Source organism: Mus musculus, chromosome 3, assembly GCF_000001635.26.
Source record: "Mus musculus strain C57BL/6J chromosome 3, GRCm38.p6 C57BL/6J".
Taxonomy (NCBI): Eukaryota; Metazoa; Chordata; class Mammalia; order Rodentia; family Muridae; genus Mus; species Mus musculus.
Genome location: NC_000069.6, coordinates 31633080 through 31777258, shown reverse-complemented (window position 1 = coordinate 31777258; position 144179 = coordinate 31633080). Strand labels below are relative to the sequence as shown.

General features: G+C 39.8%; 1 long non-coding RNA gene and 1 pseudogene across 1 annotated transcript; one reads left to right on the top strand and one right to left on the bottom strand.

Moving 5' to 3' along the window:
• Window positions 1–85123: 85123 nt before the first annotated feature.
• Gm33886 lies at window positions 85124–90833 on the bottom strand. Its single transcript, XR_389651.3, has 3 exons — window positions 90654–90833; window positions 86646–86718; window positions 85124–85196 (listed from the first exon to the last, which is right to left on the bottom strand). It is a non-coding gene; the product is annotated as a predicted gene, 33886 (long non-coding RNA).
• Window positions 89417–132444, top strand: Gm6558 (annotated as a pseudogene).
• The last annotated feature ends 11735 nt before the right edge of the window (window positions 132445–144179 follow it).

The following is a 144179-nucleotide window of genomic DNA, read 5'->3' as shown; positions in this document are numbered from 1 at the left end:
TTCGTTGAAGAATTGAGTTGGAATTTTGATGGGGATTGCATTGAATCTGTAGAATGCTTTTGGCAAGATAGCCATTTTTACAATGTTGATCCTGCCAATCCATGAGCATGGGAGATCTTTCCATCTTCTGAGATCTTCTTTAATTTCTTTCTTCAGAGATTTGAAGTTTTTATCATACAGATCTTTCACTTCCTTAGTTAGAGTCACGCCAAGGTATTTTATATTATTTGTGACTATTGAGAAGGGTGTTGTTTCCCTAATTTCTTTCTCAGCCTGTTTATTCTTTGTATAGAGAAAGGCCATTGACTTGTTTGAGTTTATTTTATATGCAGCTACTTCACCGAAGCTGTTTATCAGGTTTAGGAGTTCTCTGGTAGAATTTTTAGGGTCACTTATATATACTATCATATCATCTGCAAAAAGTGATATTTTGACTTCCTCTTTTCCAATTTGTATCCCCTTGATCTCCTTTTGTTGTCGAATTGCTCTGGCTAATACTTCAAGTACTATGTTGAAAAGGTAGGGAGAAAGTGGGCAGCCTTGTCTAGTCCCTGATTTTAGTGGGATTGCTTCCAGCTTCTCTCCATTTACTTTGATGTTGGCTACTGGTTTGCTGTAGATTGCTTTTATCATGTTTAGGTATGGGCCTTGAATTCCTATCTTTCCAAAACCTTTATCATGAATGGGTGTTGGATCTTGTCAAATGCTTTTTCTGCATCTAACGAGATGATCATGTGGTTTTTGTCTTTGAGTTTGTTTATATAATGGATTACATTGATGGATTTTCATATATTAAACCATCCCTGCATCCCTGGAATAAAGCCTACTTGGTCAGGATGGATGATTGCTTTAATATGTTCTTGGATTCGGTTAGCGAGAATTTTATTGAGGATTTTTGCATCTATATTCATAAGAGAAATTGGTCTGAAGTTCTCTATCTTTGTTGGGTCTTTCTGTGGTTTAGGTATCAGAATAATAGTGGCTTCATAAAATGAGTTGGGTAGAGTACCTTCTACTTCTATTTTGTGAAATAGTTTGTGCAGAACTGGAATTAGATCTTCTTTGAAGGTCTGATAGAACTCTGCACTAAACCCGTCTGGTCCTGGGCTTTTTTTGGCTGGGAGATTATTAATAAGTACTTCTATTTCTTTAGGTGATATGGGAGTGTTTAGATGGTCAACTTGATCCTGATTCAACTTTGGTACCTGGTATCTGTCCAGAAATTTGTCCATTTTGTCCAGGTTTTCCAGTTTTGTTGAGTATAGCCTTTTGTAGAAGGATCTGATGGTGTTTTGGATTTCTTCAGGATCTGTTGTTATGTCTCCCTTTTCATTTCTGATTTTGTAAATTAGGATTTTGTCCCTGTGCCCTCTAGTGAGTCTAGCTAAGGGTTTATCTATCTTGTTGATTTTCTCAAAGAACCAACTCCTCGTTTGGTTAATTCTTTGAATAGTTCTTCTTGTTTCCACTTGGTTGATTTCACCCCTGAGTTTGATTATTTCCTGCCGTCTACTCCTCTTGGGTGAATTTGCTTCCTTTTTTTCTAGAGCTTTTAGATGTGTTGTCAAGCTGCTAGTATGTGCTCTCTCCCGTTTCTTCTTGGAGGCATTCAGAGCTATGAGTTTCCCTCTTAAAAATGCTTTCATTGTGTCCCATAGGTTTGGGTACGTTGTGGCTTCATTTTCATTAAACTCTAAAAAGTCTTTAATTTCTTTCTTTATTCCTTCCTTGACCAAGGTATCATTGAGAAGAGTGTTGTTCAGTTTCCACGTGAATGTTGGCTTTCCGTTATTTATGTTGTTATTGAAGATCAGTCTTAGGCCATGGTGGTCTGATAGGATACATGGGACAATTTCATTATTTTTGTATCTGTTGAGGCCTGTTTTGTGACCAATTATATGGTCAATTTTGGAGAAGGTCCCGTGAGGAGCTGAGAAGAAGGTATATCCTTTTGTTTTAGGATAAAATGTTCTGTAGATATCTGTCAGGTCCATTTGTTTCATAACTTCTGTTAGTTTCACTGTGTCCCTGTTTAGTTTCTGTTTCCACGATCTGTCCATTGATGAAAGTGGTGTGTTGAAGTCTCCCACTATTATTGTGTGAGGTGCAACGTGTGCTTTGAGCTTTACTAAGGTGTCTTTAATGAATGTGGCTGCCCTTGCATTTGGAGCGTAGATATTCAGAATTGTGAGTTCCTCTTGGAGGATTTTACCTTTGATGAGTATGAAGTGTCCCTCCTTGTCTTTTTTGATAACTTTGGGTTGGAAGTCGATTTTATCCGATATTAAAATGGCTACTCCATCTTGTTTCTTCAGACCATTTGCTTGGAAAATTGTTTTCCAGCCTTTCACTCTGAGGTAGTGTTTGTCTTTTTCCCTGAGATGGGTTTCCTGTAAGCAGCAGAATGTTGTGTCCTGTTTGTGTAGCCAGTCTGTTAGCCTATGTCTTTTTATTGGGGAGTTGAGACCATTGATATTAAGAGATATTAAGGAAAAGTAATTGTTGCTTCCTGTTATTTTTGTTGTTAAAGTTGGCATTCTGTTCTTGTGGCTGTCTTCTTTTAGTTTTGTTGAGGGATTATCTTCTTGTTTTTTCTAGGGCGTGGTTCCAGTCCTTGTATTGGTTTTTTTCTGTTATTATCCTTTGAAGGGCTGGATTCGTGGAGAGATAATGTGTGTATTTGTTTTTGTCGTGGAATAGTTTGGTTTCTCCATCTATGGTAATTGAGAGTTTGGCTGGGTATAGTAGTCTGGGCTGGAATTCATGTTCTCTTAGTGTCTGTATAACATCTGTCCAGGCTATTCTGGCTTTCATAGTCTCTGGTGAAAAATCTGGTGTAATTCTCATAGGCTTGCCTTTATATGTTACTTGACCTTTTTCCCTTACTGCTTTTAGTATTCTATCTTTATTTAGTGCATTTAATGTTCTGATTATTATGTGTCGGGAGGAATTTCTTTTCTGGTCCAGTCTATTTGGAGTTCTGTAGGCTTCTTGTATGTTCATGGGCATCTCTTTCTTTAGATTTGGGAAGTTTTCTTCAATAATTTTGTTAAAGATGTTTGCTGGTCCTTTGAGTTGAAAATCTTCATTCTCATCCACTCCTATTATCCGTAGGTTTGGTCTTCTCATTGTGTCCTGGATTTCCTGGATATTTTGAGTTAGGATCTTTTTGCATTTTCCATTTTCTTTGATTGTTGTGCCGATGTTCTCTATGGAATCTTCTGCACCTGAGATTCTCTCTTGCATCTCTTGTATTCTGTTGCTGATGCTGGCATCTATGGTTCCAGATTTCTTTCCTAGGGTTTCTATCTCCAGCGTTGCCTCACTTTGGGTTTTCTTTATTGTGTCTACTTCCCTTTTTAGGTCTAGTATGGTTTTGTTCATTTCTATCACCTGTTTCAATGTGTTTTCCTGTTTTTCTATAAGGACTTCTACCTGTTTGATTGTGTTTTCCTGTTTTTCTTTAAGGACTTGTAACTCTTTAGCAGTGTTCTCCTGTATTTCCTTAAATGAGTTATTAAATTCCTTCTTTATGTCCTCTACCATCATCATGAGAAATGCTTTTAAATCCAGGTCTACCTTTTCAGGTGTGTTAGGATGTCCTGGACTGGGCGAAGTGGGAGTGCTGGGTTCTGATGATGGTGAGTGGTCTTGGTTCCTGTTAGTAGGATTCTTACGTTTACCTTTCACCATCTGGCAATCTCTGGAGTTAGTTGTTATAGTTGTCTTTGTTTAGAGATTGTTCCTCTGTTGATTTTGTTACCCTCTATCTGCAGACGTGGGAGACTAGCTCTCTCCTCTGAGTTTCAGTGGTCAGAGCAGTCTCTGCAGGCAAGCTCTCCTCTTTCAGGGAAGGTGCACAGTTATCTGGTGTTTGGACCTCCTCCTGGCTGAAGATGAAGGCCCAAAACAGGATCTTTCCCAGAAGCTGTGTTGCTTTGGCCAGGAAGGTGGCCGGTTGTCTGGAGCCGAAGATGGCACCGCCTCAGAAGCTCTCTGGCTCTCACCTTTCCCAGAAACGGCTGGCCTCTGTATTCCACACCGTCACCCGTGCAGCCTGCCCTCTGCGGAGTCCTGGAGCCCATCTTATGCCTTTTATCTGATGTTTAGTTTAGCATGGGTGGACAAGAATTATTGCTGGAGTCTGTTTTCCAATTTTTCCCTGACTCTCTTTTGATCATTCTAGTTTTTGTTTTACAAAATTGGTGATGCTACCTGGGCACAGAGAGAAAAAAAATGTGGGTTTTTGTGCTCCTGTGTGTCTTAGTTTTGTTTCCTGTTGCTATGACACAATACTTTGATGCAAGGAATGTTCAAGAGGAAGGGTCTCTGCAATTCCAGGTCTGTCATTGCAGGGGAGTCTAAGAGCAGGGAACGGAAGTAGCTAGTCACACTAGAGCTACAGTCAAGGGTACAGGGCAATGAACAGAGTCATGCAAGCTTGCCAGTTTACCCTCTCCTTTTCATATAGCCTAGGGCCCATCCCAGAAAATGGTACCCACATTCGGGGGCTGAGGGGGGTCTTTCTACCTCAACTAACCCGTTAGAAAAATCCATCTCAGGCATGCCCACAAGCTGGCTTATTTTAGACAAACTCTTACTGAGAGTCATTTTTTCTGGTGATTCTACATTGTGTCAAGCTGACAATTAAAATTGGCCACCACACTAGACATATCATTTACAAGGTAATCTTGTGTCACTGGGGCCCCTATTTCACTAATTCCAAGAACATTAGCCATGCATGGTTGAGGTGAAGATCAAATCAGATGGAACAAATTGGGCCATGGTAGGTAATTGATAAAAATGCTGTCAACAGAGGCAGTGCATGGGTGTGCCCACGATGTTGAGTCTGTGGACAGAGAATTGAGTTCCTTAGCAAAAACTCTGTGCTGTTCATTCTTTTTGTTGTTGTTGTTTTTGTTTTTTTTTTGTTTGTTTGTTTGTTTTTTGAGACAGGGTTTCTCTGTGTAGCCCTGGCTGTCCTGGAACTCACTTTGTAGACCAGACTGGCCTTGAACTCAGAAATCCGCCTGCCTCTGCCTCCTGAGTGCTGGGATTAAAGGCGTGTGCCACCACTCCTGGCTTGTGCTGTTCATTCTTAAATCAACTCCAGTGAAAGTGTGATGTGGCCTCTTATCGATAACTTAACAGTGTATCTCAATGTTTAGCAAAAAAAAAAAAAAAAAAAAAAACCCAAAAAACCCAATTACCTGGGCAACATGTTAAATCATAGACTGCTGGGAGTCACTATTATGGGATCTGATTAACTCTGCATGTGGCAGAGCTAAGGAATATGAATCTATGCGCATATGTGTGTGCATGCATGTGTATGCATGCATGTGCGTGCGTGTGTATGTGTGTGTGTGCGTGCATATGTGTGTGTGTGTGTGTGTGTGTGTGTGTGTGTGTGTGTGTGTGAAGGAAGGGTAGGCCAAAGATTAACCTTAGATCTCTTTCTACAGATGCTGTCTGTTTTTGAGAAAGTAACTCTCTCTGGTCTGGAATTCATAGGGAAAGGTAGTCAGGATGCCCCATGTCTATACCTCCCCAGCTCTGGGATTACAAGTGTGATCTCAGGGATGGCCTTTTAATACTTGGTACTGGGTTATTTGCAATTTCTGGCAATTATGAACAAAGCAGCAATGTATGAGCAAGTATATTTACACAATGGAGTATTACTCAGCTGTTAAAAACATTGCATCATGAGATTTACAGGCAAATGGATGGAACTAAGAAAAAATCATTCTGAGTAAGGTAACTCAGACCCATAAATATGGCATGTGTTGACTTATAAGGGAATATTAACTGTTAAGAAAATGATAACAAAGTCTATCCATAGAGCAAGAGAGATTGGGTAAAGAGAAACAAGTCTAGGAAGGATGCATGGATCTCCTTAGGAGGGGAAATAGATTTTATATGTAGGCTGAGGGAGGAAGTAGGGGAAGAAGATGGGGAGGCAGGACAGAGTGTGGAGGGAGGTGAAATTGAAGGGCATTTAGGGGGTGGTGTGGACATCTAGTACAGTGGAGACTTCCTGGAATGTCTGAGGGTGATTCTAATGAGGACCTATAGAAAGGGAATGGGGTGGTTTACAGAGTCTTCAATTGGCCATCTCTTGTCCTCAATGAGGTTGCCAATGGTGGGAGTGTGTTGCATTTAATTGAATTGTTGGCCAAAGAGATCCCATGGAAACCCCCAAACAACCCAGGCTTGCTAAGACAAAAGGATGCTCTCTCTCTGAAGACTGACAGCAGGTCCCCCAGTTGTCAAAGACAGCACCCATACAACTCATTGTACATAGAGAAGTCAAGCTGGTACCTACATGGAATCTTTACCCCTACATTCTAGTCTCTTTGGTATGAGAAGGTACTTCACAGGCTACTGAAATAGAAACATGGGCACCAACGCAGCCACAAAACCTGACCTATAATCTGTCCTGCCTGCAATATATACTAGGGCAATTGTGGCACAGAACTGGTGGGAGTAGGTAAACTATGTCTGATTTGACTTAAGGTCCATTTTATGAGAAAGAACCTATACCTAACACTTAGGCAACCAAGAAATAGATACTGCATAGCCCAGAGACCTATGGTAAAACCAAGCATGATTGGCCTAAAACAATTCAATAAAATGAGTCCCAATGGTATTGTGCTATACTTATAGATCAGTGCTGTATCCAGCCATCATCAGAGAGGCTGCCTCTGACAGCAGATGGGGACAGGTGCAGAGAACCAGTCAGACATTATAAGGGGAGAGAGTATAAATAGGAGGTCTCCATCAAATAAGACAGAAGGTGAAAAGCTTGAAAGAGCCAGAAGGAATGGAGGGCAGCAGGACAGCAAGGCCCTTTGAATCAACTAAGCAAAATGCATATTAGCTCACAGAGACTGAGACATCGAGCACAGGGCATATATAGGCCTGCACCAGGTCCTCTGGATGTGTATATAGTGATTAGATTAGGGTTTTTATGGGACTCCTGATTGTGAGAACAAGTGGGTCTCTGCCTCTCATGTCTGCCCTTGGGAGTCTTTTCTTCCTGTTGGAATGCTCTGTCCAACTTCAATATGAGAATTTTTGCTTCACCTTGTTTTACTTGTCAGGTTTTGTTATCTCTTATAAGTCTGCTTAAAAAAAAATATTTGTTTTATGTACATGAATATACTGTCATTGTCTTCAGACACAACAGAAGAGGGCATCTGATCCCATTACAGATGGCTGTAAGTTGCTATGTGGTTGCTGGAAATTGAATGCAGGTCTTCTGGAAGAGCAGACAATGCTCTGAACGGCTGAGCCATCTCTCCAGCCCCACCCTGTTCTTTTCTAATTAGAGATAGAAAGCGAGTAGATCCTGATGGGAGGGGAGGAGAGGTGGAGAAGAAATAAGATGAGGAGAGGGAGGGGAAAATATAATCAGGATATATTGTTTGAGAAAATAATAATTTTATTGTCTTTTTAATTGATTGATTTCAAGACTGGGTTTTTCTGTGTATACCTGGTTATCTTGGAACTCACTGTAAACAAGGCTGGCTTTGAACTCAGAGATCTACCTGTCTCTGCCTTCCAAGTATTAGGATTAAAGGCATGTGCCACAACTACATGGCAAAGATCTATTTTCAATAAAAAGGAAAAAAACAAAAACAAACCCAACCACACAAACAAAAACCCTACCTTGGTAATGCGGATCAAATTCAGTTCTCATCCTCCCAAAACAAGCACCTTACTAAACAACAGAACATTTCTCCAGCCCAAGAATAGACTTTTTGTTTCACATAAAACAAGTTACTTGAAGCCTGTGGTCTGACACCTTTGTGAAGTGCTTTAGAATCCACTGGCATGTCTATGGTTCTCTTGCTCAGCTAGCAGTTGAAGGGCTGCCACCTGCTGGTTATAATAAAAACCTATAAGGAAGGCTCAACTGTAGATCTTATATGGAATCTGGAGTGTGCTGTGAAGATTTCACAAACCTGTGTGCTTTATATAAGAATTGGGAGTAGAAAAGAGCTTTTTGGTTGTAATTCAAGGATGGTATTTCAACTAGCTGCTAAGACAAATATTTAGAGCATCCTGAATTCTGTTTCCAGATACAGGCATGAGAATTACTGCTCCCAAGGTCTGCCAATAACCTGCTGCTCCGTTGCCTCTTAAGCACACGTTCTTTAGCACACTGGGGTAGCACTTTTCTTTTCTGAGGATCCATTTATTCGTCTATGTAGCAAGGCCACATACATAGGACCAAGATACATCAGAAAGCGTTTCTGGTCTCCTGTGACTCTACCGAGGCTGTATTGTACTCGGCTTTGCCTCTAAGAGAAGGGACCATACTTATTAATAGAATAAGTTCTGTCCTTTGACCCCGTGCCGGACTTTCATTCTACAACACTAACTTCAGTGTTCTGAGCCTCATAAGCATGTCTGCTCTTCCTTTTCTTGGTCACAGATTCTGTAGTAGAGTGGCCATACTTACATTTGCAATTTCCTTTGCAGAATTAAAACCACCACCGGCCTGGAAATTGCTGTTGTATCAGTCACTGGAGCTTCCATAAAGAGGTCGCACAGGCTATGTGGCTTAGCCAGAAACTCATTTGCTAACTTTAGAAGTCTGCTGGCAGGTTGCTTGGAACTGTCTATGTCTCGGCCTTGATCTATGGCCATCTTCTCTCTCTGACTTCAGGTGGGTTCACTTCTGTGTCTACATTTTCTCCTTTTGTAAGGAAACAAGTGTCACTGGATTAGTGTCCATATTAATAATCTACCTTGACTTCTTGCTTTATAAAGATTGATTGAAAGCCTTTGAGGCACAGAGGATAGGGGCTTCAAGATATGAGATGTAGGAGACACACTTTTAAGCTGATGTCCAGTCTTTTTCCAAACAATCTTATGGACTGAGGACGTGGCCCAGTAGGTAGTGCTTGCTGAGTCTGTATGAAGACACGTGTTTGTAACTCTGTTGTTTACATAAAAATCTAGGTATGACAGACATGCTTCTGCATCCTCAGCACTGGGAGACAGAGACAAGTCGAATCAAGGAAGTCCTCACTGGCAAGCAGTCTAGTAGAACCAATGAGCTCTAAGCTCTGTGACAGAAAATGACACAAAAATAAAGTTGAGTCAGTTACAGAGAGATATCTAATGTAAATCTCTGGACTCTACATGAATATGCACGCACACACACAGTGCTTTTGAAACAGAATGCTTTGCATGAGGCCTTGGAGCAGCCTAATCTTCTTGTTTCTCTGCCTCTCAGAGTCTCCAGTCTGGGAGCACTGTGTACGAGGTCCCAAGGAGTAAACATAGACCTGGGGGCTTGCACGTTGCTCTAACTCTGAGCTTTTCTTACTGAACCTCAGATATGATACCCGGACTCTCAAGATTTTGGTTTTCTCGTGTGCAAATTGGTATAACAAGAGTCTACAGATACCACAAAGTTGAAGAGTTATTGGCATAAAACACAAAGCATCCTTAACAATAGGGTCCCAGAACACGGCAGCACCTACAGCACATTCTGTGGTTGCTTTTTCTGAGGCAGAATGGGTCTTGTAGCAATGCCTCACCAGTATTTCGAAGGCATTCTCTGCCAAGATGCTTCCCTCCGACCCACATTGCTGATGTGAGTATCAAAGCAACACCATCTTCCTCCCCACTGCAAAGCATTTGGACTCTGCTGGTATTAGTCACAATAAAAGTTATGCCAACAATCAACTTCACTGCTCCAAGTCGGGTGCTCATGATGCAAAGCTCTGAAACCCCAATGTCAGCATGGCTTTTACAAAGCTACCTTTTGTACCATCTCCCAGGGAGGCAGGAGATGTACCATCAGATCCAGTGCTACTGCAGGAGACAGCCAGGGCCAGCAGACTACCTGGGGCAGGCCTTCTCTATGCCATCACACCAGGCAGCACTGTGGGGAGTCTTTAGGTGGTCTAACCTTCTTTCTTCACTTCAGGATCTCCTAATGCATGTGTAACATCAGTGCTTTTGGTAGATGTCTCTGGTAGGCCACCTGTCATATTTAAGTAATTACCTTAGTATTTCACTAGACAAGTGGAAGTATTAATAAGCCCTGTATGCTGCAGCAACATTATGCATTTTTTATCAAAATTTACAATTTAATATTTGGATGCATATATATATATATATATATATATACATACATACATATACATACATATACATATACATATATATATATATGTGTGTGTGTGTGTGTGTGTGTGTGTGTGTGTGTGTGTGTGTTTATATATGATTTGTAGAGCAGAGCTTATAGTCTGCATGTACTTTCTAATACACTGTTTTTGGGGCAGCTTAGCCAGGAAACATTTTCTCTGGCTGTTGTTTTGATGTTTGAATTGGGCTGTGTACACTTCCCTGCCCCCACTCCCATCCTTCCACATAGGACCACGTCAGCTGCTTCTCATTTCCTAAGTTATAGTGCAATACAGATCTTTGCATATATATTTTCTCCTGTTACTGCTCTGCTCAAATCACTTCCTTGTGATGAATTTCAGGAACTTGGTGTGAGCTACTCAATGCAGAATTTAAAATAGTGCTCAAATCTACTTCTTTATAAAGAACAGAATTCTGGGTCTCTGTAAAAGACAGCTCGCTCTCTCTCATCATAAAAACCTTTATTTCCATCCTGCTGTAGAGGGAAGAGTGCCCTATGCTGCTTCAAACCAGGGCTTCCTGCAATGTCTGGCTCTTTATCAGAAACTGAGACCCATTCTGTGTCAGACTGGACATTAAACAATGGGAAGAGTGTTCAGTACATCAGCTCACCACAGACTTAGGAGTGCAGCCAGGCAGCATTTCTTCCCTCCTTTGAGAAAACCCAAGTCCTACTAACTGGTTGCTGAGAGCTGCTAATGCCAACATGGAGCCTAGGTGAACTGTGTTCTGGGCTGCTGGTTACTCCCCCCTGCTGCCTCCTTCTTTTCCCTTGCACAGTCTTGTCCACCTCAGTGACATCAGTGAGCTGTCCTGCTCTGAGCTTTGGCCAGATGCTCCTGTGAAATGGCTTCCCCACTTTTTTCAGAACTCTGAAGTCTAGTTAGCTCTTTCTTCTCTGAGTTTCCTACTAGATTTTCCATTTCATACTAAAGCCCTGACTCGTGGATGTCATTTCCCAGAAGCTATAGTTGTGCATGTAGGTGCGTGCGTGCGTGCGTGCGTGCGTGCGTGCGTGCGTGCGTGTGTGTGTGTGTGTGTAAAACATGGTTTCTTAATGGCCTTGAGCCCACCAAGGATACTGGTCTGGCTGAACAGTGAACCCCAGGGACCTGCCTTATGCTTTCCTCCAGAGCTGAGATCACACATGTGTGCCATCACCCTGGCTTTCTCACATGTGTGCTGGTGATTGAATGAGCTCTGGAATTTGTGCATGAACGATGAGTACTTTACCAAGTGCTCCATCTCTCTAGCCCTCCTCCTCCATTAATCTTTAAAATCCAGCACTGATTCCCCTTCTGTTGCAGCTCCTGGTTTCTATAGATGTTCTCTGATCAATCAGGTTTCCCCCCCTTGCCCCATATTATAATATGTCAGCATAAATTCATAAGTGGTACATTTGTAGCTTTTATTTGATTCTGAGCTTTGCCCTGAAGCATCCCCGACCATCATGGTGTCTGGTGAGTTAGGAGGAGAGAACGCCTTGCCTGCTGCATGCAGTAGGCAGATGGATGTGTGAGCATCTACAATTGACTCACAGCTGTGCATCAATGCAGAGCACTTCTTCACACTTCTTCATACTCCCCAGATCATCTTACAGACGGTATGAAGGCCTTGTGCAAAGGTTCACCCCAATAAGCCATGGCTTCTTCTGTTGCTCCATGCCTCTGATCTGGTTAGCAGAGAAATAAATGAACTGGCAGGCAGAGCAGGAAGGTCTGTGGCTTCATCCACGTACCTGTCTCCATACTGATTTTCCCAGAAGGTTTGGGTTATTTCAAAGCATCTGGATTTGAATGTTTTTATGCCTTGTAAAAGGTATTTCTCCAGGAAAGGCTCCCTTTAAAACAAAAACAAAAACAAGAACAAAACAAAACAAAACAAAACAAAACAAAACAAAACAAAACTGCTTGTCTGTGTGTGAAAGGCATGCCTTGACTTCATTTCTGAAAGTTGGATCAAATGCCTTCGTTCCTGCTGTCTCCTTCTGTTTGCTTGTGGTGGAATGTGGGGAGCGGGTGTGGCGGCAGTCCCAAAGGCGCCAGAGACTGCAGCTAAGTCGTATGACTTGCACCTGACTTCCTCATATAAACCACAAACATCTTGAGAGCTGCACAGGTGTACCAGGATACAGGTGAATCCAATTTGGTGGAGATTTGCCCCTGCTGCCCTGATTAGCTGAAGCCTCGTGACTGGTGAGGGGGCGTGGCCTGCGGTGCGTGGATGAGAGAGTATAAAAGGAGTGAGAGGCCCAGGGTTCGGGGGAGATATAAACAAGGGAGATATAAAAACAAGGGAGATATAAACAAGGGAGATATAAACAGGAGATATAAAAACAGGGGAGATATAAACAGGGGAGATATAAACAGGGGAGATATAAACAAGGGAGATATAAACAAGGGAGATATATAGAGAAAGAAGAAACAGGACTGAATAAACGTGTGCAGAAGGATCCTGTTGCAGCGTCGTTCTTCCTGGCCAGTTGAGAGAGCAGACGCAACAAGTGGTGCTGAAAACCCGGGAAAAGAAACATCTTCAGGCAAGAGCGAAGACCCGCTGCTACAGGGAGGATTCAGAACTGCATCACGGGGAAGGAGCGGTTAATAAAAGTTCCTGTAAAACAGACTGTTGAGAAGGATCCGGCGTGGATTCAGAACTCTTCAGCTGGGGAACGGTACTGATGAAGAGAAAGAAGAGAGATGAGGACTGAATAAACTGCTGTTAGAAGGACTGGTGGTCGCGTCGTTCTTGCTGGTCGAGAGCGGGCGTGACAATTGGTGGCCCGTACGGGGAACCGACTCCCCCACCGAGTTCAGAACTTTCAGCAGTCAGTGGTTGCCAGCAGGGTAAGTTCACGGTGAGTGAAAGTTGCGACCCCAGGAGTTTGGGAAGGACCTCGGATAAAATAGAGGTGAGCATAAAGTTGCCAGGAAGTAGGCACAAAGTAACCCAGGAGTTTGGGAAGGACCTCCGATAAAATAGAGGCGAATATAACGTTGCCAGGAAGCAGGTACAAGGTAACTAAAGGTTCATGGTTTTGGGATAAGTTAAGGTTCCTGGTTTCAGGATAGATTAAGGAAGTATGATAACCTCAGTGTAGTGATCAAGAGATCCTCGCTGTGTAGTTATGCTTTTTTCTCCCATTGACCCTTTGTGGGTAGGTCTGATAGTTTTGGTCTTGTTTGTTCTGATATATGGACTCTGTTACTGTTTGAAACTGTGTGTAGAGGCAGTCAAGACAGGTCAGAAAATCCTTACAGAGCAACAAGAAAGTATGTCAGAAGAGGAAAAGGGCTTAAAAAGAAAAAGGAAAAAGAAAGGAGACACAGTGTTATCAGGTAGACAGAAAGGACAAAATAAAAGAGCTGAGGCGGAGGAGGAAGGCGAATTAGCTTCTGCGTCCTCTCCCTATGCCTCCTCAGCAGCCACCTGTAGGTGGACCTTCTGTCTGGAGATTTGGAGAGGATCGACCAGATCTGGTGTTGACGTGGGCGAGAGGGTCTGTTTGTGTGTTTCCACAGGACCAGATGGAACCTCTTTGGGTGCTGGAGAGATTGGTGAGACGCTGCAAGAATGAGGCTCCTGATCCAGTTGCCCCTGTGGATGTGGTGGATGGTCCCACAAGCACAAAGGATGGAGCCGAGATGAAAGATCCTTTCGGTATTCCAGAAGCCGATACCAGCTCGACATGACGTTCAAATTTTTCCACGCTTTTTGATCCCTAAATTCCCCTTAAAGAGATAGCCCCGCTGGCCATCTATCCCTTGCTTCAGGGAAGATGAGTGGGGATGAGAGCCCTGGGATGTATGCTTGTTATAGTGTGTGTGTGCGTTGTGTGTTTGGCACATGTGTTAGGTGCAGAGTGTGCGGCCCGCACTTTTGCCATGGTAGCGTAGGCTTTTGCTGCAGTGGAGGCGGGACAATCTCCTCAGATTCGGTTTGCCGCTCTAAAAGAAATTATGCTGCGTTATGCCGTGGGGTGCGAGGCTAAGCACTGCACAGAGGATAGCTTGCTGTTGGCATCCTGTGGAAGGCATGTCTGATTGCATGAAGGTTCAGTGTCCTAGTTCCCTTCCCCTAGGAAAAACGACACGGGAGCTGGCCAAGACCTCTCTGGGTGATGAGCCTAAGGGATGGTTTTGTGTAGGGCCCCTATGCTTGCACACTGGGGATCAGACCTCTACCTTCACCCATGAGGCTTGCTTGCAGCAATTAAGATCTGGCCATAGGTTAATTAACATCCTGGCCTTTTGATGCACCTGCCACAAGCAAAACACCATCTCCCCAGGTGTGGCTTGGCATAATAGAGAGGTAGTCAGTGATAAGACTCCCTGGGCATGTCACCAACCTAAGACAGGGATCAAACCAATGCTGTTTGTCACCCAAGGACGGGTAAGGGACATGGCTGCTGGGGGCTTTCTACAGACATTCTCTCTGCCAAAAAAGAAAAAAGGGGGAATTGTGGGGAGCGGGTGTGGCGGCAGTCCCAAAGGCGCCAGAGACTGCAGCTAAGTCGTATGACTTGCACCTGACTTCCTCATATAAACCACAAACATCTTGAGAGCTGCACAGGTGTACCAGGATACAGGTGAATCCAATTTGGTGGAGATTTGCCCCTGCTGCCCTGATTAGCTGAAGCCTCGTGACTGGTGAGGGGGCGTGGCCTGCGGTGCGTGGATGAGAGAGTATAAAAGGAGTGAGAGGCCCAGGGTTCGGGGGAGATATAAACAAGGGAGATATAAAAACAAGGGAGATATAAACAAGGGAGATATAAACAGGAGATATAAAAACAGGGGAGATATAAACAGGGGAGATATAAACAGGGGAGATATAAACAAGGGAGATATAAACAAGGGAGATATATAGAGAAAGAAGAAACAGGACTGAATAAACGTGTGCAGAAGGATCCTGTTGCAGCGTCGTTCTTCCTGGCCAGTTGAGCGCGCGCAAGAGTGGAAGACTACTGGAGATGGGGGGTGGTGTGATCACTCACAGATACTGGAATGGAGATATGATCACCACAGTAAGCTTCTGTTTTATTAAACATTTAAACTATTTTTAAAAGTGAGCATTTCAGAAGCTCTTTGATTCTTGATGCTTTGTGGAGGAAGCAGCAACATAGCAGGCTTCTTTCTAAGTGTTACATACAGTCTAGGTTGTCACACACTAATGACAAAGGCAGATCTGCTTCTTTTGAAGTGAAGACTGGTGGCTGTGGAAATGGCTCAGTGGGTAAAGTTTTTACCATGAAAGCAAGCATGAGGACTAGAGTTTGGATCGCTAGCACAAAATAAATTCTGAGAGGGCATGACATCTGCCCATTATCCAAGCACTTGGGAGGCAGAGACAGGGCACTCCCCGGGCAAGCTGGCTAACTGTACTAGCTGATTGGTGAGCTCTGGTTAAGTGTGAGACCCTGCTTTAGTAGGAAGCTGTTGAGGAAGATACCCACAGTCAAAATCCGACTCTTACATACATGTGCATACCCATGTACTTCCACACATGCAAATAAACACACACACACACAGATACACACACACACACACACACACACGTTAAAAGTTGTGTTGTGAGGGAAGAAGCCTCAATAGTATAAAGCTGGATGCTGCTCTTTAGATCAATAATTGCTGATTCAGCTCAGAGAGAACATGAAAGCAAAGCACAACAGATAAGTACCACATCACATCCAACTTTGTAACTTAAGTTAAATCCATATTATCTCTTGCACATACACATATACCTCATTTGAGAAATATATCTCCTTTACAAGGCTCCATTGCACCAGACAATGTGGATTTATACCAAAATGGATAAAATGCAAAATATTTGCAACTTAAGGGATAAAATGTATTTGATCCTAAATATAAGGAATAATGTTAAAACTAAAACTCTGATAGTCTCAAGATGTAACATTATTATATAAACTAATAAGTATGTATAAGCACTTTATTTTACTATTTTTTGTGTGTGGTATATGTATTCAGGCATGTGTGCATGCACATATGAATACATGCTTGTGCATGAGTGCAGAACTCAGCTAGCCTACTCTCTAGTTCTCTAGCTCTCAGCTTTCAACATCCTCTGTCTTAGCTCCCCTGCACTGGAGTTGCAGGTACACACCAGCACACCTTGCTTTTTACCAGGTGCTGGGGGTGGAACTCGGGTATCTGTGCTTTCTCACCACATGCTTTAATGACAGGGCCATCTCAGCCCTATTAGTGTGTTACAACACTTGAACACAATTTATTGGTTAGATATATTCACTTACCAAAGTTCTCAAGCATACACTATGTGTTGTTGATAACTGATAATTACAAGTTAAATGAAGTAGGCAGATCCAAATAAGTTTAAAAAGCAAATGATTCAACATTACTTATTTCCATAACCAGAAACAACAGTTGAGTGACTTTTTATGTAGTTATCTTAATTTTAAATAAATGTTGCCTTACCATGCCTCTTAATGAAATGCTTTCAGTGGAATTATCATTATTCTGTTTTGAGGTGACTAATGTAATCTTCTAGGTGCGTTCCAGCATTGGAAATGTAATTGACGTCTACCTAGATCTCTGTGGCTGTTACCACCATTTGGAACATTGGGAAGGTATTTGATTCCTTATAGGTAGTTGCTTCTTATTCTATATAATTATAGCCTTTGATTTTTCAAAACCTACTTTTAATAAGGGTTCTTAACCTTCCTTCTAGCTATCAGAGGTAGCAGAAAGTAAAGGTTAATAGAGGAGTGGAGGATGTGGACCTCTTTAGAAATAGTTCTTTGGATAAAACCCAATCTCCATTGTCAGGATATTACAGTTCAGTTCACATGAATCAGCTTGATCTACTTGCAAACACCATTCCTGAGTCAGCAATTGCAGGTCAATCCAGAGGAAACCTCGAGGCTCTGCCAGTTGGCCCGAGTCCGAGGTGTCAAAAAGCCACTGGAATACCATCAGAAGCTTTTTGGTACATTTCTCTCTATGAAGTCATGACGATAAAATGACCAGCAAAGAATAGCAAGGTGAATCAATACAACACAGCATTGTCCACTGTCTGTTGGGTTATATTTATACTCTTTCCAAACATCATGTGTTCTCTTAAGTGTCCAGTCTAGCAAACTATTGCATTCCCCTCTTCCAGGCTGCTTCCAGAGAGAGACCACATGTCTGTTTTCAGCAAATTATCTTCGAATATGTCTGCTTCAGCAAAACTAACCTCTTATATGACAGTTTCCAGAAAAAAAAAATCACAAAACACAACTGAGTCTCCAAAGGAAGCAAAAATTTCTACTTCGGATAATCATTTATTTTTAACCCTCTTTCTTTATTGAAATTTCTCTAACGACCTAAAGATCCATTTGCGAGAACTTGTAGCAGCTCAGCATCCCTGGGTTTCAGTTCACAGTTTTTCACGTGATTAGTCAGACATTAAAGCATCATAGAGGCAATCACTTACAACTGATGATCAGAAATGCAATTAAACCCTTTCTGTTACTCGTAACTGGGTGCCAGGCTTTTATGAGTGGAGATAATGTTTGTCTGCCTACAATACTTGATAGTTCCTCTGCTAAGAATATCTATCATCTTCCACTCTAATTAATTCCATCAGGCCTTTACCACCCATTTCATAGATCAGAACCCACTGTATTCCTTCTGCCCTGCTTTGTCATTTTGCCACTTGAAATGCCATATTTATTTTCATGCCAGCCTTAGGTTTACTGTAAAAATAAAATGAGGGTTGGGGAGTAGCCCTGGTTGGTTGGTGGCACTTTCCCTGAGTGTAAAGTTGTGATTTTTAACCAACAGGACCCATGTAAAAGACTGGAAGTGGCAGGGTTAGGTGTCATCTGCTCATTAGAGAGTCAGAGACAACAGACTGGTAATCAGTCTGGTGGTCAGCCTTGCTGACCAGCCAATCTAGCCAAGATCATGAATGCTACATTCAGTGAGATACACTGTTTCAAATAAAACAAGGTGGAGAGCAATTGGAAAAGATGCTGGAGTCTCTGCCCTCCACAAACATGCACACACATGCAGAAAAATTAAAATAAGATGCTGCCCATAGAACTACATTGTGAACAGTAATGCTACTTAGCAACACCATATAAGACATAACAGCAAGCATTTAATGTGCTTCTTGTCCTCAGAAGGACATCTAACAAGAATGCTTGACACACAAGTACACCTACTTATTTTTTGTTTGTTTGTTTAGAAATATCAATCAAAACAGTATCTCAAGAACTACATATGAAATTCAAAATAGGAAAATAAAATGTTTTAATTTTATTTTGAAAATGTAATACTTAAGCATCCAAAGTGTTAAAACCAGACCAGGGTGAGTAAGAGGGGCTGGGAAACATAATACTTCCATCTTAGGTATTGTCCATACACTCAGCCAGCTTTGGTACTGACTATAGAGGACGGTGGGAGCTCCTGTAAGGCCCCAGGGCTTCCTGTTCCACCAGTGTGTCAAAGAAGCATCACTATTTGATGATTGAGCCTAGAGCCTTGTATATGCCAGGCAAGCACTCTGCCTTTGAGCTAACCCCGAGTCCTCTTCTTATTTTTCATTTGAGACAGGTTCTCACTAAGCTGCTCAGACTAGCTGTGAAAGTCCTAGATTGGCTTTCCAAATAGTGAGGATTATAGATCTGCCCTGCCAGACTTTAAATAATCCTCTGCCTAAAGAATTTTCAGCTGTCCTATTGATGGACTTTATTAGTCCATTAATAACAAATAAGTCTCAGCCCCTCCGTGACCATTGAGACATGTCTCTTTCAGTTTTTGCCTTTGGGGACCTGCCTGCTGGTGTGGTCTATTGATAAAGAGCACAGGAGCTACCTAATTAATTATGCAAAACACCAATTTGCCCCCTTCTCCTTGTTCATTCATCTATCAATCCAACACTTCATTTTCTTTTCAAGACAGGATTCTTCTATCTATCCCAGTTTAGCCTCACACTCAAGCGCTTCCAACCTCATCTTCCCGAATATGAAGTTTCTAGGTATATACCATTAAACCCAACATGATTCCACTTTCCTTTGCCTTGCCTTGGCTTTGTTGACAGAGCCTCACTATGAATTAAGCCCAGCCTGAGCTTGAACTCAGGATTAACTAGCTTCAGCCACCCAAATGCTAAGATTACAGGCATGTACAACTGTGCCCAAGAGACATTTTATTGAGTGTCAGCCTCAGGCTGATCTTAGGAACTGCAGAGGGTAGAGAATTTTAGACTTACTCTCTTCTGTCTTACGTGGATTGTGTAACAATGGAGACACTGTCTTGGATGTTTAAATTCTGAATCATTGTGTGGTTCCCTTCCCACTCTTTGTTGATTTGCTCTGACCTTTTGAGATTTTTCCCCTGCTCATCTAAGGAATGTAAAGCAAATGTGACTAGATGGTGGCTTCTGAGGTGACATTAGCTCCTTCTTTGCTAGTGTGTGGTCCTAGAGAGATCAGAAAGACTGTAAATTGTGAGTAGTACCAGGGCCCCCCAAGGATCATCAATGCATTCATAAATGTATAAATAATAGCTTACGTTACATAAGTTTGTGATACTAAATGGATATGTGTATACTTTATATGTCCACTTTAATACTATTCACAAGAGCAAAGAACAAATCAGCAATATGTCCATCAATAGATGGATGAGGAAAAAGTGTTATATAGATATGGTTTAATACTATGCAGTCAGGAAAGAATTGAAATTTTCTCATTTGCACCAACATAGATGGATTTGGAATCATAACATTAAGAAGCCAGAAACAAGATGTTGTCAGTCACTTGTGAAACCAAACAGGCAAGGCCATAGAGCAGAGTGAGTCAGAGGCCCTAACAATGGAGAAGGACTGGGGCTTGGGAATGCAAAGAGGTTAGACACAGGGCCCGGAACACAGAGGGAGATATAGTTTTGGTTTTCTTTGGCATATAGGATAACTGTGATTATATCCATCTGTTATATTTCTAAATAACTGGGGGAGGGGCGGGACACAATATTGAAGTGCAAAAATTGATACTGTTTGAGGAGATGGATGTGGACCAACATCCAATCTCTTCTAAATCCCTCCTACCTATACCTGTATTTCCACATCACATAAGAGCACCTGTGTTAGTGAATTTTTCAATGTTGTGACACCAAATGAAGGCTCATTTTGCCTCACAATGTGAGAGTACAGTTCACACATTGATGACAGAATGCTTAGTTGTCCACATCTTTGTTTTTCAGTGTATCTAACATTTGCTACAGGATCTGTCAATGCCCACTATCTCTTATGAGGTGTCAGACTATCTCCGAAGGAGGATCATGTCTTTCATTTGGAAACTAATGTTACATACATATGTGTATATATATACATGTACTTATCTGGGTCTCTGTTACTGGAGTCTTTTTTTATTGGATATTTTATGTATTTGCATTTCAAATGTGATCCCATTTCCCAGTTTCCCCTTGAAACACCCTTTGCCATCCCCCTGCTTCTATGAGGATGCTCCCCTTCCCACCTACCCACTCTCATCTCACAGTCCTGACATTCCCCAACACTGTGGGATTGAGCCTTCACAGGAGCAAGGGCTTCTCCTCCTATTGATGCCCGACAACGCCATCCTCTGCTACATATGCAGCTGGAGCCATGGGTCTCTGCATGTGTACTTTTTAGTTGGTGGTTTAGTCTGACTGAATTCTTAACTGAGAGGACTGAGTTATCCAGAGCTAAGCTGACTCCATGACAGGCTTCAGACTGCCATTTTGGGAGACTAGGCTTAAGATTCTGTTTCCTGGAAATGAGAACTGGGATCCAGGAACCTGGGGTCAGCCAACCACAGCCATGAGCAGCCAATCTGAGGACAACTTGTTGTTTGGCCTTAAGTAAGAATAGGTAGTTAGAATATGTAAACAACCCTCTGGCAAGTCTCCAGAGCTTGACCAATGGCAGAATCAATCAGGCCCCTAGAGATAGAGCTAACCAATAAAGGTAAAAGGGCACATACCCCTCTCTGGAATTTCCATGACAATAAAATCGAGGCATGCTGCTGCAGACAGACCTCAGTCAGGTTCTCAGTCCACAGGAAAACTTGGGTTTCCAGTTACAAGCAAGCAAGGAGTTAGCACAGATGGGTGACAAACAGACACGGACACAGAGAGAGTGTGTATCTGAATGTATTTTTCTCAAATTGAGCACCAGTCTTATAATACAGAAGAAAAATAAGAAAGCTACGCGAATATATCCACTAAGGTACACTGGTTCTTTACACAAAACAAAGAAAATGCATACATAAAAAGATGGTGGGAGCCAGGCTATGTTTACAACTGAGAATAGGAACAACCCTTAATTAAGATCAGCTAAACACAGGAGGCAGGTGAATGCCCTGATGCAATGTTAGTCTCTTGTTAAACCTACCACCAGGGGTCCTTTAATAAATACCTGCTTATGCTATTCCTCTAGGCCTAGTGAAAAAACCTGCACCAGGGGAATTCCATTCTACTAACTCATACTAAAATCAACCTATTTTCTAGGCCATTGTGTATTCCCGTGTTTTGGTGTGACTCGGTTATTTTCCTAAGTTATTACTATGAGACTAGCCCTGAGCTTTTCTGGCTCGTATTCAAGTAAACTGCAATGCCTGATTATTTTCACTATCTCTATAGAGGGAAATTTGAATGTTACTGAATAGGTAACATTCTTACTGAGTTCTAGCTCAGGGTCAGCTTCAAGGACTTCTCAGGACATTAGAACACTGGTGGAAGCTTAATCCAATTTAGCTATATGTCAAAATCAATCCTTAAAGACACTTATAATAAAGCAATACTGAAAGAGAACACACAGATCCATACACCAGACTAACACAGGGACAAGGTATACGTGCTATGGGAATGCCAAGGATCCAGGAGACTAAGTTTCCATGAAACTCTTCATCTCAGGACTGCCTCCAGGTTTCTAGGCCTGTCACTCAAATCACTAGTCTAAAGGGATCATTAGTCTAAAGGGATTGAAGGTGGAGCTGGTGTGGGAAGAGGTAGGAAGATTAAGAGGCTTAAAAGGAATATCCAAAATTCTATATGTTTAGGATCAATGAGTTGGAAGAAGCCTTGGAGCCAAAGATAGATGATAGCCATATATCAGTCAATCTGGTGTTCAGAGAGTATTTTTAGCAACCAGGAATTCTCTAAGAAACCATAAAAAAAATTATACCTGTGCCCAGATGAAGTATTCATGGGCCTGATGAGGAAATGTCATCATCTTTGGAGATGAGAGGCTGATAACACCCGAGGAGGAGATTATTAAAAGCTTGGTTATTTATTTGTTGAATGTGTTTGGTCAACAGTCAAGGAGTGGAAGGGCAAAAAGTAATAGAAAAACATCTGCATTGAGGAGGCCCATCAATGGCCAGACACAATTTACTAGGGGTGACTGGAACTAGCTTGTAGAGTGGAGTCAGAGCGAGAAGTACATTTCAGCAGGTCCTCGGATAGATAGGTTAATTTGTAAAAAATTTCCTTAACCACCCTCAATTCCTTGATATAGTAGCAACATTCTTCCCTGAGGAACAGACAAGTTTCTCCTTTCTCTGCTGTTAAGTGATCTAGGACTCAGTGGTTTTGGAGGGAGACTCTGACCAAAGAAGTGAGCTGTCCTTGTAGGGAGTCCAAAGACCTGGCCATCAAGTATAGAGAGAGCTATAGTATGGCTTTGAAGACTTAAGCTGTGAGAGCAGAATGACCCAAATTACCATTGGCCATACATGTTTCAGTTAAAGCCAGAGGTATACCCACCATAATAGGCAAAATGGCAGCCCTGGGAAATGAGTTCTTGGGAGGATCCAGTAGAATTCAGATTGGCTATATAAGGTTAATTGAGGGATGATAGCCACCAAGAAACAGAGACTAGTTGTACTGGCAAAAAATATAATTTGAAAGGTTCTCATTACACAAGTATAGCCTTCCATGGGTGCCCATTTGGGCTTTGAAATTGAGACATCTTGAGAATATGAATGATCAGGAAGTTGTTTGTTAAACAGTGAAAGGAATGGTTGCTAATATATCTTTGGAATTTGTGTGGAAAGCCTGTGAGAACCTGCCTCTGATTCCCAAATGGGAGCTTGCATGGCAGGGGACAAGCAGCCAGAAGTGGGGGATTGGGATTTGATAACTGAGCTGTCACTAGCTAGGGGACTGTGGCTAGAGAAGGGCACTATAAAAGGAAGGTAGTGAGATACATTAATGAAGAGAGCAGTGAAGTTGAGAAGAGAAAGAGTTGGTTGGATGACCTCATTACAAGTTAGGTTTTGGTATGAGAGTATGTGTATTGAAGAAGAGATGGCTGGGATGGGCTGGGTTTGGTTGATCTCTGTAGTTGAAGGATTTGGTCAGAGAATTTAATGTCTGAGGACACTTGAACAGCCAATGTGTTTAGGAGAACTATTTGGCAGTGAATATTAATTTTGGCTACAGATATCTAGGATTTAAAGGAGCTAACTTGTCTTCTGTTGTAAAACATTTAGCCCCCAGTGCCCCATTTACCTTCCTATGGGTCTTTGATGTACATTTGGAGGATGTTAACTCTAGTGGTATATAGGAGTTCAGATCCTCACTCGGTATGAGTATTTGCCCATTAAGTGGTGTCAGTTGTCCAATGAACCTTCCAGGACCAAGCAGGGTATACCCTATATTTCAAAGGAGTGAGAAACCTTGAATGGAATTGATCAAAGTTGAAGCAGACAAAGTGTGGATTGTCCAGGCTTGCTGAAAGAGAGTGGGGCAGTATACGTATTGTAATAAGAACACTCCAATCAGCCTTGGGGTAGGAAGCCTTACTGCTAACCTGGATAGAATCATTTTAATACTTCTCTGAATCATTCTGATTTCTCTGACTTGAAATTGCAGGCACACTAGCAACTATATGGTAGAGGAGAAAAAGGAGGGGGAGGAGAGGAGCAAAATCCATCTTTTTCATTAATAGGGGGTAGTGAGAAAGGGTGATTCATAAGAAAACAGGGCCCAGACTGTGTGGATGAACTGGTAAAGTGGAGGCTAGGAGAATTTTGAGAATTGGAGGAAGGAAAAGGGGGGAGAGGAGGAATAAAATGTTTTAGATGAGATTGTGGAATATCCTGGAATCTGACTGCAGCTGGAATTACTTGGTGTACAGAACCACAGTATAGGGACTGTCTTAGTTAGTCTCTCCACTGCTGTGAAGAGATGCCATCACCAAGGCACCTCCTATAAAGGACAACATTTAATTGGAGTTGGCTTACAGGTTCTGAGGTTGAGTCCACTATCATTATGGCAGGAAACATAGGGCAGTGTCCAGGCAGGCACAGTGCTGGATGAGCTGAGAGTTCTACATCTCGTTTCAAAGTCAAACAGAAGACTCTCTCACAAGGCTAGGAGAAGGGTCTCAAAGTCCATACTCACAGTGACACACTTCCTCCAAAACACCCACACTTACTCCAACAAGGCCTCACCTCCTAATAGTGCCATTCCTTGGTTCAAACATAAAGAAACAACCACAGAGACCTTGTCACTTGGTTTGGAAAGGCTGGACTTGTTGGCTGGTGGTGTGAGGAGAACATGATCTCCTGGCTATACAGGAAACTTGTAGAAATTGTGAGTGGTGTGGAAAGAATCTGGAATATGTTTGGATGTGGTGTCAGCCTGTAAGCGAGGGATTGGGCATTTATCAAGGATGGGGGGGGTTGTTAGGGATGTAGTCCTGGTGGAATAAGGTTTTAGAGATTGGTGCTAATGCTTTGAATCTGCATCTCCAGATGCTGAAGTTCCTTGTCCCCAGTTGGTTTTTGATCTATAAATCACCAGTGGCCAATGGCTGAGCATAGAACAGGACACTTAGAGTTGCATAGGTAGGATGCAGGGAGAATCACTGGGACTCAGGGAACAAGAGGACACAGTAGCAGCAGCCATGTGATGTGAGCTTTTGGGTAAGTGGCCACTGACCACTTCTCCTGTTGGGCCTGGAGTAGCAGGGAAAGGTTTAGGAGTGCCTAGTCTTTGAGGTAGCTAAGGCATTTAAAAATAAGCTACTGTGTGTGTGTGTGTGTGTGTGTGTGTGTGTGTGTGTGTGTGTGCGCGTGTGTGTGTGTGTGTTTTATTCACAGATCCAAAAATTTCCTGGGTGGATGGCTGGAAGTGTGACCCACCCAGGAATATAATGTGGCACACAAAAGATGAAAGATGATTTCTAGGATGAAATATACACACAAATGATACAGTCTAGGAATGAGGATGGCTAGTTTCTTAGCAAGTGGAGCCAAGTCATGTGACTCCATCATGCAAAACTTAAAGAAAGGAAATCAGCCACCACCAGGGAGAGCCTCTGCCCAGAGATGTTGAGAATTCCTGCTGTACAAACAGGTTGACTGATTCTCTACCTGCTAGGAGGGAGGCAATGAGAAACAAACAATAAAGCTGCCTGTTCCCAGCCACCAGATAAAGGATAGAGATTTATAAATCTGATTGAGTTCTTGTTAAGTAAAGAATGGAATATACAGATTCTGCCTGGGCCCCATGGGGATTTCTTCCTGTGTTTTGAAACTGATACAAAGAGCTCATGATGAGAGGCAGCAAGACATGGTAGATGCAACAGATATTAAGCTCCACAGAAGAGAGAATTTAGAGAGAATGAATGAACAAATTCTTTAAAGATATGTAAAAGTTTTGCCAGGAGAATTTCTTGGGATCTTTGAATGAGGTCTACACAGTATTTCTGGGACTGGAAACCTAGTTGATAAAAATTAGAGCCTATAAATAGGCTTATACAGTAAGTGAAAGGGAAATTAGTTAAAATTAAATAGACAGGTGTTTGAAATATTGAAGCATTCTATCTTTAAAAATTAGATAGGAAGCAGGGGGTAGAAAAAAAGCCTATCTCAGACAGTAGAAACTTAGGCCTTGATAATTATATGAAGAGAAAGGGGCATACTACAATATGTACCCACAGAGATAATAATCTCCATACTAGGGAGGATTTAAGAATATATAGATGTATAAAATATTGAGACAATTCAATCTTAAGAAATTAGATTGGAAGCAGGGCATAAGGAGCCTAGCCTATCTCATATAGTAGAAACTTAGGCCTTGAGGATTATATATAAAGAGACATACTACCATGTGTAACCAAAGAGATATTAATTTCCATTGAAGAGAAAATTTAAGTACATAAATAAATAATTTAGGCCTTGATCTCATGTAGGGTGGGGCAGGGGACAGGAGAAGCACTGTCTCAATAGATGATATCTATTTAGATTGCTTTAATTGTTTTAATTATCAAAATGGGTGTGGTTATGAGTTGGGTGGTTATATTAACATTTCTCTGGGAGAGAGGTCAAGCTATACCCTTAATGATTTCCAGTTACTGGAAAAAGGACATGTTATTTTGGGAGAGAGGTTTTGTATTTGTGGTGACAGGAAAGGAGAAAAGGCTGTAGACCCCATCCAGAGTCATATGAATCATATAAGACAAGAGAAAGCCAAATGAGGATCTAGAAAATTTTAGGAACATCAAACAAAACAGGTAAACTGCTGACTTCTCAACATGGGAACAGCCCGGTAACTGGGTTACAAATAAAAATGTCTCTACCGACAGACAAGTAGACCAATGGAACAGAATTGAAGACCCAGAAATGAACCCACACACCTATGGTCACTTGATCTTCGACAAGGGAGCTAAAACCATCCAGTGGAAGAAAGACAGCATTTTCAACAATTGGTGCTGGCACAACTGGTTGTTATCATGTAGAAGAATGCAAATCGATCCATACTTATCTCCTTGTACTAAGGTCAAATCTAAGTGGATCAAGGAACTTCACATAAAACCAGAGACACTGAAACTTATAGAGGAGAAAGTGGGGAAAAGCCTCGAAGATATGGGCACAGGGGAAAAATTCCTGAACAGAACAGCAATGGCATGTGCTGTAAAATCGAGAATTGACAAATGGGACCTAATGAAACTCCAAAGTTTCTGCAAGGCAAAAGACACCGTCAATAAGACAAAAAGACCACCAACAGATTGGGAAAGGATCTTTACCTATCCTAAATCAGATAGGGGACTAATATCCAACATATATAAAGAACTCAAGAAGGTGGACTTCAGAAAATCAAATAACCCCATTAAAAAATGTGGCTCAGAACTGAACAAAGAATTCTCACCTGAGGAAGACCGAATGGCAGAGAAGCACCTGAAAAAATGTTCAACATCCTTAATCATCAGGGAAATGCAAATCAAAACAACCCTGAGATTCCACCTCACACCAGTCAGAATGGCTAAGATCAAAAATTCAGGTGACAGCAGATGCTGGCGTGGATGTGGAGAAAGAGGAACACTCCTCCATTGTTGGTGGGATTGCAGGCTTGTACAACCACTCTGGAAATCAGTCTGGTGGTTCCTCAGAAAATTGGACATAGTACTACCGGAGGATCCAGCAATACCACTCCTGGGCATATACCTAGAAGATGCCCCAACTGGTAAGAAGAACACATGCTCCACTATGTTCATAGCAGCCTTATTTATAATAGCCAGAAGCTGGAAAGAACCTAGATGCCCCTCAACAGAGGAATGGATACAGAAAATGTGGTACATCTACACAATGGAGTACTACTCAGCTATTAAAAAGAATGAATTTATAAAATTCCTAGCCAAATGGATGGACCTGGAGGGCATCATCCTGAGTGAGGTAACACATTCACAAAGGAACTCACACAATATGTACTCACTGATAAGTGGATATTAGCCCAAAACCTAGGATACCCAAGATATAAGATACAATTTCCTAAACACGTGAAACTCAAGAAAAATGAAGACTGAAGTGTGGACACTATGCCCCTCCTTAGAAGTGGGAACAAAACACCCATGGAAGGAGTTACAGAGACAAAGTTTGGAGCTGAGATGAAAGGATGGACCATGTAGAGACTGCCATATCCAGGGATCCACCCCATAATCAGCATCCAAACGCTGACACCATTGCATACACTAGCAAGATTTTATCGAAAGGACCCAGATGTAGCTGTCTCTTGTGAGACTATGCCGGGGCCTAGCAAACACAGAAGTGGATGCTCACAGTCAGCTAATGGATGGATCACAGGGCTCCCAATGGAAGAGCTAGAGAAAGTACCCAAGGAGCTAAAGGGTTCTGCAACCCTATAGGTGGAACAACATTATGAACTAACCAGTTCCCCGGAGCTCTTGACTCTAGCTGCATATGTATCAAAAGATGGCCTAGTCGGCCATCACTGGAAAGAGAGGCCCATTGGACACGCAAACTTTATATGCCCCAGTACAGGGGAACGCCAGGGCCAAAAAGGGGAAGTGGGTGGGTAGGGGAGTGGGGGTGGGTGGGTATGGGCGACTTTTGGTATAGCATTGGAAATGTAAATGAGCTAAATACCTAATAAAAATGGAAAAAAAATGTCTCTACCCCAAACTTTAGGTAAAATGAGTTGATAAGTCTTATTGGTTATGGAATCTTTAAGATTCTTTTTGCCCTTCTTCATATGGCATGAATGAAGATTTATTACAATTGGTTATTGATAAAATTAACGCTTAAGAAAGATAGTTGTTTTTCACGTTGCTCAAACAAGGAGTATAATTTCATCCTTAACTGATAGGTGCACCTTACACAAACCATATAAATACCTTCATGATACTAAAATTTTGATTGTGAGATTCATAAATTGCAGGATGTTCGGATTTGACAAGATCAACCTCAGAGATGCTGAATTGACCTGCTGTTCCAGCCCCCTTGTTGATGCTGTCCAGAGACTTGCTTCCAGAAAAGCTTCAGGAATTGCCACTGACTCCAGAGAAAATACTTTGTCCAAAATGGATTAAAGGAAAGAGATATGGGATAGTCAACTACCAATCTCTGCCAAGACTGGGTAAGATACTTATAAGAAACTAGGGGACTGTCCAGGTAGTCAAACGTCTCTACAATTGTTTCCATTTTAGAAGCTATATTTGGTGCTTCCAATACACTCATGTAGTATTTAATTTGTCCTTGGGTTTCTGATGGAGTTGAAGACTAATTATAGTCCCATAAGCAAACATTAAAGATATGATAGAGAACTAAAACATGGTTTTCAGATTCTGTTACAGGCTAAAATCAAAACATAATTCAGGTATAGAATTGTAAACCCTTTAAGTTAGGAATGATATTAGAGTACTTTATTTAATTGACACATATGATGGACTGGATGTTAACTGTATGTCATACTCTATGATTTACATCATTGTCCGGGTTGTATGCAATTTCTTTCTTTTTTTTTCTATTTTTTATTAGGTATTTAGCTCATTTACATTTCCAATGCTATACCAAAAGCCCTCCATACCCACCCACCCCCACTCCCCTACCCACCCACTCCCCCTTTTTGGCCCTGGCGTTCCCCTGTACTGGGGCATATAAAGCTTGCATGTCCAATGGGCCTCTCTTTCCAGTGAGCACCAGGGTACCTTGCCAGCGGAGTCGCCTGACACCCGCAAGGACCCACACAGGATTCCCCACGGGATCCTAAGACCTCTGGTGAGTGGAACACAGCGTCTGCCCCAAACCAATCGCGCAGAACCTGAGACTGCGGTAAATAGGGAAGCAATTTATTTCTGAGAAAATTTTTTTTTTTTTTATTGGACAGAAAAAGTGAGCTGTTGGTATTGGTGCAAATGCTTTGAATCTGTGTGTCCAGACACCGAACATCCTTGTCCCCAATTGGTTTTTGATATATCAATAAAAATACTAGTGGCCAATGGTTGGACACAAAGCTGGACATTTAGAGTTGCATGGGTAGGACACAGCGAGAATCACCAGGACTGGGAGAAGAAGAAGGGAACACAGTAGCAGCAGCAGATAAAACCCACAGCTATGTGCACTTTTGGGTAAGTGGTCACTGGGCACTTCCTTGATTGGGCCTGGGGTAGCAGGGGTAGGTTCAGGAGTGCCCAACCTTTGAGGTAGCCAAGGCATTTAAAAATAAGCTAGTGTGTGTGTGTGTGTGTGTGTGTGTGTGTCTTTCATCCATGAATCCAGAGATTCCCTGACTAGGTGGCTGGAAACATGGCCCACCCAGGAGCACAAAGCAGGGTAGATAGAACTACATGCAACAGAAGGAGTTTTCCAAACATCAAGTCAAAGAGCAAAAGACTGAAGGTTTTGCAAGAAATAGATTGAAGATAGAGAAGAGTGGAGATGAAGTTCCATGGTAAGTTTGGATAGTGTTTCCTCTAGTATTCTGTTGGTGTATTCCAACTTACCAGAGATCTGTTGAAGGTATGGGGTACAAAAATACCAAGGTATATGTAGAACTTAAAATAGGCCCTGGGTGACTTGAAAGGTACATTATAGATGGTTGTCTGATTGGAAGAAGGTAGGTAGCCCCAAGCTAGAGAATATATTAGGGAACAGAAGGGTGGTATACTGGCTATTCCCAGTTGTCAGCTTTACTATATCTGGAATGAATTACAATCCAAAAAATGAAGGGCACCTATGATACAGCTTTTGAGGCAGACAAAAGCTTTTGATATAGATTTTGAAGTGGGATGACACGTTTTTGGTCTGGATCTTGAGGCATAGTGGCCATGAAAATCTTAGGCCCAGGCAGGGTGGTAGATGTCTTTAATCAAAGGAGATAGAGGCAAACAGATCTCTGAGTTAAGGAAAGCTTAGGACAGAGAAAGTTAAAAGAACAGCTTAGGTCCAGACCTGTAATCTGAACCATATCTTCCACTGGAGGCCTACATAAGGATAATGGAAGAAGGAAGGATCATTTCTTCACATGCTTGTACTTATTTGCCAGTGTTGGAACCTACTTCTTCAAGATTCCATCTTATGCAGAAGACCAGCTGAAACACCCAGCCTCATGGGACTGTGTAACATAGCTGCTCATTTTTGGATTAATTGGACAGCAGACTGTAAGTCATTCCAATAATTTCCCTTAACATGTAGAGACATTCTATAAGTTCTGTGACTCTAGAGAACCCTGACTAATATAGGAGGTCAGTGTTACCCTTTTTTTAGTGGTTGGATAGATGTTGACCAAGCCAGGGAATGTATCTTTGCAGAATAAAAGATATTTAAGGAATTTAACAGGAAGCATATGAGTGAAGTCCATCTGCTAATTGCATCCAGGAAGCAGTCCATGGGTCTGGTAGTGAGAAAAGTAGGGGGTTGAATAGAAGAGGTTAGGGTTAGCCCACTGACATGCAATTCAGGTTTGAGATAGGTTCTATAGGAAGGTCTTATCTGCTGGAGTGAGAGTCAGGTGGGTTTGAAGAAAGAAGAGATTTAGTATTAGAGTTAATTATCTGATGTAAGCAACCTGGAGTCCATAGTCTCCAAGAAGATAGATGGGGCATCAAACTTCACCCAAATTGTGGTAACACCAACCACAAGGAAAAACTGCCCCATGCCTCAGCTGCTGGCAGGGATCTGCTCTAACTATACTCTATTGGGTTGATTGCCATGCTCTGCCTGGTCAAAGTAAGGTCAGTCTTCCCAAGTGTCTTCTCCACAGGAAAAAATTTTCTGACCTGGATCTGACAGCCAAAGCTGATGCTGCACTGTGCAGCGGCTGAAGATTAAAGGCTGACTTTGCCTGATCCAGATGCAGTCTGCTTATCCTTCTTGGGTAAACAAATCTCCTCTGTGCTAAGAATTTGGTGCCTGGGTCTTCCCCATAGACACAAAGAGCTCAGTGGACAAAGTTCAGTCTATGTGTAAGGGCAGGGATTTTATTTCCTGAAACTACATAAAAGAAGATGGCTATTCCATTGATCTACCTGTCTGTCACTGTACCAGTACCATGCAGTTTTTATCACAATTGCTCTGTAGTACAACTTAAGGTCAGGTATGGTGATGCCACCAGAGGTTCTTTTATTGTTGAGAATAGTTTTTGCTATCCTAGGTTTTTTATTTTTCCAGATGAATTTGCAAATTGCCCTTTCTATCTTAGTGAAGAATTGAGTTGGAATTTTGATGGGGATTGCATTGAATCTGTAGATTGCTTTCAGCAGGATAGCCATTTTTACTATATTAATCCTGCCAATCCATGAGCACGGGAGATCTTTCCATCTTCTGAAATTTTCTTCAATTTCTTTCTCCAGAGACTTGAAGTTCTTATCATAGAGATCTTTCACTTTCTTAGTTAGAGTCACACCAAGGTATTTCATATTATTTGTGACTATTGCGAAGGGTGTTGTTTCCCTATTTTCTTTCTCAGTCTGTTTATCATTTGTGTAGAGAAAGGCCATTGATCTATTTGAGTTAATTTTATATCCAGCTACTGCACTGAAGCTGTTTATTAGGTTTAGGAGTTCTCTGGTGGAATTTTGGGGTCACTTATATATACTATCATATCATCTGCAAATAGTGATATTTTGACTTCTTTCTTTCCAATTTGTATCCCCTTGATCTCCTTTTGTTGTCTAATTTCTCTGGCTAGGACTTCAAGTACTATATTGAATAGTTAGGGAGAAAGTGGGAAGCCTTGTCTAGTCCCTGATTCTAGTGGGATTGCTTCGAGTTTCTCTCCATTTAGTTTGATGTTGGCTACTGGTTTGCTGTAGATTGCTTTTATTATGTTTAGGTATGGGTCTTGAATTCCTGATCTTTCCAAGACTTGTATCATGAAGGAGTGTTGAATAATGTCAAATGCCTTCTCAGCATCTAAAGAAATGATCATGTGGTTTTTTGTCTTTGAGTTTGTTTATATAGTGGATTACATTGATGGATTTCCATATATTAAACCATCCCTGCATTCCTGAGATGAAGCCTACTTAGTCATGATGGATAATCATTTTGATGTATTCTTAGATTCGGTATGCGAGGATTTTATTGAGTATTTTTGCATCAATATTCATAAGGGAAATTGGTCTGAAGTTCTCTTTCTTTGTTGAATCTTTGTGTGGTTTAGGTATCAGAGTAATTGTGGCTTCATAGAATGAATAGGTAGAGAATACCTTTGGTTTCTATTTTGTGAAATAGTTTGAGAAGAGTTGGAATTAGGTCTTCTTTGAAGGTCTGATAGAACTCTGCACTAATCCCATCTGGTCCTGGGATTTTTTTGGTTGGGAGACTATTGATGACTGCTTCTATTTCTTTAGGGTAAATGGGACTGTTTAGATCATTAATCTGATCCTAATGTAACTTTGGTACCTGGTATTTGTCTAGGAAGTTATCCATTTCATCCAGGTTTTCTAGTTTTGTTGAGTATAGCCTTTTGTAGTAGGATCTGATGATGTTTTGGATTTCCTCAGGTTCTGTTGTTATGTCTCCTTTTTCATTTTCATTTTGTTAATTAGGATACTGTCCCTGTGCCTTCTAGTTAGTCTGGCTAAGGGTTTATCTGTCTTGTTGATTTTCTCAAAGATCCAGCTCCTGGTTTGGTTGATTCTTTGAATAGTTCTTTTAGTTTCCACTTGGTTGATTTCATCCCTGAGTTTGATTATTTCCTGCTGTCTACTCCTCTTGGGTGAATTTGCTTCCTTTAGTTCTAGAGCGTCTAGGTGTGATGTCAGGCTGCTAGTTACACTCTCTCTAGTTTCTTTTTGGAGGCAATTAGGGCTATGAGTTTCCCTTTTAGGACTGCCTTCATTGTGTCTCATAAGTTTGGATGTCTTGTCACACTTGATATTTGACAAGGGTGCTAAAAACATCCAGTGGAAAACAGACAGCATTTTCAACAAATGGTGCTGGCATAACTGGCAGTTATCATATAGAAGAATGTGAATTGATCCATTCTTATCTCCTTGTACAAAGCTCAAGTCTAAGTGGATCAAAGACCTTCACATAAAAGCAAAGTCACTGAAATTAATAGAGGAGAAAGTGGGAAAAGCCTCAAAGATATGGGCACAGGGGAAAAATTCCTAAACAGAACAGCAATGGCTTGTGCTGTAAGATCAAGAAATGACAAATGGGTCCTCATAAAATTGCAAAGCTTCTGTAAGGCAAAAGATACTGTCAATAAGACAAAAAGGCCACCAACAGATTGGGAAAGGATTTTTACCAATCCTAAATCTGATAAGGGACTAATATCCAATATAGACAAAGAGCTCAAGAAACTGGAATCCAGAAATTCAAATAACCCCATTAAAAATGGGGTTCAGAGCTAAACAAAGAATTCTCAATTGAGGAATACCGAATGGCTGAGAAGCACCTGAAATAATGTTCATCATCCTTAATCATCAGGGAAATGCAAATCAAAACAACCCTGAGATTCCACCTCACACCTGTCAGAATGGCTAAGATCAAAAATTCATGTGACAGCAAATGTTGGAGAGGATGTGGAGAAAGAGGAACACTCCTCTACTGCTGGTGAGATTGCAAGCTTGTAAAACCACTCTGAAAGTCAGTCTGGAAGTTCCTCGGAAAATTGGACATAATATTACAGAAACATCCAACAATATCTCTCCTGGGCATATACCCAGAAGAAGTTCCAACTGGTAAAAAGAACATATTCTCACTATGTTCATAGCAGCCTTATTTATAATAGCCAGAATCTGGAAAAAACCCAGATGTCCCTCAACAGAAGAATGGATACAGAAAATGTGGTACCTTTACACAATGGAGTACTGCTCAGCCACTAAAAACAATGGATTTATGAAATTCTTGGACAAATGGATGTACCTGGAGGATATCATCCTTTATGAGGTAACCAAATCACAAAAGAAGTAATTAGATATGCACTCACTGAGAAGAGGATATTAGCCCAGAAACATAGAACACCCAAGATACAATTTGCAAAACACAAGAAAATCAAGAAGAGGGAAGAGCAATGGGTAGATACTTCATTCCTCCTTAGAAGAGGGAACAAAATACCCATGAAAGGAGTTACAGAGACAAATTTGGAGCTAAGACGAAAGGATGGACTAGCCAGAGACTACCCCACCTGGAGATCCATCCCATAATCAGCCACCAAACGAAGACACTATTGCATATGCCAGCATGATTTTGCTGAATGGACCTTGGTATAGCTGTCTCATATGAGGCGATGCCAGTGCCTGCCAAATACAGAAGTGGATGCTCACAGTCATCTATAAGATGGAACACAGGGCCCCCAATGGAGAAGCTAGAGAAAGCACCCAAGGAGCTGAAGGGGTCTGCAACTCCATAGGTTGAACAACAATATGAACTAACTAGTGCCTCTAGAGCTCATATCTCTAGCTGCATATCTAGTAGAAGATGGTCTAGTCAGCCATCACTGGGAAGAGAGGTCCCTTGGAATTGCAAACTTTCTATGCCCCAGTACAGAGGAATGCCAAGGCCAAGAAGCGGGAGTGGGTGGGTCGGGGAGCAGGGTGGAGGGAGGGTATAGGGAACTTTCAGTATAGCACTTGAAATATATATAAAGAAAATATCTAATTAAAAAAAATAAAAAAGAAGATGACTAGAACTGACTCCACAAAACTGGTCTCTGACCTCTATGTGAGTACCTATTCAACAACAACAGTAAATAATTGGGGGGAGGGGTCAGAGAGATGGCCCAGGTTTTGAGAGCACATGCTCTTCTTACAAAGGACCCAAAGTCAGATCTTAGTATTAATGCCAGGCAGTCACAACAATTGGTAGCTGTAGCTCCTGGGAATCCACAGCCTGTAAAATGTTTTGAACAGATTGTTAGTGGGTAGGAAGTGTGTTGGTGGTAAGAGATAAATGAATGTATTTGAAAGAAACATTGTGGGCAGAGAGTGGAATGGTGTATGTTCAGCTGCGTGTGAAGTTGATTTTATTACCATAAACATGATGTGCAGAGGAGATATTGACTCTTTTGAGCTTAAATTTTGATTTGAGGGCTGTAAAGGATGTAACAATCCTGCTCAGGACTACATTTCCTTGAGTGAATACAGAAGGCTGCTCTTTCCATGAGCTTTGCCACTGACAGTTAACAGATTATCTCAGTAGCATTCATTCTCTCCACCATAGTATGTGATGGAACACATTCTTTCCACCATTTAAAACAAGCAAGATATTCAGATAAAATTGGGCTAAATGGAGGAACTTTACTTCAGAGGACACTTGCTTGCTTGGAAAATAATCACTCAAAATTAAACCACTTTCCTGTTTAGGGAAAGTTCAGTCCACCTATTTAAATTTAAATTCTCTGTTCCACCATTCACAGTATTTGAAAGCCATTTTATAATGTATGAGTTTTTCAAATTAGGATATCTTTTACCTTTCACCATTGCATATGTATATAACATAACTTGATTATATCCACCTAACTCTCATCTCCTATATCCTGACTTCCAACATGTCTCCCTCCCACCTTTATGTTTTTGTAAATCAGTGATTCTGATTTATGTTTTTGTAAATCAGTGATTCTGATTTATGTATGAATTTTACCTGGACAAATAGTAATACCTCACAATATTCAAATATTAGCAAAACTTTAATGAAGACAAAATCCATTGCTGATGGTCAAAGTGGTGAGTAAGGGTTATAAATGACTTCCTTAGCATATTTCTTATTAGCATATAGGAATAGATTAGCATTGTGGAGCAGCTTAGTTGGCACTTTTACACTATATAGAAAGCAACATCATGTTTAACTCAAACGCCTTCTGTTTTTAGATGAACATGAGTTTTAAAAGAAAATATCCTGGTTACTTCTATGTTGCTGTGGCAAATTACATGACTCAAAGTGTCTTGGGTATATTTGATTTACAGTCCAGATTACCACCTGTCATTATGATGTCTGGGTGAGAACTCAAGATGGAGCTCGAGGAGAACATGACGGACTCTGCTGATGCTGCCCACAGTGCTGACCTCCCTGGTCAATTTACTAAAAGAAATGTCCCATAAGCATGCCCACAAACTAATCTAATCTGAAAAACTGCTAAATTGAGGTTATATTTCCCCACACCACTCTAGCTTGTGTCAAGAAAACAATAAAAACTAACCAATACAGAAAACACTTGAAAAATTTCAAGTTTCACCACTTTATCAAGTAATAATCATATAGCTCAAATATTCTGTACATCAGAGAAACTGCTTTCAATTTAGAAGGAGGACAATTTCTTATCATCTTCTGTAATAGGTACTAAACTACAGAAGGCCCATATTAGAATGTTATAAATGTTGGAATCTGGTGTCGTGGCTCACTGGTGTTGTGCCATTTTGTGAGAAAACTTGTAAACGCACCCTCTGGTTATATTACAGACAAGCCATTAGAAAGGAGACAAGTGAAATTTACAGACTTCATTTTCAGTTTGCATACCCATTACACAAATACACATTTTCATCTCATCTTTGTAAACCCTCACACATCATACTGTTTATTGACTCAACATTCTTTTCTGGAGAGTTTAAGTGTAAGTGGTCATGTCTGCCTTTCTGGAGTTCTTGAATAAAGAGCTTTACATCCTAGTTAGGAACAGATTCTTGCTTCAAAACAATAAAGTTATGAGATTTAGAACTAATTTTAATTTTACTTAAATAAAATTTCATGATAATTTCTAGTAAAATACATCAATTTCTTTAACTTGTATGTAGTTTTACTAGTATTCAAGGCAAATCAGAGGGCAGGGTTATGGTTAGAATAGAATTTGCTCAAATAATTCTATGCTAAAATCAAATGATCATACTTTAACATTTCACTAGAATATATGGCCACTGTCTCAGAAACCTGAGTTCATTTATATTGTTCCAACCCTCAATTATTTCTAGCATTAAACAGTGTGATGGTTCTTATTCTTGAGCCAGGGAGTGGCACCATTTGTAGGTGTGGCCTTGTTGGAATAGGTGTGACCTGGTTGGAGTAGGTGTGTCACTGTGGGTGTGGGCTTAAGATCCTCACCCTAGTTGCCTAGAAGTCAGTCTTCCACTAGCAGCCTTTGGATGAAGACATAGAACTCTCAGCTCTGCCTGTGCCATGCCTGCCTGGATACTGCCATGCTCTCACTTTGATGATAATGGACTGAACCTCTGAGACTGTAAGCCAGCCCCAATTAAATGTTGTTGTTGTTTTTTTTTTTATAAGACTTGCCTTGGTCATGGTGTCTGTTCACTGCAGTAAAACCCTAACTAAGACAGAAGTTGGTAACAGGAGTGGGGTATTGCTGTGGTAGGCCTCATCATACTTTTATTTGAAAGAATGTGGATTTGGGGACTTTGGATATGGAACACAGTGGGATGCTTTATATTGGGATTAATGGGTCATCCTAGTAGGAATATGGAAGACTTTGTTGCTTGGAGTAATTTGAACCTTGTTGACCTGGCCCAAGAGATTTCAAAGGAGAAGAATTTCAGAATGTGGCATAGAATGTTTTTGTGGTACTTTGGTGAAGAATGTGGCTACTTTTTGCCCTTATCTGAAAAGTCTGCCCAAGACTAAGGTGAAGAGACTCAGATTAATTGCATTGACAAAGGAAATTTCAAAAAACCCAACAGAGACTTTGTTCTCTGGTTAAGTCTTATGAAGAGAAGTTTGAACAAGCATAGCAAGCTTAGAAAGGAAAAATATAAAATATATGGTTCAAGTATTAAAGGGGTACCAGGAAGTGAAATGGAGCAAAATCCTGAGTTCTAGGAGATAACAGATTAAGGGAGTGGGACCTTGGGGCAAGATCCTACCCAGCTAAATTTAGATCCAGGCATGGTGGTACAAACCTTTAATTCCAGGAGATAGGCATGTTGATCTCTGCCTTCAAGGTCAATCTACAGAGCAAGATCCAGGATAGTCAAGCATAGGCAGGGAAGGATTTGCAAAACATAAAGCCCAGTGATAATGTAATAGTACAAGGAGTCACGTTCTAGTTCCTGCAAGCAGCAGAACTTTGCAGCTTCATCCATGTGGCTCTGGCTCTAGAGTTAAGAATGGAAGGAACTACTGGGACAATTGATGCTGGTTAACTGGAGCTAAGAAATTAACAGTGATTATGAAGAAACCAACATCACTGAGGTGAAATCTTCTGGGAAGTGTTTTTTGGGAGCACAAAGAAGCTGTGTTCCAGAGATAGCCAAGGTTGTACCTTGTGTTGCAGCTGGACTTGGTAATGTGTAAGAATCACCCAGGTGGTACTGGTTTTGAAGGCATAAAGGTGTCATGAAGAACAGCTGAGGCTTTGCATGGTGAGAGGTCATGGAAGGCCATTGGAGAAGGTATAGCCTTAGCTGTAGTTGATGGCCCAGAAATGAAGGGATCATGCAAAGGATTTGAGGCTTGGCACCTTGGAGAGAGCCTATGAAAGGCTATTGGTGAAGCCTAGTTGGAGTGGAACACCCCAGTGTGTAGCAATGGGCCATGGGGAACTGGGGGTAGACACCAGACACTTCATTATAAGGGAAATTACCAAAGTACAGACTGCAACGAGATCCCTTAGGCACTCAAATTAGAATTCAAATATATAGTACTCAAAACACAACATCTCCCTTTTTTAGTCCAATAAAATGCTTTCATGTGCATTAATAAATTTTATATAATAAGAACAATTATGAAAACTATCAGGTAAAATAACATTCACAATGTCCAGTCCATTTGTATTTGGCAAACTAGGAGAAAGTACTCTACTGTCTATGCTATTTTGGCGAGTTCAAAGTTGTGTACTTAATCACTTTCTGTCATAACTTGAATTTAAGAAGGTATAAATATCTTTTTAGACTTTCATACATTTTTGTAAATTCTAAACGACTTAAGCTTAATTGTGAGAATATAACTGTCTAATCTTCAACCCAATCAGAGACTTGAAAAGGATAAATATTACCTGAGTACTCTGGAAGTGTAGATCAAGAATCTTAGGCTAATTCAACTCAAAATGACCCTGAGATTCCACCTCACACCAGTCAGAATGGCTAAGGTCAAAAACTCAGGTGACAGCAGATGCTGGCGTGGATGTGGAGAAAGAGAAACACTCCTTCATTGTTGTGGGATTGCAAGCTTGTACAACCACTCTGGAAATCAGTCTGGCAGTTCCTCAGAAAATTGGACATAGTCCTACCTGCGAACTCAGATGTACAACTCCTGGGCATATACCCAGAAGTTGTTCCAACTGGTAATAAGGACACATGCTCCACTATGTTCATAGCAGCCTTATTTATAATAGCCAGAAGCTAGAAAGGACCCAGATGTCTCTCAACAGAGGAATGGATACAGAAAATATGGTACATTTACACAATGGAATACTACTCCACTATTAAAAACAATGAATTCATGAAATTCTTAGGCAAATGGATAGAACTAGAAAATATCATCCTGAGTGAGGTAACCCATTTGCAAAAGAACACACATGGTATGTACTCACTGATAAGTGGATATTAGCCCAAAAGCTCCAAGAAATCAAGATACTATTCACAGATTACATGAAGTTCAATAAGATACATTTACACAATGGAATACTTCTCAGATATCAAAAACAATGGATTCTTAAATTTGTAGGCAAGTGAATGGATCTAGAAAATATCATCCTGATTGAGGTAACTCAGTCACAAAAGAACACACATGATATATACTCACTGAAAAGTGGATACTAGGCAAAGACTGTGGAATACCCATGATACAAGTCAAGGAACAAATGAAGCTAAAGAGGAAGGAGGACCAAAGAGTGGATGCCTCAGTCCTACTTAGAAGGGGGAGCAAAATAATCAAGAGAAGTAGAGGATGGGAGGGACCTAGGAGAAAAAGAAGAGGGCAAGGGGAGTAGAAGAATCAAGTATAGGAGGAGATGGAGGAGATGTACAGAGGGCTAGTAAATTGAACAGAGGTGTGTAGCAATGGGCCATGGGGAACTGGGGGTAGACATCAGAACTTCCCAGAAGCCAAGAAAGCAACAGCCTCCCTGGACCCCATGGGGATAACTTTAGCTAAAATATCCTACAAAGGGGAGGGAGAACCTGCTGAGACCTTATCTAGAGGTTAGGTATGGCCCCCATGAGGAATGGGGCCATCCACCCATTTCCATAATTTTAACTCAGAATTGCTCCTGTCTAAATTAAATATAGGGACAAAAAGTAGAGCAGAGATGGAAGGAAAGGCCATCCAGAGACTGCTCCACCTGGGGATCCACCCCACATGCAGATATCAAACTCAGGCACTATTACAGATGACAAGAAGTACTAGATGTCAGGAGCCTGAAACGGCTGTATCCTGAGAAGTTCTGCCAGATCCTGACCAATACAGATGCAGATGCTAACATCCAACCATTGGGTTGAGCACAGGGACCCCAGTGGAGGAATTAGGAGAAGGAATGAAGTAGCTGAAGGGGCCTTATCTAGCATCAATGGGAGGGGAGGCCCTTGGTCCTGTGAAGGCTTGATGCCCCAGTATAGAGGAATGGTAGGACAGTGAGGCAGAAGAGATTAGGTCACATCTCCAGCTCTGCCCTCTGTAGCACTCCAGTGACTAGTTGACTCTACTCCATTGCTGATGCTATTCTTGGTGATGGTACTGGCATTTGAACATGCTGGGGATTTTTTTTTTCCACAACTAGGCTTCAGCAATAAACTCTCATAGGCTTCCTCCATGATGCCAAGCTTTATCTTCTTTACATGACCCCTTCAGTCCTAGGATGTCAACTGCCACTGAGACTTCACATTCACCAATGGTCTTTCCTGACTTTTCACAGTGCCAAGAGTCAGCTGTTCTCCATGACTCCTTCATGCCTTCTAAACTAATACTGCTTGAGTAACTTACAAATTACCGAATCTGGATGCCAGCAAGAGAAGCTTCTTTGTGCTCTCAGAAAATACTTCCCAGAAGATTTCACCTCAGAGATGATGGTTTCTTATTAATCACTGCTAATTTCTTAGCTCTAGATGACCAGTATCAATTGTCCCAGTAGATCCTTTACTTTTGACTCTAAAGCCAAAGCCACATGGCCAAAGTTTCCAAGTTCTGCTCTTGCTGGGGCTGGAGCATGCCCCCCTTTCCTACTACGTTATCACTACCTTTCTGTTTTCTAACTTTTTAACTGCCTAAGTTTGGCTGTCCTGAAACTTGCTCTGTAGATGGACCTTGAACTCAGAGATCTGAATGAATCTGTCCCCTGATTTCTGGGATTAAAGGCATGTGCCACTATGTTGGGACCTAAGCTTTTGTATACTTGGAACTTTCTCTGTACCAGGATGACATTTAACTCAGAGATTTGCTTATCCTGTCTCCTGGTATTAAAGGCATGAGCCATTCTGCCTGGACCTAAGATCTTTATGGTCACTAGTCCTCAATATCTGGATCAATGGCCTCAAGATCTGGATCACAGCTGTGCCCCATTTTCATTTAATGATTGTAGTTCATTCTAGATTAAAAGTCATAATGAAAAGAATATCTAGGTCATAATAATGCCTAACCCAATATAACTCTACCTAGAAACATAGACATAAGTCTAGCTGTGTAGGATCTTGTGTTGAGGTCACAACTCCCTACATTCCATTTAATATCCTTGAACATGGGATTTAGCTCTATTCCACATCCTGGTGCCCCTTTATTACTTGAACCTTACTTTAGAATTTTTCCTTTCTAACATTACTATATTTGATCAAAATACTTCTCAAAATAGTGAACCACAGGGCAGAGTCTAAACTTGGTTAACTTGAGACTTTCTTTGTCAATACAATTAATCTGACTCTCTTTCTCTTAGCCTCAGGCAGACTCCTCAGACAAGGGCAAAAAGAAGGCACAGTCTTCACCATAATTCAACAAGAATAGTCTCTAGGTCACATACTAACATTCTTCTCCTCTGAAACTTCTTGGGCTAGGCCACAACAGTTGAAATCACCCTCAGTACCACTGTCTTCCATGTTTCTACTAGAATGACCCATTAAGTCCCACTTAAAGCATTCTACTGCTTTCCAATCTTCCAGAATCTACAATCCTGCAAACAAAAGTATGATTAGGCTTACCACAGCTATATCCCAGTACCTGGTACCAGCTTCTGTTGCAGTCAGGATTTTACTGCTGTGATGAAACACCATGACCATGGTAACACTTATAAAGGAAAACATTTAATTGGGGCTGGATTAGAGTTTCAGAGGTTTAGTGCGTTATCGTCATGGCAGGAGGATGTTGCATGGCAGCACCCATGCAGACATGGGATGTTGGAGAATGAGCTGAGAGTCCTACATTTTGAACTGAAGGTAGCCAGGAGTAGAGTCTCAAAACCCACCTCCTCTGTGACATACTTCCTCCAACAAGGCCACACCTACTCCAAGAAAGCCACACATCCTAACAATATAGTTCCCTGGGATAAGCACTCTCAAACCAACACATTTTCATTGTATCACTTTCTGTTAAGATATTTATCTTTCCAAATTATCTCTATATTTAAGCCATCTAAAATAAAATAGCATTATGTCATGTACAAACTCTGTTTTGTTGTTATTTTCATCCTTACATATCTTATTGTTTTTAATTTTATGTAGTTTTCTCTTTAAGGACTTTAGTTTATTGATTCCAAACTGTTCATATTTATTTATTATGTGTTATACTCAGTCTCTGTTTTTCATAGCATTTAATCATAACTCCAAACATTTTTACCTGATTAGAAGTTCAGCTGTGCTTGGATTTCTTCTTCTGTGTTTTTACCTATCTTCTGTTGTTCAACTCAGACCTTGTACTGTGGCTGGCTCTACCCTAGCCCTTCTGCTTACAGGAAAGATGTGTACTGTCTCCATATATCTATCTGTAGATGGTGACTACCAAATTTTCCTACCCCAGGGAAATGCTTCTGAGGGCTGCAGCTGAGCCCCCATGTTCCCACAGGGGTGGACTGTGCAGACTTTTCTGTGTCAACTCCAAGAGAACCTGTAGCAGCTTTTCCCTGAGCCTCCACTCTGTCAACCTTCTCTTCAGAACAGCATGGATGAGCTTAGCTGCTGTGTTCATTATTAGCTCTTCATGAAACCCATCCAAGTACCCAGCAGCTAGCCTATCAAAGGCTCTGAGAGGAGCTGCGTTATGCCTCTCCTGCTATTTGCTGGCTTTTTTGGTCTGTCTCCCATGTCCTGAACTTATCTGTTTCTGAGCTTCAATCTGTCTCAAGTTTGGATTCTGTGCCTAACATGTTGGGAAGCAAATCTAGAAATAGGGTTATATTCTATGCCCACCCTTGTTCACAAATAATGACACAGAGACCTTTGCATTTGTTTATAAGCTTCATACTCTATAGCAGGGTATATACAGAACTATTCTAGCCAAACTATGTTTGCTGGCCTACTTACCAGCCAATCTCCAACCACGTGGTTACCTGTCATCTTGGTCTTGCTCTAGTACCCCCTTTTATATCTGTGTCATGTTGGTGACCCTTCCTGTGCCCACCCCTCCCCCATCTCTCAGGGCATGGAAATCCCACTTTATCCTCTCTTGCCCAGTTATAGGGTGATCATCTCTTTATTGACCAACCAGAAGATGATGGGGATAAGTTTTATATAAAATGCAGAGTCAGGAAATGCTTCATAACAATGAAGTATGGTCCATACTATAACCATATCTCTAAGGTATATAAATCAGCATTCAAATACACAGTGCACACAATTATCTCCCAACAATCTTCCCAACAAATGATGCTAGAACAACCAAAACCCTACAAGATAAAAAACAAACAAACAAAACCCAACAACCAAAAAACAAGTCTAGAGACAGGGTCTAAACCCTTTAAACAGTAGACGTAAATGTATAACTCAAAGTCAAGACACAGCCAAGGCATAAAATATATCTAAAGGACATAGAATTTGGTAATGACATTTTAGATACAACACCAAAGGCACAGTGCATGAGGAAAAGAATCGGCAAGCTAGACCTCATTAAAATTCAACGTTTTTGCTTATCAAAAGATTTTGTCAAAGAAATGGAAATAGAAGCCACAGACTGGAAAGAAATATTTTCAAAGACAAATATAATAAGGGAGTGATTTGAAAAATACACAAAGAAGTCTTTGATCTCAGTGTTTTAAAATGTGTTTCAACATTTGCTACATGTGAACAAATACTCATATGAATAGTTGTTCTATTCTGTAAGTCAGCAGTAAAGTGCAAAAGAGAGCAATAAACTACTACTGTCTATCTCTAAGATGGTCCTAATCAGAATAGAGACAAGCCTGGATACTGAGGAATCATGAGGCATCAGGAACACTCCATTATTATTGCTGATGGAGGTGAAGTCTTACAGCTGCTTTGCCACCACCTCAGTAGCTTCTAACAGTGCTTACCCTTACCACATGATCCAGAGCTTGCAGTACTTGAGCTGAATATTGATGCTCTTAGAAAAACCTTAACCTGCATGGTGAGAGACAACTGCCTAAACCCAGAAACATCCAACAGTCCTAAGAGCAAGTACATTAATTAGGAATCTGTGGCAAATCCAGACAACTGTAATACTACTCAGCACCAAAAATAAATGAGCTAAGAGGTTATGAATCAAAAGAAAGAACACTTTCAATTTATGTTTCTAGGAGAAAAGCTTTTGTGACAAGGCCACATTTTCACGTAAATGACATTTTAAAAAAGACAAAATTACCAAGACCGGAAAAGAACAGTTGTTGTCAATGTAGAGGAAAGGGATAAAAGTTGGAAAACAAGATTTCCAGACTGGAAAACTGATTTGTTTCTTCTTTAATGGTAGGTATAAACTGACCCATTTGTCAATGCCCATAAGTTGCACAACATTGAAAGTGAGCTTAAGTTAAACCAGGAAGTTTGGGTGATAATTATTATTTGAGATGTTTTTGTTTTTCTTTGTTACTCAACAAATTGTCTCAGGTTGGCTTTGTACTGTTCCTGCTCCAGATGTAAGATGAGCTTATGTATTATTTTTTATTTATTCACTTTACATCCCACTCACTGCCCCTTCCTGGTCACCACTCCTACAATCCTTCCCCATTCCCCTTCTCCTCTGGGGCAGTAGGGGATCCCGGGGACCCCTGGGTATTCCCACACCCTTGTACATCAAGTCTCTGTGAAGCTAGATGTATCCTCTCCCACTGAGGCTAAACAAGGAAGCCGAGCTAGAAGAACATATCCCAGGTACAGATAACAGCTTTTGGGATAGACCCCTCACAGCAGTTGCTTGAGACCCACAAGAATACCAAGAAGCACATCTGCTACATATGTGTGGGGAGGCCTAGGTCCAGTACATATATATTCTTTGTTTGGTGGTTCAGTCTCTGGAGTCACAAGGGTCCAGGTTAGTTGTCTGTGTTAGTTTTCCTGTGGAGTTCCTATCCCATTCAGGGCCTGTAATCTTTCCTCCTGTTCCTCCATAAGAGTCCTCAGGTTCCATCAACTGTTTGACGGTGAGTTTCTGTATCTGTGTGAGTCAGAGGACAGGCATGCTGGACTCCTGTCTGAAAGCAAAACAGAGTATTATTAATAGTGTCAGGGAGAGATGCTTGTTCATGGGTTGGGTCTCAAAATGTGCCTGTTATTGGCTGGTTGCTCCCTCAGTTTTTACTCCATTCACCCTTTCTGCATTTCTGATAGTATAACTCTTACCAAGCAAGTGAAAATTCTGTATGATAGGAACTTCGAGTCCCCGAAGAAAGAATTGAAGAAGTTATCAGATGATGGAAAGATCTCCCATGCTCATGATTAGGTAGGATTAACAAAGTGAAAATGGCCATTTTACCAAAAGCAATCTACAGATTCAAAGCAATCCCCATCAAAATTCTAACACATTTTTTATAGACCTAGAAAGTAAAATTCTTGAATACATATGGAAAAATAAAACACCTAGGATAGCCAAAACAATCCAGAACAATGAAAGAAATTCTAGAGGAATCATCATGTTTTACCTCAAGCTGTACTAAGGAGTAATAGTAATATAAAAAAATGCATGCTGTTTATACAGAAACAGACACATTGATGAATGGAATTGAATTGAAACCCAGAAATAAACACACACCTATGGATGTTCGATTTATGACAAAGAAACAACAAACATACAAAGGAAAAAAGACAGCATCTTCAATAAATAGTGCTAGTCTAACTGGATGTCTGAATGTAGAAGAATACAAATAGATCCATATTTATCACCCTGCACAAAACTCAAGAGCAGGTACATCAAGGACATCAACATAAAACCAGGATGAGATATTTTTATAAGGCATTGCTCCTCCCAAGATGCTTGGAAGTTTAAAATGAAGCTCTGGACACTGGTATGTAATAAGATGGTATTCTTTCTAGCTCACTTCAGCACATAGTTTTGTGTTAAATTTTCTAAGTTTATGGGCCGGGTAGAGGACTCAGTCAGTAAAGTGCTTGCTCTGTTACCATGAGAAGTTAAGTCTGATCCACATAACATTTGAAATAGAAGTCTAGGGTAGTGTGCTGCATGCTTGTTTCTAGTAATGGGGGGGGGAGGCGGAGAGGTTGCTCTCCTGATCTCACTAGCCAGCCAGCTTAGTCTACTTGATGGGCTCCAGAACACCAGAGACCTCATCTTAAAAATGGTTAACACGGATACATGCACAAATCTTCACCTAAACCCACACACATATACCTTATGGAAAAGATGCACAACTTCATATTGATACTTCTGATTACAACTTACTACAGTTTTAAGGTAATTTGTCTTATGTCACAGTCTCATCAGTTGGTTTTATTGGAAAAGCGTTCTTTGATAATAGGAATTGTGATAGTTTGTATATTCTTGGGCCAGGGAGTAGCACCATTTGGAGGTGTGACCTTGTTAGAATAGGTGTGACCTGGTTGGAGTAGGTGTGTCACTGTGGGTGTGGGCTTAAGATCCTCCCCTAGTTGCCTGGAAGTCAGTTTTCCACTAGCAGCCTTTGGATGAAGAGGTAGAACTCTCAGCTCAGCTCTGCCTGCGCCATGCCTGCCTGGGTACAGCCATGCTCCCACTTTGATGATAATGGACTGAACCTCTGATCCTGTAAGCCAGTCCCAATTAAATGTTCTTTTTATAAGACTTGTCTTGGTCATGGTGTCTGTTCACAGCAGTAAAACCCTAATTAATACAGTCATTATATCATTAAAGGACTTTGTGCCATGATGATCACATGTAGCTATATGGTGGAATGCTATGATGTTACTGGCATAAACCATTTATGGCTTCTAAAATTCCTTTGTAGCTAATTTTTTAAAGTGGCCATGAGAAAAAATATCCTATAGAGAATGATGTTATTAGCAGCAGAATAATCTGATTATTTAAAATGGTAATTTATTGATAGTTAAATTTGAAATGTAAGTTCATTGATCTGTATGATTAATTTAGTACTTTCCCCTTTATCCTCAGTTCTATTTTTGTTTTTTATTAATTACTTAATTTATATCACAAATGCTGTCCTCCTCTTGTTTCCCCCTCACTGAGACCATTTCCTCTGAGAGGTTGGGGTCCCCTGAGAATACCTCACCTTGGCACATCATGTCTTTGCCAGATTAGGCACATTCTCTCCCACTGAGGCCAGGCATTTAACCCTGTTGGGGAACAAGTACCACAGTCAGGCTATAACTTTAGGGAGAGCTTCTGCTCCAGTTGTTGACAGGTCTACATAGAGACTGAGCTACACATCTGCTGCATATGTGCACATTCCAGTCTGCGTGTGTTTTTTGGTTGGTGGCTCAGTTTGAGAACTCCCAGAGGTCTAGTTTAGTTGACTCTGTTAGTCATCTTCTGGGGGACCCATCTGCTTCAGGGCCTTTAATCTTTTCCCTAACTCTTACATAAGAGTCCCTAACCTCTGCCTAATGTTTGGCGGTTGGTGTCTGTATTAATTCCAATAAGCTGCTAAATAGAGCCTTTCAGAAGACAGTTATGCTAGGTTCCTGTCTGCAAGCATAACAGAGTATAATTAATAATGTCAGGAATTGGCATTTGTCTTTAGGATAGGTTCCCAAGATAGGCTGGTTATTTGTTTGCCATTCCTTCAGTATCTGTCCCATCCTTTTTCCTGAGTTTCTTTTGGACAGGACAAATTTTGGGTCAAGAGTTTTGTGAGTGGGTTGGTGTGGTAGTTTGAATGTGCTTGGCCCAGGGAGTGGCACAATTTGGAGGTGTGGCCTTGCTTGAGGAAGTGTGTCACTATGAGCATGGGCTTTAAGATACTCATTCAAGCTGCCCGGAAACCTGTCTTCTGGTAGCGGCCTTCAGATGAGGATATAGAACTCTCAGTTCTTCCTGAACCATGTCTGCCTGGAGGCTGCCATGCTCCTGCCTTGATGATAATGGACTGAACCTCTGAACCTGTAAGCCAGCCCCAATGAAAGGTTGTTCTTTTAAGAGTTGCCTTGAACATGGTGTCTGTTCAGAACAGTAAAACCCTAACTAAGACAGTTAGGGACTTTATCCCTTCACTGGGAGTCCTGCCTGACTAGAAGAAATGGGCTCTTCAGGTTCTATGTCCCCACTGTTAGGCATCATGTCTAAGATCAGCCACATAGACTCCTGTGAGCCTCTCCCATCTCAGGTCTTTGGGACATCCTAAAAATTCCCCCAAACCCCATCTCTGGCAGCTACAGATTTCCATTAATTATCCTGGCCTTCTAGGTCTCTCTCCTGTATCTCCCCACACCTGCCTCACATTCCACTCTCCCATTCACTTCAATCCATCCCTCTTACCACATGACTATTTTGTTCCCACTTCTAAGTGTGATTTAACAACCTTACCAGGACCTTCCTTCTTGTTTAATTTCTTTGCATCTGTGGAGTGTATGTATCATAAGAATTCTATATCTTATGACTAATATCCACTTATCAGGAAAATCATACCATGCATATCATTTTGGGTCTGGGTTACCTCACTCAGAATAATTTTTTCTACTTCCATCCATTTGCCTGAAAAAATTCATGATGTCCTGGTTTTTAATAGCTGAATAGTATTTCATTACATAAATGAACCAGATTTTCTGTATCCATTTTTCAATTTAGGTGCACCTGGGTTGTTTTCAGTTTCTGGCTCTTATAAATAAAGCTACAGTGAACATAATGGAACATGCATCCTTGTGGTATGGTGCAGCATCTTTTGGGTACATGCCCAGGAGCAGTATTTCTGGGTCTTCAGATAAAACTATTTCTAATTTTCTGAGAAACCATGAGATGGACTTCCAGAGTGGTTGTACAAGTTTGCAATCTCATCAGCAAAGGAAGAGTATTTCTCTTTCTCCACATCTTTGCCAACATGTGCTGTCACTTGAGATTTTTATTTTGGCCGTTCTGATTGGTATATAGTGGAATCTCAGGGTTGCTTTGATTGGCATTTCCCTCATTACTAAGGATATTGACCATTTCTTTAAGAGCTTCTTGGACATTCGTGATTTCTCTGTTGAGAATTCTCTGTTTAGCTCTGTATCCAATTTTTAAATTGGTTTATTTGGTTTTTTTGAAGTCTAATTTCTTACGTTCTTAATATATTTTGGATATTAGCTCTTTGTCAGATATAGGGCTAGTGAATATCTTTTCTCAGTTTGTAGGCTGCCATTTTGTCCTATTGATAGAGTCCTTTGCATTATAGAAGATTTTCAGTTTCATAAATTCCCATTTATCAATTGTTGTTCTTAGAGCCTGATCCATTGGTATTCTGTTCAGAAAATTGTCCTCTATACCAATGCATTCAAACCTATTTCACACTTTCTCTTATATGAGATTTAGTGTATCCAGTTTTATGTGGAGTTCCTTGATACAATTGGATTTGAGCTTTGCATGGGGCAATAAATATGGATCCATTTGCATTATTCTATATACAGACATCAATTTAGACCAGCATCATTTGTTGAAGATGCCTTTCCCACCATTGTATGGTTGATGCTTCTTTGTCAAAATTCAAGTATTCATAGGTAGGTAGGTATTTCTGGGTCTTCAATTTGATTCCATTGATCAACCTATCTGTTTCTGTACCAATAAAATACAGTTTTATTACTCCTTTTACTATAACACAGCTTTCAGTTCTATTTTAAAAATAGGCAAAATATTTAACTTTGCTCAAAAGTAAATAGAGTACTCAAAAGCATGGTCTTGCTCCTTGTCAGCACTCCCATGCCACTGACATATTTCGTTAACTTTTCTGTTTATTTTTAAAGTAACCAAATGTGTGCCAATAGAGTTATCATTTCATTGTAGATGTGAAACTATTCTCTTTATTCCTTGAGCTCTGTCCAGCTCATTGGACCAATTGCAGAAGATCTGCTTCCAGCAATTGTCACCTGGTGTTCTAATGCAGATTCTTTCTCTCCCTAGATCTTCTGGATTTAGGTTTTAAATTATCTTATAGAGAAGAATAATCTCTTATCTCCTCTTAATTATGTAGTGGAATACTTAGCAATAGAATCATGAACTTGAACAGGTTTGTTCTTAGGTTTTACTATAACACCATTGGTATTTGTTTTGTGGCTCAAATTGTTTTAGTCTGTTATATATAAATCCCATTCTCTGTTTTGCTTTTAGAAACTTACTTCTTACATCTCATCTTGCATTTTCCTTACTATGCTGTACAGTTACATAAAAATATTGAATTTTTAATGTTTACAGAACTGTTTGCAAAAGCAGTATACATTTTCATTTTACAAAATTGTGTAAATGGGGCTAGAGAAAAAGCTTGGCCATTAAGAGTACTTCCTTCCCTCACCAAAGACTCCAGAAACCACATCAGGCAATTCTAAAAAAAAATATTCTTATGTTGACAAAATCTGGACATTTTTAAAAGGACCGGGTTCATTTCATTATTGGCTAGTGCTGTTGAGAATGAAGAGAATGTTTGGAGACTTCCTGGGAAAACATATCTTCATATTTACCAAAATTAAATAAAGTATTTTTAAATAGCTTTCTGTAGCCATACAGCAGCCACATTCAAGCTGGGTTTACTTGCAAGGTTGGCTAGAAATAAGTAGGCAAGAGAAGAATGAAGACAAGACCGAGGTTCTGATCAAGGTTCAAAGTTTAATAATAAGCTTTGTGTTTATAAAGGGGGAAAAAACCCTCGCAAAACCCATCCTTTTCTTCAGCTGGAGTATGTTGGAGCAGCAAGGTCAGCACAGGCAGCCAAAACATCAAAGGTCCCATGGAAACCTGCAACAGCAGCCAAGACAGATGTCTCTCTGTCCAGGTTGGTAAGACCTGTCATGGCGAATGTACAAGGTATGCTTAGCCTGCTCAAGGCTGGGAAAACTGCTCAACAAAGACCTACTCAGAGATGAGAAGGCTACAACTCTCCCATTTTTTCTTTTTTAAAGATGAGCAGTACCAGTTGTTGGATGGGGGCACAAGATTTACTTGTTTTCCATAATCCCATCTAGGGTACAGAGTAGCCAGGCAACGGTGTCTGTCTTAGGTTGGTGTCTATATTACTCCTTCTTACCTGTCCTGGAGAACAAACAGTCTTTTGGTATTTGTCTTAGGTCGATAGGAGCTCAAGAACACTCTTACCTGTCTTTGACTAACCGGCCTTCTGTAGCATACTCTTTCCCATACAGACCAAAGCCATAAAGGACTTATAAAAGCTGCATGCTGCACATGCACTTAATGCATCTCTCCATAATGATCACCTGCCATTGTGAATAGCTGAGCTTGCTTAAAGAAATCTTGCATGAAAGCAACCAACCTGTTTAGAATACAAGATCCAAAAATTAAAAGTAACAAAATTATAATTAGTGGTCCAAGCAATGTAGAAATTAAAGCTGTTAGCCATGGAGAAGTGGAAAATCAAGATTCAAACCATCCCTGATTCTGTTCTCTTTCTCTTTTCCTTTTGGCCAGTCCTTCTCTAACTTTAGCCATAAAATCCTTTACTACTCCTGAATGATTGATGTAAAACAATATTCTTCATGGAGGGCTGCACACAGTCCTCCCTGTTGAAGAAATAAAGACCAACTATGCTCCTGTTCTGAAGAACTACCTCAGACAAGGAGGTTAGAAACTCTTGCAAATAAGAAATAGAAGTTTCTATTCTTTCTACATCTGTTTCTTTTGCTGTTCTAAAAATCTCATAATTCATTCCTTGCAAAACTACGGCAGAAGTGCCTGTTGCTGCTCCTCCCACAAAAGCATAAGGAGGTAGTAGTTCTCAATCTTTGGTAATTAATTTCCCCATTGATAGTGAAATTTTCCCTAGCAGGCATATCCATCAACGTAGTGGTGTTTACCATTACCACAAATTCTAGGCCTTCCCAGATTGTTGGATGTAAAATAGGGTGGATCAGGGACGTAGGGCCAATACATCATTGTCAGGACACTCTATAAATTCATGATCAGCATCATTCTTTGTTCCAGCATCAGCATGTCTCATTAACCACTGTGGCAGCTAGCATGCTCCTTCAGCATCCTGCAGAAAAAACACAAACATCCCCACTTCCCCACACTCAGAGTGTTCCTTGGCATCAAACTTTAAAAAAATTTTTGTGGTATAAAGAGATTGATTTCCCCGTTTTTGTTTTGAAAAGCCAATTTTCCAGACTGTGATGCACATATCCAACATTTCCTTGTCCCCTTGGATTATAAGGAACACCAGTTTTATGTTCAATTCCAAATTCCTTACAAAATTGTATAAAGTTGTTTCTAGGATAAACAGGCCCATTATCTGTCTTGATGATTTTAGGCAATCACATAGCAATAAAAACCTGTAAGCAATAATCAATTATATTTCTAAAAGCTTCTCCTGTATGTAGAGAAGCAAAAATGAATCCTGAACAAGTGTCAATGAAGACATGTATATAGTTCAATTTTCCAAATTCTGAATAATGAGTTACATCCATTTGCCAAATATGATTGGTCATAAGGCCTCATGGGTTAACCCCTAAATGAGGAACTAGAGTTAATGTAAAACAGGCATGGCATTGTTTTACAATCATTCTAGTTTGCTTGTTAGTGATTTTATGTCAGACCCTTAAGGTCTGACTAGAAAGATGAAATTTATTATGTTCACATTTAGCCAAAACAAGAGGATCTGAAACTAAAGCTTCTCCTATTGAAGCTCTGTCAATACAATCATTGCCTGCAGCTAAAGGTCCAGGAAAATCGGAATGAGTTCTTTTTTTTTTAAATTAGGTATTTGTTTCATTTACATTTCCAATGCTATCCCAAAAGTCCCCCACCCGCTCCCCCACCCACCCACTCCCACTTCTTGGCCCTGGCGTTCCCCTGTACTGAGGCAGATAAAGTTTGCACGACCAATGGGCCTCTCTTTCCACAGATGGCCGACTAGGCCATCTTCTGATACATATGCAGCTAGAGACATGAGCTCCAGGGGGTACTGGTTAGTTCATATTGTTGTTCCACCTATAGGGTTGCAGATCCCTTTAGCTCCTTGGTTCCTTTTTCTAGCTCCTCCATTGGGGGTCCTGTGATCCATCCAATAGCTTACTGTGAGCATCCACTTCTGTGTTTGCTAGGCCCCAGCATAGTCTCACAAGATACAGCTATATCTGGGTCCTTTCAGCAAAATCTTGCTAGTATATGCAATGGTGTCAGCGTTTGGAGGCTGATTATGGGTTGGATCCCCGGATATGGCAGTCTCTAGATGGTCCATCCTTTCGTCTCAGCTCCAAACTGTGTCTCTGTAACTCCTACCACCGGTGTTTTGTTCCCAATTCTAAAGGGGCAAAGTGTCCACACTTTGGTCTTCGTTCTTCTTGAGTTTCATGTGATTAGCAAATTGTATCTTATATCTTGGGTATTATAAGTTTCTGGGCTAATATCCACTTATCAGTGAGTACATATTGTGTGAGTTCTTTTGTGATTGAGTTCTTATATGACCAATATAAACAGGATTTTTCTGAGCAAAAATGATGCTTTGCAGTTGTGAAAACAGAGATCCAGCTCGTGTATTGAAATGAAATGTACCACAATTTTCCAACAAAGGAACTGTCTGAGTCACATATAGACTATCATTAAAAAGATCAAAAGCATCATATACAGATGAAAAACAACAAACAAACAAACAAACACCAAACAAAAACACTGCTGTGAGTTCTGCCAGCTGAGCTGAAAGCCCAGGAGTCTCTATGAATACCTTTTGATTATTTATAAGATATTCTGCATTTCCTTTAAAGGGACTGTCAGTAAATATTAAAAGAGCATTATGTTGAGGTTACAAAGATGTCATATTAGGAAATATAACCTTATGTGTATTTAAAATTTTTATCAGCCTACCTTGAGGATAATGTTTAACTATAATGCCTTCAAATCCTATTTGAGTAAGCAAACAATCTGAGACATGCTGCTTTAACCAATTATTTTGATCCACATTTAAATGCTGAATAATGATATCTGCTTCTTTGCCAAAATTAATCAGTGCGTGCTTCCTTCCAAGTGTAAGCATATGAGCTACTGCACTATATTACATTTAGGAGATATCTTTAAATATATCCACATAGGAGGAGCATATTGCTATAATAATCTTGTTGAGTACGAGTCATATTAAAAATCAACAAATGTAAAGGCAAAGGATAATCTATATAAGTAACAAATTGTTTTTTAATACATCTTTCTACTTGTTGTAAGACCAACAGCCCTTCTAAAGTTAAAGCTCGAGAAGTAGGATCAGCACTCCCCCTAAGAATATCAAATAAGGGTTTAAATTCTCCTGTAGTAAGCTTTAAATAAGGACAAAGCCAATTATTATATTGAATATTTTGAAATCATTATATATATAATATTTGAAATAATATATATAATATTTTGAAAATCATTTAAAGTTTTTAAACTGCCCCCATGAATGACTATTTTCTGAGGAAAACCAGCTTGATCTGTAAGCCTAAAACCTAAATAATTATAAGAGTCCTGAGTTTGTACTTTTTCTGGAGCTATTTCTAACACTTTATCAGCTAATGCCTGGTGTAAATCTCTATAACAAAGAAGCGAGTCCTGAGGATCTTTCCCTGCTAATAAGATAGGATCCCCATAGTGTCTAATGTATTTTACTGGCCATTGCTGTCTTATAGGCTGAATGGCTTGTGCCATAAATTTTTGACAAATGCTATCCCGAAAGTTCCCTATACCCTCCCCCCTCCCTTCTCCCCTACCCACGAACTCCCACTTCTTGGCCCTGGTGTTTCCCTGTACTGGGGCATATAGAGTTTGCAAGACCAAGGGGCCTCTCTTACCAATGATGGCCGACTAGGCCATCTTCTGCTACATATACAGCTAGAGACACGAGCTCTGGGGGTACTGGTTAGATTCCACCTCACACCAGTCAGAATGGCTAAGATCAAAAATTCAGGTAACAGCAGATGCTGGCAAGGATGTGGAGAAAGAGGAACACTTCTCCATTGTTGGTGGGAGTGCAAACTTATACAACCACTCTGGAAATCAGTCTGGCAGTTTCTCAGAAAATTGGACGTAGTAATACCGGAGGATTCAGCAATACCTCTCCTGGGCATATATCCAGAAGATGTTCCAACTGGTAAGAAGGACACATGCTCCACTATGTTCATAGCAGCTTTATTTATAATAGCCAGAAGCTGGAAAGAACCCAGATGCCTCTCAACAGAAGAATGGATACAGAAAATGTGGTACACAATGGAGTACTACTCAGTTATTAAAAACAATGAATTTATGAAATTCCTAGGCAAATGGATGGGCCTGTAGGGTATCATCCTGAGTGAGGTAACCCAATCACAAAAGGACTCACATGATAAGTACTTACTGATAAGTGGATATTAGCCCAGAAACTTAGAATACCCAAGATACAAGTTGCAAAACACATGAAACTCAAGAAGAATGAAGACCAAAGTGTGGACACTTTGCCCCTTCTTAGAATTCCATGGTAGGAGTTACAGAGACAAAGTTTGGAGCTGAGACAAAAGGATAGACCATCTAGAGACTGCTGCACCTGGGGATCCATTCCATAGTCAGCCACCAAACGCAGACACCATTGCATATGCCAACAAGATTTTGCTGAAAGGACCCTGATATAGCTGTCTCTTGTGAGACTATGCCAGTGCCTGGCAAACACAGAAGTGGATGCTCACAGTCAGCTATTGGATGGATCACAGGGCCCCCAATGGAGGAGCTAGAGAAAGTACCCAAGGAGCTAAAGGGGTCTGCAACCCTATAGGTAGAACAACAATATGACAGTACAGCTTTTATTACTTCATTAAAAAGACATTGTTTTAAAGCCTATCCTTTTTAAGTCTAGTTTCTAGGATAAGAATTACATAATATTATCCCAATTTAGATATATCTTTAAAGACCTAGTTCCTGGGTTTAAAATGACTCCAACTCTGAGTTACCAATTTTAAGCTAACTTTCTGTTACCAATGTTACAAGCAAAAAGCTATTGACTCCTTTAAGAGCACATTGTGTAGATAATCAACACCTAGCAGGGCTTCTCCATTTGTGCTTGACTCCCAGTCACAGAGCAGTGTAACTTATCAGTTTCTGCTATGCAAATTGAGACTGCCATTTAAACAAGTTATTAATTTAAAGGGTGGACAGCCAGCAGATAAAGATTTAACCATTCTTTTCTAACATGAAAAAGAAAACAACTGTCATTCAAACAACAAAACAAAACCAGACATAGTTTGACAGACACATGGACAGATTGGTGCATCATGGACAGAAAATAGACAGAGAGGGAAAACTTTGGGAAAACTTGAGTTCCCAAAGAATCCAGATATCCTAACCAGAACTAAGGATATCTCCAGTAGGAGCCAGAGAGGAAGCAGGTTGTCTCTCGATTTCCTCCTGTCTACATTTTCATAGAAATCAAACTCATAGACCTATGGTATTGAGCTATAAGTTTAGTATCACTAGACAATAAAGATTCATTGTAATAAAGTGAGAATAATTGGTTTGATATATACACCTGAATAAAGGATGCCAATCTTAGAGGCAACAAGATCTTCCTTCCTTCCTTCCTTCCTTCCTTCCTTCCTTCCTTCCTTCCTTCCTCTCTGTTTCTTTCTCTCTTCCTTCCTTCCTTCCTTCCTTCCTTCCTTTCTTTCTTTCTTTCTTTCTTTCTTTCTTTCTTTCTTTCTTTCTTTCTTTCTTTCTTTCTCTCTCTTCTTCCTTCCTTTCTTTTTCTTTCTGTCTTTATTTCCTTCTTTCCTTCCTTCCTTCTTTCCTTCCTTCCTTCCTTCCTTTCTTTTTCTTTCTGTCTTTCCTTCTTTCTGTCTTTATTTCCTTCTTTCTTTCCTTCCTTCTTTCCTTCCTTCCTCCCTTCCTTCCTTTGTTTCTTGTCATTAAAATTTTATTGCACTTCCTTTATGATATATGATTCCTCTCTTTTCCCATTCCTTCTTGTTTTCATTTGTTGTGTGTAGAGGTGTAAGTGTGCATGTTCTGGTGTATTTTTCTTGTTTTATTAAATCTTGAATAAATGTGTTTATGGAATTCTTGCTACATTATTTCTCTCTACACAAATATCTGTATATTTTGTCTGTTTTTAAATGTGTATCTTTGTTTAATACTTTCTCTGTGTCTTTCTGTCTGTCTGTCTGTCTGTCTGTCTGTCTATTGCTCTTTGTGTTTCTCTGTATGTCCCTCCTATCACAACCTGGGTGTTTGTATGTTGACTTTATGAGTGTCAGTCTGTTTCTATGTCTCTATCAATCTTTCTTTGTCTGTCTCACTCTCTCCTTTTCTTTTATGTTTTGGTGAGAGTATGTTTGAGTTTCTTCTTGAATGGATTTTTGTCCCCTAGTGCAATACTTAAGAGCTCCATGGGACAATTCCTTGCTTTTAATCATGAATCAACAAGAAAGTACAAATAATGATAATTCAGTTTGAGATATCATTTTAGTCACTTCTGGAGGTTGCTAAATATTTCAACAGAATATTCTACTTATATGATAGTATCAAATGGTTCCATAACTCTGCATGTAATAATTATGTTGTGAACGTCTCTCCAACATCTGGCCTATTTTCCAGGTTAGATACATTCATCCTCTCCACAGACTGGCTATCTCTGAATGAAAGGCAATGGTTGGGTGTACTCCTAGGCACCCTGAAAGCCTCTCTGGTTTTTTGAGAATTTTTCTCACTGATTCTGAAGCAACTATATCTTTCAAATGTTCGTTATCAAGTCATCATACTCACTGTGAGTATATGAACCTTTGGGTGCTAGGTTTTGTGTTCATGTCAAATCAATGTTCAATATTCCACTGACAGACTGGAGAGACCTATGTGAATCATTTCGAATAATATCAGCCTTGGTTAGTGTCAATGGCTGAATGCAATTTCTTATTCTACTGTGGATTGACAAAGGTTCCCTCAGAGAACAAAGGCAAGTTCCTCATGGTTTTCTCCTGAAATCAGTCCTGATGACTAAAACCTGTGCTCAGAAGACATGCCATTAATACTGGTCCTAATAATTTCCCTGCTAAAGCACCAGAAAGTTGAAGTAATGAAAATCCATTTTCTCTCAAAATAAAATTTGAGCACAACTATTACCATTTTGTAATTTATAAAGTATAAGATATGCCTAACACCTAGTCCATCATTTTTTGTCAATTTAATAAATAGGACCTCTAGCCGGGCATTGGTGGCACATGCCTTTAATCCCAGCACTTGGGAGGCAGAGGCAGGTGGATTTCTGAGTTTGATGCCAGCCTGGTCTGCAGAGTGAGTTCCAGGACAGCCAAGGCTACACAGAGAAACCCTGTCTTGAAAAAAAAAAAACAAAAGAAAAAAATTAGGACCTCTGCCATCTTACCTGAGCAGGACTTATAATTCTACGCTTGACTCACGTCCTGGCTTTACATTGTATGCCATCTGAAAATCATCCTCTCAAATCTTTATCATCTTTCTCAAGGATATACAGCTTGGGCTGGCTATGAGACTACCAGTCTTCAACCCTGTCAGAAATCCAAGAATGACTGATAGTAACTGAAAATGTGTAGGAAGCCTAACACAGCTTGCAAAATGTAGCTAATTTGTAGAGACCATCTATCACCTAGATAGTCTCTTACATCAAAATGTTGGAGCATTGTTCCAGGATCATCGGACAGATCTTAGAGAAACAGAATATTAAGGACTAGCCTACTCTTTCTTGGCAGAATGAGGCTGTCCTAACATCTAGTTGTGACCTTTCTTTGGAAAGTATCATGGATGTAGATGAAAATGAGGCAATTCTTGCCTAGTGGCTGTCTGGCCACAACAGGAGTAACTCATAGATGCTCAATTTTTCTTTGTATCGAAGACAGGGAAAGCTGTCAGGAGCAGACAAGTTTCAACAACAAGTGAATAAATGTCACATTCTGGGGATTTCTGAAATTTTTGAAAACCAACTATTTATGTAAAGTCATTTGGACTGTTGTCCATTAAGTACTTTCAGCTCTTTCTAACTAAGATCTTGAAAACACCCTAACAATAAACATAGAGCCGTGAATTTGCTATTTGACCCTAAACTCACAGGCTTAAATGAAAGACCCACAAAATGAGGACTCCCCCATGTTCTGACTCAGGAGAGGCGACACCCCAAATCACTCACGAGAAACAGTCTTGCTGCAAACTGCAAGAAGACTTTTATTTCAAGAGTGCTCTCAGACCCACAGTCATACACCACGCAGGGGTAGAGGACCTTGGCGCCTGAATAGCTGGGTATGGGGGTATTTAAAGGAAGAAACCACAACTCAAGGGGGTGAGAAGGGTGTTGTTGGAAAATACCAAAAATACCAGTTAAGAGTCACAAGGAAGTGCAAAGTCACAAGAGTCACAAGGAATACCTGGTAATTGTGTGGGTTATTTCTCAAGACAGTTTCTAAGAGCACCTAATTATAGCACATTTGCATAGCAGGTTCCAGCAATGGCCAGGGTGGGTCAGGGTGACTTTCTTTGAATGAACACTCCTTGAACCCAGGAAGCAGGTGGGTGGAGGAATGTTGCTATTTGTTTTATGATTAGCATACCTTGGAGCACTGAGTCAAAGAGGTTACATTCTCAAGCCTGGGCCTAAAGGCCTAGAATTTTGCTTTTACGTTATACTTTTTTATTCCCCACTTCTACTTGTTAGTAGTTCTAATCTTAGACCTAGACACTATCTTCTCCCTGACATACTTGATCCTTTAGGGCATGGTACTGTTGTCTCAAACCTAAAAGCTGCACTGAACTAATTCTTGTTCTAATAAAGGCGACTTGCCTATTTAACACACATGGACCTATAATTACAAGCAGAAGCAAAATCAAAAGGGGTCCCATAAAGGTAGAAATTAGGGAGGTTAAGAGTACAAGATAAGGGCCTTTCCACTAAGTCTCAAAGTTTTCTTCCTGGAGGCATTTAATGTAGACCGAATATCTATCTTGGAAGCGATGTGGGGCTTGCAGGTCTTCTTCTCTTGAGTAGGCATTCTGGAGCTGCTTCTATTCTCGATGTCTCACCCACTTGAGCACCTTGAGCCTAGAGAACAAAAGCTGGGAAAGCAGCATGTCAGCCCTATGTACAGAGGCTATTTTTACCAGTGGAGGGGGGCCCCGTAGAGTAATTTATAGGGATGTCAGTCCAAACTATCAAGGGGTGTTTCTAACCCTGAAGAGCACAAAGGGTAGGAGAGCTCTCCAATCATTAGTGCCAGTCTCCAATGTCAATTTGGTAAGGGTCTCTTTTATGGTTTTATTCATCCTCTCTACCTGTCCTGAGTTTGGGGGCCTGTATGCACAATGTAACTTCTAATCAATCCCCAATATCTTGGCCAGTCCCTGACTTACCTGGGCAACAAAGGCAGGTTCGTTATTGGACCTGATTACCTTGGGTATTCCAAACCTCGGGAAGATTTCTTCTAGGATCTTCTTGGCCATCGCATTGGCTGTCTCAGTCCTGGTAGGAAAAGCTTCTACCCAGCCTGAAAAGGTGTCTATAAACACTAAGTACTTGTTGCCATGTCTAGCTGGCTTAATTTCTGCAAATTCTACCTCTCAATAGGCCCCTGGTCAGTTGTCCCTGAGCCTCTTCTCAGGAGTATACACGAAGTGTCCTGTATTAGTCATAGCACAGGCCTTGCAGCTTTGACTATTTCTTCTGCCAAGTCAGAGTCCTATAACATAGTAGTCAGAGGACCTAACCACACCTTTTAATTTCTTGGCCCCCAAGTAGGTCAAATAATGTAAGTTGGTAACATACTTGTGTCCTTCTTCCCATGGGAGGACTAGTTTCCCTTTTTCTGTTTCAATTACTCCATGCAGGGTTTCCTCTACCAGTCCTAATTTGTCCATAACTTGATAGTCCTCAGGGATACATCTAAAGCTGGTCTCTCTGACATCATAATAACCTTTAGGCTCCTTGACTGCCAGTATCATTGCTCCTTGGGCCACCTGTTTGGTGGTTAGATCTGCCATCTGATTCCATTTAGCCACAGCATCTTAGGTCTTTCTCTGCAGATGGCAACAGCCCTCTTTGTCTGTATATTTCTCCCTGCAGTGGCAAAAGCATACCTGCTGTCAGTGTAAATGTTGATAGACTTCCCCTTTGCTATTTTAGAGCTTGTATCAAAGTGACAAGTTTGGCTTTCTGGGCCGATGTTTCTTCAGGGAGGGTGCTGGCCCAGATCACTTGCTTCCTGTCCACCACTGCTGCCCCCACCTTCCGCTTACCTTCAACCAGGAAGTTACTGCCATCCATGTAGCAGCTCGGACTCCCAGGCCAAGGCTGATCCTTCAGATCATTTCGAGTACCAGCTTCTTCTGCCAGAATGTCAGCATAGTGATTGAGTAGGTGAACAGTCATCAGTCTCAGGCAGTAGGGTAGCGGAATTGAGGACAGCAGGGGGAGCAAAGGTCACTCGTTCAGTAGACAAAAAGCTCTGATAATGTGTCATATGAGCATTGGTCATCCATGGGTCAGGGGGCTGTCGGATAATGCTTTCAAGAGTGTGGGATGCCACTACAGTTATTTGCTGTCCCAGAGTGAGCTTATCGGTATTCTTGACAAGTAGAGCTATGGCAGTAATAGCTTTCAGGCAAGAAAAACCACCCCTTGTAATGGTGTCTAATTTCTTGGATAGGTAAGCCACTGGCCTTTTTCAAGGTCTCAAAGTCTGAGTAAGGACTCCTCTGGCGACCCCTGCTCTCTCATCAGGCAAGGCTAAGGCTGGGGCCATTGGTAGGGCCTTTTTAATTTCTTCAAGGGCTTTCTGGTAATCTGGGGTCCACACAAACACTTCTCCTTCCTTGGCTGGGGGTTACAATGGGGCAGCTAAGGTCGCAAACCCAGGTATCCAGATCCTGCAGAATCCAGCAGTGCCCAAGAATTCTCTTACTTGTCTTAGTGTAGTTGAGATGGGGATCTGAGTTACAGTCTTTTTTTCTGGCTTCTTTTAGCAACCTCTTCCTGTCTTGAAGGGTGTATCCCAAATAAGTAACTTCAGTCTGACACAACTCAGCCTTTTTAACTTAGGCTTGGTACTCCAACTCACTTAATACTATTCTTCTAGGATCTTTTGTTGCCCAGGTTCCTTGTCTAGGTCCTGTCTTTTCTTTCTCTCCTACCACTGTGACCAAGATTCTAGTCAAATTTCTTTCTTGTCTACGATCCCTCCTGTTTTCTCTTTCTTCTGCCTCTTTCACTAGATCACTTAACTGTCTCCCTCTTGTAATACACCTTCCAATCTCTGAAGTTTCTTTCTGATATCTGGAGTCGACTCCCTTATGAAGGCCAGGGCCACTGAGGCCTTCTGGGCTTCTGAGGCAAGATCAAAGGGAGTGAACCTCTTTAAGGCTTCCATAAGCCTTTCAAGGAACACTGAGGGAGGTTTGGTTGGCCCCTGGATTACTTCTCTTACCTTAGCCAAATTAGTGGGCTGTTTTGAGGTGCCTTGGAGACCAGAGCCTGGCGATAAGATTTTAAAGCTCTCCCTACCTTCAGTCATGTTGTAGTCCCAACGGGGCGAGTCAAAGGGAATCCCATGTAGCTGTGTAGGCCGCCCGTCTGCTCCCGGAATAATTTTTAGTCTCTAACAGAATTCTCTCTTGCTCTTTGGTTGTGAAGAGCATCTGCAGCAGCTGTTGACTATCATCCCAAGTAGGCTGATGAGAGAACATAAGGGACTCCACCAACCCTGTGAGGTGTTGGGGACCCTCTGAGAAAGGGGGGTGGTTAATTTTCCAGTTATAAAGATTAGCAGAGGAAAATGACCAGTACTGAAGGGGTTGAAGTTTGGGCGGGTCCACCGGAATCTGTCCAGACTCTGCACTCTGCAGCTCCATGTACCCGCTGCGGTCTGCCTCCCGTTGCCCTGTGGGGTTCGGGGTTCCCCATGGGCAGGGGTTGAGGCTGTGAATAAGGGGAAGGTTTTGTACTAGGCTACTCAGGACTAGGCCACTCAGGAGGCTTCGTAGATTTTTAGAGGAGCTGATGGATTTAGCTGGTGGCTCTGATTCAGAGAAGCCTTCAATTTCTCTTGTAACACAAAAGTACAACCACAATTTTGGGAAGCAAAACCCAATTTTAACAGTGTAAGTAATCCATTCTCTTTAAAAATCAACACCAAAAATATTACTTGCTACAAAGTTTGGCTGCCTGTTCCTGCACACAAATGCAAGAAGGTGCATCCTCCAATTCTTCAAAGAGACACTGCCCTAAATTCTATCTTTTGTAAGTCTGGATTCTAGGGTAAGAATTACATAGAATATTATCTAATTCAGGTGTATCTTTAGAGACGTGTTTCCATGGGTTGGCTCATGCCACATGTTCTGAATTATTCTAACCCAGAGTTACCAGTTTTAAGCCAACTTTCTGTTACCAACGGTACAATTTTTTAATCATAACCAGTAACTTATGAGCCTATAATCTATAACCAAGACATGTAAAGCATATTTATACCTTTAAAACTATTCAGAAACAAAAATGAAATAGGTGCATATATTTGCTTATTTAAACCAAACAAAATTCTTAATTTTTCTAGCTGTAATTTCAAGAGAGGAGCACCTTGTCACCCAATGAATCCAATAATCACAAGCGTGGAGATTTTTGTAGGAAAAACAACCATCAGTTTCCTTACCATAGAACTTGAGAAGCTGCTGGTCCCTTTAAGAGCAGCATTTACAGTCAGCTCCTAGCAGGGTTTCTCCAGCCACACTAGACTCCTAACTACAGTTGCAGGGCTCCAAAGGCCAATTGGTACTGTTTAGTTTTTTTTTTTTCCCCCACCAAATTATCCCCAGATAGTCAGAGGGTACTGCTTTTCTCAAACCCGTTCTCTCATGTGTAAACTTATCTCTTGTCAGGATATAAAGCACCTATGAGAAGTACCTTCGCTTCTCTAGGTTTTCACATAGCTCTAAACACATACACAAAACCACATAAAACAGAAACCAACAGATCCAGACATATGCGACCCTTTCTCGTCCTCCACAAGCAGGCAAAAGAATTAGACGATTTTGGAGGGGGAAGCTTCTGCTTCATAAGCAGAACTCTGACTGATCTCCAGAGACTACCAGAAGTCCCTGGCTCTCCCCACTTCCCAGGGTGTCCCTCAGGGCAGCAGCCTGTGGTCCTCCTAGCATGTCTACCAACCACAGTCCTGTGGTCCCTACGGCCCGAAAGGACAGCTGCAAATACCAAGTGCGCACATTTCAGAAAACCCCATCATCTGCAAACACAGTAGTCTGCTTCCACCAGGATGACCAAAACCAGAGAAACAAAAATCAGGTGAATCCAAACTCAGGCTGATCAGTATAAACTCAGACAGATCAGAATCCAAAACTCAGGCTGATCAGTATCTAAACTCAGGAGGATCCAAACTCAGATTGCACCATGCTTCAGAAACAAAGGACGAGACACAGACAAACAACCCAACACAACAAGCACATGTTCGCATGTTTGTTTCAGAAAACCGAAAACAGACACTCAGAACAGAGACACTGGCTGGCAGGCACACATTCCAGAGGGGATCCCCATACCTCCAAGTCAGTTCTCAGGTGTGAGGGGTGGTCGCGTTTCCCAGCCAACACACCAAATGAAAGACCCACAACATGAGGACTTTTCCACATTCTGACTCAGGAGAGGCGACACCCCAAATCACTCTTGTGAAACAGTCTTGCTGCAAACTGCAAGAGGACTTTTATTTTAAGAGCACTCTTGGGCCTACAGTCATACACCATGCGGGGTAGAGGAACTTGGCGCCCTGAATAGCTGGGTAAGGGGGTATTTAAAGGAAGAAACCACAACTCAAGGGGGTGGGAAGGGCGTTGTTGGAAAATACCAAAAATACCAGTTAAGAGTCACCAGGAAGTGCAAAGTCACAGGAGTCACAAGGAATACCTGGTAATTGTGTGGATTATTTTTCAAGACAGTTTCTAAGAGCCCCTAACAATAGCACCTTTGCATAGCGGGTTCCAGCAATGGCCAGGGTGGGTCAGGGTGACTTTCTTTGAATGAACACTCCTTGAACCCAGGAAGCAGGTGCGTGGAGGAATGTCACTGTTTTAAGATTAGCATATCATAAATGTGACAGAAGTCACATTCTCAAACCTGGGCCTAAAGGCCTAGAATTTTGCTTCTACGTTATACTTTCTCATAAACATCTCAGATTAGATTAAAATAACAGTTAAGAAGGACTGGGTCTATTCTTTGTACTTATAAAATATTGTACCAATAGAGTAAATTTATACCAATGAAACCCTTGATTTTCCATCAAAATAAATTATGTACCAGTTAAGAATTTGAGTTCAGTTTAGTAACAATTAAAGAGATTTCTACCAAATGAGATTATGGCTATGCATTCAATTCTAGCTATTCTTCCCTGTTCCAATATGACCATTTCTACATACTCTAGAAAGACAATCTATTAATAACCCCCTCTAGCCCCAAAGCCCAGGAAACTGGGTCGATGACTCTTCATAACTTCTTCAAGCTGAATGTGGGCATTGAGATATTATGAAGTTGGAAGATAGGGTGGATTAGTCTCTGATGTCTGTGTCTTGACTGAATCAGGCTGAAGTCCAGGACATCAGGATTTCAAGCAGGTCAGTTCAGTATGTCTGATGAAGAAATTCACCAAGGCTGTATATTCTGTAACATATAAATCTCAAAACAAAACTTTAGTATCATTAAGATATATTTTTTTGTTTGATTCTCTGGAATCTAGTCCTCTGGAGGTCTTCCTTTCTCATATGTGATCCATATAACTCTGGAAGGTGTAAATACCTTAATTACCTTTTCCAAAAACACAAAGACCAAATCTTCTTCCCAAATCAGCATATACTTGAGTCAGTAATCAGAAAACCCTTTATTTAGACCTCTCTCCCAGAGGAATAATATGACCGCAAAACTCAAAATCGCACCCATTTTGAAAATCAAAACAATCTAAAACAAATGAAGTAAATTGAGATACGGTATGTGCCTCTATTAGGCCTTTCCTATCTTTCCAAGTAGGAAACAACACTCAAGATTCCAGTGGGGTCCACATTAGTAGAATATGAGCATCCTGTGGCTGTATAAACAATCTATGCCATCTTTCTGTTTTGCTCTCTGCCTAGAGCCATAAACATATTTTATTGATACCTGTATAGTATCTATCTTTGGAACTCTCTAGCAGGATCCCCAGACATTAATAATAATACCTGTACAGAGCAGGTTATAATTATCACTGCACACTTTACTCTCCAGTCAGTGACTAATATTCCCTATCTAGTTCCAAACCACAGGCAAAATTTACAAAGTGATTTGGACAGAGTCTGAAAAGAAGTTTATCCTAAAAGAAAATAACCCTAATTTTAAATTCACAGTTTAATCTGTCTGCCCTAAGAGTGTAAGATTTGTGGTATCTCCAAATAACCACTGTTGTAAAAATTTACGTAAATGTCAAGATATTCTTTACCCAGAATTTGCCTCCAGTCCTTAAGTTTCCTCACTAAGAGATAGTCATCTGATGGTTTAGAAACCCTATAGGTGGAACAACATTATGAACTAACCAGTACCCCGGAGCTCTTGACTCTAGCTGCATATATATCAAAAGATGGCCTAGTCGGCCATCACTGGATAGAGAGGCCCATTGGACATGCAAACTTTATATGCCCCAGTACAGGGGAACGCCAGGGCCAAAAAAGGGGGAGTGGGTGGGTAGGGGAGTGGGGGTGGGTGGGTATGGGGGACTTTTGGTATAGCATTGGAAATGTAAATGAGCTAAATACCTAATAAAAAATGAAAAAAAAAAAAAAAAAGAAAGGCCCACACAATGCCTCTGGTCCTTAAGTTCTCATTAAGAGATCGTCATCTGATTGTTTAGAAAGGCCCATACAATGCCTCTGGTCCTTAAGTTTACTCACTAAGAGATAGTCATCTGATGGTTTAGAAAGGCCCACACAATGCCTCTGGTCCTTAAGTTTACTCACTAAGAGATAGTCATCTGATGGTTTAGAAAGGCCCATACAATGCCTCTGGTCCTTAAGTTCTCACTAAGAGATAGTCCTCTGATGGTTTAGAAAAGCCCACACAGTGTCTGTGGTTCATAAGTTTGCCCCCTTTATGAGGTTAAAGGTTAACCACTGATAAACTGTCAGCCCTAAACTGTGACTAAGAACTGCTCTTAAAAATGTATAAAAGGTGTGTGCTTTAGCTACTCTTGGTCACTTCCATCCCAATTTCAGGACAACCCCAGCACACTGGATCAGTAAACCTCTTGTGCTTTGCATAGATCTCCATCTCTGCATCTCTGTGATTGTGAGCCAGACATAAGGCCTTTCATGTCTTACAAGAGGTAGGCAGATCCCATTCTGCTCCTAACTCAGAGCAGCCTGTACATTCCCACAGCAGGGGTCTCCAGTGCTGCCAGCAGTCTCTTTGTTTCATTGATCCTGTGCTAGAGTCACATGACTTGTATTTAACACTACCTAGTTACTCAACAAAAGAAAATAAAACTCTAACTCTCAGGCTACTAATCTTACATTTCTAGTAGATTCAAGCCCAGCCCCACATAGGGAGCTAGTTATTGTGGAAAATATTAAAAAATGATCCCTCCAACTCTCCTGCCCTTCTGGAACATATTCCAGCTCTAGTACTGGCACTGGCAGGTATCACTCAGCATGTTCTTGTCCCTGAGCTACTCTCTCTGAGATAGCTCCATTCCCACCCCCACCCACTTCTGCATCCCAACTGTGTTCCCAGCTGTGGCTTGCTTTTCCCTAGAGCCACTAGTTTCCTCTCCTCCATAAACCCCTGTATTCTGTGATCCCACATTCCAATAACTAAATGAAACTGCCAACCTCACAGTTACTCATCATAAACCCAGTTCCCTGGTAGAATCATGACTCTTAAAGCTTAATTAACAAAACATATTTATGTATCAAAATATAACAATTAACAATATGCTAATGAAATAATTTCAGAGCCAATTGATAACGATAAACACTTTATCCCAATATTTCTAACTTGTGAAATCATAGCTACTTGTGGCTGGTAAATGCCACATGGGTTCATGTCTGAATCCATCTTGGTTCTCCCCCTAGTCCCCCAGATGCTGTATGTCTTTCAACTCTTAGCTCTGCCTCCCTTCTCTGTCCAATCACAGTCCTCCTCTGCACTCATGTAAGTGGACAGAAAAATCCTGCAGCATTTAGTAGCATATATAAGAATTCATTATGGTCCAATTTTTGAAAAGAAGTCTTAGAGGAGAAAAATAAACTTCGATCTCAGCTTTGAACTTATACTATGGGAACCAGGTTCCAGAGTTTGACAAAATAGTCATGTATATATTCTCATGAATGGGAATTTAACAATGGTTCTTTAAAAAGCTATACAAGAAAACTAAGAATGGAAATTAGTCTGAACAGGTGAGAGGGTGCGCCAGAGAACCTGACAGCTTCTGGAACAGGCGGAGGCACAGAGGCGCTGAGGCAGCACCCTGTGTGGGCCGGGGACAGCCGGCCACCTTCCGGACCGGAGGACAGGTGCCCACCCGGCTGGGGAGGCGGCCTAAGCCACAGCAGCAGCGGTCGCCATCTTGGTCCCGGGACTCCAAGGAACTTAGGAATTTAGTCTGCTTAGGTGAGAGTCTGTACCACCTGGGAACTGCCAAAGCAACACAGTGTCTGAGAAAGGTCCTGTTTTGGGCCTTCTTCTTCGGCCAGGAGGAGGTCCAAATACAAGATATCTGCGCACCTTCCCTGTAAGAGAGCTTGCCAGCAGAGAGTGCTCTGAGCACTGAAACTCAGAGGAGAGAATCTGTCTCCCAGGTCTGCTGATAGACGGTAACAGAATCACCAGAAGAACAATCTCTAAACAGAGTCAACTATAACTACTAACTCCAGAGATTACCAGATGGCGAAAGGTAAACGGAGGAATCTTACTAACAGGAACCAAGACCACTCACCATCACCAGAACCCAGCACACCCACTTCGCCCAGTCCAGGGAACCCCAACACACCTGAGAACCTAGACCTAGATTTAAAAGCATATCTCATGATGATGGTAGAGGACATCAAGAAGGACTTTAATAAATCACTTAAAGAAATACAGGAGAACACTGCTAAAGAGTTACAAGTCCTTAAAGAAAAACAGGAAAACACAATCAAACAGGTAGAAGTCCTTACAGAAAAAGAGGAAAAAACATACAAACAGGTGATGGAAATGAACAAAACCATACTAGACCTAAAAAGGGAAGTAGACACAATAAAGAAAACTCAAAGCGAGGCAACACTAGAGATAGAAACCCTAGGAAAGAAATCTGGAACCATAGATTTGAGCATCAGCAACAGAATACAAGAGATGGAAGAGAGAATCTCAGGTGCAGAAGATTCCATAGAGAACATCGGCACAACAATCAAAGAAAATGGAAAATGCAAAAAGATCCTAACTCAAAATATCCAGGAAATCCAGGACACAATAAGAAGACCAAACGTACGGATAATAGGAGTGGATGAGAATGAAGATTTTCAACTCAAAGGTCCAGCAAACATCTTCAACAAAATTATTGAAGAAAACTTCCCAAATCTAAAGAATGAGATGCATATGAACATACAAGAAGCCTACAGAACTCCAAATAGACTGGACCAGAAAAGAAATTCCTCCCGACACATAATAATCAGAACATCAAATGCACTAAATAAAGATAGAATACTAAAAGCAGTAAGGGAAAAAGGTCAAGTAACATATAAAGGCAAGCCTATCAGAATTACACCAGATTTTTCACCAGAGACTATGAAAGCCAGAAGAGCCTGGACAGATGTTATACAGACACTAAGAGAACACAAACTGCAGCCCAGGCTACTATACCCAGCCAAACTCTCAATTATCATAGAGGGAGAAACCAAAGTATTCCACGACAAAACCAAATTCACGCATTATCTCTCCACGAATCCAGCCCTTCAAAGGATAATAACAGAAAAAAACCAATACAAGAACGGGAACAACGCCCTAGAAAAAACAAGAAGGTAATCCCTCAACAAACCTAAAAGAAGACAGCCACAAGAACAGAATGCCACCTTTAACAACTAAAATAACAGGAAGCAACAATTACTTTTCCTTAATATCTCTTAACATCAATGGTCTCAACTCGCCAATAAAAAGACATAGACTAACAAACTGGCTACACAAACAAGACCCAACATTTTGCTGCTTACAGGAAACTCATCTCAGAGAAAAAGATAGACACTACCTTAGAATGAAAGGCTGGAAAACAATTTTCCAAGCAAATGGTATGAAGAAACAAGCAGGAGTAGCCATCCTAATATCTGATAAGATTGACTTCCAACCCAAAGTCATCAAAAAAGACAAGGAGGGACACTTCATTCTCATCAAAGGTAAAATCCTCCAAGAGGAACTCTCAATTCTGAATATCTATGCTCCAAATACAAGAGCAGCCACATTCACTAAAGAAACTTTAGTAAAGCTCAAAGCACACATTGCACCTCACACAATAATAGTGGGAGACTTCAACACACCACTTTCACCAATGGACAGATCATGGAAACAGAAACTAAACAGGGACACACTGAAACTAACAGAAGTGATGAAACAAATGGATCTGACAGATACCTACAGAACATTTTATCCTAAAACAAAAGGATATACCTTCTTCTCAGCACCTCATGGTACCTTCTCCAAAATTGACCACATAATAGGTCACAAATCAGGCCTCAACAGATTCAAAAATATTGAAATTGTCCCATGTATCCTATCAGATCACCATGCACTAAGGCTGATCTTCAATAACAAAATAAATAACAGAAAGCCAACATTCACATGGAAACTGAACAACACTCTTCTCAATGATACCTTGGTCAAGGAAGGAATAAAGAAAGAAATTAAAGACTTTTTAGAGTTTAATGAAAATGAAGCCACAATGTACCCAAACCTTTGGGACACAATGAAAGCATTTCTAAGAGGGAAACTCATAGCTATGAGTGCCTTCAAGAAAAAACGGGAGAGAGCACATACTAGCAGCTTGACAACACATCTAAAAGCTCTAGAACAAAAGGAAGCAAATTCACCCAAGAGGAGTAGACGGCAGGAAATAATCAAACTCAGGGGTGAAATCAACCAAGTGGAAACAAGAAGAACTATTCAAAGAATTAACCAAACGAGGAGTTGGTTCTTTGAGAAAATCAACAAGATAGATAAACCCTTAGCTAGACTCACTAAAGGGCACAGGGACAAAATCCTAATTAACAAAATCAGAAATGAAAAGGGAGACATAACAACAGATCCTGAAGAAATCCAAAACACCATCAGATCCTTCTACAAAAGGCTATACTCAACAAAACTGGAAAACCTGGACGAAATGGACAAATTTCTGGACAGATACCAGGTACCAAAGTTGAATCAGGATCAAGTTGACCTTCTAAACAGTCCCATATCCCCTAAAGAAATAGAAGCAGTTATTAATAGTCTCCCAGCCAAAAAAAGCCCAGGACCAGACGGGTTTAGTGCAGAGTTCTATCAGACCTTCAAAGAAGATCTAACTCCAGTTCTGCACAAACTTTTTCACAAGATAGAAGTAGAAGGTATTCTACCCAACTCATTTTATGAAGCCACTATTACTCTGATACCTAAACCACAGAAAGATCCAACAAAGATAGAGAACTTCAGACCAATTTCTCTTATGAACATCGATGCAAAAATTCTTAATAAAATTCTCGCTAACCGAATCCAAGAACACATTAAAGCAATCATCCATCCTGACCAAGTAGGTTTTATTCCAGGGATGCAGGGATGGTTTAATATACGAAAATCCATCAATGTAATCCATTATATAAACAAACTCAAAGACAAAAACCACATGATCATCTCGTTAGATGCAGAAAAAGCATTTGACAAGATCCAACACCCATTCATGATAAAAGTTCTGGAAAGATCAGGAATTCAAGGCCAATACCTAAACATGATAAAAGCAATCTACAGCAAACCAGTAGCCAACATCAAAGTAAATGGAGAGAAGCTGGAAGCAATCCCACTAAAATCAGGGACTAGACAAGGCTGCCCACTTTCTCCCTACCTTTTCAACATAGTACTTGAAGTATTAGCCAGAGCAATTCGACAACAAAAGGAGATCAAGGGGATACAAATTGGAAAAGAGGAAGTCAAAATATCACTTTTTGCAGATGATATGATAGTATATATAAGTGACCCTAAAAATTCCACCAGAGAACTCCTAAACCTGATAAACAGCTTCGGTGAAGTAGCTGGATATAAAATTAACTCAAACAAGTCAATGACCTTTCTCTACACAAAGAATAAACAGGCTGAGAAAGAAATTAGGGAAACAACACCCTTCTCAATAGCCACAAATAATATAAAATATCTCGGCGTGACTCTAACGAAGGAAGTGAAAGATCTGTATGATAAAAACTTCAAGTCCCTGAAGAAAGAAATTAAAGAAGATCTCAGAAGATGGAAAGATCTCCCATGCTCATGGATTGGCAGGACCAACATTGTAAAAATGGCTATCTTGCCAAAAGCAATCTACAGATTCAATGCAATCCCCATTAAAATTCCAACTCAATTCTTCAACGAATTAGAAGGAGCAATTTGCAAATTCATCTGGAATAACAAAAAACCGAGGATAGCAAAAACTCTTCTCAAGGATAAAAGAACCTCTGGTGCAATCACCATGCCTGACCTAAAGCTTTACTACAGAGCAATTGTGATAAAAACTGCATGGTACTGATATAGAGACAGACAAGTGGACCAATGGAATAGAATTGAAGACCCAGAAATGAACCCACACACCTATGGTCACTTGATCTTCGACAAGGGAGCCAAAACCATCCAGTGGAAGAAAGACAGCATTTTCAACAATTGGTGCTGGCACAACTGGTTGTTATCATGTAGAAGAATGCGAATCGATCCATACTTATCTCCTTGTACTAAGGTCAAATCTAAGTGGATCAAGGAACTTCACATAAAACCAGAGACACTGAAACTTATAGAGGAGAAAGTGGGGAAAAGCCTTGAAGATATGGGCACAGGGGAAAAATTCCTGAACAGAACAGCAATGGCTTGTGCTGTAAGATCGAGAATTGACAAATGGGACCTAATGAAACTCCAAAGTTTCTGCAAGGCAAAAGACACTGTCTATAAGACAAAAAGACCACCAACAGACTGGGAAAGGATCTTTACCTATCCTAAATCAGATAGGGGACTAATATCCAACATATATAAAGAACTCAAGAAGGTGGACCTCAGAAAATCAAATAACCCCCTTAAAAAATGGGGCTCAGAACTGAACAAAGAATTCTCACCTGAGGAATACCGAATGGCAGAGAAGCACCTGAAAAAATGTTCAACATCCTTAATCATCAGGGAAATGCAAATCAAAACAACCCTGAGATTCCACCTCACACCAGTGAGAATGGCTAAGATCAAAAATTCAGGTGACAGCAGATGCTGGCGAGGATGTGGAGAAAGAGGAACACTCCTCCATTGTTGGTGGGATTGCAGGCTTGTACAACCACTCTGGAAATCAGTCTGGCGGTTCCTCAGAAAATTGGACATAGTACTACCGGAGGATCCAGCAATACCTCTCCTGGGCATATATCCAGAAGAAGCCCCAACTGGTAAGAAGGACTCATGCTCCACTATGTTCATAGCAGCCTTATTTATAATAGCCAGAAACTGGAAAGAACCCAGATGCCCCTCAACAGAGGAATGGATACAGAAAATGTGGTACATCTACACAATGGAGTACTACTCAGCTATTAAAAAGAATGAATTTATGAAATTCCTAGCCAAATGGATGGACCTGGAGAGCATCATCCTGAGTGAGGTAACACAATCACAAAGGAACTCACACAATATGTACTCACTGATAAGTGGATACTAGCCCAAAACCTAGGATACCCACGATATAAGATACAATTTCCTAAACACATGAAACTCAAGAAAAATGAAGACTGAAGTGTGGACACTAGGCCCCTCCTTAGAAGTGGGAACAAAACACCCATGGAAGGAGTTACAGAAACAAAGTATGGAGCTGAGATGAAAGGATGCACCATGTAGAGACTGCCATATCCAGGGATCCACCCCATAATCAGCTTCCAAATGCTGACACCATTGCATACACTAGCAAGATTTTACTGAAAGGACCCAGATGTAGCTGTCTCTTGTGAGACTATGCCGGGGCCTAGCAAACACAGAAGTGGATGCTCACAGTCAGCTAATGGATGGATCACAGGGCTCCCAATGGAGGAGCTAGAGAAAGTACCCAAGGAGCTAAAGGGATCTTCAACCCTATAGGTGGAACAACATTATGAACTAACCAGTACCCCTGAGCTCTTGACTCTAGCTGCATATGTATCAAAAGATGGCCTAGTCGGCCATCACTGGAAAGAGAGGCCCATTGGACACGCAGACTTTGTGTGCCCCGGTACAGGGGAACGCCAGGGCCAAAGGGGGGGAGTGGGTGGGTAGGGGAGTGGGGGTGGGTGGGTAAGGGGGACTTTTGGTATAGCATTGGAAATGTAAATGAGCTAAATACCTAATAAAAAATGGAAAAAAAAAAAAAAAAAAAGAAAACTAAGAATGGGAAGAGCTTCACTATGACATCTGAAGACAATAGAACATTGATGTCAATAAAAGTGAGGGTGGCTATAAAAATAGATACGACTAGTGATGCAACTACCTATACATAGTTTAGGGAATCTGTTTAATTAGATATCTTTTTTTGTTGTTTTTCTAGACAGGGTTTCTCTGTATAGCCCTGGCTGTCCTGGAACTCACTTTGTAGACCAGGCAAGCCTCGAACCCAGAAATCTGCCTGCCTCTGCCTCCCAAGTGCTGGGATTAAAGGCATGTGCCACCATGCCAGATATCAATTTTCTTAGGATGCAGTGCAACTTTGACAGCATCATCTTGTGAGAATTCCCACTGGATCATCTTAGATCATGTCTTAGGGACATCTCAGAGATTAATAATGGTCTTAGGGACATCTCAGAGATTAATAATGGTATAGAGTACAAGGAAGAAGAACATATAAACACTAGAGAATGCCTAACCCATTACAACAGGGACACTATGCAATTTAAATTTGCTTTTTTAAAAGAGTCATATAAATTACACTATATCAGGTAATGATCTCATGTCCTCCTTAGATGCAAAGAAAAGACCTTGTAAGAAAGAAAGACCTTGTATAAAATCATGTTTCCACAGGGGCTATGTTCCCCATGAGGACAAAGTATACAAAGTCCTGAGAGTTAAAAACAGAGGAAAACTCTTTGGAAAAGAGGTGAGTTCCGTTTGACATGATGGCCATTGCCGCACAGCAATTCTGGTAGGTCTCAAATGATTCATTTCTGGCTTTCCTAAGGATAATCTGATATAAAAAAATAAGTGTCGCCTGATCTTTCAGGGTTAACATTATGGTGGGATGTGTACTAGAAAAGATTGAGACACAAAACCAGTTGAAGGTCCTCCTTGTCCATGCCAGCCCTTGCACTGTACCTGTGCATACCATTGGTCTGGTTCTCACAAGCAAATAGTGCTTTGTGCTGCATGGTATGTGACAGGTCCTTTCCCTGTCTTCCTCTCAGGACATCCTGTCATTCATTGGAGATAAAGGCCTCACAACAGAGGGCATATTTATCATATCTCCCAATAGAACATCATAATAAAACCCTACAGAAAAAGTTGGGCACTGGGAAAAAAGTAGACATAAAAAAGCACTCAGTGCATGAAGTAGCATGGATCTTAAAGGTAGAGAAATTTCTTGCATCATCCACCCTCAGGATTTCTCTGAGTTTACATGAGTAGTCTGCTATATCATGCATTCCCTTAAGTAGTAGATACATATGAAAGATATCTGGTAAGCTCAAACATTCCTCTGGTATTCACAACAAAGAATAGGGACTCAAACAAAAATACAGTCAGAATGAGCAATAACTAATCTTTCATTTGAATTTTCTTCATGTGGCCATGTGGAGGGTCATTTCATACATGCATATGAGTGTCAACTGGTATGCATTCCTACTCAGATGCATATGACTACCAGTGTCCTTCCTTCTCTGTAACTCTCCCATTTTTGTCTGAGAGGCAGATTTCCCTTCCTCAGTATAGAGTATGTGACTCCTTCATGGATTTTTTGGTTACACATCCCTCATAGGATCTCATGATTTGCTTGTCTTTATCTCATGAAATATTGGTACCCAAATGCAGGCCCTCATGGCTGTGAGACAAGTATCCTTAATTACTCTGCCATACCTTCACCTCCATAAAATGGTATATTTTAAGTTTATTATTAAAATTTAAATTCAATTGCACCATTTCACTCCTTCCCCTCCCTTGCTCTAAATTTGTTTTCTGTCAATCTCCCACTTCTGCTAAAAGGCCTGTTTTAACAACCTGATGAGTCCACTATGCTTGGTAGTATATAGACTAATTCTTAGGCAAGTGGATAGATCTGGAGGATATCATGCAGAGTGAGGTAACCCAATCACAAAAGAACACACATGATATGCTCTCACTGATAAGTGGATAGTAGTCCAGAAACTTAGAATACTCAAGATACAATTTGCAAAACACATGACACTCAAGAAGAAGGACGACCAAAGTGTGGATACTTCATTCCTTCTTAGAAGGGGGAACAGAATACCCATGGAAGGAGTTACAGAAACAAAGTTTGGAGCAGAGCCTGAAGGAATCCAGGGACTGCCCCACTTGGGGATCTATCCCATAAACCACCACCAAAGCCAGAGATATTGATACCTTAAGTGGGTTAGTTTGTTCAGTTTTCCATTAGAGGCATATGGATTTAAGAAGAGATTTTTTTCCCTGCAATCCAAGCACATCTGAAAATGTACTCTTTTTTTCTCCATTTTTGATAGACGAAACTTATTGGGCCTACATATCAGTCAACATTCTCCCTTGGGGAAAGTTTGAGAGCTGTGAAGAAAGTTGGAATTAAATTTTAGAGTTGACTATGTTTTCAGTAATCTCCATAATTTATTTTTTTCTGAAAAATATATTTTCTCTCTCTATAAGGATTTTCTTGGAAACAGCAAAGGAAGTCTATTGACTTGCAAATTATACAATAAGTGGCTTTCTATACACCAAAAGGTCAATAGCCAAGACAAATTAACAGCAGTACAGAGGTAATGGCTGGCAAATTGTGTGAAAAACATCAACAAAATAGAAGTAGTATTTGCTTACACACGTTAGAGATTATATATACCAGAAATATTCACTGAAAATACTGAGTGACAGCAAATGGTTTCAATTGTTCATAAATATGGAAGACATTTTTAAACAGAAGTGTGACTTGGGAAGTCACAGTAGAACATACTTATGATTATCAGCATTCTATCCCAGGTAAATTTGTCATTTTCCCCCTAATCTAGGGAAACAATATTTTGTGTAAACATTTTTACTTTCATTTTACCCATTTTTTAGTGGATGCTTACTTTTAAGAAGAGTACTTGGGTTTTTTGTATGTTTGTTTGTTTTGTTGGGTTTTTTTATAGTTACTGTTCATTCATTCTTGTTTAATTATTATTATTAATTATTATTATTATTATTAATTATGTTAGTTAGTTTATGTCTTGAGTGCTGCCTCCTACCTGTTTATCCTTCACGGAGTCTCTTTCCTTCTTCTTTAAGTAGGTCATGGTCCCTGGGTTTATCCTCGAAACCTGGCATATCAACTCTCTTCAGGGTTACCACATCTTCTTCTACTGAGGTTGGTTGGTGAAGTGTTTCCACAGACAGTCAACAGCTTTAGGAATGGCCTCTGCTCCACATGTTGGTGGACCAATATGAAGACTGAGCTGCACATTTACTACAAATGTGCCATGGATCATGATGTAGCTTCTGTATGCTTTTTGGTTGGTGCTCAGTCCTTGATAGCTCTCACTGTTCCAGGTTAGTTGATTCTGCCAGTTTTCCTGTGGAGTCCCTATCTCATTCAGTCTACTGACTCCTTTCCCCAACTCTTCCATAAGAGTCCCTGAGCTCCATCCAATGTTTGGCTCTGAGACAATTTATGTGTCTTAGTCAGCTGTTGGGTGAAGCCTCTCAGAAAGCATTTATGATAGACTTCTATCTGGATATCCCATGGAAGAGCTGGCCTCCTTTGAGATAGACAGAGCTTCAGGATTAAAAGTGGAGTGCAGATCTCTGATTGCCAGTAGTAGTGTGGACTGGAAGCCAGGAAAGGCAATTAGAACATTGAGTTGGGTTACTTTATTGATATTGCAGCTAGATCTGCTTCTTTGATTCTAGTGTTAGGTAAGAACACCTAAGTTCCTCCCTGTAGTTTCCACTTTTAAGCAAAAATTCTGGTTGGTGACAGTTTGGGAATCTCTTAAAGAAGTAGGATCTCAACCAGTGGGTTTTAGCCTTCCTAGTCCTGTGAAACAAATATAGTTCATCATTCTGTAGTCATCCCTAACCATGACATCATTTTGCTGTTATCTCATAACTTAATTTTTGCTACTATTATGAAATATAATGAGGAATGTATGGAATTTCTGATATGCAGGATATGTGACCCCCACAAGGATTGTGACACACAAGATGAGAATCACTAGTATAACCTGTTATTTTTAACAAAAATGTTTCTCAAATATCCTCTACAATATACATAGATGATTAATTTTCATGTGTTTTTCATTAAAAAAGGATTATATTAGAAATATATAAGAAACCTTTCTTTCTTTAGATTTATATGAAAATTGACTTAGTGTCCTTGATGAAGAATCTCTGCTTGGAAAAATTTCTGCTATACAAAGGTAATGATACAGTAAAAACTTGGGGAAGTGCACAAAGATAAAACCAGATATCAGATAATTTGTAATCTCTAAAAGACCACAGTTGAGAAGCTAGACTATTATACCAGACAAAACTCTCAATCACCATAGATGGAGAAAACAAAATATGTCAAGACAAACCCTAATTCAAACAATATCTACCCACAAATCCAGCTCTACAAAAACAAATACTAGAAGGAAATTTCAACCCAAGGATGATAACAATATCCCCCACCCCCAAAAAAATACCCACAGAAAATAAGTAAGTCCATACCAGCAAAACAAGAAAAGAACACAAAACACATAAACACACACACACACACACACACACACACACACACACACACCACCACCACTATCAAAATAACAGGAAACAAAAATCACTAGTCATTAAGACACCACTCAACACCAATGGACTCAATTCACCATTAATAAGACATATGATAACAGAATGGATGCAAAAGCAGAATCCATCCTTATGCTGCTCATAGGAAACACACCTCAGCCATAAAGATAGACTTCAGAGTAAAGGGCTAAAGAATTTTCCAAGCAAAGAGTTACAAGAAACAAGTTGGATTAGCCACTCTGATATATAATAAAATAGATGTTCAACTAAAATTAATCAAGAGACACAGGGAAGGACGGTTCACACTCATCAAAGGAAAGATCTAGCAAGATGCTATCTTAATTCTGAATATCTATACACCAAACACATGGTCACCCACATCTGAAAACAAACATTGCTAAAGCTTATATTGCACATTGAACCCCACATATTAATAGTGGGATTTTTCAACACCCCACTCTCACCAATTTACAGGACATCCAGAAAAAACAAACTGGAGAAATAATGACACTAATACATATTATAGATGAAATTGATCAAACAGGCATCAATAAAATAAAACACAAAAGAATATATGTTCTCCTCACCAACACATGGATCTTTCTCCAAAACTGACCACATAGTTCCTAATACCAAAGTCATCAAACTATTCCACAAAATAGAAACAGAAATAACACTGTTAACCTCATTCTGTGAGGCCATAGACACTCTGATACCTAAAACATACAAAAAACTCTACGAAGAAGAAAACTTCAGGCTGACTTCTGATATGCACATTGATGCAAATTATACTCAATAAAATACTGAAGAACAGAATCCAGGAGCATATCAAAGACATCAAATAGTCTACTGACTCAATGCAATCTCCATGCCAATTCCAACCAAGTTTTTATAGACTTCTAAAATCAATTCTGAACTTCATATAAGTAAATAATCAACCAAGCTTATTCAAAACAATTCAGAAGAATAAGAGAAATTTGGAAGGCATCACCATCACTGATTTTAACCTGTATTACAAAGCAATAGTGATTTTAAAATGAATGTTATTGGTACAGAAAGAAGTTGATTAATAGATTCAAATCAAGGCACAAAACTAAACCCATATACCTATGGAAACTTCACTTTGATAAAGAATCCAAATCACACTATGTAAAAATAAAAGCATTTTCCACAGATGGTGCTGGACTAGCATGATGTCTACATGTAGAAGAGTGAAAATAGATCCAAACTTATCACTCTGCATGAAACTCAAGTTTAAGTGGATCAAGGAACTCAACATAAAACAAGATACACTAATTCTCTTAGAAGATATAGTGCAAAATACCTTTGAAAGCATAGATAAAGGAGACAATTTTCCTAAACAGAACACCACTGGCTCAGGCTCTAAGATGAACAATTAAGAAATTCATCCTCATGAAACTCCAAAGCTTCCTTAAGGCACAGCACACTCTCAATAGAGTAAATCAGCAGCCTATTGATAGTAAAAACATCTTCACCAGTAATACACAGAATAGAGTGCTAATATCCAAAATTTACAACAATGCAAGAAGTTAAACACCAGCAACCCAGATAACACAGTTTAAAAATGGGGTACAGAACTGAATAGAAAATTCTCAACAGTGGAATCTCAAGTGGCTAAGAAGCACTTAAAGAAATGTTCAGCTTCCTGAGTTTCATTTTTCAGTTACAAAATGGAATACTGCTCAGCTATTAAGACCAAGGACATCCTGAATTTGGAAGGCAAATGGATGGAACTAGAAAATCCCATCCTGAGTGATATAATTCAGACCCAAAAAGACATGCTTGATATGTAGCCACTAATAAGTGGATATGAACAAAACAATTACAGAACATCCAAGAAACCATCCACAGAACTCAAAGGATAACAAGCCAGAGGGACCAAGTGAGCACTCTTCATTCCCACTTGGGATGAAGAAGTAATCTCAGGAGGAGTTAGGGAGAGAAGTACCCAAGTGAGAAAGGGGATGGGGAATGGATGAGGGGAACATGGTTAGATATTGGGTGGGGAAAAAGGACTGAGGACCTGAATGCCAGCAGAAAGAATGGAAACAGCCAATGCCAGGAGGTAGGAGGTATGGGACACTCCAGAATGTTCCGTAGACTTGGGAGGTGAGAGACTCTCAGGACTCAGGACCTTAGATGCAATGCCCTACAGTGAGGAGTGGGAACTCGTAGAGCCCTTCTTCAGCACAAAGACAGGGCATCAAGTGAGAGATGGGTTTGCCCTCCCACAGTCAAAAACTCTGCCCCAGAATTCTTCCAATCTGATAAAACTGTAGGGACAAAAATGGAGTGGTCTGAGGAAAAGGGGGGTCCAGTGACAGTCCCAAAGTGGGATCTAGCTTAAGTGGCAGTTCCAAGGTCTGACACTATTCCTGAGGCACACAAAAAGGGGCCTATCATGATTGCCCTCTGAAACACCCAAAAAGCAGCTGGGAGAGTAAGATGCAGATATTTACACCCAACCAATGGACAGAAGCTGCTGACACCTGTGGTTGAATCAGGCAAAGGCTGGAAGAGGCCGAGGAGGTGGATGAAATTGTAGGAGGACCAGCAGACTCAACCTGACCTCCAAGATCTCTCAGACACTGGATCACCAATCAGGCAGCATACACCAGGTGCTATGAGGCCCCAAACACATACACAGAAGAGGACTGCCAGGTCAGGGTTTAGTCAGAGAAGATACACCTAACCCTCAAGAGACTAGAGACCTCATGGAATGGAGAGATTTTGTGGGGTGGGTTGATAGGTGTGGAGTCATCCTTGTGGAGATAGTTGGAGAAAGTATGGGATCTGGAGCTATCAGAAGGTGGACAGAAAGGGGAATAAAATCTGGAGTGTAAAAACCAAGGATTAAATAAGATTAAAACAAAAAATAAAAAAAATAATGAAATATTCAAAGTCCTTAGTCATGAGGGCAAAGCAAATCAAAACAACTCTGAACCCAGCAGAATGGCTAAGATCAAATCCTCAAGAGAGCACATGCAGAGGAGAATTTGGAGCAATGGGAACACTTCATTGTTGTTGTGAGTGTAAACTTGTAATCTCATTGCAAATTAACTTGGAGATTTCTGAGAAAGCTGGGGCTAGTTCTATCTCAAGACCCACCTATACCACTCCTGGAACATACTCAAAAGTTGCTCCAATGAACTATGTTCATAGCAGCTTTATTAGTAATAGCCAGAAACAAAAAGAAGAAAGAAAGAGAGAGAGAGAGAGAGAGAGAGAGAGAGAGAGAGAGAAAGAAAGAAAGAAAGAAAGAAAGAAAGAAAGAAAGAAAGAAAGAAAGAAATGTCCCCCCAAATGGATGAGTAGATAAAATAATAATATCATACAAACAACAAACAAAGAGATGTTGTACATCTAAAGAATGGAATAGTATTTAGCTATTAAAAACAAAGACATCATGAATTTTGCAGGCAAATGGATCAAAGTTAAGAATATCATCCAAAGTAAGGTAACTGAGTCCCAAAATAACATGTGGGGTATGAACTCACTTACAAGTATATATTATCCATAAAATGCTGATACCATGCTACACTCCCCAGACTCAAAGAACTTAAACAAGAAAGAAAGCCTAAGAATGTATCTCACTTTGAAGGGGGAATTAAATACTCATAAGAGTTAGGTGGAGAGAGGGAAATTGGAGAAAGGGTGATGGGGAGGGGAATATGAGGTTTAGGTACAGGTAAGAGAAGGCCAAGAGAGATGGCTAGATGGCCCTGAAAATGAATAGATATTTGCAAGTTAGGTGTGAGAAGATGGTCGGCATGGACAGGACAAGAGAGGGACCTGGGACAAGGTAGGCACCTAAGAATCAAAAAAGATGACCTTATCTGTGTCTCACTACACTGGGGATCTGCAACCTGAAGAGGCTGCCACTGATAGCCAGGCAGGCACCATAGTTGAGAATAAAATCTCCAACCCACCCACAAAAAAAATCAACACCAAATGGGATAGGAAGTCTGCTGAAAGACCAACAGAGTCAAATCACCTGGATCCTTGGGGCTCTCAGAGCCCTATCACACTTAACCACCAAACAAAGAACATACAAGAGCTGAACCTTTGCCTCCACACACATTTGCAGCAGATGTGCAGCTTAGGTTTTCATGTGAGTCACAAATAACTGGAATAAGGGCTATATTAGAAGCTGTTGCTTATATGGGGGATGTGTTCTAGCTGGGCTACTTTGCTGGCTTCAACAGGAGATGGAGCACCTAACCTTGCAGACTTGAAGTGCTTTAAAGTGTGTGTGTGGTGGGGGCATGGGGAGAAGAAAGAAAAGGAAAAATAGAGTCACAGGAGTAAGGAGCTCAATTGCCAGGACAAGCTACACATGGCAAAAACATGTATTTTCATTGAGTCATGTTAATAATAACAACACCTGAAGTAAATTCACACCTATGTACTACCCCTGGGTGGAGCTCAAGAAAACATTCCCAGTACAATTCTGTGTTTGAAGGAACCGAGGCTACAAGATTCACATCTTGTTTCCTGGAGCTGACTCGCACGCATTCAGAATTCTCATACAACTCGGTTCTTGAACTGTGTTCTGACAAACGTGAATAACTGTTTCTATTTTTGGAGCTTGTATGACTTACCATGAAGTAAATATCCTCAGTTTACTACACATTGTTCAAGAGGAACAAACTGATTCTCTCAGCACTGCCAAGGGGATTATATTCCAATCTATAATTGCTGATAGAGAAACAATATTTGCAGACTAAATATTTTTCTTAATCTTTTAGTTAATTGCTTATTCTAAGAGAGTACATAAAGTGATATTTAAATACAGAAAAAATCTGTATAATCAAAATCACCATTACCTGACTGAAATTAACTAACCTTGCATCAATGGATACTTTGATCATTTACCTCAATCTACCAGTTCCCATATTACAAAATTTATCAATATATATTTTGAAAATATTCTAAAAAGTAATGAAAATTTTTAGGGTTCACATTCTGTAATAAAGATTTTAAAGACTGTTTTTCTACTCTGGGATTGAGGGGTCCATAAGGGGATGGAAGACCAGGAGAGCAAAATAAATGAACAAAACCCAAATACCTCATGGAAACTGAAGCAGGAACACAAGGTCTACGTGAGTCTATAAAGATCCTCTGTACATATATTAGGAATGTGTAAGCTAGTGAGCCTCTGAATCCATTGCCTTGTGTTGGGGCTCTTTTGCTCTCTGTTAGCTTACCTTGTCATATTTTAATATAATGCTTTTGTTTATCTTACTGTATTTTATTTTGATATGTTATGTTGTTATCTCTAAGAAGCCTGTTCATTTCAAATGAGAGAAAGAAATGGACTGATACCTATGGTTCAACAATTATTAAAAGAATATATTTCACAAATAGCTTACACATTCCTAATATATGTACAGAGGATCCTTATAGACTCACGTAGACCTTGTGTTCCTGCTTCAGTTTCCATGAGGTATTTGGGTTTTGTTCATTTATTTTGCTCTCCTGGTCTTCCATCCCCTTATGGACCCCTCAATCCCAGAATAGAAAAGGAGGAAGGAGGGGTGTGTGTGTGTGTGTGTGTGTGTATCTTTTCCCAGACATGTTGGTCTCTAAGGTTCACATTGTTAATGAACCTGAATTTTCATGTATATATTTGATAGTTTAAAAAAGAATTAGGTATTGAGAATGTTTGAGAATGAATTTGCATTTCACAATGTTTTGCAAAAAATTCTTTCTCTTCTTGAACAGGTATTATTCCTGAAATCAGTCTTTCTTCCTTTCTTTCTTTCTTTCTTTCTTTCTTTCTTTCTTTCTTTCTTTCTTTCTTTCTTTCTTTCTTTCTTTCTTTCTCTCTCTCTCTCTCTTCCTTCATTCCTTCCTTCCTTTCTCTCTTCCTTTCTCTCTCTCTCTCTCTTTCTTTCTTTCTCTCTCTCTTCCTATCTATCTATCTATCTATCTATCTATCTATCTATCTATCTATCTATCTATCTCTCATCTATCATATCATGTATATTTTTATGAAGATCTGTTATTTAATATAGATACCTATGGTTCAACAATTATTAAAAGAATATGTTTCAAAGCCAAAAGATTGAAAGACACAGAAGGCTCTTGTGCCCTTGTCAGTTACATCATGGGCCTTTGGATCTTGACATCACAATGGCCTGTTACCTTGACTACTGAAGCATCCTCAGACTTCAGTGGTTTACTGACCAACAGCAGTCTCCAGTTCGGTATTTAGTGCCTAGAAGAAAAGCAATAATTTAAAGTCTTTGACTGACTCTCAATTCCAGGCTCCACTGTAGAGGTATGTGTAAAATAATGAACTGATTCTTATGATAGCCCTATGGAATCAGGAAGTGCTCTAACTTGATTCTCCAGATCTTGTAAACTAGCTTTGATCTTGGCAGTGGCTTCATGAAAAGTTACACATTAGCAATATCCAGTGCCAATCCCTTAAAGAAACAAAGTTATCACTACCAGGAATGGGGAAGTATGTGTTGAACTTCTAGGAGAATGCTTTCTATAAGTCTTCAAAAAATACCTATCCTGGACATGTGAGAGGAGTATTTTCTAGATGATTTCTAGATGTTTTTTCCTTACTATGAACACAAACTTTTCTTGTAAACTGGTCAGACTTCAACCTAAAACCTATGAACTCCCTGGTTTTCAGCAAATTGTTATTTTTTCCTAATTATGTTGTGATTTTTAAAAAGTTTTAAGTATTTCAATGTTCATTCAAATAGAAAGGGATCATTTTCCACATATGTTCACTTACTTTTAATTTTGAATATCATGAAATTGAACTGGTACTATTTTTGTAAAATATCCTTGCATTATTGTTTTATGTTTGCTATGATAACCATTGGCTTCTCTTCCTCCTGACTCCTTTCATCTCATGGGTCTTAAATGATTTCTATGTAAAAGGTGGTGTCGCTCTACATATCTTTGAAAGATATTTTGTATGTTTTGGACACCATGATATTCACTTAATATATGCTTAATATTCAAATTGTATGAGCACAGTAGAGTAAACAGCTACCAAAGAGTAGCTATCAGTCTGTCTATTGATCTATCATCCATATGTCTCTATATTCTGTAACCTATATAACTTTCATATACATATCAATGGTTGTGAAAATATGTTATTCCTTACAAAGACTTTCAGTTCAATAAATGTTTGGAAAAGGTTTTAAAGTTGCTAACTATAAGGAAAGGAGATGCATGTGTCACTTTGTCAGATGGCATGAGCCATAGACTACTGACATCACAATGGTCCTTCAGCCTGACTAGGACAGAAACCACAGACTTCAGTAGTTTCTTCTAGAAACAACATTATTATATGAGAAGTATGTTTTGAGCATACAATAGAATGGTTTCTGTAAATTTTTAAAAAATCAGTCCAAGTTAGTAATAAGGATTATTTTCTGTGCAACTCAATTGTTTTAACCACCACGACTACAAGTATTTTTAAAATAAATTTCATCTCATCTTTTTGGTAGATGCCGAGTATCTGGTTTTCTTCAGATTGTTATAGTTTCCAACACATATTGTGTTCATGAAATGTATTTCTGAGCATTTGCACATTAATTCAGATTAGACAGAAACTACTTTCCTGACATGTTCATTTACTTTCAATTTTGTTCATTACAAAATTGAATTAGTAGTATTTTTGACATATCTTTACATTATTATTTGAAGTGTGTGATGACAACTATTGGCTGCTGTATCTCTTTGACATTTTGATTCTCAGGGATCCTAAATGTTTTCCAAGTAAAAGATATGTTGCCTCTGTACATAATTTTTGAGAGATGTAACATGTTTTTGGGCAGAATTATATTCCCTTAAAGAAAACATATATCATAAATATTCCATTTGTATGAGCAGGTCACAGTAAAGAAACCAACAGAAGTTTAGTTGCTCTTCTATCACGGGAAGAATTTCATTGTGGATAAGAGAGGAAACACGATCAGAGGCAGCTGGAAGATTTCAGAGAACAGAGAAAAAAAATAGATTTGGTATGGCCAAGGCTGGGTAATAGAGAAAGAAGAATATCAGGAGAGAAAAATGGGGATAAGTTGAGTAGGAGAAACTTCACAACCATAAATATGGTTGGCAGGGGTTCTAGAGTTAACATAGCAGAGGAAATGGAGAAGTTGGGAGAGGTACAGAAATCTAGGAGGAGACTTTAAAATGTACAAATATTTTTAATTTCCAGAAAAAAAATGTTGATATCCTTATAGAAGCCACAGGCAAGAGGCAAGGGAATTGATCTCTTTGTCTGGATAAGACCAACTTTCACAAAGATTTTTGAATGCGGGAGGGTTTGTTTGTTTGTTTTTCTGCTTTGACAGTGATCTAGTTGATAACAGTTTTGACAGCTCAGCTGAATGAACACCAGGATCACTATAGCAGAGGTCTTTGGCTTGAGTTGTTTCGATTAATACAATTACACCTTCGGAAAACAATATACACCAGCTGTTCATTTCTATGTTTTCTATGTTTTCACCATTCAAGACAGTTTGGGAAGGAAAAATTACATTAAAAAGAAATTTGTGAAGGAAACAGACATATAGGGCAATGTAGGAAAGGCCAGAGTGTTCACATGTTTAAAAAGCAGTCTAAAAATTTTAACTACAGTTAGTTTTTTAAATTTCTTACTATCTTTCCCATTAGAATATTATTTATGTTAAGAGTTACAATTATGTTTCAATATCCCATACTTATTTATTTTGAATTTCATACAGGTATACCATATATTAACTGTTAACATTATAAATGTTGCTATAATATCCCTCTGATCTTCTCTTTCAAATTTATTTCCTGTGTTTTAATACCATGAACCCTTTAAAATTTATTGTGAACACTGGTCTTATAACTTATCCACTGAATACTTGTTCTGTTAGGTGGAGACCTGGATCAGGAGAATTTTTTTTTTCTATATGGAAACCGTTGTGAAGAAAGACACGGGAGGAATCCATAGAACCTTGCTGTGCCAAGGCCCCGTGAAACTCAAATGTTTCCAGAAAACGAAAAAAAAAAAGACATCTCTCCTTATTTAATGATGTCTTGGTTGTGTTGCGTATCCTGTGAGTATGTGCAACATGCATTCCTCATTATGAGAGGCTACACTTAGTTCTTTCTGTACAAAAATAAAATATGTCCTTTTACTTATTTTTAAAAAAACATTATATTTACTTCATTACTTCATGCTTGCAACTTCTTTTTCCTCTACCATGGTTGAGGTTTGGTGAACCTCCTCCACATTTCTCAATTTATTTTGTCACAAGTTTTAGACACATTTTTTAAAAAAGAAATCTTTAAGGTGTTATCCTATTTGAATCCTGGGAAAGAATAACAGCGAATTTGAAGAGGAGGCAGATGTGGAAGCACATGCCAGTGATCCCAGCACTGTTAAAGCTGGCATATGAGAACTGAAACTTTGTGGGATATGTGGACTGTACTGTGAGACATGTTCTCAAAATAACATATTTGAAATATGAGAACCAGGTGTCCTCTTGCTTGTTGTTTCCAGATAGATTCAAGCAGCAAGAGTGGGGAATCCCTGATTACAATCCTTGCACACATGTGACAACACATGTAAGCTTCTTGACTTCATAGTTCCCAAGTGGGTATGAAGAGATGAGAAGCAACTACTATCCCTACTCATAGCAACTACTAATCAGGGGAAACTGCAGGGACATACTAGAGAAAAATGCTGTGATTAAATGAGAACATGGTTCATTGTAATTTATAACCACGGAGGTGTTTTCTGGGACCACATCACATATAATCTCCACTGACCATGAGCATAGCCTTCATATTATTCTAGAAGGTATGAAGTTGGTACTGACATTATCAAGTAAATAATTTAAGGTATGTTCTCATAAGTTTGTATATGGTTTGGAGGACAGACATCAATAATTAGTTTATTTAGCATAGGGGATAAGCATTCTGGCCATCCTTAAATAATATTCCTGAAGATCCACTTCCACAATTGTGAGAAAATGAAATGTTCAGAAGAGAATAATGGAGTAAATTTGTTTTTCAACCCTTATCAGTCACTGTAAGCTCCCAGCATAGAAAATGGTAGATAGTGTCTGACTGATGCAGGCTCAAAATAAATGAATGGCCTGGCTATCAATCTGTCTTCCTTCTTGTCATTTCTACTCAACTCACCTTCAGTCCACACTTGGAAATCCTCACATTTCCCCACCACCACCACGTAAAAATAAGAATTGACAGCCAGGAGTCACGTCCCGGGTCCTGCAGCATGTGGTTGTGGGCGTTGGGGTGGTTCTGCAGCTGGGGAAGGAGGATCTGGTCTGGTCTGGTCTGGTCTGGTCTCTGGTCTCTGGTCTCTGGTCTCTGGTCTCTGGTCTCTGGTCTCTGGTCTCTGGTCTCTGGTGTCTGGTGTCTGGTGTCTGGTGTCTGGTGTCTGGTGTCTGGTCTCTGGTGTCTGGTCTCTGGTCTCTGGTGTCTGGTCTCTGGTGTCTGGTGTCTGGTCTCTGGTCTCTGGTGTCTGGTCTCTGGTGTCTGGTCTCTGGTGTCTGGTCTCTGGTGTCTGGTCTCTGGTGTCTGGTCTCTGGGGTCTGGTCTCTGGGGTCTGGTCTCTGGGGTCTGGGGTCTGGGGTCTGGGGTCTGGGGTCTGGGGTCTGTCTGGTCTGGTCTGGTCTAGGACCTCCTCCGTTTGCCCCCCTCCCTTCTCAGCCTCTGCCTCTGCCTCCAACTGCCTCCAACTGCCTGCCACTGCAGTGGCTTGGCTCCTGGGCATCTGCCTCTTTCCCCTCTCGCTCCTCTAAGTAACTGACTCATTTCAATTAAAAATGTATGAATACTGGTAGTGTGTCTTTTAAGTGTAGTTGGTGAAAGTAAGTGAAATTCACTTTGGTTTTTGAGAGTAAAGGAGACTAAAATGAATGCATTCCTTGAAACACCATATATTTCTTTTGTTTCTGCTGAGTAATAATAAAAATTAAAACTATTTTGAGATTGCCATTCATATTATGGTAAGAGCATTATTAGTTTCATAGGAGGTGATTGTCATTATTTTCATTTTCAAGGATGATTATCTCTTATCAGACATTTAAATTAGAGATTCTAGGTTCAAGCATATCTTCTGAATTTTGCTTCATATATAGGAATATATATGAATATATATGTAAATATACAATTGCATGTCTTGATTTGGAGAGAAAATATAAGAACAAATGTTTCATATGATGTAGTCATGTGTGTGTATGTTTGTGTGAGTGTGCATGTGTATCCTTTAGTAAATATTCCATTATATGCTTGTATTTTGACTGTTACATGGTACAGTAGATAGTGTTAGAAATTTTCTCTGTAGTAGCTTGTTTTAAATATGTCACACTTTTGAATTTTAGAATGATATATATACACACACATACTCGTGTGTGTGTGTGTGTGTGTGTGTGTGTGTGCACGCGCGCACGTGCATGATTTTTGAATCAGGGTTTATATTGTGTTATATTGTTTCCTGAATCTGAGAGTGGCAGAGTAAGTATTTTCAGTTTTTGACCATCATATTACCTTAACAGTGTCCAATGCAGAGTTATGTACTCAATTCACCCACACACACACACACATACACACACACAGAGATGTAATATTCAGTCTATCATAAAATAATAGAAAAGACACAAATCTGCGAATGATTCTGTTAAAAGATGGAAGGGAAAGCAGAGAGCAAAAACAACAACAACAAAATAATCAGAACACATTGTATATGTATCTGAATTTTTCAAAGGACTAGCTCCATATAATGATGAAAGAAGGAAAGCAATGCTTCCAAGGTTACGGTTTCTTACAAACACTTTCAGTAAGATCAGAATGCTTGATAGGAAGACATAATTTCCAATTATTTGTTTAAATTATGGGATAAATAATCATCTTTTGGGGCACTTGTATAGTTGCGCTTTGTATGTTGAGTAAAGGAGCTATTGTAATGAGGTATATTCATAGTATATTCATTTTAAACATTCTCTAATCCAAAAAATGATCAGGCTACCTCTATTTGTGAGCACTGAGAAGCTTCTATCCAGGAACTTTTTCAAAACTTGCTTTGTTGAATTCCATCTACCCTGGTTTGAACTGTGCCTTAGTGACAAAATGGAGGAGTCCTCCTCTGCTCTGGGGCAGGAGGAACTGGGTATTTCTACAAGCAATACCAACTACAATGCAAATCAAACTAACAAAGATACTTTATTTTCTTCTAGGAATAAAAAAGAGTTTAAGATAAAGTGCATCATCCCACTGCATCTCCTGTGGGTGGTGGTGGATGATGTGGCCCAACGCAGAAAAAATGAAATCTGTACTTGCAAGACCCTTTACCTGCATTGTCCCAATGGACACTTTTGGGCCACCTTTCGGTAAGACCTACAGTTTGGACCTGTATTCACAGGAAGAGAGCTATAGAAATTGTTGGGCAGCTTAGTGGTTTGTAATTCACAGGTTAAACCAATTAACCAGAATGTTTGCAAAAATAAGAATCCAGTTTAGTCTGATTGTATAGAGGATACCAACTCAGATTTTCTCCTTCTATGATGACCCTAGTTTGTCTATACTTTTCACAACATACATTTCACATGGCCATAGATTCCTTAGTTTTTTATCTGTGATGTTCATTGGGTCTCCCAAAGATTCTGGGGAAAAGCAGATGTACCTTGTCTTCTAAGAAGGATGTGGACTAAACAAGGACTTACCATATCCTCCACATTCTTTCTCCCATAATGTCTGGTATTATCTAGGTTTTGAAAATACATACATTGATTTCTCTCCAATAATACTGCATAGTATACTTAAATTTGACCAATATCTGCAGTACTTCCCAGTTAATTTCCATAAAAATAGTATTTAATTGGACAGATAAAAATAGTTTCTCATAGAATGTTCAAGTATTTGAATATCTGTGTAGCAGAATATCACTTGTGTCGAATAGTCAACTGGTAAGGATAAAAGGTCAAGGGGTAAGATTCCATTGGATCCACAGATGATAGACACGCACATTATCTCATTTTGATATGCCTTAGCTCAATGAAGAGGTTCTTCTAAGCCTTCCTCAGTGCCCATACCCTTCTTTTCTCCCCCAGTTCAACACCTCTGAATCTGCCCTCAACTTTGTTTGCTCAGTCACCTTAGTCCTAGCTCAGCACCCCAGATCCACCCACAGCTTAACTGTTTCTTATCTCCTACCTGCTACCCCCAAGTCAGTTAGGGAAGCAGCCAATGGCCAATATATGTTAGATCTCACATGGCTGGTGGTGTCTCTTTTTCTGTCTGTAGCATGGTGATAAAAATGGTTGCAGACAGAGAATAGAGTGGGTGAGCACTTAATGGTAGGAACATGAAAGTGCCAGTCTCTGGGCAAGAATCAGTTCCATACGAAGTCAGCTTGAGTTATAGATGTTAGAATTATGGCAAAATGGAGAAGAAAATATTTGAATGTAAGATCTTTGCAGCATGGATAATTATTTTCAGAAAGAGGAAACAATGTACACATTAGCGAACAGATGGAAAATTATACCTGACATAGGGTTGTGAGCATGGGGAAGAGGAATAGTGCATTGGGTAGGGGTTGCTGTTTGGAAAAGCAAAACATTGATCATCAAGATAATGTTGATGCCTGTAAGACACTGTGGATGTGTCAAGTATCAAATAGGTATAACTCATTCAACCTAAAATTTGCAGTTATAAAAACTAGCATGGTGATTCATATTTAATCCATCTCAAATTAGAGTATTACATGCTACAGTGGAATGGTCGTGGGCTGATTATTAATTTGTACCAGGAGAGTTGATATGATGACTCACACAGATGAAGCACTAGTTTCTGGGACTCCTGTCCTGTATGTCAATTCTGTAGTCCACAGGAGGAAATAAACAATTTTTTTTCTTAAAAGGTGTTCCCCCTGTCTTGTGTGTTCTAAACAAAGGTCATATAGCTCACCTGTGGTTTAGTGTGAATAATGATCCCTTACTATGTGAAAAGGACCTCACACTAAGAGTACACTGTCTTAGCTATCCTTTATACACACGAAAATAAAGCTAGGTGTCATTGATGGCGCAGAAGTAGTCACACAGCTCTTGGAACATAGACAGGTTTTGAAATTCCCAACTAGCTTCCACACTCTAGTCAACTTCCTGTCATACAAGTGTTCCAGTGAAACATGTCATTCATAAGGGCAATCATGTGGAAAATACCATCTACACCTACACCCTCATGATGGACATTGGCTTATAATTTTTAGGAGCAATAATCTTAAAAGTCTTAGCATTATCAAGACTCTAATCTTGTTTTTCTCTTTCAACATTACAGTTCACAAGAACAGAAAGATCAGTGGCACTATTTTCTTGAAAGGTATTTTACTTGTGATTGTACATTTATTCCATACTAATATGGGAATTGCAGTTTGTGCTTCATTTCTTTTTGAAATTTCTCCACCCCCTCCCCCATCTTTCCTCCAAAGCTCCACATCCCACACCACCTCCCCACCACACTGCACATGGAAGCCACCAGCCACCCCACCTGACCTCTAAACTCCCTGAAGCCTTCAGTCTCTTGATGATTAGGTACATCTTCTCAGATTGAACGCAGACCCAGAAGTCCTTTACTCTATGTGTTTTGGGGGCCTCAAATCCGATGGTGTATCCTGTCTGGTGGTCCAATGTTTGAAAAATCTTAGGAGTCCAGATTAATTGATACTTCTGGTCCTTTTACAGGATCACCCTTCTCTCCAGCTTCTTTCAGCCTTACCTAATTCAACAACAGGGGTCAGCTGCTTGTGTCCATTGGTTGGGTACAAGTATCAGCATCTGACTCAGCATATATTTGGTAGACTGCCTCCAAATGTGTTGTTGATTAGATGGTCACTGGATACTTTTTTTAGACTTTTTTCCCCATTTTTTATTAGGTATTTAGCTCATTTACATTTCCAATGCTATACCAAAAGTCCCCCATACCCACCCACCCCACTCCCCTACCCACCCACTCCCCTTTTTGGCCCTGGCGTTCCCCTGTACTGGGGCATATAAAGTTTGCAAGTCCAATGAGCCTCTCTTTGCAATGATGGCCGACTAGGCCATCTTTTGATACATATGCAGTTAGAGTCAAGAGCTCCGGGGTACTGCTTAGTTCATATTGTTGTTCCACCTATAGGGTTGCAGTTCCCTTTAGTTCCTTGGGTGCTTTCTCTAGTTCCTCCATTGGGGGCCCTGTGGTCCATTCAATAGCTGACTGTGAGCATCCACTTCTGTGTTTGCTAGGCCCCGGCATAGTCTCACAAGAGACAGCTACATCTGGGTCCTTTCAGCAAAATCTTGCTAGTGTATGCAATGGTGTCAGCGTTTGGAAGCTGATCATGGGATGGATCTCTGGATATGGCAATCACTAGATGGTCCATCCTTTCATCACACTTCAAATTTTGTCTCTGTAATTCCTTCCATGGGTGTTTTGTTTCCTATTCTAAGAAGGGGAAAAGGGTTCACACTTTGGTCTTCGTTCTCTTGAGTTTAATGTTTTTAGCAAATTATATCTTATATCTTGGATATCCTAAGTTTCTGGGCTAATATCCACTTATCAGTGAGTACATATTGTGAGAGTTCCTTTGTGATTGGGTTACCTCACTCAGGATGATGCCCTCCAGGTCCATCCATTTGGCTAGGAATTTCATAAATTCATTCTTTTTAATAGCTGAGTAGTACTCCATTGTGTAAATGTACCACATTTTCTGTATCCATTCCTCTGTGGAGGGGCATCTGGGTTGTTTCCAGCTTCTGGCTATTATAAATAAGGCTGCTATGAACATAGTGGAGCATGTGTCCTTCTTACCGGTTGGGGCATCTTCTGGATATATGCCCAGAAGAGGTATTGCTGGATCTTCCGGTAGTACTATGTCCAATTTTCTGAGGAACCGCCAGACTGATTTCCAGAGTGGTTGTACAAGCTTGCAATTCCACCAACAATGGAGGAGTGTTCCTCTTTCTCCACATCCTCGCCAGCATCTGCTGTCACCTGAATTTTTGATCTTAGCCATTCTGACTGGTGTGAGGTGGAATCTCAGGGTTGTTTTGATTTGCATTTCCCTGATGATTAAGGATGTTGAACATTTTTTCAGGTGCTTCTCTGCCATTCGGTATTCCTCGGGTGAGAAATCTTTGTTCAGTTCTGAGCCCATTTTTAATGGGGTTATTTGATTTTATGGAGTCTACCTTCTTGAGTTCTTTATATATATTGGATATTAGTCCCCTATCTGATTTGGGATAGGTAAAGATGCTTTCCCAATCTGTTGGTGGTCTTTTTGTCTTATTGACGGTGTCTTTTGCCTTGCAGAAGCTTTGCAATTTTATGAGGTCCTATTTATCGATTCTCGATCTTACAGCCCAAGGCATTGCTGTTCTATTCAGGAATTTTTCCCCTGTACCCATATCTTCGAGACTTTTCCCTACTTTCTCCTCTATAAGTTTCAGTGTCTCTAGTTTTATGTGGAGATCCTTAATCCACTTAGATTTGACCTTAGTACAAGGAGATAGTACTGGATCAATTCGAAATCTTCTACATGATAACAGCCAGTTGTGCCAGCACCATTTGTTGAAAATGCTGTCTTTTTTCCACTGGATGGTTTTAGCTCCCTTGTCAAAGATCAAGTGACGATAGGTGTGTGGATTCATCTCTGGGTCTTCAATTCTGTTCCATTGGTCTACTTGTCTGTCGATATACCAGTACCATGCAGTTTTTTATCACAATTGCTCTGTAGTACATCTTTAGGTTGGGCATGGTGATTCCACCAGAGGTTCTTTTATCATTGAGAAGAGTTTTTGCTATCCTAGGTTTTTTTGTTATTCCAGAGGAATCTGCCGCTTGCCCTTTCTAATTCATTGAAGAATTGAGTTGGAATTTTGATGGGGATTGCATTGAATCTGTAGATTGCTTTTGGAAGATAGCCATTTTTACTATATTGATCCTGCCGACCCATGAGCATGGGAGATCTTTCCATCTTGTGAGATCTTCTTTAATTTCTTTCTTCAGAGACTTGAAGTTCTTGTCATACAGATATTTCACTTCCTTAGTTAGAGTCACGCCTAGGTATTTTATATTATTTGTGGCTATTGAGAAGGGTGTTGTTTCCCTAATTTCTTTCTCAGCCTGTTTGTCCTTTGTGTAGAGAAAGGCCATTGACTTGTTTGAGTTAATTTTATACCCAGCTACTTCACTGAAGCTGTTTATCAGGCTTAGGAGTTCTCTGGTGGAATTTTTAGGGTCACGTGTATATACTATCATATCATCTGCAAAAAGTGATAATTTGACTTCTTCCTTTCCAATTTGTATCCCTTTGATCTCCTTTTGTTGTCTAATTGCTCTGGCTAGGACTTCAAGTACAATGTTGAATAGGTAGGGAGAGAGTGGACAGCCTTGTCTAGGCCCTGATTTTAGTGGGATTGCTTCAAGCTTCTCACCATTTACTTTGATGCTGGCTACTGGTTTGCTGTAGATTGCTTTTATCATGTTTAGGTATGGGCCTTGAATTCCTGATCTTTCCAAGACTTTTATCATGAATGGGTGTTGGATTTTGTCAAATGCTTTCTCAGCATCTAACGAGATGATCATGTGGTTTTTGTCTTTGAGTTTGTTTATATACTGGATTACGTTGATGGATTTCCATATATTGAACCATCCCTACATCACTGGGATGAAACTTACTTGGTCAGGATGGATGATTGTTTTGATGTATTCTTGGATTCGGTTAGCAAGAACTTTATTGCAGATTTTTCAATCAATATTCATAAGGGATGTTGGTCTGAAGTTCTCTATCTTTGTGGGGTCTTTTTGTGGTTTAGGTATCAGAGTAATTGTGGCTTCATAGAATGAGTTGGGTAGAGTACCTTCTGTTTCTATTTTATGGAATAGTTTGTGAAGAACTGGGATTAGCTCTTCTTTGAAGGTCTGATAGAACTCTGCACTAAACCCATCTGGTCCTGGGCATTTTTTTGGTTGGGAGACTATTAATGACTGCTTCTATTTCTTTGGGGGATATCTGCCTATTTAGATCATTAACCTGATGTTGATTCAACTTTGGTACCTGGTATCTGTCTAGAAATTTCTCCATTTCATCCAGGTTCTCCAGTTTTGTTGAGTATAGCCTTTTGTAGAAGGATCTGATGGTGTTTTGGATTTCTTCGGGATCTGTTGTTATGTCTCCCTTTTCATTTCTGATTTTGTTAATTAGAATAGTTTCCCTGTGCCCTCTAGTGAGTCTGGCTAAGGGTTTGTCTATCTTGTTGATTTTCTCAAAGAACCAGCTCCTCGATTGGTTGATTCTCTGAATAGTTCTTCTTGTTTCCACTTGGTTGATTTCGCCCCTGAGTTTGATTATTTCCTGCTGTCTACTCCTCTTGGGTGAATTTGCTTCCTTTTGTTCTAGAGCTTTTAGGTGTGTTGTCAAGCTGCTAATGTATGCTCTCTCTAGTTTCTTTTTGGAGGCACTCAGAGCTATGAGTTTTCCTCTTAGAAATGCTTTCATTGTGTCCCATAAGTTTGGGTATGAAGTGGCTTCATTTTCATTGAACTCTAAGAAGTCCTTAATATCTTTCTTTATTCCTTCCTTGACCAAGGTATCATTGAGAAGAGTGTTGTTCAGTTTCCACGTGAATGTTGGCTTTCTATTATTTATTTTGTTATTGAAGATCAGCCATAGTGCATGGTGATCTGATAGGATGCATGGGACAATTTCAATATTTTTGTATCTGTTGAGGCCTGTTTTGTGACCTATTATGTGGTCAATTTTGGAGAAGGTAGCATGAGGTGCTGAGAAGAAGGTATATCCTTTTGTTTTAGGATAAAATGTTCTGTAGATATCTGTCAGATACATTTGTTTCATAACTTCTGTTAGTTTCACTGTGTCCCTGTTTAGTTTCTGTTTCCATGATCTGTCCATTGGTGAAAGTGGTGTGTTGAAGTCTCCCACTATTATTGTGTGAGGTGCAATGTGTGCTTTGAGATTTACTAAAGTTTCTTTAATGAATGTGGCTGCCCTTGTATTTGGAGCATAGATATTCAGAATTGATAGTTCTACTTGGAGGATTTTACCTTTGATGAGAATGAAGTGCCCCTCCTTGTCTTTTTTGATGACTTTGGGTTGGAAGTCAATCTTATCAGATATTAGGATGGCTACTCCAGCTTGTTTCTTCACACCATTTGCTTGGAAAATTGTTTTCCAGCCTTTCATTCTGAGGTAGTGTCTATCTTTTTCTCTGAGATGAGTTTCCTGTAAGCAGCAAAATGTTGGGTCTTGTTTGTGTAGCCAGTTTGTTAGTCTATGTCTTTTTATTGGGGAGTTGAAACCATTGATATTAAGAGATATTAAGGAAAAGTAATTGTTTCTTCCTTTTATTTTTGTTGTTAAAGTTGGCATTCTGTTCTTGTGGCTGTCTTCTTTTAGGTTTGTTGAGGGATTACCTTCTTGTTTTTTCTAGGCCATTGTTCCCTTTCTTGTATTGTTTTTTTTTTTTTTTTCTGTTATTATCCTTTGAAGGGCTGGATTCGTGGAGAGATAATGTGTGAATTTGGTTTTGTCGTGGAATACTTTGGTTTCTCCATCTATGGTAATTAAAAGTTTGGCTGGGTATAGTAGCCTGGGCTGGAATTTGTGTTCTCTTAGTGTCTGTATAGCATCTGTCCAGGCTCTTCTGGCTTTCATAGTCTCTGGTGAAAAATCTGGTGTAATTCTGATAGGCTTGCCTTTATATGTTACTTGACCTTTTTTCCTTACTGCTTTTAGTATTCTATCTTTATTTAGTGCATGTGTTGTTCTGATTATTATGTGTCGGGAGAAATTTCTTTTCTGGTCCAGTCTATTTGGAGTTCTGTAGGCTTCTTGTATGTTCATGGGCATCTCTTTCTTTAGATTTGGGAAGTTTTCTTCAATAATTTTTTTGAAGATATTTGCTGGTCCTTTGAGTTGAAAATCTTCATTCTCATCCACTCCTATTATCCGTAGGTTTGGTCTTCTCATTGTGTCCTGGATTTCCTGGATATTTTGAGTTAGGATCTTTTTGCATTTTCCATTTTCTTTGATTGTTGTGCCGATGTTCTCTATGGAATCTTCTGCACCTGAGATTCTCTCTTCCATCTCTTGTATTCTGTTGCTGATGCTCAAATCTATGGTTCCAGATTTCTTTCCTAGGGTTTCTATCTCCAGTGTTGCCTCACTTTGAGTTTTCTTTATTGTGTCTACTTCCCTTTTTAGGTCTAGTATGGTTTTGTTCATTTCCATCACCTGTTTGTATGTTTTTCCCTCTTTTTCTGTAAGGACTTCTACCTGTTTGATTGTGTTTTCCTGTTTTTCTTTAAGGACTTGTAACTCTTTAGCAGTGTTCTCCTGTATTTCTTTAAGTGAGTTATTAAAGTCCTTCTTGATGTCCTCTACCATCATCATGAGATATGCTTTTAAATCTGGGTCTAGGTTTTCGGGTGTGTTGGGGTGCCCTGGACTGGGCAAAGTGGGAGTGCTGGATTCTGATGATGGTGAGTGGTCTTGGTTCCTGTTAGTAAGATTCCTACGTTTACCTTTCACCATGTGGTAATCTCTGGAGTTAGTTGTTATAGTTTACTCTGTTTAGAGATTGTTCTTCTGGTGATTCTGTTACCGTCTATCAGCAGACCTGGGAGACAGATTCTCTCCTTTGAGTTTCAGTGCTCAGAGCACTCTCTGCTGGCAAGCTCTCTTACAGGGAAGGTGCGCAGATATCTTGTGTTTGGAACTCCTCCTGACCGAAGAAGAAGGCCCAAAACAGGACCTTTCTCAGAAGCTGTGTTGCTTTGGCAGGTCCCAGAAGCTGTCAGCTTCTGTGGTGCAGACTCTCACCTGTGCAGACTAAATTCCTAAGTTTGGTGGAGTCCCAGAACCAAGATGGCGCCCGCTGCTCCTGAGGCTGAGGCCTTCCGAGCCAGGCGGACACCTGTCCTCTGGTCCGGACGGTGGCCGGCTGTCTGCGGCCCGCAAAGGGTGCTGCCTCAGCGGCTCTGTGCCTCTGCCTGTCCCAGAAGCTGTCCGGTTCTGTGGTGCACCCTCTCACCTGTTCAGACTAATTTCCTAAGTTCGGCGGAGTCCCAGAACCAAGGTGGCGCCTGCTGCTCCCTGGATACTTCTTTAGATTCTCTTGTCTATAGCATATTTTATTTAATTTTGAGGAAGTACTGCATTCTTTGTCTCCTTTTTATATTGGAATGAACAGTGCTCTTCAGTCTTACTTTCAATTCCACTCTAGATGTTACTCTATCAAATCCATTCAAATCATCTGATACTTCCTCCTTTGAGGTCAAGCAGATTTTTGCCTTTTTTTTTTTTGTGTGTATTAGTCACAGATCTTCCCTAGAGCCACAGAATTTATGGACTATCTCTGGAGTGAGTCTTTCTTCTTCAATGTCCTTATGTAGGCCTCCAGTATAAGGTGTTGCTCAGATTAAAGGTGTGTACCACCATGCCTAGATCTGGATCTTGCTTTCTCCCAGGCTGAACTTGAACTCAGATCCACTTCCCTCATTCTCTAGGGCCTAATGATAGCTGTGTTCTACCTTGCCTGGGCCTAAGTTTTTCATGGCTACTATGCCTCAAGATCTCCATGTCAAGGTCCTAGTCAGCCTCAAGATCTGCATCACAGGTGCACCCTCCATTTCTGGATTGTAGTTCATTCCAGGTGAAGTTCACTTGACAACAACCTTGTAAACAAAAAGTTCTGAGGACTGGCTGTGCTTCCTAGGTCAATTTGCTATTACCTGACTGTGTCTTTGGTTCTGAAACACTTTTAAATATTCCCTAATCCAATAATGCATATTGCTGAACTGCTTGTCTGGTATTTAACACTAAGATGATACTTACAAAATACTAACAGTGATTAGCTTAAAATAAGCAACTAGCAAGTTAATTTTACTATTTCTTGTATTTTTATTGCATTTGAGCAGATCAATTTATGAAGCCAAGAAGGGTATCAAGACAAATTTATCATTGAAGATACATACTGAAGACATCCGAACCTGTGACAGTGTATGTGAATACAAAACCAAAACTGATATTTCTAGTTTATGAGTTGCAGATAGACAGTCTGGTTGTAGTGTAAGAGAGTGGATGGGAGAGGTAGTAAGAATTTATGCATATGGAAAAGCTGTATAGATATGGTATGCACACTTGTGTTTTTCATATGTGAGAAAAATATGAAGCAAGATTGATCTACATGCTAATGCAATATATTTATATATATGTATATATACACGTATATACATATGTATATGAATTTTCTTCTTAAATGACTGAAAATTACATCACTTAGTTGCATCAGCATACATTTCCATGCCAATTATTATTAATAGAATTAAACTGCTTTTTCCCCAGAGTTCTTATTGCTTATATATTAACTTATGTGTTGTTCAACTACTATTTCTTCTAAAATATTTCTGTCTAATGAAAAATAATTATTATATAAGATAACCATAAACAAATCTTAAACAGGACAAAAGATTACCAAGAATTAATTTGCTCTCCACATCCACATGTTTCATAACATCGTATCTCTTTACCTGTGTCCTCTGCCCTTTCGGCATTTCTTTGTGCATCATCACACCTGCTTAGGAAGGCCAGCTACATAATCATGACTCTTTACTCTCATGTTTATTTGCATGTTCTAGGCATAGGGATATCTTTTCATGTAACTTCCACTTAGAAATCAGTTTTATGAACTTACCATTGGTTGGTTTGTGTGTGTGTGAGTGTGGTCATATGTGTTTACAGTGCTTAAGATAAAACTCATAACTTCACACATACTATGTTGTAGCAGTTTTATCATTGAGTTACACAACATAGCTACTAAATAATTGTCTATTGGGGCTGGAGAGATGAATCAGTGGTTATGAGCACTGACTGCTCTTCCAGAGGTCCTGAGTTCAATTCTCAGCAACCACAGGGTGCCTCATTACCATCTGTAATGGGTTCTGATGTCCTCTTCTGGTGTGTCTGAAGACTGTAGGTTATAAGTAATGATTAAACAAAAACTAATTTTGTAATCATAAGCTTCAAAGTTATTTTATACGATATTTCTCTGTATTTTTCATAGACTTTATCTGTAACAGCAACAAACCTCGATACAGTGAATGATATAATCGAGAAGCTGCTACCAATGATAAGAATGCGTGTAAGTTATTTTCAAGTTACCTAGAGTTAAAATTGAAATTTGTTTTTGAGATCCACATATGCGCAAATGTTTATTCATATAAATAATACAGATTAAACAATCATGATGAATTTACAAATCATAGTTTACAATCTTTTCCTATTGGAACTAAAGTCATCTAAGATATAATAGTAGTGTTGAGAGGGACTTTTTCTTGAATTTCTTGTCTTATGTTTCCATAGATATGAAACCCAATGGTATTGAGCTATACTTTTTTTTTTTTACTTTTTGAAAAATTAATTTAATTTTTACACTCCATATTTTATCCACACATACACACCCATCCACCCTCTGACTGTTCCACATTCCATACCTCCTCCCCAAACCCCGGTCTCCACGTGGATGTTACCACCCCCACTCCAGCTGACCTCTAAACACCCTGGGGCCTCCAATCTCCTGAATGTTAGGTGCATCATCTCTGAATGAACACAGTCCTCTACTGTATGTGTGTTGTGGGCCTCATAGCAGCTGGTATATGCTGCCTGCTTGGTGGTACAGTGTTTGAAAGATCTCTGGAGTCCAGATAAATTGAGACTGCTCGTCCTTCTTCAGGATTGCCCTTCTCAGCTTCTTTCAGCCTTCCCTAATTCAAATACAGGGGTCAGTTGCTTCTGTCCAATGGTTGGGTGCAAACATCTGCCTCTGACTCTTTCAGCTACTTGTTGGGTCTTCTGGAATGCAGTCATGCTAAGTCTATTTTTGTGAGTGCTCCATAGCTTCAGTAATAGTGTCAGGCCTTGGTACCTCCCCTTGAGCTGGATCCCACTTTGGGCCTGTTACTGAACCTTCTTTTCCTCAGGCTCCTCTCCATTTCCAACTCTGTAGTTCTTTTAGACAGAAATAATTATGGGTCAGAGTTCTGACTATACAATGGCAATCCAATCTCTCACTTGATGTCCTGTCTTCCTACTGGAAGTTGTATCTATAAGTTCCCTCTGCCTACTAATAAACATTTCATCTAAGAATTGAGTTCTGAGAGTTTCTCACCTTCCAGGTCTCTGGTGCATTCTGGAGAGACCCCTCAACATCCTATTATCTAAGGTTGACTGTTCCAATTCTTTCTGCTGGCCCTAAGGGCTTCAGTCCTTTTCCCTCACCCAGTACCAAATCAGGTTACCCTCATCCCCCAACTCGCCATCCCCACATCCAATTTTTCCTCCCAGACCCCTTCCTCCTTCCCACTTATGATTGCTTTTTTCTCTCTCCCAATTGGCACTGAGATGTGAGATGTCCTCATTTGGGCACTTCAGTTTGCTGGCCTTTTTGAGTTCTGTGGAGTGTGTCTTGGGTATTTTGTACTCATTTTTTTTTTTTTGCCTAATATCCACATATTAGTGAGTACATACCATGTATGTCCTTTTGGGTCTCAGTTAACTTAATCAGGATGGTATTTTCTATTTCCATCCATTTGCCTGCAAAACCTAGGATGTCATCATTCATAATAGCTGAGTAGTATTCCATTATGTAAATGAAAAACATTTTCTGTATCCATTCTTCTGTCATGGGATATCTAGGTTGTTTCCAGCTTCTGGCTATCACAAGTAAGGCCAGTGTGAACATAGTGGAACCCCTGTGGTATTTTTGGGTATCTTTTGAGTATATTCCCAAGAGTTGTATAGCTGAGTCTTCAGGTAGATATTTTTCCATTATTTTAGGAACCTCCAGATTGATTTCCATAGTGTTTGCACCAGTTTGCCATCCCACCAGCAATGGAGGAATGTTCCTTTTTGTCAACATTCTCTTCCACTTGTGTTATCACCTGAGGTTTTGTTCTTAGCCATTCTGATTGTTGTAAGGTGAAATTTCAGGGTCGTTTTGATTTGCATTTCTCTGATCACTAAGGACCTTGAACATTTCTTTAAGTGACTTTCAGCCATTGGAGATTCCTCAGTTGTGAATTCTCTGTTTAGGTTTGTACACTATTTTTTGATTATGTTGTTTGGTCTTTTGGTGATTAACTTCTTGAGTTCATTATGTATTTTGGATATTAGCTCTTTATCAGATGTGGATTTAGCAAAGATTTTTTTTTTTACCAAATTGTATGTTGCTGATTTATCTATTGACTATGTCCTTTGCCTTCCAGAAGGCAAATCTTTCCTGTTTCATGAGGATCCATTTATCAATTCTCAATCTGAGAGCATGAGCCATTGGAGTTCTGTTTTGGAAATTTCCCCCTGTGCTAATAAGTTCAAAGCTTTTTCCCACTTTCTCTTCTATTAGATTCAGTGTATTTGGATTTAGGTTGTTGTCCTTGATCCAGTTGGACTTGAGCTTTGTACTAGGTGACAAATATGGGTCTATTTTCATCCTTCTACATAGAACCAGACAGTTAGACCAGCACCATTTATTGAAGATGCTTTCTTTTTTCCATTGTATATTTCTTGTCATCTTATCAAAGATCAAGTGACAGTTAAGATTGTGGTTTTATTTCTGGGTCTTCAATTCTATTCCATTGAGCAACATGTCTCATGTCTGTCTCTGTATCAATATCAGGCAGTTTTTTTTTTAAATCTTTATTGCTTTGCAGTAAAGCTTGAGGTCAGGGATAGTGATTTTCCAAGCTGTTCTTTTATTGTTAAGAATAGTTTTTGCTATTCTGGTTTTGTTGCCTTTCCAAATGAATTTGAGAATTTCTCTTTCTGTGTCTTTGAAAAATTGTGTTGTATTTTGAAGGGGATTGCATTAAATCTACAGATTACCTTTGGTAGGATGGCCATTTTTACATGTTAATTCTCCCAATGCATGAGTATGGGAGAGCTCTCCATTTTCTGAGATGTTCTTCAATTTCCTTCTTGAGAGACTTGAAGTTATTGTCATAAAGGTCTTTCACTTGTTTTGTCAGAGATACCCCAATATATTTTATCCTATTTGGGGCTATTGTGAAGGGAGTCGTTTCCCTAATTTCTTTCTCAGCTTGTTTATCCTTTGTATACAGGAAGGTTACTGATTTATTTGAGTTAATTTTATATCTGGCCACTTTGCTGAATTTGTTTGTCAGCTAAAGAAGTTCTCTGGTAGAGGTTTTGGGGTCTGTTACATATACTATCATATCATCTGCAAATAGTGATGTTATTACTTCTTTACCAATTTGTAACCCCTTGATCTCTTTTTGTGGTCTTATTGTTCTAGCTAACACTTCAAGTACTATATTGAACAGATAAGGGTACAGTGGTCATCCTTGTCTTGTCGACAGTTTCACTGGGTTTGCTTCAAGTATGTCTCCATTTAATTTGATATTGGCTTTTGGTATGCAGTAAATTGCTTTTATTATGTTTAGATATGGGCCTTGAATTGCTGATCTCTCCAATACTTTTAACATGAAGGGGTGTTGTATTTTGTCAAATGCTTTTTCTGCTTCTAAGGAGATGATCATGTGATTTTTTTCCTGTGATTTTGTTTAAATAGAGTATTATGTTAATGGATTTTTTAAATATTAAACAACCTTGCATCCATGGGATGAAGCTTATTTGATCATGGTGAATGATTGTTTAATGTGTTCTTGGATTCAGTTTGCAAGAATTTTATTGAGTATTTTTGCATCGATATTCATAAGCAAGATAGGTCTGAAGTTCTCTTTTTTGGTTGGGTCCTTGTGTGGTTTAGGTATCAGAGTAATTGTGGCTTCATAAAATGAATTAGGTATAGTATATGTTCTCTTTGATTTTATGGAATAGTTTGATGCAAATTGGTATCAGGTCTTCTTTGAAGATCTGATAGAATTCTGTACTGAATCCATCTGACCCTGGGCTTTGATTGCTTGGGAGGTTTTTAATGACTTCTATTTCCTTATGTGATGTGGGCCTATTTAGATAGTTTACCTGCTCTTCATTTAACTTTGATATATGGCATCTGTCTATAAAATCACCCATTTCGTCTAGATTTTCCAATTTTGTTGAGTATAGGCTTTTATAGTAGGATCTGATGATATATATTTTTTAATTTCCTCCATTTCTGATGTTGTGTCTCCCTTTTCATTTCCGATTTTGTTAATTTGAATACTGTATCTGAGCCCTTTAGTTATTTTGGCTAGGGGTTTTTCTATCTTGTTGATTCTCTCAAAGAACCAACTTCTAGTTTTTTTGTTTCTTTGTATTGTTTTCTTTGTTTCTGGTTGATTTCAGCACTGAGTTTAAATATTTCCTGCCTCCCAGTCCTCTTGGGTGAGTTTACTTCCTTTTGTTCTAGAGCTCTCAGTGTGCTGTTAAGTTGTTAGTGTAAGATCTTTTCAGTTTCTTTACAAGGGTACTTAATGCTATGAAGTTATCTCTTAGCACTGCTTTTATTGTGTCCCACGAGTTTGTGAATGATGTGTCAACATTTTCATTAGATCCCAGGATGTTTTAATTTCTTTATTTCTCCCTTGACCAAGTTATCATTGAGTAAAGAGTTGTTCATTTCCCACATATATGTGGGCTTCCTGTAGTTTTTGCTCTTATTGAAGACCAGCCTTAGGTCATGGTGATCTGATGGGATGCATGGTGGTGTTTCAATCTTCTTGTATCTTTTGAGGGCTGTTTTTTTTGAACAATTATGTATTCAATTTTGGAGAAGGTATAATGAAGTGCTGAGGAGAAGGTACATTCTTTTGTTTGAGGAAGAGAGGTTCTGTAGAAATCTTTTAAACCCATCTGGTTCATAACCTTGCTTAGTTTCTCTGTGTCTCTTTAGTTTCCATTTCAATGACCTGTGCATTGGTGAGAGTGGGGTGTTGAAATCTTCCACTATTATTGTGTAGGGTTCAATGTATGTTTTGAGGCTTTAGTAGAATTTCTTTTATGAATTTGTGTGCTCTTGCATTTTGGGCATAGATGTTCAGAATTGAGACTCTCTTGGTGGATTTTCCCCTTGATGAATATGAAGTGTCCTTCTTCATCACACTTCTCTGGGTGCAGAGGATTCTCAACTTCTCTGAGAGCAGCAGGGTCCTCTAGAATGGATCATGGAAGCAGACCAACTAGGAGTCCGAGCTATACTTTTACTACCGCTAGAAAATAAAAATACATTGTAATAAAGTGAGATTAATTGCTCCAATGCACACACCTGATTTAAAGTATGTCAATCTTACAGGCCACAAGATTTTTCTTATTTTCTCTTTCTTTCTTTCTTTCTCTCTTTCTTTCTTTCTTTCTTTCTTTCTTTTTTCCTTCTTTCTTCCTTCCTCTCTCTCTCTCTCTCTTCCTTCCTTCCTTTCTTTCTTCCCCCGTCTTTCTTTCTTTCCCCCTCCTCTTTCTTTCTCCCCCCTCTCTTCTTTCTTCCTTCCTTTCTTTCTTTCTTTCTTTCTTTCTTTCTTCCTTCCTTCCTTTCTTTCCTCCCCCTGTCTTTCTTTCCCCCTCCTCTCTTTCTTTCTCCCCCTTCCTTCTTTCTTTCTTTCTTTCTTTCTTTCTTTCTTTCCTTCCTTCCTTTCTCTTTTCTTTCTTTCTTTCTTTCTTTCTCTCTCTCCCTCTCTTCTTTCTCTTTCTTTCTTTCCTTTATTCCTTCCTTTTTCCTACCTTCCTTCCTTTCTCTTTCTCTTTCTTTCTTTCTTTCTTTCTTTCTTTCTTTCTTCCTTTCTCTTTCTCTTTCTCTTTCTTTCTTTCTTTTTCTTTTTTTCTTTCTTTCTTTCTCTCTCTCCCTCTCTTCTTTCTCTTTCTTTCTTTCTTTCTTTCCTTCCTTTTTCCTACCTTCCTTCCTTTCTCTTTCTCTTTCTTTCTTTCTTTCTTTCTTTCTTTCTTTCTTTCTTTCTTTCTTTCTTTCTCTTTCCTTCCTTCCTTCATTTCCATCCTTTCTTTCTTTCTTTCTCTCTCTCACTCTCTCTTTCTTTCCTTCCTTCCTTCCTTCCTTCCTTCCATTTTTCTCTTTATTAAAATTTTATTGCACTTCCTTTATGATGCATGACTCCTCTCCTCTTCCATCCCTTCTTGTTCATTTCCTAAGTGTGTAGGTGTAAGTGTGCATGTTATGATATTTTTGTGGTGTTCTAAAAAATTTTAATTAATGTGTTTGTGTATTTCTTTCTATGTTCTTTCTCTTTTCATACTTATATGTATATTTGATCTTTCTGTTTTTAAGTGTATATCTGTGTAATTCTATCTATCCATCCATGTACATCTGTCTATTTATCTGTCTGTCTATCTATCTATCTATCTATCTATCTCTCTCTCTCTCTGTCTGTCTGTCTGTCTGTCTATTTGTGTGTGTATTCCTCTGTATGTTTGTATGCCCCTCTTCTATCTCTTCCTGTGAGATTTGTGAGTTTATATGATGACTCTGAGTGTCAGTCTGTTTCTCTATCTCTATTACTCTTTCTCTCTCTGTCTCACTCTTTTCTCTCCTTGTATGTTTGCATGGGTAGAGGTTTGAATGTCTGCTTAAATGGATTTTTTTTGTACCCTAGTGTAATAGTTAAGAACTCTATGTGACAATTCCTTGGTTTCAGTCATGAACCAAAAGAAAGTACAAGTAATGGTAACTCCAAATAGAGAATATTATCATTTTAGTAACTCCTGGAGGTTGCTAACTATTTCAGCAGAACATTCTGTTTATATGATTGTTTCAAATGGGTTCATAACTCTGTGTGAAATACTTATGTTGTGGAACTTCTTTCCAGTATCTGGCCTATTTTTCAGGTTAGACAATTCCTCTCCACAACCTGGCTACCTCTGAATGAAAGTTAATGGTTCTGTGTACTCCTACACACCCTCAAAGACTGTTTTTGTCTATTTGCTGAAGTAACCATACCTTTCAAATGTTCTTTATTTCTTTATCAAGGCATCATAATCACTGAGTGTCTGACTCCCTGAGCACTATGTTGTATGCTCAGGTCAAATCAACTGTCAATATTCCACTGACAGACTGGAGAGACCTATGGGAGTCATTTTGTTATAATATTGGTCTTGTTTAGTGTTGATGGCTGAATGCAACTTCTAATTCTTCTGTGGATCAATAGAACAATGTTCCCTCAGAGAGGAAAGGCAAGTACCCAAGGGTTTTCTCCTGAAATCGGTCCTGATGACTCAAACTTATGGTCAGAAGACATGCCATTAATACAGGTCCTAATAATTACCCTTGCTATAGAGCTGGAAATTGTAAGGAAAGAAAATCACTAGATTCTTCAAGACTCTAGTGTCAGATTATTTGTGATGATTGGTTTCTCTTTTGCTCTCAGAACAGTGAAGATTACCAATTGTGGTTCAGTCCTAGCCGTGAGGAAGCTCCAAGAGAACTGCAAGGTGAGTAACAGGGAAATCTATGGAAGGACTATTTGAGTTCTGTGCTTTAACGGCGAAATTTCCATGTTTTCATCATTTACTCATAAGTATAAGTACAAACAAAACAAAATAACTAAACAGTATTTCATTTATTAAATTCATAAATAATAACTATTATAGCCTTGAGGCACATGATAACATCTCATTATGAAAGTGTCTGTGGTCTGACCAAAAAAAAAAAATAATAATATTAATAATAACAGAAAGTTCTGTGTTTTCAACTAGAGAAACATAATTTTCCTAAAAAGAGATACAAAACAAAACTCTGGATATATTGTTTCTGAAGAAAATAACTTGATAAAAAATCATTTGTTAATCATTACAGAAAATCCTACTAGCAAAAGAAACTTTTTATCGATTCACAACACTCAGGTGATTGCTCATAGGCATCCATCACTCCAGTTTCAGGGGATCAAATTCCCTCGTCTGACCTGCCCAGGTATCAGGCTCAATATGATACAATGATATACATCGGAGCAAGCAAGTTACAAGGAAAAACAATTCTGAAATGAAAACACATTCAAAGAACAATTCAGTGTCTTCAAGGAAACTTTAGTCACAAGATTTTTTTTTTCTTTTGTGTCTGAAGATTTCACATAATCGGTAAGACATTCAGTGACTTTAAAAAGTATTCTATTTGTTTTTTTGTTGGTGCTTTTGACTCAGGATTTAAAAAAGGAAGGTGAAGGAGACAGCAGTAGGTTGGAGCAAACGTCCCCAACTTTCTACAATGTGCCTGAGGACTTGAGTGTGCATTGTTTGTTTTGGTTTTGTTCTTTTTAAAAGACTTTCCAAGTATCTATAAAATAGGTGGTTCCAAGAAGCCCTCACCTTCCCCAAAATCACACCCACTCCTAAGAAGAGGATGGCCAAGTCCATGCTCTGGGTCTACATCAAGGAAGGTGACAGCATTGCTCCTGAGTAAATTATGTACTGCAAAATCTTTTTAAAATCTTTAACCTTAATACTTCTTCATTTTTGTTTTTAACCTCTGAATGGTCATCCATTGTGCCCACTCTCCCATTTTTTGTCCCTCAACTTGATGTATGGATGCTTTCATCTCACTGGGAGTGGGCTGAGTTGTTGAGGCAGCCAGGGCTGGCCTGTACACTGACTTGAGACCATTTTAATAAAAGTGCACACCTTACAAACAAACAAGCAAAAATATACTGTTCAATCCAAACTATGCAGATTCTGTTTTGTAATGAAAATTGTAAATGTAACCGTATTTCTGAGTCCATGTGAAATATGCATGTCACATCTCACTATAACCAGCAATTCTCCAACTGAATGAGAGATCATATTTAGATTATTGGAGACTTTCTGATGAATCCCCTACTGGTCCTTCTATTGCCTTTTTAAAAAAAAATAGATCTCACTAACTTAATTATTGCCAAGTAAATAATACTAATAAAATTATCAGAAGCATTTGGATAAGATTTAAAATTATGAGATCATCAAGTGTGTTTGCAAGTGTGATCTTTTAAAAGCTAACAAAAAGGTGAAGTTCTAATGCCTAAAGTGACCTTCAGACAAGTGACAGTAACAGTGTCTTTTAGAGATCAGAGAACATTGTTAGTCAAATTTTTCTCATTGTACCATGAAAAGAATCAGTGGTGATATTTTGATTATTTGATGGAAACTAAAACTGGACTACTGTTATTTTTCTTCAATATTTATTTTCAGGGTTTTAATACACTAGATAATAAGCAGCACAAACTCAACCCACACATTTGACTTCATTTCCCTTTAGGTGGCACTATTGCTATTGAGTCCAGGCAGGTAAGGAAGTCTCAATCCTTACTGTTTCAATCAAATGAGTGCTAAAAATATAGGCATGTGCCAAAATCATCTGGTCTTTTCACTTTTTATAAAGTGGACATACTAGCAGTACTCAGTCAGTGAAAAGACAAATGTGGTGTGGCACATTATAAAATAAAGTTACTGAGTGAAATGCATCACCTTGATAATATTTAATTCTAACATTTCAAAGAGGTTTGTATGCCATTGATGTTTCAGAAATCCTAAGAATTTAATGCTCTTGTTATTTTATCAGCATCATTTTGAATGTGTATTTCAACCAACAGGCCATTCACATGTATCCATCCTGTCTAGGTTTTTTCCATAATGATCCTTTGAAAGGATCTGGAGTCCTTTTATCTCAATGTTGCTGTAAATCTTGCTCTGATTATAGCACTGACATCTCTCTGTGTCAGAAACAAAGGCAAATCAAGACTAATCATATTGGTGATTCATCAGAAATGGACAAAGCCAAGGTTTCATACTTCCTAGAAATCCACAACACAGCACATACTCTAAAAAATTCTTCAGAGAATAAATAACTTAAAACACAGGGGGCGGCACATCAAGCACCTAGATTTAACTCCAATTTTGTATTTGTCGTTCTGCTCTAGAGTCACTGTTAATTGGAACAGTCTAGAAATGGTGTTATTCTTACTGCTTGTGAGAAATCTTCACATACACAAACAAGAAAAAAGTCCTGAGACTGTGCTTTCTTTAAAGACATTGAATTGTTCATTGAACGTGTTTTGGTGCCCTCACTAATTGTAGCAGATAAGAGTTTACTTTAACTGTTGTTGTTCTTGGGCTTTTATGGAGACACATGTTTTATCTCATCCAGCTGTGTGATTGTACACTTTCCTCTGGTGATTCTTCTTAATCCTCAGATTACAAATTATCTGAAGTGCTGAGAAAAGTTATCTATTCCAGAGAACTTCATCCTGCCTCATTAGTAGGCCACATTCTCCCAGGTCCATGTCCCCAACTAGAGTCCTAATACCAGTTGTGTGTCCAGAAGTGCTCATGTGTTTTCTACAGTATACAGCATCAGCCTGACCATTGCTCAAAGAGAATATCAATGGGAAGTAGAGGTCATTCCACTTCACTGATTCCAAGAAACCATGTGCTTACACTAGGGATGGAATTGGATTCTATAAATATGGCTGTCATCGTGAGAAAAAAATGACAGAAGTGATTGACATGACTAATAGAATTACTTAGAGTGTTAGCCTCCTATCTATCTATCTATCTATCTATCTGCAGTGGGAAGTATTTAAATTGATTAATATAAAGCTAGACAAGTAACATAAGCTTCTTATGATATAAAAATCTTATTGATGTCAAAGACTAAAACAGGCAGATTTTTTAAAATTTTATATTAGATATTTTCTTCATTTACATTTCAAACGCTATCCCGAAAGTCCCCCAGACCCTCCCCCAACCCTGCTCCCCTCCCCACCCACTCTCACTTCTTGGCCCTGGTGTTCTCCTGTACTGGGGTATATAAAGTTTGCAAGAACAAGGGGCCTCTCTTCCCAATAATGGCCAATTAGGCCATCTTCTGCTACATATGCAGCTAGAGACACACGCTCTAGGGGTACTGGTTAGTTCATTTTGTTGTTCCACCTATAGGGATGCAGACCCCTTCAGTTCCTTGGGTACTTTCTCTAGCTCCTCCACTGGGGGCCCAAAACAGGCCAATCTTAACACTGTCAAAATAGAACACAGCAAAAGCCTGCCTTACAAAGTGTTCTTATGGGTCTAAATAAAGTGACAATTTGAAATTCTTCTCCTTGATTTTAGAGTTCTTACCTTACTCAATTTTCCCCTATCATAATACCCCGTAAGACTCCTAATGCTTTGGGGGTAGAGTCTACATTGTCCAGAAGAAGAATGAGATATAAAATAGTGAAGTGCATGCTAAAGCCCATTGGAAGGGTTGCTCAGTCTCATCATTATTAGTTTCAATACATGTTCTTATTTTCTTCTTAAAGGCTTCGAGTATCCACATATTATTATCATGACCAACTTTCAAAACACCTGCAATGGATCGAACTCAAGAATTTTAACAGCTTTTCCTGCCTTACCTGGGATGTTTGTAAAAGACCTAAACTCAGATGCTCAGGGACATTTCATCTTAAAGCCCAGACAGCCAGCTATAAACCAGCAGCAAAGTGAGTCCTCCACCTTCCTTCAAATACCACCTCAGTTCTCATTTCAAGTTGGCTTAAAATATCAATGCATGTTGTCATTTTCTTGATTAGGGGAGGGGAATTGTAGGAAACACACCAAAACAATATGCCCCAGGTCCAGCTTGAGATCTCTATATTCTGATATCAAGACTAAGCTTGATGATAGGGAGAACATTCCATTTGTTCCAGACAAATAGAATGTATACATTCTCATGAAGGGGACATACTGCTGATGAGGGAAATTTAACAATGGTTCTTCTAAAACCTTAACAAGAAAAGTAAGAATACGAAGAGCTTCACTATGACATTTGAAGACAATAGAAAACTGATTGATGTGAATAGAAGTGAGGGTGTCTATGAAAATTGATATGACTGGTAATGCTATGGCTTGTACATAGATTAGGGAACTTGGTCAATTAAATATCAATTATCTTATGATTCAGTGCAACTTAGACAGCATCATCTTGTGAGAATTTCCACTGGATCATGTCTTAGAGAACATTATATTGTGTCTGAGAGACATCTCTAAGATTAGTAACAGAGTAGAGTATAGGGAATAAGAATATATATACACTATAGGATGCCTAACCCATTACAACAGGGATATTATGCAATTGAGATTTGGTTTTTTAAAAGAGTCGTGTAAATTACACTACTACAGATAATGATCTCATCTCCTCTTAGGTGCAGAGGAAAGTAATTCTAAGATACAAAGACCAGTTTTGACATCTTGCTTCCACAGGGGCTCTGTGCCCCACCAAGATCACGTGTGTACTGTTCCTACAGCTAATAATGGAAAACTCTTCGGAACAGAACTGAGTTGCATCTATCATGAGGGAAAATGGCCCAAATTAATTGTGGTAGGTCTCACATGGTTCATTTCTGGTTTCCTAAGGAAAGTCTGATAAAAAGAACCATAAGTGTTGCCTGATCTTTCATGGTTAACATTAGAGTGGGATGTGTACATGAAAAAGTTGAGGTACAAAACCAGTTCAAGGTCCTCCTTGTCCATGCCAGCCCTTGCCCTTGCACAAAATGGTCTGGTTCTCATGAGCAAATAGTGCTCTGTGCTGCATGAGTGACAGGTATTTTCCTTTCTTCCTCTCAGGACATTTTGTCTGTCATAAGGAAGCAAGGCCCTTCAACAGAGGGCATATTCGTGATTGCTCCTGAAGAGACATCATGCAAAGCCCTAAAAGAGAAATTAGAATCAGGGGAAGAATTAGACCTGAAAAAATTCTCGGTGCACGAAGTTGCTTGGATACTCAAGGTATGGAAGCCCTTGCATCATCCACTCTCAGGATTTCTCTGAGTTTACATGAGTACTTTCCTTCCTGCATTCCCTTGAGTGTGAGTAGATATGTAGGAGAGAAATCTGGTAATCTCAAAGGTTCCTCTGCTATTCACAACGTCAGAAATAGGGACTCGAACTAAGTTCCAGTCAGAATGAACAGTAAGTAACACACCTAAGTACCTTTCCTTTGATTTTTTTCATGTGGCCATGAGGAGGTCACTTCAAACATGCACATGAGGGTCACCTGGTAAGCATTTGACTGCCAGTGTCCTTCTTTCTCTGCCATGCTGTCTTTTCTTCCTGAGAGGCAGATTTCTCTTCCTCAGTATAGAGGATGCAATTCCTTCATGGATCTCTTTGCTACACATCCCTAGTAGAATTTCATGATTTACTTGTCTCTATCTCACAAAATATTGCTACCCAAATGCAGGTCCTCATTACTGTGAAATAGTTATTCTTCACACTGCCATACCTGTAGCACCAAAACCGATAATTTTTATAATCAAAATTTAATTATATCATTTCACTACTTCCTTTCTCTTGCTCTAAGTTTGTTTCCTGGCAGTCTCCCACTTCTGCTAAAATACACGCCCCCCTTTCATTTATGGTTATTATTATGTAGATAAAAATGAGTCTGTAAATATGTTCAAAAATCCTGAATGGTCCATTTTCCTTGGTAGTATATGGACAATTTCTTTGAAGCTTGTCTTCACAAGATTTACCCCTTCCCAGTTAGTGTTAGTAACGTGGCTGATGTTTTATTCAGAAATTGTTTTGACAAGCATATTAAGTTGTTGGACTACCAAAAGTGAAGACTCCCACACATGTCTAGGAGGCCCTGTCTCAAAACACATTTCCTGATCCTCTGATGTACAGTCTTTCTAACTCTTCTAACCAATGTGTGGAGCCCAAGTTTCAGGCGTTAATATGTAATATGCACACAGTGGGGCTTGGAGCCTCAGGATGTTTGGTTCTCTGCATTTGAATGGCTGTGGTTTTCTGTAATAGTCTCTATTTGTTGCCAGAAGAACCTTCTTTGATGTGTGGGTGAGGGCTACATTGTCTATAAATATTAGCTTTAATACTTAGAATAGAGTTGTGAACCATGCTTGACTTATGAAATGATGATAGGACTTTCTCTAAGAGCCATGACCTCATGTGATCCCATGCTTCCAGTAATAGATATGAGGTTCTGCAACTTAGAGATTAGATAATAACTTAAAATGGTTGTCTTTATTGTAGTTACCATAATTGTATACTTCTGTCACTTAAAAATAGTATTTGATCTGAAGTTTTGATCTCTGAGGTGGGCTAGTTTGCTCAGTTGTCCACTTAGAGGCACATTGAGCTCTGGAGAGATTTTTCTGCAATTTAAGCACATCTGAAAATTTTCTCTTAGTTTTCCAGTATTGATGGACAAAACTTACTGAGCCAACACATCCGTCACACTCTAACTAGAGGAAAGATTGGGAGCTGTGAAGAGAGTTGGAACCAACCTAAATTTTAGAGTTGACTATGTCTTGAGTAATCTCCGTAATTTATTTTTTCTACAAAATATATTGTCTCTCTTCATAAGGAATTCCTTGGACACATTAAAGGCTGTGTGCTGACCTCGACATTATATGAACAGTGGCTTGATGTCCCCAACAAGGTCAATAACAAAGACAAATTAAGAGCAGTAAAGAGGTAATGGCTGGTAAATTGTGTGAAAACATTAACAAAATAGAAGTAATATTTGCTTACACACATTAGAGGCTATATATATCAGAAACATTCACTAAAAATACTGACTTACAGCAAAAAGTTTCAATTGTTCACAAACATGGAAGACATTTTCAGAGGTGTGACTTGGGGAGTCACTGTGAGTCACGCTTATGATTATCAACTTTGTTTTCCAGTTACATTTGTCATGTCCCTGGAAATCTGGGGAAACATTTCAAGCAATATTTCGAGTATACATTCTTACTTCCATTTTATTCATGGAGGTCCACACATAAAACACAACTACTCTGTCCCACTTCTTTGTATTTACAAATTGATTAATCTGTCTTGAAAATAACTGTCTCTTTGTTCAGTCTTTTAGATAAACTTCCTCTTGCAAATGCTGCTCTGCTGGGAAACCTTTTTAGGATACTCCATACAATTGCAAGCAGTTCTTCCATTAACAAAATGAAACCTTACAATATATCTACCGGAATAGCATCATCCATCTTATGGCTTCCTAGCTACCGCAAGGTGATAAATGATATTGACCAAAAGGTAATTAGACATGAACTTTAAGTCTAGCTTTCACAAGTCTTGACAATGAGACAGGAATATAGGATTATCCTTAGAGTCTGTTATTTTGTTGTTCGTGGTGCTGGTGGTTTTGGTTTTCTTTCGTTTTGTAAAGGAAGTACACCTGTAAATGGCGGTTCTTCTGGAGAGGAAGAATCACTAGTGCACTTTAAGTAAGTAAAATATAAATGAGGATTTCAGCTCAATGACTCATCTTTTGTCAGTTGTGATTAGATTATCCTTCAACTAATCCACGGAGAAAAAAAATGCTGTGAAATGATTTTTAAAAAAAATCCTGAATACTGGGTTCAACAAGCAAGACTGAATTCTGATGTAATCAGTGTAGAATGTGTGAAATTCTACTTGTTTTCACTGTGGTTTCCTAGGCAAAACAAAGACAATAAAATTTGGATTATTATTATCAGATATTGTTCTTTTAATATTTTATTAGGTATTTTCTTTATATACATTTCAAATGCTATCCCAAAAGGTCCCTATACCTTCCCTCTGCCCTGCTCCCCTACCCACCCACTCCCGCTTCTTGGCCCTGGCATTCCCCTGTACTGGTGCATATAAAATCTGTAATACCAAGGGGCCTCTCTTTCCAGTGATGGCCGACTCGGCCATCTTCTACTACATATGCAGCTGGAGATACGAGCTCTGGAGGTACTGGTTAGTTCATATTTTGGTTCCCCCTATAGGGTTGCAGACACCTTCAGCTCCTTGGGTTCTTTCTCTAGCTTCTCCATTGGGGGCCCTGTGTTCCATCTTACTGTGAGCATCCACTTCTGTATTTGCCAGCCACTGGCACAGTCTCATATGAGACAGCTATAACAGGGTCCCTTCAGCAAAATCTTTCTGGCATATGCAATAGCGTCTGTGTTTGTTGCCTGATTATGGGATGGATCCCCAGGTGGGGTAGTCTCTGGATAGCTCATCCTTTCGTCTTAGCTCCAAACTTTGTCTCTGTAACTCCTTTCATGGGTATCTTATTCCCTATTCTAAGGAGGAATGAAGTATCCACCCATTGGTCTTCCCTCTTCTTGAATTTCTTGTGTTTTGGAAATTGTATCTTGGGTGTTCTATGTTTCTTGGCTAATATCCACGTATCAGTGAGTGTATATCTAATGACTTCTTTTGTGATTGGGTTACCTCCCTGTATTAGTCAGGGTTCTCTAGAGTCACAGAACTTATGGACAGTCTCTAGATAGTAAAGGAATTTATTGATGACTTACAGTCGGCAGCCCAATTCCTAACAATGGTTCAGTCACAGCTGTGAATGGAAGTCCAAGGATCTAGCAGTTACTCAGTCTCACGCAGCAAGCAGGCGAAGGAGCAAGAGCTCGAGCTAGACTCCCTTCTTCCAATGTCCTTATATTGTCTCCAGCAGAAGGTGTAGCCCAGATTAAAGGTGTGTTCCACCACACCTTTAAACCCAAATGAAAGGTGTAGCCCAGATTAAAGGTGTGTTCCTTAAACTCGGAGATTCAATCTTCTGGAATCCATAGCCACTATGGCTCAAGATCTTCAAACCAATATCCAGATAAGGATCTCCAAGCCTCCAGATAAGGGTCACTGGTGAGCCTTCCAATTCTGGATTGTAGTTCATTCCAAATATAGTCAAGTTGACAACCAGGAATAGCCACTACAATCCACCCCTTGTCAACTTGACACAAATAATATCTCATGTTCACACGAAACAATAACAAGGTTGTGAATACGCCTAACATGATATAGCTATCCCTCGTACAATCGCAAACGCATTTGTAAATTTACAATGGGGCATTCATATTACTTTATAATCCTTGTTTCTGCAACTGGTTACGTGGCCTTAATTGGTATTTATAACTACCTTCCTCTACTACCCATTCTGTATTTCCTTCTCCTTCAGCCAGCACCTCAGCAGGTCTTGGCTCTTTTCCTGGAGGATTGACCCATACCTTCATTCCTGATGGGTCTGCTTCCTTTGTCATCCTGCTTGGATTAGGCTGTTGTAGTTTCCCATTGACTTTAATCACAGGACATGGTAGTACTAAGAGACGCCCTAAGGGATCTCCTACACTCCAGACATAATCTTGCTTACCACCATTGTGAAGAGGTAATCCAATTTCCCCATGGTAATCTGGATCTATCACCCCTCCTAACACTGTTATTCCTTTTTTAGCCTGTTGGTTTAAGGGCATTAGAAGCCCAAAATGACCAGGGGGAAGTCTGAGCTTCCAGTTCAATGGAATGTTTGTTGTAGCTCCTGGTAGGAGCACTCCCCTCTCTGGAGCCAAAACTTCTAAGCCAGCAGAACCTAGAGTTATGGGGACAGGAAGCAAAAATTTTCCTAGAGGGTCACTAGGAGTGATAGTAAGTGGAACTATCCCTTTTTCCACCCCTTGATTCCTGGACCCATGAATCCTGGCTATGGGTGAAACTGTACCATATATCGAGCGCTGATTCAAAGCATATACTGCCTTCTGAAGAACTCTGCCCCAGCCTTTCAAGCTGTTACCACCTAATTGGCTCTGTAACTGCGTCTTCAAAAGGCCATTCCATCTTTTTATCAGACCAGCTGCTTCAGGATGGTGGGGAATGTGGTAAGACCAGTGAATTCCATGATCGTGGGCCCACTGTCGTACTTCTCTGGCTGTGAAATGAGTTCCTTGGTCAGAAGCAATACTGTGTGGAATACCATGACGATAGATGAGGCATTCTGTCAGTCCGTGAATGATTTTAGCAGAGGCATTACGTGCAGGAAAGGCAAATCCATAACCAGAATAAGTATCTACTCCAGTAAGAACAAAACGCTGTCCTTTCCACGAAGGAAGTGGTCCAATGTAGTCAACCTGCCACCAGGTTGCTGGCTGGTCACCTCGAGGAATGGTGCCATATCTGGGGCTCAGTGTTGGTTTCTGCTGTTGGCAGATCTGGCAATCAGCAGCAGCTGTAGCCAGGTCAGCTTTGGTGAGTGGAAGCCCATGTTGCTGAGCCCAAGCATAACCTCCATCTCAACCACCATGACCACTTTGTTCATGTGCCCATTGAGCAATGACAGGGATGGCTGGGGAGAGAGGCTGACTGTCCACAGAACGGGTCATCTTATCCACTTGATTATTGAACTCCTCCTCGGCTGAAGTTACCTTTTGGTGAGCATTTACATGGGACACAAATATCTTCACATCCTTTGCCCATTTGGAGAGATCTATCCACATACTTCTTCCCCAGATGTCTTTCTCACCAATTTTCCAATTGTGATCTTTCCAAGTCCCTGACCATCCAGCCAATCCATTGGCTACAGCCCATGAGTCAGTGAATAATCGTACATCTGGCAATTTCTTCTTGCAAACAAACTGTAATACCATGTGTACTGCCCGAAGTTCTGCCCACTGTGAAGATTTCCCTTCATCTGTGTCTTTCAGGGTTGTCCCAGAAAGGGGTTGTAATGCTGCAGCTGTCCACTTCTGGGTGGTGCCTGCATAACGTGCAGAGCCATCAGTAAACCAGGCTCTAGTCTTCTCCTCTTCGGTCAGTTGATCATAGGGAATCACCCCATGAGGCTATAGGCGCATGCTTGGCAGCAGATGGCATTGTAACAGGAGTAGAAACCATAGGCATTTGAGCAACTTCTTCATGTAACTTGCTTGTGCCTTCAGGACCTGCTCTGGCCCGATCACGTATATACCACTTCCATTTGATAATAGACTGCTGCTGTGCGCGTCCCACTTTATGACTTGCAGGGTCTGATAGTACCCAGTTCATGATGGGTAGTTCAGGTCGCATAGTAACTTGGTGTCCTATTGTCAAACGTTCAGTTTCCACTAAGGCCCAATAGCAAGCCAAGAGCTGTTTTTCAAAGGGAGAATAGTTGTCTGCAGATGATGGTAGAGCTTTGCTCCAAAATCCCAAAGGTCTTTTCTGTGATTCACCTACAGGGGCCTGCCAGAGGCTCCAAACAGCATCTCTATCAGCCACAGACACCTCAAGTACCATCGGGTCTGCTGGGTCATATGGTCCAAGTGGTAGAGCAGCCTGCACAGCAGCCTGGACCTGTTGAAGGGCCTTCTCCTGTTCCAGGCCCCACACAAAGCTAGCAGCTTTCCGAGTCACTTGGTAAATAGGCCTAAGTAACACACCCAAGTGAGGGATGTGTTGTCTCCAGAATCCAAATAGGCCCACTAAACGTTGTGCTTCTTTCTTGGTTGTAGGAGGGGCTAGGTGCAATAACTTATCTTTCACCTTAGAAGGAATATCTCTGCATGCCCCACACCACTGGACTCCTAAGAATTTCACTGAGGTAGATGGTCCTTGAATTTTGGTTGGGTTTATTTCCCATCCTCTGATACGCATATGTGTTACCAATGAGTCCAAAGTGGTTGCTACTTCCTGCTCACTTGGTCCAATCAGCATAATGTCATCAATATAATGCACCAATGTGATATTTTGTGGAAGATCCAAATGATCAAGATCCCTTCTAACTAAATTATGACACAGGGCAGGAGAATTAATATATCCTTGAGGCAAAACTGTGAAGGTATACTGTTGGCCTTGCCAACTGAAAGCAAATTGCTTCTGGTGGTCCTTATGGACAGGTACTGAGAAGAAGGCATTTGCCAGATCAATAGCCGCATACCAGGTGCCAGGAGATGTGTTAATTTGCTCAAGTAACGAAACTACATCTGGTACAGCAGCTGCAATTGGAGTTACTACCTGATTTAGTTTTCGATAATCAACTGTCATTCTCCATGATCCATCTGTTTTCTGCACTGGCCAGATAGGAGAGTTAAACGGAGATGTGGTGGGAACCACCACCCCTGCATCTTTCAAGTCCTTGATAGTGGCAGTAATTTCTGCAATGCCTCCAGGAATACGATACTGATTTTGATTCACTATTTTCTTTGGCAGAGGCAACTCTAAAGGCTTCCATTTGGCCTTTCCAACCATAATAGCCCTCACTTTACAGTTCAGGGAACCAATATGAGAATTCTGCCAATTTCTGAGTATATCTATCCCAATTATACATTCTGGAACTGGGGAAATCACCACAGGATGTGTCCGGGGACCTACTGGACCTACTGTGAGTCGGACATCAGTCAAAACTCCATTAATCACCTGCCCTCCATAAGCCCCTACTTTAACTGGAGGGCCACAATGTTTCTTGGGATCCCCTGGGATCAGTGTCAACTCAGAACCAGTATCCAGCAGACCCCGAAAAGTCTGATTATTTCCTTTTCCCCAGTGTACAGTTACCCTTGTAAAAGGCCGTAGGTCCCTCTGGGGAAGAACTGGAGAAAGGGTAACAGCAAAACCTTTGAGTGTCTTATCAAGATCCTTCCTCAGCGGAACCTGGCCACCCCTTCATTCAAGGGGTTCTGGATCTGCAAACTGTCAAGTCTGGAAATTGATTCACTGGCCGAGATTGCTGTTTACCACGATCTAATGTAGCCTTTCTTTCATTTGGCTGTTTACCACGATCTAATGTAGCCTTTCTTTCATTTGTTTGAGAATTTTTCTGCTTATACAGATCAAACAAATATGCAGTAGGCTTCCTATGTATTTCATTCCTGGAAACACCATGATTGGTTAGCCAGTACCAAAGGTCCAACCGAGTCATGCCATTATAAATTTCACTTCTCCTGTGCTGACCATTACTGGGTATGTTATTATAAACATTCTTTTGTCTACGCTGTCCATTATAATAACTAGAATCACCTTGTCTCCGGCGATTCAATGCTGCCACCTGGCCCTTGTTACCTCGGAATCCAACTAAACCCAGTGAATTTAATTCATCTAATTGAGCAGAAGCATCTCCAATGCTAAGATCTGGCACAAGGAAAAGGGAAAGAACAAAACCCTTCAAATGTGCTGGTGCCCCTCTCACCAATCTGCGTCTTATAGAGCTGGTGAAAGGCATATCTTCTGGACCTTCCCATTGTGGACAATTATGCTTTACACAATATATCCACTCTAGCATTGCAATTTCCCTAAGTCTTAAAATCCCTTCATCAACACTAAGCCACGGAATATCAGGTATCTCCAAGTCATTTCCAGTAGGCCATCTTTTGATAAACACCTCAGCCAACCACTCAAACAAACTTTTGACACCTTTTTTAACTATGCGAGCTTCCGTATTAAACCTAGAATCTCTACTCAGAGGACCCATGTCAATAAACTCAGCCTGCTCTAGTTTTATGTTCCTTCCACCCTTATCCCACACCCTTAAAATCCATTCCCACACATATTCACCAGGTTTCTGCTTGAATGAATTAGCAAACTCATTAAGCTCCTTAGTAGTGTAGCGAATTTCCTCATGGACTACACTTTCTACCTCCCCTCTAGGAGCCTGTTTTGCTTTGAGTCTGGTTACAGGTCTAGAAGAAACTATTGGTGGGCCTTGAGAAACATCAGTAGTGAAAGTCATTGCTGGTTTATCAGACTCTGCAAAATTAATTTCCTCATGTGGGGAAGGCATTATTTCAAGGGGTGGGGCTGAGGGTACTACTTCCTCAGGTGGGGCAAACCCTTGAGAATCTGAAGATTCAAAATTCTCAGCTTCAACATGGTCTTCCCACACATCCCCGTCCCATGTTGTAGGATCCCATTCTTTGCCAATTAGAGCCCTTACTTTAACTGTTGACACACTCTGAGGCTGAGACTTGAATTTTCGCTGTAGTTCAGACAGCCTTACAATGAGAGTTTCTGTTTGATTTTCTGCAACTTGAGCTCTATTGCTACAAGAGAGAAGATTCTCCTCAAGGACACACTTAGCAACTTTTAGATCGTTTACTTGTGTCTGGAGCCTTTCGATTTTATCACACAACTCCTTCCTTTCATTCATCATTTTTTCCACAGATACTAAGAGCAGCCAGCCAGTAAAATCATTTTCCGATTTTTTCCCCATCTTGTAGAAAGCTTTGTGCACTGAATCACCTAATTCATTAAGAAAATCAAGGGCATTAGCTTCTTTAAGTTCGGAATATAGTTTCAACCATGGGTCTTCAAAATTCTCTGAGCTCCCAGGAGGGAGAGAATCTGGAGAGGTTTCAATAGTTGAAAGTGCTGATGGATCAACAAGCCAATTCCAGTATTTTAAAAGATTCATCCTTGTACTTCTGTTACTCTAGAACCACTCCTGGTACCAACTTCTGTATTAGTCAGGGTTCTCTAGAGTCTCAGAACTTATGGACAGTCTCTAGATAGTAAAGGAATTTATTGATGACTTACAGTTGGCAGCCCAATTCCTAACAATGGTTCAGTCGCAGCTGTGAATGGAAGTCCAAGGATCTAGCAGTTACTCAGTCTCACGCAGCAAGCAGGCGAAGGAGCAAGAGCTCGAGCTAGACTCCCTTCTTCCAATGTCCTTATATTGTCTCCAGCAGAAGGTGTAGCCCAGATTAAAGGTGTGTTCCACCACACCTTTAATCCCAGATGAAAGGTGTAGCCCAGATTAAAGGTGTGTTCCTTAAACTCGGAGATTCAATCTTCTGGAATCCATAGCCACTATGGCTCAAGATCTTCAAACCAATATCCAGATAAGGATCTCCAAGCCTCCAGATAAGGGTCACTGGTGAGCCTTCCAATTCTGGATTGTAGTTCATTCCAAATATAGTCAAGTTGACAACCAGGAATAGCCACTACACTCCCTAAGGATGATATCCTCCAGATACATCCATTTGTCTAAGAATTTCATATAGCCATTGTTTTTTAATAGCTGAGTAGTACTCCATTGTGTAAATGTACCACATTTTCTGTATCCATTCTTCTGTTAAGGGACATCTGGCTTCTTTCCAGCTTCTGGCTTATCAGATATTGTTAATATGACTCCTGATTAGTGTGAATAAATAAAACATTGGCCTCATGATGCTGGTTTTGATTAGTTTGAGAAATTATAGTGTATACATTTCTATGGGAGCTGCCTTTCAAATAGTATAATTAAATATCAAAACTTCTACAGCATTGGGATCAAATAGTGATATTTGACTCTCAGTATTTGAGTTTCTGATTCATTTTTAATGGATCAACCCCCCTTGGACCCGAAAGGAATATATTGTAGGACAGCATAACTGAGAATCAATATTCTTCAGATTATATAGGATCAAATATCAGACAGAAAAAAATAGGTTTCCAAACAACATGCCATTGGAGTTCCATAAATGTCCAGTTTCCTCCAAATAAGCATTATTTGAAATACCTTCCAACATAACATAGTTGTGCCTATCTATAAGCATCCTCACAAATATGCTCATCCATGAATGTGTCAAAGGCAACCAAAGTTACTCACCTAGAAAGTACGTGTCACATACTGGCCATCACAAGGTGAAAACTGGAAACCATCCTCTTACATAGTATTGCACTGTGATGATCATACTTGTAAATCGGATCTCACAATCATTTTTTAAACTTCTAACAAAAAGCCCACCACCATATTTTATTACAGTTAATGTTTTCTCAGAATTTGAACTTCATATGTTTAACCTCCAAGAATCATAAGTCAATGTGATTTGCAACCATGAAAAATGACAGAGACCCTCTGTGTTTGCCCCATTTTGTCACAGATTTCTCTCATAACTTTTATGATCGAGAACTCTCCCTAAATTTTTGGAATTGACATGGTTTGGTATGAAACCTCACTTTTTTATCCACAAGAAGCAAAGGCCTCATGTTCCCAGAATGCTACATCTAACACTGGGAACATAAAGGAAACAGAACCTGAACTCAGCAGCTGCCCCAGTGGGAGGACACATACCCCTGGACATTATGCACGGCAGATAAGTCCAGCTGCTCCTCTTGTGTGTGAGAGTATTATAGGTGTGTAGAAATGTTTACTACCATAACTTAAAAGTTAGGATCATTTAGCACTGTAACTATGAATTATAGCAAATAGCAATGAAGAATTTACAAAAATAATTGAAGTGAAACTTCACCTGTGTGTTATAGATAATTTCCTATTGTAAGATACTGCTTCCAAATTTTGGTACCTCTTTCGACTGGTCCTGAATTTATGTAAGAGGTAAATTCCAGAAACGAGATTAAATAGTTAATTAACCATATGTCACTTACTTTGAGGTATTGAGTATTAATTTAAATGTATATAATACATAGAACAGCAGTTCAATACCAAATTGGGTTTCCTCTACAAAAAGCTCTGGTTGTCCTTAAACTTCCTTTGTAGACCAGGCTGACCTCAAGCTCACAGAGATCCTCTTGGCTCAGCTTCTCAGATCTGGGTAAAAAGGAGTGAGCCACCATGATTTTCTCTTACACAATTCTTAAAATATAGCATAATATACCCATATGGGACACATAGAGACTATGATCTCAGATTTGATCTTTCAGTTCAGGGGGTGGGGGAAGGCAGATACTGAAACAGAAGTGCAATCAGGCAAGTTGTGTTGTGAAGTGCAGATACTGGTGTTAATTTAGAGTTGCTCTTGGCTCTTCAATCAGAAAGTCACACTAAAAGATTGGTACTATATTATTGCTTGATTCTAGTACCTAGCTACCAAAGCAAACACAATGTTGATCTTGTGTACCAGATGTATGGGCCATATACAGCTATCTAGCTATCCAGTGCCTTATGAAGTAATGACATCATTATAAACATTATAATACTGATTAGTTATTTTCTGTGTATGTGTGGTGATGCAGAAGGCATGCAGGCTCTAAAATGTGAAGGAAATGCAAGGGCTAAGTGAGTTGAATTACAACAAATAATGATTTCTCGTCTTTATTAGATGCACAGAAAGATGAAGGCAATGCCTATATAACCCAACACGAACCTTCTCCTCCAGCAGTAACGCAAAATCGAGTACGTATATTTCCACCCATTGATTGCGTTTACAGTTTGCTGACTTCTCCTATATATGTGAGTTTTATTTTGGGTTTCTAGAGCTGTCCTATTTCCCATAATTTCTGGGAACCATTGTTGTAAGCAAATTATCTCATTAAACAGATGAATGTATAGATAACCTATTCATGAGAATAAGATCCTTTAAAAATGCAAAAAAAAAAAAAAAACTCATTGAAGTTAGAGTCTTCAAATTAAAAAAATAAAAAAGTGTGCCGGGCGTGGTGGCGCACGCCTTTAATCCCAGCACTTGGGAGGCAGAGGCAGGCAGATTTCTGAGTTCGAGGCCAGCCTGGTCTACAAAGTGAGTTCCAGGACAGCCAGGGCTACACAGAGAAACCCTGTCTTGAAAAACCAAAAAAAAAAAAAAAAAAAAAAAAAGTGAGAGAGAGAGAGAGAGAGAGAGAGAGAGAGAGAGAAGAAATAGTATTCCCATGATTTTCACTGATTTCAGCCATGACCCAAACTCACCAGCTTGTTGGATGAAATGAATCTTTGGAAGTGCCCCGCTGATTCTCCAACTATAAATTCTTTCAGCTGTGTTATGACCTCATATTCCTCTATAGTCTATCTTAACATCATTGCCTGTGGAATTACTCAGTCTTATAATTAAAAATATCTATAGACCTTTACTTTATATTATCAAAAAATTAGATATGCACACTGTTCATTGCTATATATTGATCTGTTTTTACTATTGGATTATATAAAATGACCACCTGATATGGCTTAGTCTATTTCCCATATGCTATGAGATTTCGATTGGAAATATCCATCTACTGTCCAGGATCTATTTTAGCACTATGCCTGTGCCCGGTGCTGCATGTGTTGCATGCGAACATGTTTATCATGTTAGATACATGAGAATTACTGCCCATTCTTCTCGTACTTTAGAGCAGAATTTTGTCATCAATGACTATAATCATGTAATTAATTGAAAAGAGAGAAAATAGGGAGTAAATCAGGGTATGGTCATCATTTCTACAAAGTGAAAACATGGAAGGATGATTGAAATTTGCATGGATTCTTACATGTGACAGCATCTTTAGATATAGATAGTGGAAAATAACTCACAGATGAAGGAAATGAAAGTCCCAGGAGTATAGTGAAAAAGAAAAGCTTCCATAAAAATACAAATGTCAGTATTCACAGTAGAGGCCAGGACAGACAGGAATTAAAATAGTATACACACACACACACACACACACACACACACATGTGAATATATATATGTATATATATACATATATATATATATACTCACACATATATGTGCATATATACATATAAGATATAAGGAATAATGATAAAAATATAGTATATGCTATGCAATATACTTTCTGTCATTTTACCTAATCCTACTTATATAGAAAGAATAATATATGTTTGTATTATTTCAGGTACAGTCTTGGTACCTCAGGCTTTTTTTTCTGTACCTTTTAATTTTACTATAAAGCCATATGCATTAATATTTTCATTACTTTTTTACTTTATATCCTGATTTCAGTACCCTCCTCTAAGTCCCATCCTCACAACCCCTCCTACCAGGGCAGAAGGTAGATATGAAATGACTGGAAAATGAGAGTTACTTGGTGGCATGATTAGAAATTCACAGAATCAACAAAGAACATACATTTTGGGGAAAAAAAAAGACAACAAAAAAAAAAAAGAAAGAAAGAAAAAAAAGCAAGGGTATATTTTAACTGCTAGTTTCCAGAAATAAGGTCCATAGTAAAGAAGTCACAGTTGTGTTACCTACAATGGAATAGGATTGCCTATGGAATAGCTTGTTCAATTTCAAAAGTTTCTTAATTTGATACTATTGCTATGGTAAAACACTGAGAAAAAGCAACTTATGGAGGACGGGTTAGACTTCAGGATATACTTCTAGTTACCAACTGACTACTGAGAAATGTCAGGGCCCAAACTGAAGCAGGGCAGGAACCTGGATGCAAAAACTGAAGCAGAAACTGAGTAGGAGTGCTTCCTCCTGTCCTGTACCTCACATATTTCCTGACTAAAGCTCAAGGGTGGCCCCATCCTAGAGAGCTTGGCCCTACAAATTCCATTGTTAATCAAGACAATATTCCATAGACTTCCCTACACAATGGGTCAATGTAGTGGAGGCATTTTCTCAACTGTAGTCCCTCTTCTCACCAACCTCTTCTCTTAGTCATTTTTCTATTCCTGTAATAAAACACCAGGACTAAGGTAACTCATAGAAGTAAATGTTTATTTGAGAATTAGAGATGTAGAGAGATTAGAGTCCTTCAAAGTCCTGACAGAGGAGCACGGCTGCAGCAAGGAAAGACAACCAAACAGGAAGCAGAGACCTATGGCTTTCATCTTAGGCAGCAAACATGAAACACAGAGAGTATACTACAAATGGCTCCTGAATTCTGTAAACTTAAGTTCTAACCAATGGCATACTTCTTCCAGGAAAGCCAAGCCACTTAACCCACCAAAAATATGTCTCAAAGATAATATCATATACTGTGAAGTCTGGAATTAGACAGGCATCCCATTCAAACCATCAAAATGAAACTCCACCTCCTCTTCACACCCCTGCAAAAAGTCACCAGTTCAAGAAAACTTTGAAGCCATTAATTTGATTCACTCACAGTTATTCTGGCAGCATGTCAGTTCTGAAATGTTACTTTGCTCTAGTAGTTCTTCCATTCTTTGCAATATGTATGAAATTTTACCTAGGTTCAGTAAGTTGCAAAAGACTTAGTGTCTCCATTTCAGACAGAGATTTCATTCCACAGGTTCATATCTGTTCATAGTAACTGATATTTTCCTCCATTTTGGATTTCAATTTTTTAGTGACTTCAATTTTGTACACTCTGTGAAATGACAGAGGATCTTGTTTTTGCATTGTGCTGTACAGATGTCTATTATACAAGCTATGATTGACAACTGGAGAGGATGACCATATAATTTGTAACAATAATCAAAAGAGGTCAGATGACATAAAACTTTAGAAAATAATGCTGGTAAATCACCTGTTATGAACGAAGCCATAGATGACCAGAGTGGGGAAACCTCAAATGCTAATATTGAAGAATTAGATTTCCTAATGCTCCTCCTAATGAAGAAGGTCCTACAGGTTGAGAAGTTTTAGTTAGTCATCAAATGGATGGAAGGATGATATCATTCCCTAATTTCATAAATTTTTATATATCAGAGCAGCATTGGGGCATATGATATTAGAGTATGAGAAATGTTTTAAGCAATACTTTAATTAAATAATATATGAATATATGTACATATATGTAGGTATACTTACTTATATACTATTATACATACTTATATACATGTATGAATGACAGAGGGACTCCTTATTTACCCCCTGCACGAATTCTAGAATATTAACTGCTATATTTTGCACCTTTTTCCCTATGGTCCATAAGTCATGTAGGATAGCTTAGATATGAAAATATTTTTTTAAATATCACTTAGAAACAATGATTTGATTTAAAAATTTGTTTAACATTCTCAAAGGTTAAACATGTATCAACAAGCTTTGCTATCCTTGTACAAAGACACTGATGTTTGTTTAATTTCATTTGAGAGATAATCTTGCCAAACGCTTAGCATTTTGTAGAAATATTAAGTTGCAAGGGATCCACTCCAACACATATTTGAAGAATCATAAAGAGGTTAAAACATACCTGATTTAACAAGTAACACCATACAAAATCAGATAAATTGTTAACTCAAGTAATTTTTTATGTAGAGTTGAGAAAATGTACTAAAAACTAGTTTTATCTTGAAGTGGAGTAAATCTATCATTTGAGAATGATTGTCTAACGATGACATTTTTACGTTTCACTTAGCAGCAGTCAATGAACCAAGTTCAACATACAACTTTCTACAACAGAAACTTGGTTATGACTAAAGAAAGTGTCGACCCTTGTATTTCAATGTTCCCTTCTACCTCCCACTCAAAGAAGGCAGGAGAAATTATTAGAAGAAACAACTTCAGGTTTCTTTTTAACCATACTTATTTGGTACAAGTAGTTTCATTCACTATACTTATTTTATGTTGTATAATCCATTTTATAATTAATTATAATAAATGGTATTAAATTTTGTTATATTGCTTATACTCCAATGTGCCTGATTCATGTTTCTCCATAGCCTTTGAAAAATGGTATTTTCAGTATTCTCCTCAACCTCTGTTACTCAGGGACCTGCATTCTTGTGACAGATCCACTAGAATCAATTTATTAATTTTTTTCTTCCAAACTACAATCAAAATGGCATTATAAATACTGCTCAATAAATTAAAGTCGGGGATTTAATCGGACCAAATTCTTCCAAATTCTCACCATAAAGCAGTCCCCATGTCTAAGAATCCACTATTTAGTAATGCAATAAAACTAGACTCACTCCTGTGCACTGTAGCAACACTTTTTTAATAAGAAATTTAAAATCCTATTTCTGTGAAAAGGTACTCTTATAAAATTATATACATTCTGAAAAAAAAAGCTCATTATTTGAGGGCTCAGGATATCATCATGTAGCAATTCTGATGTCAGGAGGTTGTAGCTAGTGAGGTTATTCTTCTAGTTGAGAAGCAGAGAATGACAAATGTTAATATTCAGTGAGCTTCATCTTTTTATACATTCAAGGAACCATGAAAGAATAAGACAGCCCAGTTATACTGTTAGTTTGCTCACATCAGCTACTTAAGCATAGATAGAAAGTTAATGACATTAAATATACCCCCAGAGTCATGCGCAGAATACATTGTCAGAGATAGTTCTAAATAAAAGTCCATTCACACTCAACATTAATCATCAAACATGATAAAATTAAAGTTGAATCATATTTTTAAAAATATACGAATGTTCAAAGACCTTAATGACCAGAGAATTCACTGATCTCTTCATTGTGTGCAGTTTTGGTTTTCTATGATGGTCTCCATTTAATGTGCAGAGGCTGCTTTGATGAGGGTTGATGGCTTCACTTATTTGTGATTATCAGAATAATATTTAGGATGCTTCTGTAAGAAATTGAGCTGATCTAAAACACAGATGTGGATGCTCACAGTCAACTATTGGATGGATCATAGGGCCCCCAATGGAGGAGCTAGAGAAAGTATCCAAGGAGCTAAAGAGATCTGCAACCCTGTAGGTGCAACATTATGAACTAGCCAGTACCCCGGAGCTCTTGACTCTAGCTGCATATGTATCAAAAGATGGTCTAGTCGGCCATCACTGGAAAGAGAGGCCCATTGGACAGGCAAACTTTATATGCCCCAGTACAGGGGAACGCCAGGGCCAAAAAATGGGAATGGGTGTGTAGGGAAGTGGGGGGGGGGACTTTTGGGATAGCATTGGAAATGTAATTGAGGAAAATACGTAATAAAAAAAAAGAAATTGAGCTGATCTAGCAAATTAGTGTGATAAACGTTCATGTCTCTGACCTTATCTCCATAAATCTGACTAGATTTCTAGTACCAGTAGCCATGATTTCAATCCTGTTCAGAGAAATATTTCCTATTGTTAAAAGTATTTCAAATAACTTTTCCCCATCTACCAACGTTTAAGATAGCACTTGACTTTTTCTCAGGGCTGAGGCTTTGAGTGCCTGTTGTCAAAAAAATCTTAGAGGGATGACTCTGAATTCAACTGATTCTAGTGGGATATGACTTAAAAGCCTCTAACTTGAAGTTTAGTTTGTATGGCACATAAAACAGTAGGCAAATTGACATGCTACGGAAGCAATTGATAGTTGTACCAACCTGCAACACCTATGAAGGATGACAGTAAACTTTACATCAAGATATCATAATAGATGCAATAAGTGACAGTTGCATGTGGGTAGTATCCAAGAGGTCTTTGATTAAACTTAAGTTTATTTTCTTTACTTCACAACTGAACACAGATCTTGGTCTTTCATCTAGTTTCTTAGAAAAAAATGTAATTCTGAAGAGCCTTCTAAAGTTCAACAATTTATGCCTTGATTTTTGTCTCTAGGATTTTCCCATGCAGGTCCTGTGACTTGACCAAGGCACACATTTTCACTCCTCTCTGACAAATTCATTTTCCTAATATAATGTAAAACAAATGAAATATAATTATAATATAAAAGTCCTTCCTTTTGTCTACTTTCACTTTCTACTTTCCATGTCTTCAGTTAGCCTTAATCAACTATAGTCTGAAATTATGAAGAGTGGAAATTTCCACTAATAAAAACCTGAATACCTATTAAATAGCTTACCATACTGAATTAAGTAAATAGTTGGGTTTTTTTTCCAGTTCTTGCCTGTTTCTACGAGGACGATTATCATTGCATCACCTGGCATTTTCTTACAATATCTGCAGCCCATCATTGTTTCCTGTGAGCTGTTAAGAATGGCTGAATGTGCTCATCTTTGATAAAACTCAAGGAACTCTTCTTTGATACAGGACTTGCAAACTACCAGGCATAATATTACAACTAAAGGAGACCAAGGTGATACAAATTGGAAATGAAGAAGTCAAAGTATCTTTCATTGAAGACCAGTAAACCTAAGTGAGCCTAAAAATGACACAAAAAACTCATATAGCTTGTAAACTCAACAAGTAGCAGCGTATACAATTAACAAACAAAATTAATATTCCTTCAGTGTAAAAATTATAAATGTTCTAAGAAGTAAACCAGGGAAATACCACTATTCACAGTAACATTAAAAATTATAAAATATCTTTGCATTAACGCTAACCAAGAAGAGAAAGACTTGTATGATTAAAAAAAAGATCTGAAAGAAATTGGTGAAGGTATTAGATAATAAAAAGATTCTCACATGCCCATTAATCAGTAAGGTTAATATAGTAAAAAAAAAAAATGACTGTCCTAAAATACTCTCTTGATTCTATCCTTTTTCAAGGTGATAAAATTTATACTTTTGATGTTTCTAGGAGACACAATACTACAGAAATGACTTTTTAAACTTTCATTCCTCCCATCATCTGCCATGTTCCCTTAGCCTCACCCATAAAGCCTCACCAATATCACTGCCAAAGCATTAGGTGAACAAGACAACACCAATGAACATGAAAAACCAAACGGGACATAGAACCTACACAAAGAAATATAGGCAACTACATCCTGAACATTTGTATGTAAGTGTATCTAAAACAAGTGTGTTTCTTGGATGCAGGGGAATGATGGAATCCGTTTTCTTATCCAAACCTGTAGTCTGTGTATTTTTATTTGTGTAAGTGAGACAATTAATGTTTAGCATTGCAAAGAGCACTATGTATGGATCTCTGTCATTCAATTGTTGTCATATACTACTCCCCCCATGATGAATGAGTACAGGGTTATTTATTATATCTATCCTAGAGTATACACCTTATCTTCAGACTAGTGTTTCAATTTGTAGACCTAGATTGCTAAAGAGAAATAGCTTAATGTTGATTATACTGTGTAATGTTTCTCCTCTTTTGTTGATATGAATGTTACTTTTGCTTGGTATTATAGTCTACTCTGGTATCTGTGTTCTTTGACAACATAGACTACATAGGCCCAAATTGTGATACAGCCCAAGAAGAGGCTGCAAGGCCTGACACTATTACTCATGCTATGGTGTGCTCACCTAAGGGGCCTATCATGACTGCCCTATAAAAGACCCAACAAGCAGCTCAAAGAGTCAGATGCAAATATTTATTTCCAAACAGTGGAAAGAAGCTGGTGACCCTGGTGATTGAACTAGGGAAAAGCTGGAAGAAACTGAGTTAGGAGGGCAATCCTATAGGATGACAGGTAGTCTCAACTAATCTGAACCCCGGAGATCTCGCAGACACTGAGCCACCAACAAGGCAGCATACACCAGCTGACATGAAGCACTGAACACATATACAGCAGAAAACACCAGAGCCTGGATCAGTGATAGAAGTTGCTCCTAACCCTCAAGAGACTTGAGGATTTAAGAAGTTCAGAGTTCTGTTGTGGTGGGGGTGGTGTCATCTCCCTCTTGGAGATGGGGGGGGGGCAAGGAGGAGGTATGAGATGTGGAAAATTCAGAGGGTGGACTGGGAGGGGGACAAATTCTGGAGTGTAAAAAAATATATAATAATAATAATAATAATAATAATAATATAAATAATGATATAAAAACAACTAAGACTAAGACACTAGAAGAAAGAATCAAGACACAACCACTCATTACACTCACCGGTATGCCCCAAATTAATAGATGGCAACAAATAGCTTCATGCAGCTTGCTGTTCTCAAACAGAATATCTTCTTTGTTTCCTTGGGGTACCACCAATTAGCAATTTTTTTGTTGTGCTCACCTCGTCCAGCAAGAAAAAAATGCAACACGGTCGGATTCTTCTCAACAGCCTTTTTTATTTCAGGAACACCTCGATGCAACAGGGACTCCGGGAACCCAGGGAGGAGTGCTTATATACACCTCAGCACTGGGGAGGGCTATGTGTCCTCCTGGGATTGGTCAGTCTGCCGGCACTTTGATTTGTATGCACCCGCTCGGGAGGGGTTGGCGCCAGATTCGGGCTAGCGCCTGTGCAGTGGCTCTGTTTCTGGCAACAGTGTACTGGAGGCCGGCGCCATCTTTTAGGTGCCCGGCTGCCCACATCTCCCCCTTTTTTGTTTAATAATATGATGCTGGACTAGGTCTGGGCAAGTCTGTCCATCAGCCACGGCTCCTGTCTTGGGTCGATCCTTTCATGTCACTGCCTTACCTGTCCTAGGGTTACCCTATCGCCTTCAGGCCCCATGTCTTAGGTTGGTCTATGCATAAGGAAAGTTGCCTGTCACTGGATACCATGGATCTGTGTGACTACAACTGCCAGATGACCTAGGGAGAACTCTTAATTTTTTTAAAGAGGCCATCCAAACATTGGGAGATGCGCCATCTTTAATCGCCATCAATGCTTGGTACACCACTGCCTTATACTGAGCGTGCTCTCGTTTATAGCCAGATACAAAAGACACAACCCAGGAGGACCACTGCCCCCCAGGCCAACATTCCCGCCCATTCCTTAAAAAATGAGATGGCATTGGTGATCCAGGAGGTAAAGTCCCCAAGGTGACAGGGTCCAGGCGAGTGCTGTTGAGTTTGGCAATCTGGAGGAGCAGCTTTCTGGACAACTGCTCTGCTTTAGCCGACCAATTTCCTACTCAGATAGGAGGCGACTCTGTTTAAGAGACTGAGAGAAATTAGCTTGTACAACTTTATACAAGGGGCACCAATGGGCATAGGTGGCAAACATTTCAAAATCTGCTATAGGCACAAAGGTGGGGAGTTTCACAACCACAGCAGTATACCCTGCTAACATTCTGCTAAAAAACACTTCCTTCCAGAACTATTACAATCTATACCTCTGTCGGGGGAAGCAATTTTCACGTCAGCCTCTCTGGTACCCAAATCGGGTGTTCTTGACCTTGTGGAAAAACACAAACAGCTCCCGTGGATCTCAAAATAACGGGATCTGGGCCATACCATTTTCCAGTTAGAACATCTTTCCATTTGACATCTTGTTTAAGGATAGGCAAGGTCATGGCATGCCTATCTGCAGCCGAACGACCATGTTCGTCCAGAATTTAAAAATTTAAAGAGGGCTAAAGATAATTGTTGTTTGGGTGGCCAGCCATCAGCGATTCCCCCTTTTTGTTTTTGTAATAGTTCTTTTAAGGTTTGATGTGCTCTTTCCACAATGCCTTGGCCCTGTGGATTGTAGGGAAGGCCAGTAAAGTGACTAACCTGCATTATTTTGCAAAAGGTTTGGAATGATTTTGATGTATATGCGGGGCCATTATCAGCTTTTAAACTATCTGGCCTTCCCCAAGATGCCCAGGCTTCTAGGCAATGGCCAACCACGTTGTGGGATTTCTCACCGGACATGGCGGAGGCAAAAATGACACCTGAACAGGTGTCAATTGAAACATGAACATATTTTAATCTTCCAAATGCTGAGACATGAGTAACATCCATTTGCCACAATTTTAAAGGAAGCAATCCACGAGGGTTAATACCAACATGAGGAGGGTGGTGAAATTGTACACACTGTGGGCATTGTAACACCACATCTCGTGCTGAGGCTTGAGAGATATCAAATTTCTGCTGAAGTGTGGTAGCAGGAACATGATACAATCGATGAAAATCGTTTGCAAGCTCCAGTGGGGTGGCGTGAAAAATAAATTCCATGCGAGTGCTAGCGTCCACTAAGGCATTTCTTTCAGCCATGGGGCCTGGCAAGGTAGAGTGAGCACGAATATGTTGAATAAAGAATTTATGTGTTCTTTTCCAAATCAATTTTTGTAACTCTAACAAGATGGTGCACACAGGGCTGGTGGGTCTAATGGGTCCTGCAATTTCTAATGCACGCACTGCATTTACTACATAAGCTGAATCAGATTAATAGATTCCTTTAAAGCTTTGAATAACTCCAACACAATTTTACATTCAGTAAGTTGCAGGGTGCCAGGATTGTATTGAAAAAGAACGGGTTTTTGAGAATTAACTACATAGACACCAACACCTGTTTTAGAACCATCTGTATAAATATCCAATGCACCCGATATGGGTTTAGATGCTGTGACTTTGGGGAAAATCACTGGATGTTCACTAAAAAATTGTAGCAAAGGATCTTTGGGATAATGATTATCTAATTCTCCATCAAAACTACAGCGCAATAGGGCCCAATCATCTATCAAAGAACTTAGGATCTGTATTTGATTAGCATTATAAGGTATAATGATTTTCTGAGGGGGGTGCTCCAAAATGTTGAATACACTATTTAATGCCCAAAATCGCTAATTGAGCTACAGCAATGGGATAATATTCAAGGGTTTTATTGGGAGACACATGAGGATAAATCCACAATAGAGGACCTGACTGCCACAACACTCCTGTTGGTTGACGGAAAGTCGTCAAAACACATAGGAGGATGTCCTCTCCATCTTTCCATCTATACAGCTTGGCCTTTTCTAAACACCTTTCTACCTTTTCTAATGCTACTCGGGCTTCAGGGGTGAGAGTACGAGGTGACGAAAGCTGTGGATTGCCCTTCAATATATCAAAAAGAGGGATTAATTCAAAATTTGATAGCCTCATATATGGACGAATCCAATTTATATCTCCCAACAACTTCTGGAAATCACTCAATGTTTTCAAATGATCTTTATGTAATTCTATCTTTTGAGGTGTAATATAATGTGGAGTAATTCGAGCACCCAAGAACTCTCCTAAATTTCCCATCTGAACTTTGTCAGGAGCTATAAATAATTGTTTCTTTTCTAATTTTTTTTCTTTTTTCTTTTTCTTTTTGTCCTTTTGTTGACCGATACTCCCTTTTTCATCGGGTTGGCTCTATATGGCCAATCTGGATCATACCTATCCCTCTCATATTGAGCTGCCTCTTCTTCTAGGTCAGCTTCATCATCTTTACTAAGCTCCGAGTCACTGGAAGTGGAGCTTGATAAATTTAAATCCTTTAGAGAGGAATATATCTTCACTATTTCATTTTCTTTATCACTAATCACTTTTATTTTTCCTCCCTTTTCTTTTCCTTTTTCTTTCTCGCTATTTCCTTTTCCTTTTGAATTTGCCTTTTCTCCCTTTTCCTTTTCTCTCTCTTTTTCACCCCTTTTCTTTCTTTTGCTTATGCGTTTCCTATCTTCCTCTGACATACTTTCTTGTTGTTTTGTGAAAATTTTCTGACCTGCCTTAACTGCTTCTACCATACAAAAGCAGAGGCCAGAAATTACAAAAAATGAAACAAAATCACTAAGAGCTACCCACACTGGGTCTATGGGCGAGAAAAACATATCCCTCCTTTTCACCGGGGATCAATTTGGGAGACTTACCGGTACCGCCGTTCCTCAGCTGAAGAGTTCTGAATCCACGAGATCCTCGGTCCCCGTGCCGGCCACCAATTTGTTGCACTCACCTTGTCCAGCAAGAAAAAAACGCAACACGGTCGGATTCTTCTCAACAGCCTTTTTTATTTCAGGAACACCTCAATGCTACAGGGACTCCGGGAACTCAGGGAGGAATGCTTATACAACCCAGCACTGGGGAGGGCTATGTGTCCTCCTGGGATTGGTCAGTCTGCCGGCACTTTGATTTGTATGCACCCGCTCGGGAGGAGTGGCGCCAGATTCGGGCTAGCGCCTGTGCAGTAGCTTTGTTTATGGCGACGGTGTACCAGAGGCTGGCGCCATCTTTTAGGTACCGGCTGCCTACATTTTTTGTCTCATTTTAAATTTCTGGGGTTACACATAGGTATATGGCAACTCTAGATGATCACAAAACAAATACAAAGAAGCAAATAAAAATGAAAATTATGTGTATATTGTTAGTCATCACTAAGTAATTAAAATGATATATGTGAAATATGATGTAAATTGTTAAGCTCTGTGTGTCCCTCTTCATGTATTTATGAACATGCTTCTACTTGGTAGGGTTTGTTCTCTTCTTCCTAGTACAAGGACTCAGTAGATCATATTTACTAGGGGCATCACATTTGCCAGCAAATGCTGTTATCTTCTAAGCCACCATCCTAGGTCAAGGCTTAGAGGTTTAAAAACCTGTCTGAGGTTCACAAAAGGAGCCGGGTCTTAGTTCAGGACATTGGTGCAAACCTATAATAATCCCACCACTTTGGATTTGGAGGCAGGAGGAACTATAGTTTCATGACAGCTTTGTCTACATAGCAAGTTTCTGTCTCAAAACATGACAAGACAAATCATAAAAGCCCATCACGGTGGATCACATCAGTGATGTCATTACTTAATAAGCTGGGACAGGAGGAACACCTGATATATTCTATTACTATATGTCATAAATGTTCCCTTCTCAAAAAGGAGCCAGACCACGCCTTTTTTTTTACTATTTCTGAAACTTAAACTTAATCAATGTGCATCCACTTGATTGACTCTATATCTTACTACAGATGTTTACTTGTATTTGTTCAATTCTGTTCTGTTTATAATAGCTAGAAATTGAAAACAGCCTAAATGTATATCACGTGATGAACAGGAAGTAACAACATGTCGCATTTACACAATCAAGCTATTCATCCATGACAAAAAAAAATGAGATGATGATATTTGCAGGTAAATGGGCAGAACTAGGAATAACCTGAGGAGGGTTGCTATGATGTTGGCATAAAAATTGCCCAAGGTTTCTTATGTGCTTGTGTTTTAGACAAGATGGATACAGCTTAATTTTCACTTACACAATGTGGACATAGAGAAGAACTCCATGCTGTTTTGAGGTTTTGAGAAAACCTTCCTCTTATACAATCACATAGTACAATGTCACTCAATCGTTATTGTGGTTGGTTCAAACCAAGGGTAAAACCAATATACTAAATTGAATGAGATACAAATTTTGAATGTGAATTTAACTTATTTTTTCTCTCTTTTTGAATTATCTTTAATCTGGTTTTATGGTCCAGTTGTTATCCCCCATCCGCTCTGACCTCCTATAGTTCTTCCCATTCTTTCTTCCCCTACCCCGGTCTCCAGGAGGATATCCTCACCCTCCTCATCCCACCCACCCATGCCTTCCCACTCTCAGGGGACTCATGTCTCTCAACAGTTAGGTGCATTTTCTTTCACCTATGCCAGCCCAGGCATTCCTCTGCTGTTTATGTGTCAGTGTCTTCATATCAGCTAATATATGCTACCTGTTTGTTGGCTCAGTGTCTGAGTGATCTCAGGTTTCTAGGTCAGTTGAAACTCTCGGTTTTCCTATAGGGTGATCCTCCTCCTTAGCTTCTTCCAGTCTTTTCCTAATTCAAACACAGGAATCCCCAGCTTCTGTACATTGTTTGGGTGTAAGGATCAGCATCCTTTAAGCTGCTTGTTGCTCCTCTTGGAGTCCAGACAAAGCTCCTAGCTGTAAGCACACAATGGCATCAGTAACAGTATCAGGCATTTGAGCATTTCCTTGTGGTGTATCCCAATTTGGGCCAGTCCCTCAACTTTGTTTCCCTCATATGTCTCTCCATTATAAATCAAATTGACTTAGCAGGCATCAATACAATAAAACTCTAAAGAATATACATTCTTCTCACCCAACTCAAGGGTCTTTCTCCAAAACTGACCATATAGTTGCTAATACCAATTCTCCTCCAACTATTCCACAAAATAGAAACAGAAAGAACACTGTGAACCTCATTGTATGAGACCACAGCCATCTTGATACCTAAACCATACAAAAACTCTACAAAGAGGACTCCAGACTGATTTCTGATATGCACATTGATGCAAAATATACTCAATAAAATACTCAAAAACTAGCAAAATATCAAAGACATCAAAACAATCTACTGATTAATGCAGTCAGTGTGTCAGTGTGTCTGGAGTTTCTTAGCCCACCTGAGGCGTTTTAGGAAAATTAATGAATTTTCCATCAGTCAAATCCTGTCTGTCTCATGCAAGAAGTGATGTCTGGATTCACACATGGGGGCCATACAAATGGATAAACCAAGTGTATATCTGATGCTGTATATTTTAGGTTTTTTTGTAGAAGAAAAATATGCAGATATCTTCTGCTATCTTTACTTATCTCAGTGTCAATATGGATTTTTTTTCCAATCTGGTGCTTGGCTCTTTAAACTGTTTTGGACTTGCTGTCACTAGAACATAGGCTTACATCCAGCCCTATACAAGATAGAACTTAGATATGTCTCTTAAACTCCTTGGTTCAGTGATTCCTCATTTGTCTAAGGGAGATAAATAATCTTCAGTGTTCAAGGGAGGAGACATATGAATCTCCTGAAAACCTGGCTATCTTAATGTTTAAAATCTATAGAGAGGGAAAGCCTTAATTTTCTCCAGACAAAACAAGGTTCCTCCTAAAAAAGGTTTCAAGGAAGAATCATGCCACACAATTATTAAGTATACTATGTTTCTACAGTCAGGTTGCTTATGTTCCCAGGGCTACAAGGTTAGAAGGAAAGACCTCGTGACAACAGATGCAAGGGGTGGGGGTTGAAGAGAATGTGGCTTGACCTGTGAGATGGTGGCACCTAATCTAACATTATCGATAACTGTACCTTCACTTCATATTTACTATAGTGATAAATCTATGTGTTCCATATGTATTTGCATCTTTGTATTTCTGACCACTAGAGAAAAGCCAGCAACAAAGGCTAAATATTCTATGCATAATTTACATCTTCCCTTCCAACCCTCCCAAAAGAAATCTCCTACTCTACTTTTTAAATTTCAATCTTCCCTTTCTCTTATCTTTATTAAGATTGACTTTTTCCTACAATGAATGCCATGGAGACCCAACTCACATAAAGCAATGGAAAAGACAAGTTTAGGGATGATTTGAGCCATAAACACATTTTGCCTACAGTTCTCCCTTCATCCCAGGGAGGTTCTGAGTGACTGAGGCTACATGGAGTCACTGGGAGTTTTGGAATAACCATTAATTCTGAAGGATGTTTCAGGTTGAGGGTCAGTATTGCTTAATTGCAGTTTGGGATTAGTGACAGGATTTTTGGTGACCTTATTCTGTGTGCTAGCCTTCTTTTATAAGAAAATCCATGGACCTGAAATGTCTGGCTTCCTTGAAAGTTTAAATGGGGATTTGGTGGAGAGGGGCATAGACTGAAGGTTATGAGAGTTTAAGGGACAGCCAAGACTATTTTTCCTCCTGTAATTACTCTGAGATTAAACACATTTCTAAAATAGTTGGGAAGGATGACTGAATTCACAGCAGAATGAATTTTAGCTAGATTCTTTATTAACTTGCAACTGATTCTGGAACAAAGCAGTTTCATTTCCTTATTGTTCATATTTCAATCTTGCCAACATTTCTTGAGTTCTTTCTATGAAGACCACACTA